This window comes from Tubulanus polymorphus, chromosome 1 (assembly GCF_964204645.1).
Source record: "Tubulanus polymorphus chromosome 1, tnTubPoly1.2, whole genome shotgun sequence".
Lineage (NCBI taxonomy): Eukaryota > Metazoa > Nemertea > Palaeonemertea > Tubulaniformes > Tubulanidae > Tubulanus > Tubulanus polymorphus.
Window position 1 is genome coordinate 11901586 of NC_134025.1, and position 144179 is coordinate 12045764.

The 144179-nt window shown below is 37.6% G+C and overlaps 10 protein-coding genes and 3 long non-coding RNA genes across 17 annotated transcripts in view; 6 read left to right on the plus strand and 7 right to left on the minus strand.

Annotated features, from left to right (window-relative positions):
• Positions 1–383: 383 nt before the first annotated feature.
• LOC141909124 (WW domain-containing adapter protein with coiled-coil-like) lies at positions 384–20248 on the minus strand. Its single transcript, XM_074799508.1, has 13 exons — positions 20103–20248; positions 19044–19083; positions 18668–18836; positions 17938–18095; positions 16976–17103; positions 16287–16360; positions 14405–14818; positions 7607–7879; positions 7059–7124; positions 6385–6625; positions 5711–5888; positions 5178–5305; positions 384–4954 (listed from the first exon to the last, which is right to left on the minus strand). The coding sequence occupies exons 1-13, from the start codon at positions 20141–20143 to the stop codon at positions 4882–4884; spliced, it is 1983 nt and encodes a 660-aa protein (XP_074655609.1). The 5' UTR covers positions 20144–20248; the 3' UTR covers positions 384–4881.
• Positions 20249–21307: 1059 nt separating this feature from the next.
• On the minus strand, positions 21308–29168 carry LOC141907705 (small ribosomal subunit protein uS10m-like). Its single transcript, XM_074797446.1, has 5 exons — positions 29055–29168; positions 25836–26002; positions 23324–23438; positions 22697–22786; positions 21308–21674 (listed from the first exon to the last, which is right to left on the minus strand). The coding sequence occupies exons 2-5, from the start codon at positions 25988–25990 to the stop codon at positions 21600–21602; spliced, it is 435 nt and encodes a 144-aa protein (XP_074653547.1). The 5' UTR covers positions 25991–26002; positions 29055–29168; the 3' UTR covers positions 21308–21599.
• A 794-nt stretch (positions 29169–29962) lies between these two features.
• Positions 29963–45626, minus strand: LOC141902618 (DNA excision repair protein ERCC-6-like). 2 transcript variants are annotated; one of them, XM_074790449.1, is made up of 20 exons: positions 45463–45626; positions 45072–45244; positions 43902–44110; positions 42880–43005; positions 42354–42519; positions 42137–42262; positions 41808–41900; positions 40815–40999; positions 40611–40716; positions 40405–40523; positions 38916–39129; positions 38610–38772; positions 38267–38456; positions 35732–35880; positions 34479–34576; positions 33898–34018; positions 33658–33779; positions 32427–33582; positions 32062–32110; positions 29963–30812 (listed from the first exon to the last, which is right to left on the minus strand). In XM_074790449.1, the coding sequence occupies exons 1-20, from the start codon at positions 45476–45478 to the stop codon at positions 30692–30694; spliced, it is 3702 nt and encodes a 1233-aa protein (XP_074646550.1). In that variant the 5' UTR covers positions 45479–45626; the 3' UTR covers positions 29963–30691. The 2 variants fall into 2 exon arrangements, with proteins under 2 accessions (XP_074646550.1, XP_074646544.1); XM_074790443.1 differs by having other exon boundaries at positions 32062–32113.
• On the plus strand, positions 31787–34761 carry LOC141902634 (uncharacterized). The gene is made up of 3 exons (XR_012618906.1): positions 31787–31825; positions 34508–34620; positions 34724–34761. It is a non-coding gene; the product is annotated as an uncharacterized LOC141902634 (long non-coding RNA).
• A 441-nt stretch (positions 45627–46067) lies between the features above and the next one.
• Positions 46068–51359, plus strand: LOC141906532 (dynein axonemal light chain 1-like). Its single transcript, XM_074795866.1, has 10 exons — positions 46068–46136; positions 47058–47096; positions 47308–47417; positions 48489–48544; positions 48632–48687; positions 49053–49142; positions 49370–49423; positions 49500–49536; positions 49728–49814; positions 50789–51359. The coding sequence occupies exons 1-10, from the start codon at positions 46134–46136 to the stop codon at positions 50827–50829; spliced, it is 573 nt and encodes a 190-aa protein (XP_074651967.1). The 5' UTR covers positions 46068–46133; the 3' UTR covers positions 50830–51359.
• A 1415-nt stretch (positions 51360–52774) lies between these two features.
• On the minus strand, positions 52775–77133 carry LOC141904696 (cilia- and flagella-associated protein 61-like). The gene is made up of 30 exons (XM_074793329.1): positions 77071–77133; positions 72434–72588; positions 71448–71743; positions 70762–70888; positions 70379–70511; positions 69953–70112; positions 69655–69834; positions 69158–69324; positions 68898–69037; positions 68438–68546; positions 68244–68314; positions 68003–68129; positions 67232–67447; positions 67060–67128; positions 66648–66827; positions 65977–66053; positions 65572–65670; positions 59082–59168; positions 58192–58448; positions 57820–57935; positions 57529–57705; positions 56835–56883; positions 56546–56715; positions 55944–56067; positions 55768–55844; positions 55467–55571; positions 55230–55330; positions 54612–54702; positions 54432–54491; positions 52775–53366 (listed from the first exon to the last, which is right to left on the minus strand). The coding sequence occupies exons 2-30, from the start codon at positions 72574–72576 to the stop codon at positions 53226–53228; spliced, it is 3849 nt and encodes a 1282-aa protein (XP_074649430.1). The 5' UTR covers positions 72577–72588; positions 77071–77133; the 3' UTR covers positions 52775–53225.
• LOC141904705 (uncharacterized) lies at positions 60039–61763 on the minus strand. The gene is made up of 3 exons (XR_012619182.1): positions 61481–61763; positions 60836–60960; positions 60039–60724 (listed from the first exon to the last, which is right to left on the minus strand). It is a non-coding gene; the product is annotated as an uncharacterized LOC141904705 (long non-coding RNA).
• On the plus strand, positions 61965–64685 carry LOC141904709 (uncharacterized). The gene is made up of 4 exons (XR_012619183.1): positions 61965–62350; positions 62716–62884; positions 62969–63171; positions 64607–64685. It is a non-coding gene; the product is annotated as an uncharacterized LOC141904709 (long non-coding RNA).
• An 809-nt stretch (positions 77134–77942) lies between the features above and the next one.
• LOC141914887 (uncharacterized) lies at positions 77943–80365 on the plus strand. The gene is made up of 2 exons (XM_074806226.1): positions 77943–77962; positions 78472–80365. The coding sequence occupies exon 2, from the start codon at positions 78481–78483 to the stop codon at positions 79936–79938; it is 1458 nt and encodes a 485-aa protein (XP_074662327.1). The 5' UTR covers positions 77943–77962; positions 78472–78480; the 3' UTR covers positions 79939–80365.
• Positions 80366–86732: 6367 nt separating this feature from the next.
• On the plus strand, positions 86733–92483 carry LOC141910912 (WD repeat-containing protein 25-like). The gene is made up of 6 exons (XM_074801807.1): positions 86733–86930; positions 88111–88992; positions 89874–90046; positions 90406–90543; positions 90735–90875; positions 92101–92483. Exons 1-6 carry the CDS (start codon positions 86804–86806, stop codon positions 92320–92322), a joined length of 1683 nt encoding a protein of 560 aa, XP_074657908.1. The 5' UTR covers positions 86733–86803; the 3' UTR covers positions 92323–92483.
• Positions 92484–93009: 526 nt separating this feature from the next.
• LOC141912107 (brain-enriched guanylate kinase-associated protein-like) lies at positions 93010–111731 on the minus strand. 2 transcript variants are annotated; one of them, XM_074803335.1, is made up of 8 exons: positions 111630–111731; positions 107731–107827; positions 106738–106778; positions 102791–102955; positions 99318–99384; positions 97995–98102; positions 97277–97360; positions 93010–96982 (listed from the first exon to the last, which is right to left on the minus strand). In XM_074803335.1, exons 2-8 carry the CDS (start codon positions 107794–107796, stop codon positions 96551–96553), a joined length of 963 nt encoding a protein of 320 aa, XP_074659436.1. In that variant the 5' UTR covers positions 107797–107827; positions 111630–111731; the 3' UTR covers positions 93010–96550. The 2 variants fall into 2 exon arrangements, with proteins under 2 accessions (XP_074659436.1, XP_074659429.1); XM_074803328.1 differs by having other exon boundaries at positions 111598–111715.
• Positions 111732–112969: 1238 nt separating this feature from the next.
• On the minus strand, positions 112970–119957 carry LOC141902385 (uncharacterized). The gene is made up of 5 exons (XM_074790125.1): positions 119825–119957; positions 119505–119687; positions 113965–114116; positions 113077–113652; positions 112970–112975 (listed from the first exon to the last, which is right to left on the minus strand). The coding sequence occupies exons 1-5, from the start codon at positions 119955–119957 to the stop codon at positions 112970–112972; spliced, it is 1050 nt and encodes a 349-aa protein (XP_074646226.1).
• A 946-nt stretch (positions 119958–120903) lies between these two features.
• Positions 120904–144179, plus strand: part of LOC141898498 (polypeptide N-acetylgalactosaminyltransferase 2-like) — a 29233-nt gene continuing 5957 nt past the window's right edge. Inside the window, exons 1-14 of one of the 3 annotated variants that reach the window (XM_074784429.1) lie at positions 120904–121050; positions 122039–122313; positions 130827–130925; positions 133233–133300; positions 136824–136889; positions 137901–138022; positions 138546–138633; positions 139073–139160; positions 139581–139684; positions 140706–140832; positions 141192–141284; positions 141905–141988; positions 142072–142198; positions 142568–142588. In XM_074784429.1, coding sequence (XP_074640530.1) covers positions 120961–121050; positions 122039–122313; positions 130827–130925; positions 133233–133300; positions 136824–136889; positions 137901–138022; positions 138546–138633; positions 139073–139160; positions 139581–139684; positions 140706–140832; positions 141192–141284; positions 141905–141988; positions 142072–142198; positions 142568–142588 — 1452 coding nt within the window. In that variant the 5' untranslated portion in view covers positions 120904–120960. Of the gene's footprint in view, positions 121051–122038; positions 122314–127710; positions 127780–130826; positions 130926–133232; positions 133301–136823; positions 136890–137900; positions 138023–138545; positions 138634–139072; positions 139161–139580; positions 139685–140705; positions 140833–141191; positions 141285–141904; positions 141989–142071; positions 142199–142567; positions 142589–144179 lie in introns of those variants that run through there. The other 2 variants (XM_074784433.1, XM_074784442.1) reach the window with 2 other exon arrangements.

Sequence of the window (144179 nt, forward strand, 5' to 3'; positions counted from 1 at the left end):
CATTTTGGGGCCATTTCACGGTCTCAATCACAGAAGCATGAGAAGTCGTGAGCCAACCACCTAGTACAGAGAACAAGCTGCTATGCAGTACAGCATGCTTTTGAAAATTTTTGTTAAGGAAAAAAGTGGGGCGGCTTTGGCCGCCCCTGTGGGGACACTTCATTTTTACAAAAATCCTAGTTGTAATCCTTATCTTACAATAATGATTAAAGTTTAGCGATACATTTATTTAGGCCAAACCAGCTAAGGGTAAATGCAACTGACCCATGACCTAAGGGCCTTGCTAATCAAATATCCTTTTTTCAGTTCTTGACTTGCGTATATCATGTGGAATATTCCCGAGAAGAATAAACTTAAAAACCATGAATACATTTCTGTACAAGTTATACACATTATTATTTTCAGTATACAAGAAGCAACTACCTACACAATCGCTATAGATAGTAGTCGCTGTAGCCTCTCGCTTTACATAGTTTACCATGAGCCACTTGACTAGGCCAAGGACAAGAGAAAAAATGCACAAAGTTCATTTCATTTCATTAAACACTCACTATGAAAAAAGAAACGAGAATATAATTTCTGTTTTCTTTTATTATTATTACAAACTGTAGTAGTATTAAACATTACTATTGAACTTGAATCATTAATTACTTTCACATATAACACAACCTGCCAGGAGAAGGCCGATACGAGAACATACTGGAAAACAACTGACATTATTATGCTTTTCGAATCTTCAATGACCTTGTCAAGGCCACAACTGCAGGGCCCAGTTTCACAAAGCTAATTACAATTAGTTTTAATTGTTCATTGAAAATGAGAACCTTGTAATAGGTAACTAATCATAACTTTGTTTTGTAACTCAGCCCGGTTGCTGCTGCCTTACTTCGTCGGGACCAAATCAACTGGAAAAGGTTAATTGAAACAGTTCGTAACAATTAATCAACCTTCTCGACACTAATTAACAGACTTCAGGGGTTTTCAGAGTTAACACATACTAAGTATGTGCGCAGTTTTGGCAGAAATAGCAAATTACACGGTAATCCTCAGTTCTTTGGTAAATATTTGACCTCAAAGGGTCAATTCCTATGCACCTGAGTCAAAAGCAACTTTTTTCAGTTCACTGTCAGCACGATGTTATAACATTCTTATGGGATAACCAGTTCTTCACTGTACATGTTAAGGTACACATACACCCGGGTAATGATTCATAAAATCATTACTTATGAAGCCAGTGAATTTGGATAGTACCGTGATGTCCCAACCAGCGATATTCAATAGGCTTGACTATAATAATTCAGCTTTCATTAAATCATGGGTTCTAACTAAAATGAAGACAGTCAACCCTCAATCTACAAATGTTTTAAAACCAGGGGCCGGTTTAATAGACTGGTATCAACTTTAACCCGGGGGCTAACTTATCAAGTTAACCCCCTGGTTAAAGTAAATACCGGTCTATAAAACCGGCCCCAGCATTTCAGCTAGGGTTACCATAATACAGTGTAAGAGAAGACCGAAATCATACCCATTAGTGTAAATGCCACGTGGTGCAGGGTTGGCGGGTTGACTGCTAAAAACTATTAACTCAGTTCAAACACAGCTTTCTCCTTAACGCAGCAACAGTTAATGTCATAATAAAATCAATTTACAAAAGCGAGGTCTCATTCGGTTGAATTTTTTTGAATGATCATTCTTAAGTAATCTGTACAGAAGAAAAGAATAAATAAGTTTATTACCACCAGCGATGACGAAGGCCGTTTCCAGTGGTATACGATTCTATTACACGTATTATTTACCAAGTTCACACATTGAAATGCATTGTGGGGTTATTAGAGAGGTTGTATTTGTCGCAAATAAGGTACCAGCCCACTATCAGAACAGTCGGATTCATGTACGCAGTCCAAATAAGATCACTTTCAATCAACTCTTTATCTGAAACGCACAGTAGTGTTGCCGGTACCCTATTAACAAAATTGCTCGTAAAAGAAAACATTTCTAACACTGGAGACAGCCTACTATCAGTCAACTAAGAATGACCACCTTCAATGGGAATAATTTTTTTAAGCCCATCGCCAAATAGTCGAATGAATTATCAATCAATCAATCTAGACAATAAAGAATGACAATAGGAAAGTAATAAAATATGCAACCAAAAAGAATTAAGAATTTTGGGACATTTCAGCATTGCGATAGGAATAAATGCTCCAAAGACAGTTAAACTGTTGCTTTGGCGGTCCACCACCTAAATTCGGCTTCGACCGGTATCACTTTTCGATAAAGAAAAAATATTAAGAAATTCGTTTTTCGAGATACCTGGACCGCGAGTCGACGTCATCTTAATCATTGACCGATTTTCTCCTTCGAGTCTTGTCATAAATATTTACAGAATTACACGATACGTTCGCTAAAAATGTACACACCCCGTCGCGCGAGAGAATACTCACAAAATATTTTTCTGTATTTTTTTTTCCCTTTTAAATCTCAACGAACCGAAGAATACGTCACACAAAAACTTTCAACAAATTATATATATACATATATCTATATACACGTATATGTATAATGTTTTTAATACCGTAATAGCTTTATAAAACACTCAAACACCACCTGTGTACGATTCATCATCACAGACCGAGAGAAAGTGTTGCAGAAAAAAAATTCCGTTTTTTTTTTTTGGTCGCACTAATTTTCTACGAATTTATCTTCTAGAAAATACCCATTTTCACCGAGAGCTAATGACTAAGTTAATATTCAGACGCATCAGACTGGTGCATGGGAGCGCTGGAGCTAGTTGCACAGACGGACGACGCCTAGATTTAAGATCGACGTACCGGTCTTGGTTCAACAGCCAATCTAACAACAACTTGTAGACCAATCTTGAGATCTAAAAGACCATTTCCGGATTAACCAGACATAAGCGGAGACTTCGCAACTCGGCTCTACAAACAACAGCATATTTGATATGTACTGAGAAACGGACATCTGCATTCGAGAATTTAGACGCTATGCAAATGTTGAACTTATATTCTAAATACGATATTCGACTGAATCAATGGATATGCATGGTAAGTTCCGGTCGTATGAGAATTAGAATACATTTCCTTGCTACCGTCGAGATCTTGAATTCTCAATGTAGGTTGAATCGCCCTCCAATACAACACAAAAAAGGCCACTTATCGACAAATGGCATCATGGTACTATACGAGCAATCACAAAAATACATTAAAAAGCTTTTTTATTCCGTACATGCCCCACTCCAGAGTATATTGTACCACATTCAGTCGACAACAACGATCGCGGTAGTTCCCCGGGTCACGAGAGAGGGTCAACATCGAAACAGGGCAACTTTATACACTTCTAATATTTATCATCGTGATGACCTACCGGCAGTTAATGAGACACCTCGAAATCGAGTCATCGTATTATAAGAAATAAATAACATACATTACTTTTAATCATATACAATTGAAACGTGTACCGTCAGTTATAGCAGACACATACACACTGCAATTGTTAACGTACGTTACGTATTATACAAAAATTCTGTAAAACTTTCTTTTTCAATCAATCGTCAGAAAATACTGCTTGAATATACGGGTTTAAAACCTGAATTCTATTAGGCATTCAAACGGCATGAACACGAAACCGAACAACGAAATTGCAACACTGGATGAAAGAGCGCACTTTCATGAATTCAGCTACGTCGGCGGGTGTCAGAGAACTTTTCACATTTCAATTAATGGTGATAACACAAACTCGGGGGTCCAGAGACATCGTGCCCACTCGGGAAATGGTCTAAAATGCCCAAAAATCCCACAATTTCATAATTCAAAGTAACGACTTTGAAACTCGCCAAAATCATTGAACATGTCATAAGCAACAATTTTGCAATTGAATGTGCTAACAAAATATGCATAGATCCCAATGTTATTCCACTATTCAACGCTAAGTGGTGAAAACACAAAAACCAAATATAGCTGCAAAGCAGCGATAAGGGGTTTTCTGCCGTGTTGGTTTAAATGCCATAGAATTTTGCATACTAAGTCTAATTGAAATCAGTCTTCATCAGTTGATTAAATGTGGCTATTTTTTGTAGTGCAATGAAAAAGTTTTAAGAATAACAGATATGGTGCTTCCACTGTACAGTCCCCTGGTGGGAGTTTTATGAACTGATAATGTACATGTTTGTACCAACATACCAAGTTTTGTTATTCATATGATAAAACCAACTGAATCAAATGTGAAAAACCAATATTTGGGACACAGATGCATCTAGGGTAGATACATCGATAAATCAAATATCAAAACCATACATCAAAGTGCGTCGAATAGTTACCATGAAAACTAGAAGATTCTGCCTATAGACCAACAGACAGATGGATGATGGACGAAAAGTTAACACAATAGCCTGCGGGAACTTTAGTTCGAAGTGGGCTAAAAATCAAATGAAGCCCCTTTCAGGACTAGCTGGCTACAAATTTGACAACAGCGATATCTCTGCCCAAGATCAGTGGATTTTAAAGATTTTAATTTCTTATGTCCCACGTGGGCTAAAAAGGCGCTCGAAAAACCAAAAAATATTCAATATTTCTCCTTCTTGGAAAAATGCTCACGTGAACCATATGCAATGCGTCCTGCGTCCTGGTTGAGACTTTCACGCGTTGTATAAGCCATTGTTGTATTATTCAATTTCTTAATGAGACTATTTAGACTGATCCAAGCGTCGCAAATACACCACATCCGGGGAAACACGATCCCGTACGCAGCTGGTGAATTCCGGCGATAAAAACGAAATAATAATAATAATATTAATTATAATTATAATAATACACAATTACTATGGTAAGAGCCTAAAGTTTTTGGCTAATTAATCATTGTGTACTACGAAGACATAAAACTATTGCCACTTTTCATACGTTCTAGTTCCTCGATTTGCTGTCGTAGAAATAAGATCCTGAAATTAAATCAAACAAAAGCGAATGACAAAATGTTCATAGGCAGAATTTACGTCGAAAATGAACTCCAAATAAATCCCCTTTTTAGCATATTTTTTACATTTTTAGATCAATTGGTAGTCGGGTCTGCATGGTATGGTAATAGAACCCAATACCCCGTATGCTTCTTTACGTGAACGCCGAGTTACAATTTTTTCACCTATGATCAACAGGATTAAATACCTTTGTTCTTGTAAAGTGGACTGTATATTAGTTATTCTAACTAGTGACCGTGCCTTCTTTAAATCACAGGATACTTGTGTGGACAGCAAACTACCCAGGTTATGAGCTTCATCACTATAGTGGTCGGCCTGTAAGAAACACAGACGTAAACCATTTGCAAACTGACGGCTGTAGCATGGTATACAGCGGATACATATGCAACAGATACATCAGAAATGTTCCCGAAACCAAGATAATCCCATTTTTGTTATATATCCCTACAAACATTAAGACTAGTCTCCGGACTGAGTTTATCAGTCAATACTAAGGTTTATTGAGCTAAACTCAGTAACTAAAAGGGTAGTTCTATGCTGGAGCATAATAGAAACAAAGCCACTGAAAGCAGCTAGAAAATCACGGATTATTTTGTACGTATCAGCACGTATGAGTTTTGTCTTTCAAGCACTATGTAAGCTCGATTCAAAATGTGGCTGCAACATAACTGACGCCTCTGACAATGAATAGAAAAAAAATTTGCTAACCCGATAACATACCTGTTTTTCATACATTTCTGACGGCCATCCAGTGACGTGGCTCACTAAGCGTTCGTCGTAATAATTACGTAAAGATGGCGCTAGTTCACACGTCGTCGGTTTCAAGGCAGCAGCCGCTAATGAGCTTACAGGGACGCCTTGGGAACTCGTATGACTCGGCGATGGGCTATTTTCATTCCTGCGAATATTTGAAGATGATAAAAGTGTTAGTTTTAACAGCAACATACGAAGTCGCTTGTAGTAGCAACTGGGGTCAGCGAGTGCGAACTTAATCCACGAATTGTAAGGCTAAAAAAATTGATACCTTGTTTCTCAATTCTGCTGAGCCTAAAACTTGACCCGGCCGATCGCCTATCTACCCTGTACATTACTTTAAAAAATATTGTGATCAATTCTACCATAACAAACTTGGCAGTTATAGAAATGAACTGATTATAAATTTTATCAAATTTTACAAAAACTACACGGCCGCTGCGGAGAAACGAGGTATCATTTTTGTTTAGCCTAAATCCCCACACGTACTACCAGCGATAACATGTGAATGAACGCAATACAATAGACGGCTCAAGTAGGTCTGCTTGAGTTGGACCCAACCATCTTGGAAACATTATACTGCAGGCCTACTGTAGGAAACCTCTAAAATGGAATTATCAAGTAGAACTGTCGTGACGTACCCGTATTCCCCGTGATCAGAAGTAGGACTATATCCGCCATCGTCCCCGGATGCCTTCGTCGGCGTAGGTGTCTCCGCTAACTTTGGCACGTGTTGATGTTGGGGTGTATGTTGTTGTGAAGGTTGTTGTTGTTGTTGTTGTTGAGAAGGATGTTGCGGTGATGTGAACATGGACTGCTGCGCAGGTGTCTGCGTTTGCTGCGGTGACGTGATCTCTGTTGACCGGGGCGATTGGTTTATTACTGGAATGAACACACACACACGGAATCAGATACCTGCACTGGTTATTCAGGCTAAATATCCAACAATGGATTATCGAATAAAGAAACGCCTCAATTCTCTCATAGTTATAGCTATCAGTACTTATATGTAAATGTATATATAACAGAACTCAGAATCAACCTCATATTTCAAATAAATTCATTTCAATCAACAATCAGTGAATTCCAGCCCTTTAAAGATTGCTTCATTTTCTTTATTTTTGGGGGAGGAACAAAAAGCATTGCTACATATTTCAGCAGCCGCGATGTTTCACTAAAGATTGAAATTAAATTAAATGAAATGGGGAGAACGCTGGCAATGACTTTCATTTAAGATGAAAAATCACTTATCCATTTGAGGAGATAAAAATGGAATCTGTTAGAAATGGAATGTCACACCCTAATATGAACTTACATGACTGTTGGGCTAAACTAGCTTGTCGACTCAGAGCTTGTTGAAGTTTCTGTAATGTCTGCAAAGCTATAAATATGAAGATAATAAGAATCATTTTACACGTATTCTGAAATAGGGACAGAAAAATGATCCTGAAAGTATGAGTTCTTGAAAAATTTCCAATGAATTGCCCACTACCCTATACGAAAAACCAGTTTGGGCACACTAATTATTCAATTGAGTGATACTTGAATTTTGGTTTGTGGTTTGTACGTGTAATAATTAAACTTAGGAGCCAAATCCATGGTTGTAAGTTAAGGTCTTACACTATCTGAAGAGTTAACCAATTGAAATTGAATTAATTACCCAGTAGGCCAGAATCAACTGTACATATCAGGACCCAGTTCCACAGTTGTGATAAACCCACGACTGACTCTGGAGTTGAAACACTGAAAATAACTTTAACTCAGGACTGTGGATCTGGATCCAGATGATCGCATTTTCCAAGAACTACCTTCAAACCCAAGCTATGCAAGCGGTAAATAGGGTAAATCGCTTAACAAATTTACCTTGTTGAGTCAGTTCGTGGTGATTTATACTTTGCAAAGCGCCGCTGTCATTCATACGATTGATAAGTTGTGGCAATGCGCTGGCTATAGGAGGTAATGTCATATTGGGCAGCATCGTTAGCGGCGTGGCGACAGTGGATCGAGGTGGCACTGAAGAAGGATTCGACGTACTATTCGAACACACTATCGGCGTACCCGTCCGCGAATGAGGTCGTGAATTGGATGGCGTACTACCGGGTGAAATGTCCATGTCGTCTTCGGTTTGTTTCGAATCTGAATAACACGAGAAAAAGAATTCCAATAGTTTAACCCTCGCAGTGCGGTGTATAAATCAGCGATAGATTTTGCTAGTACACCGCACTGCGGTGTATTGATGTAATTAGTAATTCTCTCTTGAAAAATGGTAGCACGTGTCAAACATAAAGAAATACTAGTAATTAACGATACACCGCACCGCAGTGTAGACGCACTATAGTGGTATTCCCGTTGTTCAACACACTAGCGTGGAATTTTTTAGAATTTTCAATCATCTCCAGCACTATAGGGTATTAGTCAGCACTAAAAGGGTTAACCGCTTTATTTCAGGGACAGCAGTGAACGGTATTTCCTTGAGTGTTTTAAGTGGACTCATAGTCAATGTTGCAATCTTTTTTTTATAATCTATTTTCTGATACAACAAGTTATAATGCAGTGATACAAAAATGAAACAATAACAACATATTAAATCAAAAATGTTGTAATAATACAGCAGGGAAAGCTAGAAAAGCTTAAAGCTTGTGATGTAACCCACCCTCGGATTCATTCCACTCTCACACATGATCATTTCACCAACTTAAAATCTTTAAGGTACAAATTAATCGAAATCAAGGGTATTTTGTGAGGTATTCGTTTTACAGTTTCGTTTTTCAGACCTAATGGGGCAAATGGAATTTCGATTGTGACATCGACCAGTGTCGAGATGAGTGTTTAAGGACAAAATAGAACAATCCTACACCAAATTGAAATGTTAGGAAATTTCGGCCATTTACTTAATCCAGGGCCAGGTTCCACAGTTCTAAGTTAGAATTAACTCCGAGTTAAAATCAGTTCATTTTCAATGTTTTAACTCTTAACAGTCAAATTTAACTCAGAACTGAATCCTGGGGCTGGTTCCTTAGTTGAGACTTAAGTCCAAAAAAGGCCTTAAATTTTAAGACTAGTCTCAAGTTGTTAGATTGGCTATAGAACTAAGATGGTCTTAAATTGGTCTTAAGTCAAAGCCGTGACTAAAGAACTGGGTCCAGTTCCACAGTTTCGAGTTAAGATTTAACTCTGAGTTAACTCATTGAAAATGAACTAACTTTAACTCAAAGTTAACGCTAACTCACAACTCAGGAACTGGGTCCAGGGTTTTAACAAAGACATCAATTAGGCCACACCAATAGAAAACCCTGTTTCTCGGGCCCGACCGACCCGATATTTCGCCGTTTCAAATAATCATTTTCAGAATAAAACATAATTGCCTACCAACCCTTTTCAAAATTTTGGGTGAAATAATGTTTTCAAAACTATATATGTGGCCGAACTCTCCAAACATAAAATACCAAACTCTCCATCCGCGTAAATACTTAATCAAATCGTGATGTCGGCTGAGATCAACATCATAAGAATATTTTATCACATCGGATTTAACAATTTCATTCTGGAATTGGTGCAGCCATGCTCAGACAACTTAGCTAATTGGACATTAAAAGTGACCTTGGATTGTAAAATTCCAGGAATTCCGTGAAATATGTTTTTTTTTTATAGATAATCATACAAACACCTGAATTTCCTTTTATTATTGTGGTCTACTAGCTGTTAATCGCATTCCTGACTAAAAATTTGGTCCAGTAAAAAGTATTTAAGGCGACCAACCCCATTTTCAAAAGTATACCCAACATTTTTTTAGTATAAAAAGAAAGAAAAATATCCTTGCCTACCTACACATTTTGATGATTGCCCTGCCCGAGAAACAGGATTTTTTTTGGTGTGGCCTTAGGGTAATTCGTGTGGCAAACAAATGTGCAATTTATGAAATCTTCATAATCAAATTGCTTCCTGCATCTGAGGCAGATTTGTTTACATTTTAATCGAACTTGAGATCTAGGGGTCCGGCTACAAATTTGATTTAAATTTGGTTTGAATATATATATATATATATATATATATATATATATATATATATATATATATATATATACCACGCCGAAAATGAAAATGAAAATGATTATTTGAAACGGCGAAATATCGGGTCGGTCGGGCCCGAGAAACAGGGTTTTCTATTGGTGTGGCCTAATTGATGTCTTTGTTAAAACCCTGGACCCAGTTCCTGAGTTGTGAGTTAGCGTTAACTTTGAGTTAAAGTTAGTTCATTTTCAATGAGTTAACTCAGAGTTAAATCTTAACTCGAAACTGTGGAACTGGACCCAGTTCTTTAGTCACGGCTTTGACTTAAGACCAATTTAAGACCATCTTAGTTCTATAGCCAATCTAACAACTTGAGACTAGTCTTAAAATTTAAGGCCTTTTTTGGACTTAAGTCTCAACTAAGGAACCAGCCCCAGGATTCAGTTCTGAGTTAAATTTGACTGTTAAGAGTTAAAACATTGAAAATGAACTGATTTTAACTCGGAGTTAATTCTAACTTAGAACTGTGGAACCTGGCCCTGGATTAAGTAAATGGCCGAAATTTATATATATATATATATATATATATATATATATATATATATATATATATATATATATATATATATATATATATATATATATATATATATATATATATATATTCACATTCCTGTCGCATTCGCTTTCATAAATGATTCGATCTGTGAATCAAATTTGTCAAAATAACCTCCCGCTCAATATAATTCATACAATACAATAATCGTGTGTTTATAAGTAGCACATACGGGGAGATGCCAGGAACAAATACCTTAGATCAATCTTTTTCCTTTGTCTTATTAATTTGAATGTGCAGAATATAACTGAATAGGACCTGATTAAAGATCAGAATAAAATTTGATTGAATTTGCAATTCTGACACTTGGCTAATTAGCATATCAAGGTCATCGATCCGATTTCAGAAAAAACTATTTTCCGTGAACCTTGCGCAACTGTCAAGGATGAAATTCTGTAGTGCAAATAAAATTTCTTTAGGGTCAATATCTTATAAAAATCAATCTTGAAATACAATTCTAGATCAAAAGATAAAATCCGCAAGTAAAACAGTAGACGATACCGCGGGTTCACATGAACACCTAATGACTTCTGTGAATAAGCCAATCATAGAGGAGACTTTTCTCTTTTCAAAACTGATATTTTTGCGCTCAAGATTTTTGTGAAAAACCTCCTACAATTACAACGAGGCTCTTTTCTAATATTCGGCTTCCTAGGAATTGGAGAATAGTTAATGCTCTAATGAATGATTTGTATGAATATATGCTCAGTTGAACAGTGAAAAAGCCTTTACTCTGGAAACCATGTCATTTAAATTTGCTCCATTTGTACAGAAATAGGCTCAGCCTACGCTAGCCTAAAAACTGGGCAATCCCAATTCCATGTAAGATGTTCTGTATGACAATGCTGACAAATAATAAAATATCAACCCTTTAAGTTAACATCTGTCGACATTTTCTTCGCAAAACCTATTTCACATCTACAAATGACGACTGATGAGGCTAAGATGGCCGCAAATTGCATACAAATTGATTAGTAAAAAAACTTGACTAATATCATTAAGATCCCTTCTGATAGTATAGCCACCACAAGTTTCAATGATCGATAACGGACCATGGCATTAGTAAGATTCACATTTTGGAATTCAGAAATTATCTTTAGAGCTCAAACTAAGGGTCCAGGGATATTATTCTCTCAAATCTTTCTGGAACAAGCTTTCTCATCAGGACAGCCCCAGTCATTGATAGTTTGGGTTTCGGCCTGATTTCATCGATTCAAAGCGACACGAACAAACTTAGGCCTGCTACTGGTTCGAAATGTCCCAAGTCTGTAGCAACAGTCTACATTGCATAAAGAACTTTCCAGTTTCTAGGCGCCATTTTGTGGCGGTCCCTTGAGGTCCCCACTAATACTTAGATATTTCAAAATTAATAAATATTTCTGTTAGTGATTTCTGTTACGCGCGGTTAAGATATGCAGTCCTTGATTTCACATCGTCACTGTTCTCAATTGTTGCGTTAAAAAAATCCAAGAATCACCAACAAATATCTGCATTTCATTTCCTTTAAAATGGTGTATTAAATTAAGTTCATCGAGCAAGGGACTGCAGAACTAGGCCTATATAATATTCAATCTAAACTTATGTTTTAAAATTGAGCGCAAATTATCACAATGGGGACCTTGAGGGACCACCACAAAATGGCGCCTAGAAACTGGAAATTTCTTTATTGAATTGGGAGATTTGATAGAGAAGAAAAAGTGTCATTTCAGTACCCCATAAAATCAACCAGATTCGTTACATATATCTATTTCAGGCTGAAATGGCCATAAAACAACTCTTTCAAGATCAGGACCAAATATCCAAATTATGAACGTGACAGTGGCAGAACTATTTTTTCAACAGATTAGGCTTGAGGCAGGGCATCTCGAAAAGTACATAACTTGAAACAATTTAATGTAAAGAAAGGGACGATGTAGGAATTTAGCTGCCAATATTGTCAGAATATGATCCCTGACAAACAACTAATGTTACTAAGCAAGTTTCAGAATGCGAAGGTGTTTGAATTCGGATGTAATCTTGTAAATTAGTGAATTTCCTCATATTTCAAATATAAAGCATTTTCTGCATTAAATCTCAGGAGAGCAGAAAAAATACAATTCGATTAACCTAAGGATTCAGATTATGCACTGACAGAATAATACACTGACAGAATAACTGTGGAAGAAACTAATAAACAAAGCTACGGTTTTCTGCATTGATGATTCTGTAACCCAGTACTTGAAAGCAATTAATCCGTATCAATTTTCCCGAACCATAATCTTAGCCCCAGTTTATGAATATGGAATTAAATTGGTGCTGCCATCTGTCCATAATGGCAAGAATAATCAACGGTTCACAATAAATCATCTGCCAATTCCATAAACAAAAACATATTTTGACAAATGATCATTTTTGCAAAATCTAATGACCCTGATGATGTTTAACATAGCGAAGCAAGGCTACTCCTGTATGGAAACTAACGAACCATTTCTCTCAGAAGTTTTTATAGGTCAGGCGTCAGGCTAATGCGGGTAACATGGTCAACTCAAATAGTCGCACAAAAAATAGCAACTTCCAGGAAGGATTGAACTTTTACTTCAATTTTAAGTACATGTATGTAAATTGACAGAGTGGAAAAAAGCAACTCGTGTTTTTCAAGAAAAAAAAGCTCGATCACTATGAAATTTCTATGGCCTCAAGAACTAATTAACCTAAACCATGAAACCATAAATCACCAGTATTGGTTCAATGATACCCCCAACGTGCCTTGTTGACACATCGGTACTCATTTTCAAAGAAAACTGCTTGCACCAGACCATTTGCATCTAGGCAAACCTACGGTTCAACAACAATGTTGGACCATTCAGTGTGTCCATATTGACAATGTATGATTTACAATTTAAGATGTATTGCGGATGGCAAATTTCTTACTGCTGTCTAAGTGTATTATTGAGCTAATAATTTTACAGCCACTCAAAATTCTATTCAATACTGTATTAACTGAAGAGCGACCAATTCCATAAATAACCACGACTTTATGAAAATTGGGTGAACTGTATGGGGTTGGCAGCTCTGGACTTAGTAGCAATTAATAGAAATACAGGTTCTTGGACACCCCTGAAGGTCAAATTTTAAAAAAAGAAAAAAAACAAATCATTGGTAGCCAGTGCCTTTTTGATCCCTTAACAACTGTAGGACTAGTAGTGATTCATATACACATGGGCCCCCAACCACTACGGTACCCCAGAAGGTGAAATCCAAAAATGGCTCTTGTTAGGCCCGCAGATTGTTGGTACCAAAATAGCACTTTCATATAGGCATGACCACTGTGTGCGTCAATTAATGACCATCCACCAGTCTTTTACTCACATCACTCAAACAAAGACTAATGTTTATTTCAACCTGACTTGAGAGCATAGAGGGTGGCCTAGCTCAGTCAGTTTTGGTGGTACATACCTGATAAAAGTCTTATTAGGACCACAATGCATTGGCAGTCGACCTAAATCATCATTTTTTAATCCATTTGAAACTGTATTGAAGGATATCCAAAATATCTTCATTGAGAGGGGTTCCTGAGAGAAAAGAGACTCCATGATTTGAAAGTTTTACAATATGTCTCCATGCCTACCAACTGAAATTTGATACGTAGGCATGGAAACATATTGTTAAACTTTCAAATCATGGAGTCACTTCTCTTCATTTAACCCCTTTCAGTGAAGACTTTTTGGATATCCTTCAATACAGTTTCAAATGGATTAAAAAATGATGATTTAGGTCGACTGCCTGTCCTTTCTGGTCCTTTATCGGGCCTTTAAGGCCATTATCAGGTATGTACAACCAAAAATTAGCGCCTTTAAGGCCTTTATCAGGTACGTACAACCAAAAATTAGCGAGCTAGGCTCTCATGTCAGGTTGAAATAGACATTAGACAATGAACCTACTTGCGCAGGTTTTTCTAAAGATGAGGGCCAAAATTCCGCTGCACATTTCATGTACAGTGTACTATATTCATTTTGTGGCAAAGGGCCTTAGAATACAATCAAACATGAACATACCTTCGCTGTCATCGGGTTTCCGTCTGTCTTGAGATAATAATCCACCAGTAGTAGCATTATTAGAATCACCACCATTTTGCGCTGATAAAGAACGTGTCCTTTCACTGTCTCTACTACTAATATGGTGTGACTTGTGGTCACTATGAGCGTTTTCGCGGATGTTTGACGACGTGTGATAACCCCCCGGCCGCGTCGCCTGATCGACACCGGTCGCGTTACCGGCGGCAACGTGTGCCGCATCTTCGCGATCGTCGTTAACGACGACGGACTCGTGATGTCGCGAAGTCCGTTGTTTCGAGTTCGTTTTCGAGGAGCCGCTGCCGCCACGACTCGACGATGATTGTTTCGACTGTTGCGATGAGGCGTAACTCCCGTCGTTTCGTTCGCTGTTGGAATGTTTGTACTCATCGGATGCTGAAACAAAAAGAAAGTAAAAACGAACGAATAAAAGCAAATTCAAGAATTTGGCCGAACATTTCGTTCCAAGTATTCAGGGTCCATTTTCATTGAAAGGACTGATTTCTTCATTCGGTCTATGTTAAATCAATTTTGGAGTTAATACTTTTTTTTAAACTGTACCCAACATCCACGAAGTGCTATCTGCGTTTGCAGTAAAATACCATACATAAATTATGGCAGGAACTGAGTGTTCAATTCAAATAGTAACTAGAATGTGGCAATACCATGGATATCTCTTTGGGGTATGTAGACTGTAATGCCAGCAAGAATGGAGCAAGAAACTATAGATAGGTAACATATTGCATAATTGTTCATTATATTTGCGAGAATTGTTGGTTCTAGTTCCGAAAAGGAAAACCTGCTTCATCAACTCTCACACCAAGATTCAAGGAAATCCTATTCCAGACTGAAGGCCCTAATGCGCGAATAAAAAATTCAAAATCTACACCCTTCGACCATGATGGCTGATAACCTCCATATTAACAACGACCATGATGGCTGTAACCTCCATATTATCAATAGGAGCGGATTGCCCCAAACCAAATCTGACCTCCAAAGAAATTCATCCAAAATTGCAAGCTGTATCTTGGTAACAGTGTCTCAAGGGAACAACACACACATTCTCATCCCCTCACAGGGAAGACATTATCGAGTGCAAAATCTTTGGTGTAACAGATTTCATATCTTAATCCAGTACTTTATTTCTACGGATAACTGGGAAATCATGAACACTGGGGCATCTCTGGCATTGTTCTTGAGCAAGCCATTGTGGAATACATGTAGTAGAATACATGTAAGTGTGGAGGCTCCCTGCTCACGAATAGTTCAATTAGTCTATGCATCAAAAATACTTTACTAGTCTCTTATCCTTATTGCTTTTAGGTATAATTTAGTGCCTGACCTGATGGATGACTCCTGAGCTTATGTATGTTACTTCACCCTAGAGACAGATGACTGTTGCCTCTGCACAGAATGGGATATATAGGCTTGAGCAATAGGGCTTAAATACAAAGCTGAATGTCAACGACCACATTCATTCCACAAACTACCATTACAAATGTATCATCATCATAATCATTATGGTTTGAAAAGCTTTTAATGATACCAGGAAGTTTTTTTCAGCATTTGCTAACTGTTCACTATTAATCCTCATCACGGGTATATGGATTTCCTAAGATATTCCACTACTTAGTTTAAATTATATAGATTTCATCCAGTTCGGGCAGTATCCTTTACCCTTCCCAAACCAAGCACCATGAAATTAGAACATGTAATAATTCCTTCACTTTTTTATAATTGTGCTGCCCTAAATCTCTTAAAAGTATCTCTCTAATTTTTCTATGAGTTCAACCAGGTCAAAGATGGTTTTTTGCGCTCATTAAAAATTGTTTAAAAATTATGCTTCCGGCATAATGAAACTTACATTTCTGATGCCTTGCATCTCGTTCTTCTCGGGAGTAGTCTTTGTGTCGGTTCGAATCTGATGAACGCGATGAGCTAGAGAAAATTCGGAGTAATCACATCAGACAAGTGTTATTTCGACTAACGATTATACCGGCACGGTTCATTGATTTAAGGCTCGCGGCCCAAAACAAGAAAATCTTTTCAAGATTAATAAGGTAATTCTAGACTGGATTTTCAATAAAACCTGCTTAATATACAGATGAAATTAATCCCAACAAATATTGCACAAATATTGATTAAAATCATATTCCACACGTTCGAGAATACAGGTGGACTGCTAGTTACGTCCAGAATTGAGATCAAACTTCAGATCTAATTGTTAACGATGTAGTTTGAACTTTTTCTCAATGCCACATCATGTCGGATGCTTGCACAGACCTTTCCAGAAAGGAAAAGATGGCCAACTACCTTCATACCCCTCTCCCTAATTGACATTATGAGATTTATGACCGATTTTAATGGTCAACAAGGTTTTTTGTATGACATGAATCAGATGCACAGTCACGAGTAAACCAAAAAGACAATAGCTCACTGTAACCAGGGTTATAGACAATAGGCAGCCATCATTTCTGAAAGTGCATCAGAAGCTCTTACTATTCAATCTTAACTCTTGATTGTCATCTGAATGAACAAAATAGATGAACTCACCTGTCATCCCATTCTTTAGGCCGCTCCCACTGAGAAACTTCTGATATACAGTTGTAGTAGTAACGCTTTCCGGAAGAGCTGATGTGTTCAGACCAGTCTCCGCAGATACGCAATGCTGATTTACGGATCTGCAATGTATATCAAAATTATTATGTTTAGCTTGGTTATAAATTTGCCTGCAAACATGAATTACTATACGTTCTAAGCCACTAAAAGTTTCAAGATCTTATTTTTCTCACGAAGATTTTTTGCTAACGGGCAGATCAAGGTTTTTTTACCCCTCGCCTTTTTGATTTCCAGATTTAATTCAGAGAGTAGAAAATAATTTGTCGTTTACAAAATACAGGCTATATACAATAATAACTACAGAAAAATATCAATCTACCGGGAAGAATCACATTGTTAACTATGGAATAGTCAACTCCCGATTATCCAAAGCATTATCTACCAATGCTTTTTAGGCAAATAACTGAACATATTCATGATGGAATTCGAAATTCTGGTTGAAATACGAGGGTAGTGGATAACATAGCAGGGACCACTCAGGACATTATCAGGAACGTGATAAATAAATGAGAAGAAATTTTAAGCTATCCTTTTGAAGACTTTTTTCTTAACCATCGAGTATTTCGTAAACAGGGACGGCAAAACATTTTTAGGTACTGACCATGGTCAAGGTTCACAAAAACGTATAACTTATAATTAATTGTTAGACAATGGAAGGTTGACTAGCCTGATGCTCAGAAGCATGCCTATTTGCAGTTGGGGGTCATTCATTTATTACGTACGCATTAGGGGAGGGGGGAAGGGTAGATGCAACCGCGTACCCTAATGCTTAATGTATATGAAAAAATGGCCGACCTTGCGTACAGGGGGAGGGGGGTTGAGATATTCAAATTTTATGCGTACGTAATAAATGAATGATCCCTTACCAATTAAAGACTAGAAAGTATAATACTAACTTCACTGCGGATTTCCTTTTCATTTCGGCCATCTCTATCCTTCGACTCCCTGGAATCCCGACTATTGCGATCATAGTGACTGTGATAGCGGCCGTCACTTTTATCAGTTGATGACCGTCCGTGGGAATTGAGCTTTCTGTCTGGAGAATTACTGGAACCTGTGAATTCAAATAATCGTAATGGTAGTCCAAATTTCCACTTTCAAAATAATACGGTCGAGGTTTTTTTAGTGAGAATAATTGACAGCAACTTGGTTTCGAAAAAGACATGTCATTTAATTCTAAAAAAGGCCAGGCTATTCATATGAGCCTTGTAAATCTGAGCATGGGGATCATCATTTTCATCTTTTTTTCTTTAATTCCGAAGTATTTCTGCCAGCATTCAAAAACAGACTGTGGTAAAATGTTCATATCTACAGGGCTATAAGTAATCTTATCAATTTTGATTTTACTCATGACCAACACCTAAGGTGCATAAATGACTTGAAACCGCACATCTACCCGGCATTCTTAGTCAGATTGGTAAGCCTATTGTGCATGAAAATAGCATGAACCAGTAGCCTAGCCTAGCTAGCTTAAGCTGTGGATAACCGATGAAGTGACAGTTAAAACAGCATTGGATACAATGGCCTAATATGAAATTTTGGGCTATTGTCCCCCGTATCTTCATCTTCGGTCTCAACTATCCCCAGCGTGCAGATACACACATTTCTCAGCGTGCAGATACATACGTTTCTTTTCCAACTTCCCTTTGGTTCTTTCGATATATGATGACTTGCTGTGATACCGCGGGCTTCTGTCAGGACTGCCATCTCTTCTTTGATAATTTGGCGAGTCGCGCATCTTGCCGTAATAGTCACAGTCATTGTAACTTGACTTTGATGGGTATTTGTCCATATCCTATGAAACAAGGTTTTTGTTATAACAAATCTATATCAAATGTGATAATATGTAACCATGTCCAGTTCAACAAAGAATGTTCAACTTGAAACTTAAAGGAGGTCTATCACTTCATAAACATCATCAATCAGGAACTACAGCACTTTAGAGCTTGAATAAGTCATTTTTTTATTGATTTATTGTGAGGGAAAGCGTTCTTATTCATACCTTGTCCTTGTAGGAATGGCTTTCGCTTCGGTCATAGTACCTATACAATGAGAAGAAATACCAGCAAATAAAAAATATTCGTCATTAAGGACAGCCCTAGAGTAAATCCTAAGTGCAATGTTTATCGTTATGCCTACAGTGAAACATTTGTACTATCAATAGGATAAAAACCCACTATGTACATAGTGGGTTTTTATCCTACTATCCGTTCACCACCTTTGAGTGTGGTTATCGTGCTAATTTGTACTATTGTTTTGAGTGAGTTAAATTTTCTAATGTATTCTACACAAACAAAATCCATTAACTAATGATCCCGCACCAGGATAGTACCAGGGTTCGCCTGTAAATCTAGTTCCTTGAGATAACCTGCTTCTATATTTTCTACATAAAAATCCGCCTGTGTTACTAATTGGGTCTTATGATTGGTTTAGGTTAATCTTGGAAAACATTTCAACCAAGTTTCACAGATGTTAGAGATACAGTTATGAGTTAGGGGTAGCTATGCAAGTAGGTAAGCTAAAATCTATCTTACCAGAACCTCCACATTACTCTAATCTCTTAACTTAACTAACCTTTACATACGATATCCGCGCAAATACACAATATTCAGTGCAACAAAATGCCATTGTTGTTTGATCACTTCTTTCCCCCTTATACAAACGAAGGAACAGGAGCAAATAACAGAAAGCCCTATAGTGACCCAGCTGCTGTATCAGAGTTACGCATTCATAAATTGTAATTCTTTGAGGGAAAACACCCTTCAGGATGTCAATAAAATTGTATTATTGTATGTAAGCTAAGGCGACTGTCTGGACACTGATAGTGATATACTGGATATAGTAAATGGCATTATCATACTTCCCACACCAATTGTTATTAATTTAGGGCTTTGTCATTATTTGCATGTCCAGTTGTGTTAAACTTCGATATATTTTTTGTCAGAAATGTTTGTTGTACCGGTATGTATTTAAGTGTGTTTAGCGACCGTATTCTTGTTTTTTCCACAATGAAAGATGAAATGTTTTTCATTAATTTACACTTCGTTTTACGGATGATTACCCATCATTCAGCCTTGGATGTTTCCTTGCATGCATTACCATCAATGCCTTTCGTGGACTGTGTTTGAATCAGCCCAAAACAAGGGTAGTATCGGCGTGATTCTTGCGAATTATTTCATCTCAAAAATCACACATCCCTGCAAAACATCAAGGGCTGCCATGTTACATACGGGCACTTCGTAATTGCATCGATTGTTAGACTGGTTCCGACTTACACGCCGGCCTGCGGCCCGGACACGAGGTCCGGTACGTATCAAAATGTTTCTTCGGCTCCGCCGATGGTATTCTCTTCACCGGTTAAAAAATATATACACTTCGATTTACGATTTCATAATCTAACCCCCTGTCTCGTTCCCGACATCATCAAAATATGCACAAGAGATTTAAAATCATAATAAGTTTTAGTATCAATAAATTTTTACCATTTTCGTGAAACAAGGCATTCCTTTCATTTTTTTCTGTAATTGAATTTTGGGGATTTCGGAAATCTTTGAACTTCTTGAATTGTCCTCATCATAACGCCGGCAGTGATGAGCAACAGTGCAGTCCGAATGAACCATCGTTATTGTATCCGTTTTATAATGGACTCTTCGTTTTAGAGTCCATGGTTTTATACTGTATTGGCGGTGGACTGCTTGAGAAATTTCTTCTACTCAACTTAAGAGTTGTGAAACAGGAGGGCGTAGTAGAGATAACGCGGCCAGGCCTCCTCAGTCAGTGGCCCATCGCTCGAGCTTATTCTGCCGCCTGAGATTTCAACTCGGGTTCAAATGCATTAGAAAATCAAATATTCAGAAGAATCTGCCTTACTCAGTAATGTTAGGAAAATGAACATTTCGCCGTTGATTTAACCCTTTAGTGCTCGAAACAGAAAAATATATATTTCTTAATGACCTACGTTTTTCTGCATCTATTAGGTGCATACAACACAAATTCAGTATCACTTTGGAAAAATTTGAGAAACAAATTTTCTATCATGAAAACTATGTACTATGTGTCAACTGAGGACAACAGGCTTTGCAGTCAATTACTTTGGATACTTGATAGTTTAGATGGTAACTATTGTCGGATATATTATGGTCCATATCTGTGGACTGAAGGCACTACAGGATTAAGCGGTTTACAGGTTGTACCAGTAATGAGTAGGGAGTCTACTGTCACAAGATCATCAAAACAAAATACGTAATAAGAAAATGATTTATTCCGATTATTGATCGACAATTTGAACATTTTTCAGTCACCTAGTAAACAGCGTCAACACTAACATCCTCAAGAAATTCTGAACAGTGCTCGAAACAAATACGCCCTTAAGTAAATCAAACACGGTTTGTCCTCAACAGATATACTGCAATATACCTCTATTCACTATTCATTTCATCACTAATTTCACAATCAAATATGTTGACTGTGTCTGTTAATTCGTAGAGCTTCATGTCTGACACAGAGCCAACACATCGGGGAACTAGTTCTTAGCACAAAAGTGTATTCCACAATATCATCAGCAGCTGGTTGATTCCTGAATGGCTTTGTTATTGTCTTTTTGAAAACGTGTTGGAAGACGCTCAATTTTATGCTGAAATGAATTAATACATTGAAATTACCGCGTAATACAAATAGGTCTGTGTCTTGAAAAACATATGAATCTATAATATTTTCCAGATACCCAGCAGTACTTATGCTAATATTTCACAATCCACAAAGCCTTTTGGTTTACACCCAACGATAACATCATCGATTAGGCTGAAATAATTGGCAGATTTTAGATTTCAAGCAGCTAATCATCTTCATTGTAAAAACTTCCACAGCCAGCAACAATTGAATCTGATTTATACTTTGAGAAAGAAATGAATACTGTAACTGATCTCATAATAAATTACAATGTGACGCTCCTAACCTTTCAACCCTAATGTAAGGTTATTGCTTTCTCTTGAATGGTTGCTACGCAACCTAGCAGTAACATCGCTGGTTACCAATAAATATTGTCATAAACAATGAAAAAATGTTCAAAAAAATTTCATAGATACTGCAATAATCAGACAACTTCAACCATAGGGCGTGTATTCTGAACCTTATTGAGGGTGGTTCCACTATGGCATACCATAAACTTAACAGAGCATTCAATCTTGTGCTGATAGTCTCAGGCTCAGGTATATGTTAAGAGGTTAAATCGTTAACTCGTACGATCACTATCAACCACCTACATCACCACACAATGGTGGTTAGGTCGAACTGCAAAAGTTGTTCTGAAAATATCTGGGGTGAGGTCCTGAAAGTAGGTCTTGACATTCAGAAATTGGGAGAATTGCGTAAGCAAAGACTGCCAGTTGAATAAAAACTCATTCGCGTTAACTATTAAGTTAAGCCCCACACTATTATATCCAACAAGAAATGATTCAGAGTTCATCAAATTGAAATCACAACTTTTTGTTTGTTGACTAACAACATTTATCATCATCTTTCCACCTAATGCGTTGTAGTTTAAATTTTCTGGCTAATGAACTTTTAGAATGATAAAGCAGGCAAGGATAAATTCATGGGTCTGACAGCTGGGAAGTTCACAACAACGAAAATATAAGCAAGAAATATTTCGCAGACCTTGGTTACTTTCATCGCTACTCCTTCAGGCAGGTTTCGTTGTATGTATTCCAACAAGGTATCCGCTGTAGAGCCTGTCAGGTGGCTGAACTGAAATTCAAATTTAGTTGTCATAACATATTTTTCAGTTGAAAAATTTATGAAGGTCTACGTTTCTACCGAAAGAAAATTGCTTATTATCCTTCATAGCAATTCCTTTGCCATAAAAGAAATTCCAAACACCTGCTCTCTTATCATTTTCCCTTTTTTAAGCCTGATTATTCCACCCACCCGACTGCCATCCGATCATGAGAAAAATAATATTTTAATTCTAAAGCCGCGATCACACGTAGACGATTTGGCCCGGGTAAAATTGGCACGGATCAGGCTTCAGCCAAATTTGGCCCATGCCTAATGAAAGAGCGCGTTCAAACGCAAACAAATCACTCGATACTAAACAATGCTTAAACAAAGCGAAGTGAGTCATTTCCGGTACCAGTTGCAATTCAAACGCAATCATTTGTCTCGTGCTTAGGCCCGCGCCAAAAATGCTTGTGTGATCGCGGCTTAATTCTTGGTGACTAAATTTTTGTGTTTAACATTTGTATTTTCAATCTTAATAAGGTATTATTCTAAGTCTCGACTTACTTCAAAAGTTTTATAGTGTGTACGAATTTCGTATTGTCTCCTATGTTTTTTGTGAATATGAACAGACCTCAACAACGTTCTGCGTTCCAGTGTATATTTCTTATCAGGAAGATGCCTGTAAATAGATAGAATTTTTTCAACAAAAGTGCAAATTTACAAGTAACGTCATCCTCGCCTGACAGGGATTCGAACCTGATGGCCCGATACTAAGGATTCATAAGGTATGAAACCTTGCCACACAAGCCATGCACTGCCAGCTTAGATGATGTCATTATTAGCCAATCAGAAATCCTGTTGCATTTTAGCCTGGGTTTTTCTTCCCATTTACAGTTTTTCAGTGAAATTTGCAACAGTGATTCTAGAACAAGCGATCTGATTGGTTCCAAGCTAGTGCGCACCCGTTCTAGTGTGGCAGGATTCTAGCGCGTCTGGCCGAGTATAGCGACGCCATCAGGTTAGAATCCCCGCGGAGGGAGGATGAACTAAGTCAAGAGCAAGAATTAACCAGGACCGATTTCTACAGTTCATAGTCACTCCGTCATTTTCAATGTTTTTGACTCATATAGAGTTAAATTTTTAAAGAAATGTGGAATACGATCCTAACTTCGGTTATCGGTAAACCACATAGTGAAACTTCTGGCCCCAGAAAGATGTTCTATAAACTTTTTCACTCTCTGTTGATTGAATATAAGGAAACTGATTACGTAAATAAAGTTGAAATTCTCAAAAGAATCTAAATTGTCCATTGTTGTTTCAATTGATCTTAAAACCAATTCAGGAGTAACATAAATCCAATATGTAACCAGTAGTTACTATGTTTATCATTATATATGGTGTCACACAGTCAGGGTGTCATAGAGCAGGTCTGCAACCGCAGTTTGCACTGAAGTTCCGGTGAACTATCCTTTCACTGAAGAGGAAATACTTGCAGGACTCAGTGATCCATCTTTTTTCATTTGACACTTTCCTAGAAAATTCAAACCTTTACGTGGGCTGTACAGGGGTAAACTTGAGTGATCAGCAGTGAATTGGAATTATTTGATCGTTACATTTAATTTTCGAGTTAAGTCTTTTGAGTTATTTCATGGGAATCTTTTTAAAATTCTAATTATAATTTATACCATAATTTTGAATAATTTTTCGCTGCTGAGACATCTCAAGTTAGGTTTTACTTTTTATTTTGTGGTTAGTCATGTGACATCCTGCAGGGGATCCCTGTAGGAGTGCATGGGTGCAACAGAACTGGGGTACAAGAGGACTTGCTTTAGAGATTTTGAGGGAGAAGGATCTTAGCTAAAGACCTTCTGGAATCCCTTTCCATAATTTTCGTCTAAGGCCAAAAAGATGCCTTGTTTCTCATCACACATTTGTTTTTTACCATGACATAGGCCTACTGATGATGGCTAATAGTCTTTAGCCGAAACGTTGCGCAAATATATATACTCTTCTACTCAAGTTTCTCGTTTTGGCTGAATTCATTGTGGGGTTTCTCTCGTTATCATCTTACACGGATATTGTGTATCTTCTCGTCTCAATCTGATCGAATGGTTACGGTTGATCGAATTGTGGATGTATTTTCGTACCAATATCAGATTCGAGTAGAAACGTTCATCGGAAGGTGATTTATATCGATAGCGATCTGTATCGTTTGGAACGACATTTTCCTGGGGGTTGACTTAACACCCAGCGTATTTTAATTTAATCACTATCGGATCGCTTATCTGCGGATTTTTGATAAATGTACGGTTACCCGTCAGTAGTTACCAGACCTATGGTATACAATTTTTTCGTATTGGAACGGATCAAGTGCGACTGGAGATAGCGGATGATTGCTAATTAATGTTTCTTTCAATTCTCTAAACTGGATCGTTTTGTTCGTGAACAATTACTGTTAGCGAGATTGGACCTTTTATTTGAAATGGACTTCTCGGCTTGGAATTGTGGGAGTGGTGGTAATTTTGCGTACTTTCGGAGCGGTATTTTTCAAAGTGTGAATTTGTTTAGTCTTTTATAAAAACTGACTAACTGACAGTGTCTCTGTGTTCTGCGTCCATGTGCGTTTTGCGTCAAATGGAGCTAAATTTGGAGTCATCAATTTCAAACTATTTCTTCAGCGGCTAGGAAGGTAGATCAAGAGATTCGTCATATGGTGGATTTTAATTTTTTCTAATTGGTTAAATTCTAAGATTTGAAGTTATTGATTTATTTTGGTAATTCAAAGTATATAATTGAGTAATTTGATCTTATTTTTCTCTATCTGATGATTTGATAATTTGGATATTTTCTTTATTAATAATAAGCTGTATATATATTGTATATTCTATTTTGATGTTTGCTTTTTGTATTTTGTTGTCGGTATCGGGGATTTAGGAATTTAGATTTGGAGGACCCTACCTCATCTGGCAAGTGTGGGTTACAAATATATTGTGAATATCCCCTCCGTTTCTCTAAATATTCAAACCAAAGATACAACCAACTGATGTATACAAATGAATATGTCTATACTACTCACACTATCGGGGTTTTGATGTCCAGTTCCTTGGCTACCATTGTTACAAATTTTTGATAGCTGTCCATGACGGCCGGTTCAAATGACTTAATTTCCACAAATATACGTTTATACAATTCATCTACACCATCGTTATCAGCAGGAGCCACAGCGTTCATATGATTAACGCCCTATAAGAAATGAATGACACAAAAATTGATAGGGTTCTTCAGCAATAGACCTACCATGATACACTCGATGAAAAAAATATTCTACTTGAAATACAGGACCCTGTAGAATGAGTACAATGAATTCTAAATGATCAAATATGGCCACTAGTCACAGTAAATTACTTAAATCTAGTTTTTAAGCTGTAAACCATCACGGACTAGTTGAAATGATCATTCAACCTCTAAATTCAATACAGGTTTCCATACATATGTCCAAAATATGTATCTTGTACACACCAAGTTAAGTCCCCCTTTCACGCAGAGCAATAAGGACAATAGGCCTAAACCCTTTTATTACACATCCTTCCTTGCAGGAACTGGAACCTGCTGATGACATCATAAGACTCTACCACAGTGACTCCCTGTCAAAAATCATTCTGCATTGACCTGCCTCAATCTTGGTAAGGTTTTTGTACTATGTGATGTGAATGTCTATCTGCAATAGTCCTTTCAATTTCTGATCTGATTGATGCTTCATTATCTAATGATTTTTCATCATCTGTTTGAATCACGAACTCCTTTTTCTCTTCTAATCTTATAATTGAAAATAAACCTAAATACATGGAGTTTTTCTCTACAGGCCTAAAATCCTGTTTGAAATGGAATGGATTTCTCTTCGAAGTTTATCACTTGTGATTCTTAAAAGCAGTTTGAATGTCTGAAAGAATAGTAGCCGAATGAAACAAACTAATCCGTGTATACTGTAGATTATTTGAAGAAGTCCCACAATTCGAATTTTAGAATTTCCACTTAGTTACATAATTTTTATTCATCCTAAAGCCTGGCGCACACGAGGCAATTTTTACGTCACCTGTTGCTGCGACCGATTTGCTAGCAACCGTTGAGCAATCGATCGCTTGGTGTCGCCCGTGTGCTACCACTGGAGACGGACAAGCGATTATCTTTCCTCGCAAACATCTGTATCATGTGACTTGTCAAGATGGCCACGCTACAGCCTCGACTGGTGCCATATTTGGTTAAATCACATGATAATTGTTCGCTCTCTCATTGGCTAGTTAATGAGTCGCTTGTCGCTTGGTGTCTCCAGTGGTAGCACACGGGCAACTCCCGAGTGATCGCTGAGCAATTTCTTGGCGACAAGCAATTTTCCGTCGCCCAATATCAAACATGTTTGATATTGGGCGACACGGAGCTATTCCTTTCGACAACGAGCAATCGCTGTCGCCCCTTGCCGCAGACGAGCGATTTTTTCGTTCGACGCCGAGCAATTCAGGCGGTTGCTCGAGAATTGCTCGAAACTGTCGCCCGTGTGCGCCAGGCTTAACTGTCCATAGAATTTTGTGGTTTCTAGGGTACCCCTGGTTGATTTCATTTGTCGCTTGTTCTGTTTACATTTATTCTGACACATCGCTTTTGTTTATGTCCTGTAAGTTTATATGCTAAGTTACTTCTGTTTTCTGGTCATTCCACCTGATAAAAACCGATAAATTATTTCATATACTAAAATTCGAATTGTGGATTTCTTAAATTAGTCTGAAAGAATATTTCTTGCATGGATTTCAAGCTAAAAATGGACTCCATCTGTTGGATTCTCGTCTCATTTTCATAATCCTACAGACAATTTTGAGTTTGAAAGGGAACATTTTTCACAAAGCGAATTGCTCCAGTTTGAGCATGATAGAAGTTTATCTGAGACAAAGTTGTCCAGTTTGTACATGGTTAAAATGTTCTTGAACCCGTCATCACTATTGCTAAATTCCGAGTGCTCACTATCAGTATTCATTTTAGAAAATTCATTTCCCCTGACATGAGTGTTCCAAAAATTATTCAATTTTGATTCATTTTGATTGATCTGGGGCCGAGTTGAGGTTGTATCTTGTATTTACACACGTGATGACTCGCTAGTCGCTGGGTTCTAGCTAGTCAGTAACCTGACTGTGGTTTAGTTTCACGATCGGATATTTTCACAAACCACAGTCAGGAATGGGAAGGTCATTTTTGTATGAAATCTTCGTCAGCCAATTTGACTGACGAGTAATTTGCCTGGCATTTCATTGTCTCTTAAGATATCTGTCTCATTTTTGTTGTAATCGACGCACAACAGATTCGTAGTTTGTCTGATACCTATAACACCTCACCTGACGATCTTAATCCATGTGCAAATCGGCCGTAAAGTGAGAGTAAATTTCCGTCCAGTCAACAGCTGCCATTTTGAAAATTACTGGAGGTGCTGGCACCTGTGGACTGAGGCCAGGACAACAGCACAAACTAACAAAGCGAAACGACGAAATTTAAAAAAATTAAAAAATCAACACTTATTCACATCTTTCTTTTACCAGAAATTTATTATTTCATTATTTATTATGGAAAACACGAAGACTTGAAATAAAAGTTGGAAAACCATCAAAAATAAAAATTGTCGTTTCGTCTTGGAAGTTTTATATAAATCCTTGTAGGTCCCCTTGTCTTATCATGCCACATGTGCAATACAGAGAAATGGCGGCCAATGGCGAAATTTGTGGAGAAATTAATTAATTTCTCAAAATAATGTTGATTAATCACTCGAAACATACATAAAATTGGATTATTTCGAAAGGTACCTGTGTTAGTTTGTGAATTAAGCCATTAATTGTGGACTGAAGTGAATAGAAAGTATATTTTTGAAGTGTTACTTTTTTCAACCGTGTTTTGGTCCTTGTCATCCCTAACGTTGGTATAAGCCCATCCGATTATAAAAAGCTTACCACCAACGATTAGGTAACTAACTAGGTTCTAGCAAACTCCGAGTGCAGAAAGACGCAGACGGTACAAACTTGTGTACTTTGTGGCAGACTGTTATGGTGTGGAGTGGAAAGACGCTTGAAACGCAGTAGAATCGCGACAAATTCGAGGTTGGTTGGTTAAATGGGTGGGTGTGTGTTGTTATTGTTTGTTTTAATGTTGAGTTGTATAGTAGTTGTAAGTGTTATTATTCCAATTTATTGTGTTACAGAAATTGTTCGAAATATCCTAAAAATGAGGGACAAGAATAGAAAAAATAGACTATACCTACCGTGGAATAATGACTTATATTCAAAAACTGTGGTTGTAGAAGATATTTAGCCGATTGTGTTGCTCGAGCGCATTTTATGAAGGAAAATATCCCAGACACGATTTTCACGGTCGCCGCCATCTTGATTTCTAAATCAATCACGTTCGAACCCCAAATATAATACTGCAGTTTGTATCTAAGTTCTAGTGCCCCATAAAAAGAAAAAAAAACTTAACGCTTCAGCGTTCCACTGGCTCTAAAAAAAGTTTTAGGAGATCGTTTTAGAATCAATGGATAGTATTTTCGTTAATGTTTTTCCTAATATTAATTTCCTATTAGGTAACGTTAGTTAGGACACTCATCTGCCCGCTCATCTGTTGTTGGACAACAGGGACCACTGTCTACATGGCCCATTTTGATTCATTTTTTGTCTTATTAAGATTTTCTGTGCAAAAAATATTTCAGACTATTTTGGATGCACATTCGAATTTCGACGAATGCAGACCAGTCAACCTCCCAATCCGTCCTTGGCACTGATATTTACTTAGACTTGGCACTGGGGACCTACTCTCAGTCCGAAAAGAACAATCTACATCCGTCATGCAATAAGAAATCGTTATTAAACCTATTCCTCATTTGGGAATTGAAAGTGGTGTAGCTTCATCAATAACTCCCAAGTCTCCTATTTGATTTTCCATATTTCAACATCACACATACCTACCCAGATTTGTAGCCTACCCAGCCTCTGAATTGTCGAGTCAATTGGGTAGAAGGCTTTCAAATCCCAAGCCTACCCTGGTACACTAAATGATATTATTCTCGAGTTTGTTGGGAATGAACCACGACAAAATTCATTAGAATTAAAGGAAGATGTAACATTTAAATACAGTACACTTGTATTTTATACAAAAAAAAAAACATATGCACAGTTTCTTACAAATTACGTTCTTCAGCACAATGATTTAAAGTCCCAGATATCTGACTAGATATTGTCCAATATGACTATCAGGGATGAAATATGACTCAAAGGAACCCATCCATGGTTCAGAGTCACAATAGGAAATCCTCACAAACTATGCTACTATTGGTGTAATATAATCCTGATAATAAAAGCTTAGCACCAACAATTCAGTTGCGAACTAGAGTGAGATAGGTGAATAGCGAAATCTTTACTTTTTCACCTAGTCTTTTTTACTTGATTCATTGCAAAAATTCTCGATTTATCACATTTTTTCACATCGATTTTTTTCCAAAATACATGTATGAACATTTTCGTACCGGGTACCTAGAACTACACTTAAATCTAACTAAGTAAATTTACGAAGAGAAATACAACCTGAATGCATAAGTAAAATAAGGTCAACAAACCATTTTTTAACTAAACAAAACTTTCAAAAATTTCAAATAGTTTTCCCAGAAATTCAACTAATGGATTCTTCTTTCATATTTTTCACATAAATTTTATCCCTACAGGAAGACCATGATAGTTACAGTACAATTAAACAAAAAATTACTAGATGTAGAAGCACAGAGCTAGAAAAGCTGCTGCTCATTGATTAATGATGAGAGGTTTCAACAATAAACCTAATTGGTTTGATGATTACGGAGCACTTCAACATGTATATACAATATATCTCGAAACACTTATTTTTTAAATGTTACAACACTTCCTTAAGCACTTTGATTAATTGTTTCAGTTTTTTGTCACTTTTGTCAATATTCCATGCTTTCATCACACAATCCAAAGAACCTTTAACATCACCTTGCTTGTACAATTCTCTACAAAAAAAAAGAAAAACATGTTAAAACAAAGTATATCTTAATTAAAGCTAAAATAGAATGACACCTCGTTTCACCAAATTGGCAATGTCATTTTGTAAACTGCAATAAAATCGGGCGCGGATTCAGACGGTAGCACCGTTGGCACGTGCTCCGTCGCAAAAATCTTTTGCCTTTTATTCATTTTTTTATTTCATACCCAAAGTAGAAAAGGGCACATTTTTACAAAACGAGGTAGATGATTTTAAAACCAAAAACTCAAGATTTTGTCTTTATTGCCTGGAAACTACTCAATGCAGTTAATTTGCTAGAAAGCACTTCGTGTCAGGACTTAAATTGCTTGGATATTCCAGAATGCCCTTTTTGTTTCAAAATGCCCTTTTTTTAAGTTGTGCTACCTTTGACAGTGGTCCCTGGATCTGCCCCTGAAAATCGGAAATCAGCTCATAACAGGTCTGTTATTATAGGCCTAATAGCTTGATCATGAGTTTAAGGAAGGGACCATAAGGTCCACATGGTTGGAGACAGACATGATTAAAATTGAGTTGCAGTGGATGAGGAGTTTTTTGTCAGTGAAAACGAAGGAACTTAAGTTTCTCATTAAATTCTTTGTTTTACTAGGCATGTTAGTGCCTGGAAATGAAATTTACAAAATGGCTTCCTGTGACTTTGACCTTCAACCTACAGGACCCGAAATCGAATCAGTAACCCAGTCTCTAAGATAACCCATCCATAGAATTTCACCATGTTATCTTACGCCGTTTGAGTTAACGGGCCCTGAAACGAAAATTACGAAATGGCTTCCTATGCTGACCTTGAACCTACAGGACCCGAAACCTAATCAGTTGATAACCTCATCTAGTACAACACAATTGATGAATTTCAGGAAAATCTTTCAAAGGGTTAAGGTGCCATGGCACGGTAACCTCTGTGGACAAATGGGCAGACTGATGACGAAGAGAATACAGTATGCCCACATACATTAGGAAAAAAAAAATGAAAATGAATTCAAGGTATATTCGATGGGTCCATGTGAGGATTCGGTAGCCTAAAATCACAGTTCATCGATAATTAACTAAGTTTGATAAACATATGACTGAGAGCATGCTACGCCATCTAGAGAGGGCTAACTGGTGTTGCTGCTTCCCATTGATTGAGAAAATTGTGCAATAAGACAAAGTACTATAGATCAAAATCTGAATAGAAGTGATCCATTTAAACAGGTTTGACTGTACTCGTGTCCTCATACCTTCCTTTCCGTTTATATTCTAGTTTTTTCTGCCTCCAAAATGTCTTTTCTTCTGAAAGAAAATTCAGAAAAGAATTTTGAATATAGATAGATAGTGGAACTATTTTTCTTAAGTTACTTTGGTACACAAGCAAATTTATTATCAGTCATAGCTGCAATAGGGGTCATTCATTTATTACGTACGCATTAGGGGAGGGGGAGGGTTAAGTGCAATTGTGTACTGTAATGCTTAATGTATATGAAAAATGGCCGATTTTGCGTACAGGGGGAGAGGGGGGTTGAAAAAGTCAAATTTTATGCGTACGTAATTAATGAATGATCCCATAGCACAATCATGCTGAATGTATTTCAGTTAAGATTCTCACCATGAGATTCATCTTGACTGTCAGATTCATCCTCAGATGATTCTTCCTCCTCACTCTTTTCCTCTTGCTTTTCACCCATTTCATCCTCATCTTCGTCATCAGTTTCATCTCGATGATTAACCTCAATATCCCTATCACTATCTAATTCATGTACTTCTGGAATTTTACCATCAGCAACTTTAGCTTCATCTTGACTGTCAGATTTATCTCCAGATGATTCTTCCACCTCATTCTCATCCTTACTCTCTAACTCCTGATTCTCATTCCTTTCATCCTCATCTTCGTCGTCAGTTACACCTCGATAACTAACCTCATCAATATTGCCATCACTAACTAATTCACCTTCTTCTGGTATTTGATTATCAGCAACTTCGTCAAATTTTCCAACAATTTCATATCCAGATTCATTACCACTAACATTTTTGCCTTCCACATTCTTATCAGTATTATCGATAGCTTGTACATTGAAATCATCTACTTGTTCATCACTGGAATCATGCACACTTCTTTCATCATCATCTTCTATTGCTGATTCATCAATCACATCAGTATCATCGATGTCTTCATTATTGAAATCATCTACTTGTTCATCACTGGAATCACGCACACTTCCTTCATCGACATCTTCTATTTCTGATTCATCAATCGCATTGGTATCATCCATGTCTTGTATATCTAAATTATCTACTTGTCCATCACTGGCTTCATGCGCACTTGCTTCATCCACATCTTCAATTTCTGATTCATCATTTTCATAAGATTCTGTACGGTCAAACATCTCATCATCATCACCATTTTGTATCTTTGATTCATAATTATTATCGTGGACATCATATCTTTTAATATCATCCCTTTTCAGTTCCAATCCACTACTCATGCGTTTCTCTACTACTGCATCATCATCACTTATTTCTTGAATCATAGATTCATCAACATTTGGCTCTTCACTGCTCTCGGATTCGCCATCTTCTATAAGATGGTAATCGCTAATATCTCTTGATCTATCTCGTTTTGCGGCTGTAGATTCATCAACCTCACTTTTGAGATTTATGTCTGCTTCATCATCCGAAATGATAACAGCTTTAGGAAAATTGGATTTGTCTTCATCAGAGTTGAAACTTCTAACCATATTCATGTGACTGATTACCGGGGAATCCTAAATATAATTTTAAGAGTAATCAAAACTGATCAAGGAAGAACTGTAACAATCAATGTCTAGCTATCATTTTACCTGTTCAAGGGTAAGGTTTGCCATTGTCTGGCTAAGATCTGCTGAACTTTCATCAGCGACCATGGATTCGTCACTGACAGTGATCCTAGTGTTTGGTTCTGTGATTGGTAGCCCAGAATAATCTGAAACATAGCAAAGTCCTCAAACGTCAGCACAGTCGTTCTGGTTTGAATTTATGGATTAAGCAGTTAAATTCCTGAATTGAAATCGCTTTTAAAATGCAATATATTTTAAGGGAACCTTGTGTAACTTGAGTTCTATCGACATAGCTTGTTGCTCGAGGGGTGCTGGGTTCAAACTGTGTGTAGCTGCCAGTAGCAGCACTTGCTTCATTTGCCAACATCTCCTGCGCCATCCTAACCTACAAGAGATAAATCGATGCCAGAAACGAAAGTAGGGGTATATAGACAGCATGCCTCCTTGGTAGAATGCTAGACCATACGACTATTATAATATTCAAAAGACCTTTTTGGCACAAAAAGGTCGTAGTAGCCATGCTCATGGGCTCGTAGTAGCCATGCTGATGTAGATGTATACATGTACTTTCATGTTTAATTCTTTATAGTAGGCTACAAAACCAATACCGGTAATGTAAAAGTTATTACAGAGCGATTAAGACATTTTGAATTTAATTGAATTGTATACATGTATAAACCGATTATCAAGACAATCCATGAAAGAGACTTAACAACCTAGCAAAACAACTGGATTCCATCTACAGATGGATGGACTGCAAGTGAACACTAAAACCCGCTGGATCTTAAAGTGCCAAGTGGGCTGAAATGAACAAAACACCAATGCCACATTATTCATCTATTTACCCTATGTTGGACGTAATCATTTTGCTCAGTCTCCTCAATTTCATGATGTTCATCTTGGGTACTAAACATCAAGTCATGATCGCTCAGACCAAACATATCTACAAAGAATCAACTAGGGGTCCAGAGAAACCACGTACATTTGGTAAAATGTTTGACAACCTGACAATTTAATCATTCAATAGCCTTCAGAAACCTAACAGAATCAACTCAATAGCATCACTAAATAGTATCATTTCATTTTTCAGCCACACAGGAACCAGAAGCCAGAAGTTCTAAAGGGCAGTTCTTTTTAATCTCAAATAGCGAAATTTAGCATAAAAGCCAAAAATTTGACAAAAAAGCTAGATTCGAACTGGTGACACGCAGGATAGGATGCTAGCCCAGTTCTTTGGGTCAGTGACCATTTTGCAGTGGTCAGGTGTGGAGACTCTATTCACTAACAATGCTTGCTATGCCAGCTCTGATTACAGCAGTCTGTTATCACATCGATGTAATAGATAAAAGGGAAAATCATAATAAGATCAAGATCGAATACGTTTTAAAAGTTTTATGAGTGAATCCAACTTGAAATCAATGGTTATTGTCTAAATATCTACAGCGGATTTTCATACAGAAATATTCACGAATTTCTCGTCCAAGTAAAAGATATATGTAAAAATTTACCACAAAGTTACAAAGATGGTATTGCGCTAAAATTTCATATAAAAAAATCTCTGTTCCGGCGAGAAAATGCAGTAATAGTGTTTGGAAATGTGACCATATCAAATGCGAGTAAAACTATTACAAGCATTATTGTTGTACGTTTTTTGTAGTTTTCTGATCAGACGAAACCATTTTTGTACCTCTGAATAACTGAACTTTTATAACAGAATTTGATGTTATAATCAAAGTTAAAGGTAGCATAAATGCGTAGATGACACCTTCACTAAAATATGTTACTTGGTCAAATAATTCATAGTAACAACTGAAAACCGGTCTGTAAAATGTATTGACAGTCGTAGAAGTCAGTAGAAGAATGAGAACCAGTACATTCACTGCAATAATTATCAATATAACACATCTAGCAAATCTTGGAGTACATATATCAAACGGGATGTGAACGGGAAGAGCACAACTGCTGCACGTTCTAGAGAAATTGCTCCTAGTAACCATGCACTATTGAAGAAAGGCTGCAACAATGCACAGTTTCCAGAGGGTGTTCATGTAAATCTTTTTGATTTGTAACATTTCCTAAGCTGCTGATGGTCACTTACCGAGAGAATATAAAAAGGCAAGATGTTCATCTAAACTTGGATCGGTTTTACGACTGTCTCTATGCAGTTCTTCCAATTGTTGTTGAGTGGTGGAAAATTTTGTATCGTCAAGACTAAAGAGTTCTCTTAGTTGTGTGCGAGTGAAATAACTGAAAATACATTTGCGATTGATATAATAAAAAGAAAAACACAATTTAACAGAAGCAGGTAAACCCAGAGGGCTAAAAACCCTGGATACCATAGCATTTTCCTAGTGTATACTAGCTTATGGGTTATAATCGGTAGGAAGGGAGCTGTGGTGCGATTCATAAATAATATTCACAAAAAATTTGTCTAAAAAATCAGTGCATTTTGCATATGATAGGGGGTTGGGTAAAATGATGTATCAACAATACGTAACACCTTCCTTAGCGAACACCTCTCTTCAGTGAACACCTCCCGCAATGAACCCTTCTTCCTCAGAACTAGCCAAAATTTTCTAGTTCATTGTCAACTAAGTGAACCTTCTCTATATTGAACTGCTCTCAACAGTGAACATTTTGCCCAGAATCAAGTGTTGGTGTTAAGTTAAGCGTGACTGCAGAAAACAAGCAGCCTATCGGCTGATACAGCTCCGCTGTTTTATGATAAGATTTTACAAGGACCACCTACACAAAAAGGTCACATTGGGAAAAGGGCTCTATAACATTTTGTCCCTTGGCCTGTAGTATCTAAAAACCAAGTTCCATCAAGATCGGATTATAATTGTAGGACAAGTAGCGATTTAAAGATTTTACAAGCGCCAACTGTACAACGCCCCCTAGAGATCAAATTGGGAAAACGGCTCTATAACTTTTTAGCCCTTGGCCCGTAGTATGTACATAAAAAGTTTTGTCAACACCAGACAATAATTGTAGGACAAGTAGCGATTCGAAGATTTTACAAGCGCCACTCGTACAGCGCCCCCTAGAGATCAAATTGAGAAATGGCTCTATTACGTTTTAGCCCTTGGCCCATAGTATCTACATACCAAGTTTCATCAAGATCAGAAAAGAACTGTAGCACTAGTAGTAAATTGAAGCAAAAGTTGACCGACAGACGGATGGACGGACAGACGACGACCGATAATCCCCTTAACCCATCAGCTCCGCTGACCTTCGGTCACAGCGGAGCTAAAGACTAGAATGTCGCTGAAGACGACTGATGCCCCGACATCAGGGGAAACACTAAAGTGTAAAATACAAACTGAGCGTATGTCAACTTGTTGATGAAGGCACGAAATCCAAAATACAAAACAGCCTCCAGTGACCTTGATGTACAACCTTTGACCAAGAGGACCCGACATCTAATCAGTTACCCACGGTCTCTAGGATAACTCATCCATCAAATTTAACCGAGAGTTACCTTAAACCATTTATGAGTTAGAGCCCGGAAATGAAAAATATAAAACAGCTTCCAGTGACCTTGACCTTTGACATACAGGACCCGAACTCTAATCAGTGACTGACAGTCTCTAGGGTAACCCATCCATAAAATTCCACAAAAGTTAATATTATACCATTTATAAATTAAGAGCCCAGAAAACAGAAATACAATCCGCTCCTGGTAACCTTGACCTATGACCTTATCGAATCAGTTACCTTCGGTCACTAGGGTAACCCATCCATAGAATTGCACTAAGTTATCTTAAACTGTTTACAGGGTTCATAGTCTCCATGACCAGTCTCATTCCATGATTTTCAAGCACCTTTTCAAGCCGAATTCAATGACCCAATGTTACTAATACTGAAACTTCGATAGCATATTTTACACCTGGCTTCTCTTATATCATTACATTTATCGATCCATAGGCTATAATCATCATGCTTAAGCCAAGAATCCTGAAATCTACATTTTCCAGGCATTCGTACAATCAGTAGATTTTAAGGGCTCTAACAGTGAACTTGTAACTGTGACCTGCAGATGGTAACAAATGACTGATCTAGTTTTTGAAAATTTGTCTCAAATGTTTTCAAATGAAAAATCAATTGAAACATCAGTAGAGTCAAAAGAACAAAAGCAGATCACACTTAACGTTTTGCCTATAGCAAATTACATTCAATTGGAATATAAATTAGACAGTGTGTTGCCATATATTTGCATTGACCAGACAGAATCATTGTTTTCATTGTAGTTGAGATAAATTAAGACTAGTCAGAACTAGACCTAACAATACAATGATCAGATCTGATAATGTATAATGCCTAAGCTATAGATTATCTGTGACTGACCACTTTGAAATCTATGCACGCAGTAAGGTAGATCACTCTCAATGACCATGACCATGAATCAATGACTTTAGAGGCAATTCCATGACTTTCAAGGCCTTGAATTGACCTATTCCCATTTCATGACTTTCCATGACTTTCAATGACCGCTATGAACCATGTGTTTATGAATTAATGAATTTGAGTCCCGAAAATAAAAATATGAAGTGTGAAAAATACAAAGTGATAACAGTATGCCCGGGTGTAAAAACTAGTATCAAGGAGACCATTGATATAGTCCTACACTCACCGATAAGGGTTTTTAGAGTTGCCGGTTGTTTGTCGCGTAATTGAGTCCTTGAAGATCTGACGTCGATATATTTTCTCTTCTACTGTGCCACAGGTAATGAGTCTGTAAATAACGACATTTTTCTTCTGCCCGATTCGGAAAGCGCGATCAACTGCCTGGTTGTCAGTAGCTGGGTTCCAACTGGGATCAACTGCAATCAAAATACCACAGCACATAAATTAAGGACTATTGTCCACAGCAGAGCCAGTTTCAACTCGTGCAAAACGTCCTATTAAATTTAATAGCGCTTGATGGCGATTGAGCAAAAAGTATAAACGTATCATACACTAATAGGCAAACTCACCAATAATCACTCGATCAGCTCCAGTTAAAGTCAATCCTACGCCACCTACTTGTGTGGTCAATAGAAATGCATTATAAGTAGCATCCTCTTGGAATTTCTTGACGAGGAGTTGTCTTTCAGCAGTGCTGGTTATAGTTCCATCTAACCGTAACATCTTGTGGTTCTAAAATAGTTTTTCCAGAAGAATATTGTGATGCGTAAACATGCTAATTGGTAAATTACCGCACTACAAGGGGTTTTAGGATCAAAAGCGCCAAAGAGGCACAATAAACACTAATGTTTTCTGATTGTAGAATTTTTACTCACTCGTTCCCGCAGAATTTTCTCGATGATATCTAACATCTTTCGCGACTGCGAGAAAATCAAACATCGATGGCCTTCTTCACGTAATCTGGCCATCAGATTCATCACGAACGCCATCTTACCAGACTCTTCCCATAAAACATTCGATGGAATATCACGAATGCGATTAGCCGCGCATTCTTTCGACATCGCCGAGTCATCTTCCGCATCTCCAAGCCTAGAAATAATTCCATCATGTAGCAATCACAACATATCATCAGGCACGGATCCAAAAGTTCCCCTTTGAATATCTGTCACATTCTGTAAATCATTTCTATAAAAAGATTTGTCAGTTACATCTTGAATGCTGTCTATACAACATTTCATTCAGTGTAGGGACCAGTGTATGCCACGAGAGCACCTATTAATTGGTCAGCAGCTGTAAAAGGTGCCCTTGTGCAAAATACAATGTACCCTTCTAAATCTGAAATCGGATGGAAATTGGTCATGCATCTGCTCTGATCATTAAACTGTGTATCGTTCATGTGGATCATCATGTCAATATTTTTTTCATCACTACGAGATATTGGACCAAATTCATTTCATTTTAAATCAGGAAATAATGCATAACAATGATCAGAAACAGTTTCCACGATGAAGAATTTCAGCGATGCCCAAACCAAGTCCACCAGCGCCATGTCTTCAAATGCTGTACCGGTACTTTGGATATTTTCAGAGCCCCTTCAGATGTGTAACCTATTTGTAACCTATCTTTCAACTCAGTCCGAGTAGAATATCAGGGGTTAGATTAATGAATTATAGAATTTTCACATCCTTATCATTGGCTTTCTTCCACATCAAGATTCCAGGATTTTCCGCATTTTTCACATCAAGATACAATTACACAAGTTGATACTACAGCAATCGCAATCAAGACAGATTTTTCAAACTTCGACTTAGCTTATGCATAAATTCTCAGCTCACCACGGTGTATGGCATAAAAAAGGGGATCAAAATATTTTTCTACTGATGCTTCTTCAATTTTTCATACAATTTCGTCATGAGTTTCAAAGATTTTTCGATTATCTTTACATAATTTTTAGAACAGAAATCCATTTTCACAATTTTTCATATCAATTTGACCCTTGATACATTCATACATTCAAACTGACCAAGTCAGAAGATTCAAGGGCTTTTTTTGAAGAATTTCAGGTGAGGAGACAAATTAAGCGCTCTGACCAGTGCTTGTAGCACAGGGGCTCGTATTTGAAGTTTGGGGGTGAACTGTAGTTTAGATCATCCAGTATCCCTGGTACTATATATATAAAAAGATATATATTCTTTTTATATATATAGTACCATGGATACTGGATGACCTAAACTACAGTTCACCTCCAAACTTCAAATACGAGCCCCTGTGGCTTGTAGTAGCATGAACTTAAGCATGAGACAAAATGTGGCCCTAAGAAGAATGACAAAACAATAAAAATTCAGAGGAAGGAGATTTACTTACTTACTATCATGGTATAAACCCAGCTGTTTACAAGACAATGTTGATAACAATCTCGGATGATCACAAATCTTCTTTAACACAGTCAGTGCAACAAGAGGTGATTTACTTGTGTTCAATAGCTAGAGTATCACAAAGTATTCAAAAACATTCAGACTTTCCTCTGTTCATTCAAATAGTAACGTTCTGGATCGATGCAAAAAAACTACCTCTTTTATTGAATCTAGTTGACAAAAATCAGTGTATATTTTCTCTTGAATAGATGATAAAAAGAGCCAAATTATAAAGTCATTCTTCCGTGTGAGGGATGGCATTCTGAAATCCAAAAAATAATTAAAATAATATGTATGACACTACAGACTGCGAGGACAGTTAAGAGAAAGTTTTTCCAACTAATAATTGGATCATCTTACGAAATAGAAGTGGAGGCATTCCCCGATTCATTAACGTCTTCCTCATCATCTCCAGTCGGTTTTTCAGTCTTCGTCACATCCGCTTTCGTGCGACGCAGGAAATATGGAGCTATGATCTGTTTCAAACTCTCTGCGATCTCCATACCCAATTTCCGTTCACCAGCTGTTGCATCTTTTTCTCTAGACTAACGTAGTAACCGTACATAAATAATATGAATGATGGGGATCAAGGTATTGTAACAGTTTGTAAATTTAAATGAAAGGCGTGCTAAGGAGGGTGTTTGCAATGGTCGACGAACCCCTTTAAAGTTGCGATCGCGATTTGGCCCAGTGGCCCGTGTCTAATAAGAGCGCGCTCACCGGCAAACCAATCACTCAATGCTAAACAATTCTCAAAGGAAAGTGAGTCGTTTCCCGAACCAATTACAATTCAAATGCAATCATTTGTACCATGCTAAAATTTGGTCTGACGTTTTTGTTTGGGCCACATATGCATGGATCCATTTGGCACCAGTGTGAACAGTTGTTCTGGGCCAAATTTGGCACGGGCCAAAAATGCTTGTGTGATCGCGACTTTAGAGAAGGCGACTCACTTCAACTCAGCAAAATTTCCCGGGGTCTACTTAAATCAGTCCATTCCGTTGGACCACTTCGTTGTTAGTACCATTTGTTGCCCTCTGATATGATCAGTATTCCATTTGTCTCATTTTGTGTACTATCAATCCTATTCCAAGACGATTAACATTTTCAACCCCAAATTTAATCAATTAATAACATTCGTTTTCTCCGTACAACAATTTAGTGAAATTAAAGATACATGTATATCATGATATTCAGCAAAAGATTTTTCTTTCATTGTTTTTTTTCATCAGGATCATCACCGAAGGAACCTCCATTCTTATCTGAATAAGTGCCTTCTTTGGAAAAGAACTGCCCTTCAAAAATCCTTGGCAGGCCCTTGATGTTTTAATGATTTGTATTGAAAGTACTTACCCTTGAAATAGGTGTATCAAATTCCATTTTAAATGTTTTAGCAGTGCCCAATAATTTGCCTTCATGTACCCAGTCGAATAGTGCCCACAGCTCCTAAATATGAAAATATCAAGCAGATGGTAAGAATGGTACAAAATAGATTGGCAAGCATGTAGATGTAAATACACAAACCAAATATCAAGACCATACATCATAACAAATTGAAAAGTCCCTAATAAATCTAGATTTTCTCTAAAGATGGATGAAAAGGGATTGTATAAGTGCCAAGTGGGCAGGCTAAAACAAGCTAAGTATGTATGTGCGTTTAGTATTTGAACTTATAATCGAACCTTTAGATTATTTTGTATCGGTGTTCCAGTTAGAATGTAACGATATTTAGCAGGGATTCCGTGTATGCTTTTTGCCGTCTTTGTCGGGTTCTTTATTTTATGGCCTTCATCCAAAATCACATAATCCTGAAACAGAAATAGAAATTACAGTAAGTAAATGCTTCCTATATTATAAAATCATATACAATAGCAAGTGAACAGTGACAGGCGGTCTTACCCAAACAAACTCGCGTCCGTCAGGCTTGGCGATTGTTTCCCAATTGGATACCATCATTCCGTACGTCGACAACATCACCCCTTTACGTTTTACAATTTTTGATAACGCTCGTTCTCTCTCTCGCTTGCTGGTTCCATGAAATATTTCAACCGGAATACCCGAGGCCCTTGAAAAAAGTTTGAGCATGATCTAGATTTCGAATTGCGTAAAATGAATATCAATGAGAGGAATGTGGATCAGATACAGTGGAACTTCGTTATAATGATATTGGATATAACAATTCATCCATTTTTATGAACCTCAAATTTCATCCCAATTTCGACAATTCGAATAATTCCATACTGGATACAATGAACCAAAGTTTGTCGTATGAGGTTCCACTGACTGTATATAGCCAGACCCCTAAACCATGGTCCACTTATTCTTCATATACCATATCAAACACAGGAATCCCTTGTAATTTTGATACCGGGTATTCCATTTTCCTGTAGTTCTCAATCACAATTTGCCTTTTAAAAAAACTTACCATTTTTCGAGTTCTTTTTCCCAGTTGGGTATTAGCGACACAGGCATAATTATCAAAACTGATTTGATTCTGTCAGCGTCAAACATCCCGGATAAAAATGATATAACCTGTATTGTCTTTCCAAGTCTACAAGAATAATAATTGAGAAGTAATTAAATATCATGAACACAATCATCTATTTAGACTTACTCAGTATGTTAGTCACTTAGCGTTTTGTTACAGTTTACTTATAAGAATGAAAATCTTTATTAAGACACGAGACTAGGAGGCATAACAAATACACCTGACCATTAGTTTCATTATATTCCATTGTATTAATACAATGCACTTAAAAATGTATCGTAGCTCATTAATTATCGTTAGTTTTTAGATCTTACTAGACACGATGCCGATAAGGAAGCATGCATGGAAAATTGAAAACATTCGACAGATTGAAAGGGCTTATCATCGGGATGATTCATTTATCATGCAAGCACATGACCTATCTTGTTTGTTAGAATGCTCTTTAGCAAATGATGATATTTACATTCCTATTATGAAAGTTTATTCAGTTTGGAACAAATTTTTCTCATACAGCACAAACGAATGATCAATAGTTCCAGCAGTACAGTACAGTTCTCAGAATTAAAGGTGTCTAAATACAGCATGCTTAAATGGCCAACCATCACAGTACACTAGGTCAGGTCCCATAAGACCTTGACCAGTCAAGAATTAAACAGGTGACTGAAATCTGACAGTATGTACCTCGTCCCGGTATGTATGGGGGAATAGAAAAACTGGTTTCATATACGTATGCAATGGATTGAAGATCCTGTAATCATTCCTATGAACGACCAGGGCCAAATTCGGTTTACGTATCTAATCGATTAGTGGTCAGAACTAATAACCGAATGCGCTTAATTTCTGAACTATTTCCACAATATAGTTTCGACCACCAACTGAAATTCGGTTGCACTTAGTTCGACCATAGTCGACTAACTCACATAACCGAAGTTGGCCCAATGTTGCGAGATTAAACATACCCCATATCATCGCCGAGGATGCCACCTTTTCCTTTTTTGTACAATTTCCAGAACCAGAGAACACTTTCCTTCTGATGTTTGTAAAGTTTGTCGAATATATTACGATGCAGATAGAAACCATTTCCAACTTCAACCATATCATTATCATCGTCATCATCATCATCATCATCATCATCATCTCCATCATTATGATGCTCCCTGATATAATCCTAGTAAAAAGTAAAATATCCATAAAAATCATTTCATCAGAGATGCTAGGGCCAAAGTACCAAAATTCCGGAATTTAGAACGGGGGTCTTTTTGCGTTTTTGCATCGCCGGAAATGCGTTCTAGAGCGATCTGGGTATCTGAAAATAAGACGGCAGGCGTTCGTTGTGCTTCACATCCCTCGCTGCCTTCTTATGCTGCGCGCTATCCGGGTGATGAAGAATATCTTTTTTCCCGCCACTACCGTATTTGACCTGGTCTTTACAAACGACGCAGTACGCCACGCCAGCTAAGTCTAACTTACGAATGTAGTTCGATATGTAGTCCCCGTTACTGTCCTTACACTCTAGCCAGTGCCAGTTACCGGTAAATTCATTTTTTATACCGCTGTCAATTGCCTTTATATCGACAGACTCCCGACTGACAATCTTTCCGTGCGTGCTCATTTTGCAGACCGTCCCGCTTGACAGCTGCAGGCAAAAAGAAAGTTACAAAGCTGCGTGCCTCAGGACATAGCACACACGTGGTAATAATTAAGATATTTATTAGATATCATCTTAATTATTACCACATGCATCTTCACATTGTTGGCCGTCAGCGGGACGATGTACAACGGCGCGTAAAGATAATTAACTTTTAGTTGGAAATGGCGTCACAACAGTGGCGCTCAGCCTACGCACGCGCACAGATACCACAACAAGCACACATATATACATTGTATCAGAACGTCCTCGGAAACAGAGACCAAGATAAAATAACACAGAAGCGACGACGAGTACAAGCAAACGAACGCTTTTACGGTCAGTGCCATTACTGGTCGCCGCGAGGAATTCTCACCCAATTACCGGAATTGACATCGGCGATCCTAAATTTCCAGAATTCCGGATATTTCCGGAAAACTAGCATCTCTGTTTCATAGACGAGCGAAACCTATTTCTAAAAAAAAAAAAACGATCGGCTTACTTCTAGTTTCTGTATTCGCTTCAAAAGGTTGGGAGTTTCGTGTAGTTTTTGAGCTTTTCGGTAAAGAATCACCGCTTCTTCGAGATGACCGTCATGAATGAGCTGTCTTGCTCCTGTTACCAGTTTCTTAAATTTCTCTGTGTCATAATCGCATTCAACAATAACGTTTGGATCTAAATTAACGATAATAAACCATACCGGCGGATATGTGATTATGCAGACTTAACGGGAGCACATTGTGACTCAAGCCCCCTTGACGAAGTCTTCAACTTAAACTGACACAAATTCTTCATATAGGATTGTGTACCATATTTCTTGTGTAGGTAGGTGGTGGTGGTGTGTGGAGCAGCTGGACCTGGAGTAGTGGGCCTTTTTTGGTTGTTAATCCTACCTTTATTTTCATCCATATCTCCATTAATCTCTGACCATACGACGATATTTTCCACCCTAGATCAAGATTAAGTTAAGAACGACACTACCCAGTACACCTGTACCTATATCACTCACAGTGATTAATATTTCTTGTTTAACTTTTTAGGCCTATTTAGAACGACGCGCCACCACAACTATTATTATTGATAGATGGCGTTACTGGTCTCATTTCGTTTTCCTGAGTTTTTTCGCTCTGTTTTTTCTCTCTTGTTTCAATCATTCAGCGCATGAAAGCCTCCTTTGAACCCTTAGGAGTAATAACCAAGAAGAGCACGTATTTAGTTACAATAATGACAATAAAGTCTAATTAAATTGAACAATGTAAATTGAATTGGTCTCCACAAAAAATAATAATCTGGATGCTGAAATGCCGGCTGTGTTACTGATTATATTCAAAAGTCATCGACCATTTCCTATTCACAAACGATCACAAAATACCCTTAAGATTATCTCTTAATCATCAAACTATGTGAAAATTTTCTTCAACTTCATTTTTAAGAAGCCAAATTTGAATTGTATTAGCAGCGCTGAATTCCCAGATGACTCATCAGCGCATTCTGCAGAAAGCTTGGTCGTTGTTTAATGGTCGTCAAGGAAAACTAAAAGTTTTACTTATCTAAATAGGCTAAGATGGTGAGTTTAATCGACCCACAAATGTATAAGATCGTAGCCTACTTATTCGAATTTCTATGATCATTGAATAAATCTCAACAACAGATACCGAATCTTACACCATTTAGAGTGTGAGAGATCGAAACGTGTATTTTTAAAATTTTATTTCATTAAAAAAAGATAAGTCAAGATTCGGTCTTACTACTTTACTTATAAGTTATCGTGTCTTTCTAGATCAGATCATCTGTTGATTTTATGAATAAAATTCAAATGTTAATTGCTTACAGGTATAGCCTAGTTCGTTTTAAACTTATCTCATGATTGTGATGAAAAAGTTCTTCATTCAATCAAGCAATCTGTTAGTGTTAGTTGATGATTGCTAACGTTAGAAACCTTTACCAATTTCTCAACGAAAAAAAAATGAAAACGTTATTAGGCCTGTGTAAAGTTTGTCAAAACACAAATTATTGAATTTTCAAACCAACCGCATTACAACGACTTCAAGTATCAGGGCCGTCGGAACAGGGGCGGTCAAAGCCGCCCCACTTTTTTGCTTAACAAAATTTTTTCAAAAGCACGCTGTACCGCGTAGCAGCTCATTGTTCTCTGTACTAGGTGGTTGGCTCACGACTTATCATGCTTCTGTGAATGAGACCGTGAAGTGGCCCCAAAGGCAAAACGCATCTCCGGCGATTGAATTTTCAAAATTTTTCAAGGGGAGGGCCCCCAAACCCCCCTTCAGAAATAAGCCTCGCCACTGAAAAATTCCTTCCGACGGCTCTGAGTATATGGACGAAAGACCATCGCTGGTCATACGTCTAAGCTGGATTACTGAACTTTACATGTTCCCGCTGGTCAGCAGGTTTTCAAGGAAGCATCGATTGCTACTGTCAAATATAGTCCTCGCATAGAATTTGCTGATTCCTTAACATTTCTTTTCAGTCGAAAGGCACTACGATCAAAGAGGCACTTGCCAAATGGGTATGTTATTTAAAGGCAATCAATAAATGAAAAACGCGTATAGCATAGGCCACACCTGACAATAATGATCTGAAAAGTGTTGGTCTGAAATAATTTTGATTTAGATAATGTATCAAAGGTTATGTTATGAATTTTCTTCTAAATTTCTATATCTTTAATTGCGGCTCTGGTAAAAGTATAATGTTGTTCATTTGTGAATTCTCTGTTACAGGAAGAGAAAAAAGGCTGCAAGGCAGCAGAAGCCGAAGAAGTGCTGTTATATGCTCAGATACCTCCAGTTGAAAAAATGGATGCCTCCTTATCAACCTTGGCAGCATGCACGTAAGTTCATGAATTGAATTTTTTCATGATAGCCTTGCTTGTGTATAGGCTTAGTCAACAGTCAATATATAGAAATCCTGCATAATAACTAAAGAAACATGGGTCGGAAAATTTTCTTGAGTATGATGATTACTATAGCTACGGCTTGAGTATGAAACATGACTGTATTCATTACTCCTGAAAGTGACTAATAGGATGATGTCGAAGTATTGAAATTTTACAACTAGCTCAAGGAAACCTTGGGACTCATTTTTTCTTTATTGGTGGGATTTTACCGTATGATTGTCTCAACATACAGTGTTTCATCAAGATTATCAGGTCATCCTGTGACTAGTACAGTGCTGTTTGGTGTCAGTTTCCAGTATCTAATTAAGTGATTTTTGTTGCCTCATTTAGCAGGTTTTTCATAATTTTGGAAATTCGTTTTCTATAGCACTGTGATACAATGTTCAATGGCGCTTTCCGTTACATTGGTATTATTACCTCTTGCCATTTATCAGTCATCGCTCCCCGGGGAAAAGTAACATCCAAGCAGCTAGGCGCTCAGGAGTCATCAATCAGACCAGGTACCCATTTACTCCTGGGTGGAGAGAGGCAATGAGAATAAGTGTCTTGCCCAAAGACACTACGGGATGGTTCGAACCCATGACCTGGCTTCCCAGAGTCGAATGCTCTGATCACTCGCCTACACCCCTCACTTTCAATAATGATAATAATTTGAGATTTTTTAGTTACTTCATGTGTACAATAATGTACGAAAATTCTAACTTCTAACAATTTGGTGAGACTGGTGGTTCGTAGAAAATGAAAACTGGCGCATATGAAGATGATCTCTAGTGTGAAATCGAAACGTCGTGTTTTTACATTTAGAAATAAATTCTCGATTTTAATTCTTTTAATTGTACATAGTGGGTTTTTATCCTATCATGGCGCATATACTCGACTGACAATAAATAGGAGCTTATTACTGGGTTACTGTCAGTTCAGGCTTTCCTGTTTGACAGGACAGTTGTGTCCCGTTAAGGTTTAAAGATATTTTTCAATAATGCAGATTTATTCTTTATTTTTAAGGAAATTGTCATTGTCGTCAAATTCTATTGAAAAGATTGCAAATTTAAACGGCCTAAGTAAGTAAATCCCAAATGTTATATAATAGATTTTAAGCCAACTACTGCTGTAGGACTAATCAACTTGCATTATCATTGATTATCTAGAAAATCTTCGAATACTCTCCCTCGGAAGAAATGGCATCAAGAGCTTGACAGGTTTGGTAAGTTATCAATCCGCAATAAACAGAATTATTTTTAGTGAATGTGGAAAAATGACGGAAGAGGTGCTGCGGCTGAGTAGTTACGAGCCTTTCATCAATCCAGACAGGGATCATGGGTTTGAATCCATCAGTGGTACTTCTCTGGCCTTTTCCGTCCGTTCCTCTAGCAATGAAAGAAACCTCGAACCCGCTTGTAGGCCTAATATGCTGATTGGTGTTTGGCAGGTTCAGGATTCAATGAGAAAATAACGACATCCGGAAACTAAACAGATAGATGTATTTTAAAGTATTTCGTTTTTTTTAAATTATGTCATAATCCTGGTTTAATTTGAAACAATTGCTTTATGTAATCTTTATTTTGACAGGAAGCCGTCGGCGACACATTGGTGGAGTTGTGGATATCATATAACTTTATTGAAAAACTCAAAGGAATAAATGTTCTTAAAAAGTTGAAGGTAAAAATGCATGTAGCCTACTGGTTAGCAATAACGATCAATAGCATTACGATGCAGTTTAATAAGTTGGCACACTGTTTCCCGGGAATTTTTGGTTAAGTCGTTATTTGAGAATAAACTGTTTTAAGCGGAAACTCTCATGAAACTAGACCCTGGTTTGCTTATGTTAAAAAATTAGCTCGTTTTCATCAGAAAGGTCTAAATTGTTTCAATTCCTACCATTGCAGGTTTTGTACATGTCTAACAATAGTGTAAAAGATATGAGTGAATTCCAGAAGCTTGTAAGTATAATTTATTCGCAGTACAATGATCTATCAAGTAACATGTTATGTACTAAACCCCTTGTCTTTTCATCAGGCTGACTTACCTTGTCTTGAAGATTTATTATTCGTGGGTAAGTAGGCACTAGTAAGATTAGTTTTGAAAAAGTTTGTAATTTTTTTCGAATTTTATCATTCACTTGGCCTCACTTATTCAATTATGCTCGGCCGAGCAAAAATGCCCGAGTAACTTATCAATTTAGTGACTTATACCTGCATAATGAGAGCAGCTGCAAATGGATTCTTTCTCAATAAAATCTTACAGGAAATCCTTTAGAAGAAGCACATTCACAAGCTGGTGACTGGGTTTCTGTTGCCGCCAAAAAATTACCAAAACTGAAAAAACTAGATGGTACGTATGGGTATGCACAATATTAAAACAGTGCAATCATGCTAGACTAACGTCAGGGGCCAGTTGAATAATCAGGATAAATGGTTGAAAACATCGAAAAGGAAAAGGTTATACAGTAGAACTGGTGTAAGTCCGACATGTTGAGACAACGGGAAAATGTCCGACTTAGAAAAATTCCGATAATGAGTAACTCGGATCTTGGCAGGTTGATCTGATTTATCTACAGATTAAGACCCTAAACTCAAACAACTGTGTGACACAGTACTGTCAATACTCTATTCTATAGCCGACTACTATTGTAAACATGTGCTTAACATGTTTCTGTTGACAGGAAAATCAATCTACCAGTGTATAATAGACGCTACGCGTCAGTGACGATCTTTTTAAAAAGAACTGAAATTAGCAAACTGACTTAGAGATTGAGGAATGCATTGCTTTGAAACTTTCGGAACATATATTTTAGCCGAATTTCCGACTTCTAGAATCCGACTTTGAGACAGATTTTGATAGGGAAGTGAACTGAAAAAATCGGGACCTTGGAACTTCGGCTGATTGCTGATTTTCTGACTTAAAGCTGTCCGACTTACGCCAGTTCTACTGTAATAAGCATTTAATGATAATTTAGCTTATAGGATAGTCAAGTCAATTACAAACTCAATTTGCTATCTTTATCCTTTACTCCTAAAGAAAATGGAGAAAATTCTTAATATTCACTCACCAGCCACTTGTGTGGGTATGTGATGCTTGTAAATGTCTAGACTGGGGTGAACGAGATCTATCATGGGAAAGGTTTGAAAAATAAGTGAAAAAATACAGTCGACTCCTGCTTACTGTAATCAATTGAATGGGAACAGTGATAATAGTTTTGAGTTAGGTGATATATGTGATTCGAGTTAGACAGATGAAATTGAATTGATATTCTATTGCAAGAGTTCTAAGATTTTGAATCAACTGTATTTTTGTTTTTTTTCCAGGTGCACCGGTGATTCGTGCGGAGGAAGATGAGGAAGATTAATGAGATGGTTCCGATTGATGATTCCGTTTTGAAGAAAAAACGAACATTATTCTCTGTAGATTGACGAACTGTGATACGAACACTGGTTATATGTTGTATGTTTCGAATCATCTGTGTTTGTAAATTCCTGTTACAAAAATCAAACATTTTACAAAAGAACTGCTAAGTGTATCTGAAAAAAAAACGCTTTGACATTTTAAAATAAGATGTTGTCTGCGGTTAGCTATGGCTTTGTTGATAGATTTCATGGTCTGTATCATAATAATCAAAGTAATGAAATGCATTGGTTTCTTCCTTATCAGTAATAAAGTAACTTTATTACCGGTACTAATAAGGTGGAAACCAAGTATTTATGTAATTGGTGCTTGTATTTTCATTGGATTACACGTCATAGCTGTCTACCAGCTACTCGGTGTATGTTTACAGTGCTAGAATTGACAAAATGCACTAATTCACATTTTCATGTTCTTTTTCTATAATAGACTGTATTTTTTTGTACATCTCATCAATGGACATTCCTGTGTATATATAAGAAAATAAATTATTTCGTTTTGAATGTTATTAAATAGAAAATTAAATTGAATATACAGATTTAAATGGTTGTTTTGACTTTGATTTTGAAGTACATGTACCTTTTGTATAGGAAAAAGAATGTATACATCGCATATATACATATATTATATGAAGCGGAAAGCTCTGGCAGAGAACCCCTTAAAACGAAACATAAACTACGCTCTCAAAGGTCGGCCTGGATAAGATATTTACCAGCTTTCCAATGTCGATGAAAATTTCCTTAATTATAGAGTTGGTTTTGAAAACTTTTGATTCGCTCATATGAATTTTATTCTTACTTCCTATCAATTCTGCAGCCAATAACTCAAATTGTTGCATGTATTTCGTTTTCTAAACCTGAAAATCAAAGCACAGGAAATACAACAATTCATGATGGTCCGTGGCAAAGGTTATATTCTGAGGTTGTCCTCCTTCAGGTGATTTATCTTCATCATTGATTCTAAATAGCATCTCCGATGAAATGAATATGAAACAAATTGTTAAGCGGTTCTTGGCTGAAATTGTTTGGATATTTTGTAAACTTAGCATAGGCTGCCCCACGATTTATTGCAATTCAATGGGCATCAAATTTTAATTGGCGGAAGGCCCACATTGATGAATTGTAGGCCTCATGTCAACAACTTAAAATTGCTTCCGCGGCCTGGATAACCAAGATAAAAAACATGACGTCCTCTAAAATAATCTGTTTGTGATCATCAAGACCTTTTGACAAAGTCCATGACAAACTTTCTGCTGACTTGAAGTTGGAATTGAAATCGACGCAGGATCAGATTCGCTGAAATAGTACGCCTAGGTCTAGTCTGCGGTTCCTTGCGCCAGGTGCCTTGCAGTGTAGGCCGTGATGAAGCTGCTCGTTTACCCCAGGGGTGGATCCAGACGTGAATAGTACATGACCCGTACGTGACCTGTACGTGGCTTTTTCCATACCTTTTGAAAAACAATGGCAATTTTTTCAGGGCCATTTTACCACGCATCTAATAAGAGCTATCTACGGTATCAGGACAATTCCACCCCCGCTGCAATTGTCCCCTAATTGTGGGGTTATTGTCTGGGGGGCAATTGTCCTAGAACCATGGCTACACATCATACACGGCCTTTCTTATACCAGGACTGCATGGATATTGCCCTTTTTAAAAAGTATACCTTTTATCTTTTTGTGCAGTCAAATTCGGCCCCTGACCTCACCCGAGCAATGGTCATTTCGGATTTAGGAGTCTGGATAATATTGGCATGGACCTTCAAAGGGAACAAAATAATTTTGACAGAGTAATGGTCTGTATCCGCCTCTGACAATAAAAAAGAACAGTAGCGATACCTATAATCAAAACTATTTGTAGGTATGAATAATAAATAAATTTTATTTATTTGAACGATCACAGACTTAACATGATTAGCATCAATGAAAAATTTAAATAGGACAGCAGAAAAAAATGAAGGACGGCAATTGATTTATCATTTATAATATTATGTACATAATTGAGCACAAGAGTAGGTAGTGTAATCTTGTGGCGTGAATCAGCCACCAAACCTGCTATAATAGGCTACTAGCTAAATATAAGTTCAACCAAATCATCTCAATGTACACATACTTGACATAATTATGGATGTATAAACCAGTTTAAACGTCCATCGTGATACACCTTTGATTTTGGATATATACACGTATGTTTTTGTGTAAATTGATCGTAACATCTTCAAGATCTACAGAAATACTTTGAAGTCATTTCATCCAACAAAAAATAGAAAATGAATTCGAAAACAAAACTGCAGGGTGGCGATCCATTAAATTATTGATTATCACAAGACTAATAATAGTTCTCCCTTTACACCATCCCAGGCTTTGCATACATCGGCAAATGGTAATCGTTATAAGTGAGAAAACTGAGTAATCTTGTTTCTACGGCTCGTTTTGCCCCGGAGTTCTTGTATTCATCTTGCAAGGCTTGTCTCGTAACGCGATTTATCTAGAAAATTTACAGAGAAAAATATTCGTTAGTAAGTTGTTAGTTGTTATTCCGTCATATATCTAATCTCTTTGTTTACATCAGCTCTACAAAATATAATTCAGTTTATCCGACTATGAGCCTGATACTTAATTTTATGAAAATAGGTGCACTGGGTACTAAATAAAGTAAAAAGTAGCCCCTCCAATATTTTGCTTCAAAAATTTGAAATATGAAAAGTACTTCTGAATTTCAAAATTTGATGTATGGACTCTCATCCATTCCCTGGAAAAAAGCTTTGAGCTTTCTGAGCCCTTGTGATCCTAGAGCCTACCAAAAAGTGAATTAGCCAATTAGCCAAATCTTGAGGCTGTTGTGCAGCCCTTGATAAAAAGATTTAATAGCTAAAATTATTTTAGATGGACTTTCATGTTTTTTCAATAAGAATCTTGTAGATCCTTGATCTATGTTTCACAATTTCTACATAAGATGGAAATGCCCCATTGCAAAAAGCGCTACCACACATATGAAAAAGGGCAGGCCTATGTACCAAAATAGGATAGGCTAGCAGTGGAAGGTAACTAGTCATACTCTGTTAATTCATTATAAGATACGTCATTATTTGAAATGTCAATAATTTTGAGTTACAATTTGTACTCCAATTCAATTTAGTAAATATAAATCATCAGTGTTACAGATATGACGGTCCCAAATATAATGACTTAACCCTTTCAGTGCGTCTACACCGCAGTGCGGAGTACAAATCAGTGATGGATTTTGCTAGTACACCGCACTGCAGTGTATTGATGTAATTAGTAATTACTAATTATCTCTCTTGAAAGATGGCAGCACCTGTCAAACATAGTGAAATATTAGTAACTAACGATACACCACGCCGCGGTGTAGACACACTATAGGGGCATTCCCGTTATTCAACACACTAGGGTGGAATTTTTCAGAATTTTCAAATTATCTTCAGCACTATAGGGTATTAATTAGCCAGCACTGAAAGGGTTATGCGAGCTTGACTAAATAAGAATAAAACTGATTGTTTACTAATTCGAATTGGATTGGTGGGTTACGTACGTTCATATCATCATCGACTAATGCGCGGACGCGTTCTTCTAGAGCTTCAACATTTTCAGACTGAAAAACGAACAACATGCAATGATTTGAAATGTATGAATATAATTACAAAAAGCCTTATATACAGCATAATTTGTTCCAGATACATTGAAAAACCGGGTGAATTACTAATCAACTTACAGGCTGCAAGACCAGCAGTTCACGCACTTCATCTCGGAAATCTGGAAAACGGTCGTGGAATAGGGCCAGACTCCAAGCTTCACTGAAAAAGCTTTTAAACAAAAAATAACAAATTTGTTATTCATGTGTAGATTATGTCACAACTTAAAGATACTTTCATAGAAACTTTTTTAGACTTGAAGCAAGAAAACTTTGCAAAAAGCTTTCGCAGAAATGTACAAATTCTGAGAAGCACAGCATTAAGCCACGAAGCCACGAAATATTGGTCTGGCCTTTTGTAGCAGAATCATGTTTTCAAAGAGAAATTAACACGACATGGACGTAAGTGTGAGCAGCTTTTTTCATGTATTCAGTGGTCCTCGTTCTTAAAAGAATTGATGCATGTTTGTGCAATCCAAGCATGATTTGAGGCTTATTTTCCCATCACTTGAGGGAATTTCAACTATTGGTCGGGCTTTGGCAGGAGCTGTGAATTTACAAAGAATGTATATTTTGCACTAATATTTTTTCAAAACTTTGATATCCTGCAAAAGGCTGATGAATCTAAAAGGCATTTATATAATCTGTAAATCAATGTATCGTGCCAGGTCAGGCAATATGTTCTGGTTGGTTGCATACCTGTACAAATCTGGGACAAGATTTTCATCAAATCGTGATAGCAGATTGTTCATATAACGCTGATGTATGCCATAAAGACATAACAAGTTCTTTGAAATTTTCTGTAATGAAAATTAGTGTAAATTGTACGTATACAGTATATAGTATGTAATCAATTAATAACAATCCAACAAAACCGCAATTATCAAATATTGTCAACTTATCTGACTGACCAGCAAAATGGCTAAAAGATAATACCTGTTTTGATAGACAGGTGATAGTTTCAACCATTTGGTACTGATTAATGTGAAGTCGGAAAAACTCTGGTTCACCACCAGGAGTTCCTGTTATAATTTCTTTGCCCTAAAAAAAGATCAAATGCTAAACAATAGGTTAACGTCTTTTCAGTCCAACCGATTCCCAGTTGACCAGCCCAATACAAAGTTATAGAAACAAAAGATCATTAAGGCTTATCATAAATTTTTGTAAAAACCTATACCACAAGATCGACTGGTAATAGTGAATTGCAATCATATGATTTTTGTATCACTTTACTTACGAAATCTATTTGTGCCATCTGAACATCCAAGGCTACTGTTAACCCTGGTTTAGCAACATGTAGGTAGTGAAATTGCCCTGTTAGATAATAGAATGGAACATGATGAACATTTAATGTCTGCCGAAGATTTCAGATTCAAATGATTCATTTCGTTCTGCCCTTGATCAGTATCATACCTGGAAGGACACCGGCTTGAATCTTAGGTGTTCGATACATTGGGATGAGTTTCAGAATTTCAACGGGTGGCTCTTTCTCGGGCTCGAGTGTTGGATCAAATAAACTCAGCATTGTATTGGCAAGCTATAGTGATACCAAGATGTACATATAAGACATAAACAAATGAAAACTAACATATTGAGACTCAATGAAGGAATTACAATAGGGGTCCAAGGACACCAGCCCACATGGTGAAATCCTTTAGAATCTGACAATTTCAATATTCAACACCCCTTGGTGATGAAATACAGTAATCAAAGAGCTTAAAATAAATACAGTAATCAAAGAGCTTGAAACTCAAGCTAGAAACTCTTGAAAACCCCAATCATAGAACTTGTCATAGGCAATAATTTTGAAATAGTCGTTTCAAAATATGCTTAGGTGCCAATATGGAAATACCATGTTATTCTGTCCCAAGTCGACTAATTATTTCAGAAGTTGAGAAATTAACTGAGGCCCATTACGCAAATCGACTTAAATTTCATTATAAGTGATACTTGAGATGTTCTGTAAATCAGCCCAATGACGTCATAAACAATAACATTCAATAAATACACTTTACCTGTAAGCCAACTTCCTTCGAGTTAAAATTACCATGAGTCCACTGATCGGCATGGTATTTACGCTGGAATTTAGTGAATGTACCCGCTCCGCGAATCGACACATCATTAGTATGGAAGGATGAATCGATGACAAGTTTACCATCGAAAACCAAACACGAATCATTGATCGCTGAAGACAGTACATGAGAGCATTATCTTAGTCAACACAAAATAGAGTACACAATTCATGTAATGATTTAAGATCTTGAGCAATCATGAATGAAAATGTATTGATATGACATACAGTACCTTTGAACGCTTCATAGTCAATTGTTTTCTTGTAAAAGCTGAAGAAAGCCTATCAAAAAATGGCAATAGATTATGTAGCAGTCATGAAGTAAATAATTATCACATCATGTACGCAGTATTCACGTAGAAACCGGTCAGAATACCGATTAATATGCAAAATATGGAGAATTACCAGTAGACATGTCAAATAAGACTATAGTGGTTTTCGGTAGTTATCAATTTTCCCTATTATTAGTGCATTTCTGAATACTTGGGCATGATAAATTGTAATCAGTAGACAATAAGTACTATCCAAGTACAGAGTAGTAACATTTTCAAAAGGGTGAGAAGTATGCTATGTTAGTGGAAAGAGTACACCAGACTCTCCTATCCCCTGTATTCAAGAAATTCTTATTTAGAATTCGAGCTTTTAAAATCTTTGTGCAGTGCCATCTTTTCACTTAACAGGATTCAAACCCATGAAATCAAAATGGACACACCACCGATTGGGCAAACCACTACATGATATGAAACCATGTGCTTTCATCTTATCACTACCAGGTTTGAAAGTTTATTCATCTAACATTTAAAATTACATATCTAAGGGTACATAGCTGCTGTGTTACAGATTACCAGTTCTGCGTTATTGAATACAACTACAAATTCTGTTGGAAATTCTAGTTAGCCAGGAATATTGCATGAATCTTCAACTTACAGCACATTCGACTCGTACTGGTTTAGTGGAGGAAGTGAATGATGCCGCATATATTTCAGATCCTCCATTTCCATCATTCCACTGAGCCAGAATAAAACCTTGGTGAACTTGAACTCCGAGCGATTGTAGTGATTTCATTACGACATTATCAACAGTAACGTTGTTGAAACAGGTAGGCTGAAAAAAAAATGACCTAATCTCACCATATGGTTTTTCTTGGGTTAATTCACAAAAATACCAATGAAATTTACATGAAAGCAGTTTCCTTTAATACATGTACGTGATACATACTTGATCATTCAATGGAGGCTCGACCAAAATTATCCTATCACCGCTGATACCAAGTGTTACAAGTGTTTGTATGCAACAATATGCGTCCAGGTTGTTCCCATAGATCAAAACTTTACCTGAAAGCCAGTACCGGAATGTCAATATTTAAGAATTGGTGTTTCTCCCAAGAAAGAGATCATATATCTCCTAAATAGTTAAGCAAACACAGAATTGCATGTATAGGGTAACTCAACTCCATCTTAAAGTTGGAATAACCTTCCACCATAGAGAATCAAATATTTTGTAGTAATCAAATGAGTAGTAATAAATTCTCATATAGATTTTCATTTTCTGTTCGTTTTCATCTTGTAAGGTCGTTAGATGAAAACGCACCTGATTTATTGAGGAAATGATTTTCTAACCAGTACAATACAACGGCGGCATCGTAAGCATCATTGATGACGAACAGATTTTTTGGAGGTATATCCTGGTAACGTCGGTCTGGTCCATACGGCGCCTCAGCTGTCGTAACAAGCTTTGTAATATCGGCTTCATTCGGACATGGTATCTGATACTGTTGACCGGTGCATACTATAAGGTGATCATATGGAACGACTGAGGCATTGTTGACGATGACACTTTTTGTATTTCTGTAAGAAGAGTTGTGAACGATATTCACTTCATAAACCTGTAGTCGAGATTCTTTTAGTTTGGATAATACACTGCGTAATACGTGAACATGATTGTAAGAGTATGACTGGATCTCAAAACAATGTGATCAGTGATACTTTCTTAAACTGCAAATTAGGCAGGAAAAAGCAATATTCGAGCTGAAGTATACTGATAAGAGAGAAGCATTCGGGTGTCTGCCACATTGATGTATTCGGTAATATATTCACGGTGCAGTCATTTTTTTAAAACTTTATCCTGTCAACCTCTCGTATACATATTTTAAACTCACTTAGAAGGTAATTTTTTCACTCTCTCTCTATTTGTGTTTTTTTACTATTTTGTCTCATATTATCCCTCTTTGTTGATGTATTGCTATAATGTTTCATCATGAAATTTGACAATCTGAGAATTTCAATATTCAACACCCCATCAATCAATGTACTTAGGGTTCTGTAGCTCATCTATTCACCGCATTTGAGCATAGTTATTCTACTACTCTAGAGACCCTAGATACAGTTCCACAGGTGTAAGTTAAATTTGACTTTATAGTTAAGACATTGAAAATGAATTGATTTTAACTCAATATACAGTATAATCTCAAATGCACTTACCTATCAATTGCAGTCATTTTGCCATATACTACATTTACCCATGTTCTCAGTGACATATTGGCATGGTCATCTTGACTGTAGCACATACTGAAATGTATCAATGAAATATGGCACATATAAATGGAAATATTCATAAAATGTAAATACGTAGGATAGCAAATGACTAGATGATGAGCAGATAGAAATCTCAATAAGGAACAGGTCAATTGAAAACTGTTATAAAATACAGTAAACCATGCGTAAGTCGGATCTTATGGGACCAAGAAAAATCCTCAGACTTAGAAAAAGTCAGATTTCCAGCCTTTTTCCAAAAACTATGACTTGAGAGTAACAAGAAACGAAATTCTTAATATGGACTTTCCTAAATTTACATTTACATTTACAGCATTTCAGCTGTGAGTCGTGATGGAGACTCATTGTCAATCTATGCGATTCTAGTTGAACAATAACAGGTTTTCTGTCATTGGTGTCTTGTTAAAAGATGGCACAAACATCAGTAAGTATACTCCCCTTATGAAAATGGTACACGTGTATTTAGCTAAATACACGTGTAATACACGTGTAATATGAAATTACACGTGTACTTTTGACGTGTATTTTGAAGTACATGTGTAAAACACGTGTATTTCTAAAATACACATGTAGTTTGGACATGTATTTTGAATTACACGTGTACTGAAGATGTGTATTTTGAAATACACGTGTAACTTAGGACGTGTATTTTAAAAACACGTGTAAATACATGTGCAATCTGGATGCATGTACTAGGCTAAATTATACATGTACCTTGTTTCTCATAATTGGCCACTTTTGTGAACTGCAATAAAATTTGTAATTACATCATTTAGCTTCACATGATTTCATAAAAAGTAAGATTTTGCATGTAATGTTCGGAGAATTGAAGGAATCTCCTGTCTATTTAATTGTTTGATCCTCATTTAGTAGTTTTTTCCAGGATGCCGTGTCAAAAAAGTCATGTTGTTTGTCCTGTATTGACTAGATTGGATCCTGTATGAATGAAGCACATGTCTTTGTTGCCCTCTGAATAAATCCAAAAACTGTTTCACAAAAATCATGATCTGAACAAAAAATTTTGGATATTTCATTTATTATCAAGATAACTAGAGGCTTAGGGGACTGCCCAAGCCCCGAATTACAATGTTATTTATGAAAAATGTTGAATATATTGCTGTCACCAGCTCCAAGTGTTCTGCTTTCCTTGTAGGCCCATTCATTAATTTTGCTAGCTAGCTCTTCTTAGCCGAGGAGTCTTTTCAGTTGTTCATTAATGGGCATGTACACAAAAAATGTCCTTTTTCCTCTAATGTTGCCTTATCATACTGTATATCACATAATGAACATTTGTATCATACCTGCAGTTTTTTAAATAATGTCTTATATACAGCGCAGTAATATTTGTTCACCTCCGCACATAGAGAAAATCTTTTCAAAATAGGCATTTAGAACTGCGTAGAACCGCTTTTCAGTAACAGTAAATTCAACCGATCCAACAATCCAGTCAAAACAGTTGATGTGGATCCAGCTTCGAGGGAGAACGTCATATAATAGTAGTAACAGCCCCCTGAAGGGTCACCTCAGCATTTGTGTGGAGAGGATCATCTATTTCCATCAATGAGCTGTGGCTGCAAAACAGATTAAACATTGTGGTGATTGGTCAAGTTCATATCGGATGAGTAGATTGGCAATTAAGATTGCATTCACTTTAGTCATAAGGCACTGTATTACTAACTTACGTCGTCACAACCATTGTCTGCATTATTGGTGGATTGTGGCCATTTTCAATTCTTAAATCTTCCAGATTCTCAAAATCGACTTCTTGAAAAATCGAAATGTCCATCATTTAGCAACATATTACCATCTACAAAACAAGAAGTAATTTGAGAATAAATTATTCCCAAGCATATAGAACTTAAGGCTACAGTAAGCCTATACGTAGGTTGGTTTCCAGCTAGCGATTTCGTAGCCTATTGTTGCGATGAACATGCATAACGTACCAGATCGGACCTGGCTTTTTTGCCTGTAAGGGCTTATATACGAAATACATAGCATTGTCTATCATACATTATCCATTATATATGTATACACCATATTTTGTATGTTATACACATAAAAAGTATGTGGTACAATGCGATCGTCCAATATACAGACCCTGAGACAGACAGAGGCCATCCCCTCAATTAGAACTGAGCCCGCTTGTAAAAACTAACAACATTAACATTAAACTAAACAATTGGCCTATGCAATTGCATAATTCTCCATGTCTCTTTGTTTGTCCTGTCAACTTTATTGTCAAACCAATAATATACTTGTTTAACATTGAATTGATAAGAAGAACCAATAAAGTCAATTTGATTTGCTTAGATTTAAAATGATCTTACCTCCAAATGTTTAACATGTAGGCCTACTCGCGTATTTTAACTGACCTGCTACTTGCAATTTCTTTTTCAAACTCCATGCTTGCAAAAGACGAATTCGGTTGGTATACATCGATATTTACGGGTAATTTTTCCACTAAAAAGTGCATCTTTATGTTATTTGTCTTCCATTTTGGAACACTACTAAAATGAAAACCTCACCGACGAACTGACGAGCTCCGATTAAATGGTTTTCAATGAACAGAAAAACAACCTAGACAAATCTAATCTCATCTAAATGTTGAATTAAATAGTAACAGGCCTTATTCATGCACCTTTTTGTCTATTTTTATAATACAGCGTATATTAAAATGATCGTCATTTCTTCACTGAATCGTTATTTTCAACTTACTTAATTGATTTTGCCTTAGCTTCATAATAACTTAGTATAAGTTATTTTTACGAATTAAATATCACTAATCACGATTATTCTTAAATTCTAAAAGAACTAAAATGCAGATGTAAAACTTATTAATAATTAAATAATCTATTTCAATTAAACTCCCAAGCACCCCTGCGCGGTGGCAGCCATATTGCCATTGTTAAGCAACACGTTTTCACGCCGTTTTCACAGGCTTTCACGATCTATTCAGTATTCTTTTCTCATAATGATTGCAAAACGCATTAATGGATGACAATGTATAATAGGGGATCATTGACAACTGGACCAAAAGTGACACTGCTTCTTTGTTTGCGGTGAAACACATAGTGGATCATTGAATGATTAGATTCATTACTATTAGTAGAGAGAGTGGATTCGAATGGAAGTGGAACAGAAAAAATCGAAGGCCATTTATTATCCCGCGTTTAAAGGACGCGTTGTGGATTGTTCAGGTATGATTATTGTTATGTACATGTAGTAAAGTAAAGGTTTATTGTGTTGGGCTTCAGGCCACCACAAGGTCACTAAAAGAATATGTTTATTGGAATGAAAACTAACATGAGTAAGTAAATATTGTACTTGTAGGCCTAAAAATTGTGAGTGATCATTCCAATCGTGAGGGATAAAAATGGAGTGTCTTTGGTGTTTATTCATCCAATCTAAAAACCACAGGGTCATTTTGATTTTGTTGTGCGTCCATCATCGCCATTAAATTTGTATGCTGGACATGAAATTAGGTCGCTGTCGGAGTTTCGATTGGGGACAAAAACGACGTTAGTGCAATCAATTCTTGACCATTTTTTTTCAAACTTTATAGGGTCTACACCAATAAGAATTGATCCGATGACCGACACTATAAAATTGGAATTCCCATTTTTTTGGCTTAAAAATGTGTCCACCAGGGGATTGTTGGAAAACGATGTTAGTGCGAGAGAGCCTTCAATTTTCCACTGATTTCTCAACAACGACAGTGTGATGAAAATCAGGTATTTACATAATAGATTATATGAGCGTCGAAATGGTTTTAGTATAGATTACAGCGTGAGCATTGTAAATTCTTCTCATTTTAGGATGCCTACTCACTATTGGATGATACATTAGCTGCTGCCATACGCTGATTAGTCGGAAAACCTAATACTGTTGGGTGCATGCATGCTGTCGTCCACTCATTTAAAAGAAGAACTTATTGTCAAGGCATTGGACTGGATGCGACGCAATGAAAGTCTTCCATGAGGAAAAAAGTTGGACCCAAACCGGGTCAGCTAAATAATACGTAAGTACATGAATTCAATATATAATGGCTAGCGTTCATTTGTTGTTGAATTACAGGGGCGGATCCAAGCTGGAAGAACGAGGGTTCAGCTCTTATGAAAAGGGCCCTAGTCAATACAGGTCTCCCAGTGTGAAACGGTTGTATGGGGTTTGTGCACTTTGATCATAGGGTGGAATTTTTCTCCTGTGATTCAAAAGGGCACTTGGTCAGAAAAGGGGAGGGTTTAACGTTTAATATGGCTCGAGGCGAACAATCACCGTGTCCTGATGCGTTGGGTGATTCAGTCGAAGGACGTGTTGGATTCGGGCGATTCAGTCGGCGCAGACCCTGACAAACTAGGTGATTTTACCGACGATTTCATTGCACAACATAAGTGCTCGACGAAATTGCCTAATGTGTCCCCAGCTTTAGTCCATTTGAGACTTTAGTCCAAGCGGGCTATTGCATTCACCCTTCGTTCGTCTGTTGTTGGAATCCAGTATTTTGGGAAGTTTTAATACTCTTGATATTTAAGTTATACATATATCTATCCTAGCCATGTCTCCAGCCCAAAACTGGTCCGAATCAAGATGGCCAACTGCATTGGCCATTTTCATTCCCCAAAATCATAACTTATGCAATTTTTTGCAGTTTTCAAGGGAAATTTTGAAGATGCTTCAATCTTGACACAAGATGGCCATCATGTGACCTTTTTTGTACCCAAAAAGGTCATTTTTGTCTTGTAGCTGCCTAATGGTTTGCAATTTTTCTTTGAAATTTGTAATGGGTGTACATTCTTAACAATCTAAAACATACGAGACAGATTTTTCGATCAGTCAAGCGTGACACATTTGGCAGCCATCTTAGTGTCATCAGTTCTTATTCATAGATAGAAAAAGGTTTTTGAAGGAAAATATCAACAGGTTTTGACTTATAGTCTTGATATTTGATAATTGTTACCACTGTTGTAGTATTCATCTCATGTGGAATTGGGGTTACCCAGGTTTTTGTTCTCACCACCAGGGGGAGTTGAATATTGAATTATATAGGGGTCATTCATTTATTACGTACGCATTAGGGGAGGGGGGAGGGGTCAGTGCAATTGCGTACTGTAATGCTTAATGTATATGAAAAAATGGCCGATTTTGCGTACAGAGGGGGAGGGGGTTATTATGTTGATTGGTTAGCATTCAAAACCATATGGGCATGGTGTCCCTAGACCCCTTGTTTTTCATCAGGTGGCGTTGAACATTGAAATTTCCAGATTGTCAAGCATTTCACCATATGGCTTAAAATCAAGTCATTGAAGAGTGCAAAAACTGTTAACTGCAGAAGACTCTTAGAAAAAGCTACAGGATTCAATCATCATCCCAAGCAGCTGAAGTTGAATTATTTATCCGGGTAAAGAAATCATTGTATACTTTTGCTTAATTTTTTCAAATGGTTATCATTTCAGAACAATGTCGAAAGGAGAAGGGTGCGAAAGAGGCCAACATAAGACATGCCATAACTCAAAGATTTATAAAATTTATGAAGATGAATAAATCAGTTAGTATGGAAAATGTGAATTTCTTGAGTATGTTCATTCTAAACAGCACATGGATTAAGGAGATTTCCTCACATGGTGGTTTGATTTGAATTCAACAAAAAATGGCAATTGAAGACACATGTATTTAGCGTGTAAGACACGTGTAATATTGGATGAAATACACGTGTAATTAGGATAAAGTACACGTGTAATACAAGATGAAAAACACGTGCAATAAGGATGAAGTACACGTGTAATTAGGATGAAGTACACGTGTAATTTGGATGAAGTACACGTGTAAAATTGGGCAAATTTTACACGTGTACTTGAAATACACGTGTATTTTCATTTACAATTACACGTGTACCATTTTCGTAAGGGTCTTAACTGCTAGAGTCTAAGCATAAATAATTCATAAAGATTTCAAGGCCTACTCATTACTTTGCAGTTGCTAGAGTCATTTGATGATTTTAACTGATCTTTTATTTTGGGACTAAGAAAAATACCATGAGAATACTATGTTTGTGACAATAGACATAGAATCCGACTTTGGAATACAAATTTTCTTAAAATAGAGGAAAAATCTGGACCATCGATATTCATCCGATATAAGCAATTATCTGACTTTCACCGATCTGACTTACGCAAGGTTTACTGGAAATAAATAACTCAGATATGGCATGCTAACCAAATAGTTAAGGACATGATTCTAAATATCATCGATTATTCATATATACCAGCATTCTTATTCTGTATAACGTGAAGCATTTTAGAAAATAAGGTATATGTATAAGTTTTACTGATAATCATAAATAGTTTTTGCATATCAAACCACAAAGAGCTTTGATGACAAAGCATTACTGGGTAATTATCAATCACTGCAATATAGATACCTTGTTCCAAGCATTTGATCACGCAATTCATCTGGAGGTAGCTCCCCAGGTAGACCATGAGGGGAGATGAGAGTTAGATTGTTGAATCTCAGGTGTGGACTGAAATGCAAAGAAAAATTATTTCATTTTAATATCTAATCACGTGCTTCCCAGATTCTTAAATCCATTTTAACTGGTGATAAATGAAGAGTTCCATAATGAAAATTTTGAAATTCTTTCATATTAGTCTGAGACCAAAATGTTTCATTAGGTTGAATAGCAATGCCTGGTCCACCTGATGATGACTGTTGCTCAACAACTGAAATGTTGTCGTTTCATTTCAACGAATCTACAAAATTACTAGTCATAAATCTAAAACTGCCGCACTTTTCATTTATCAAGATTGATTTCTTTCCTGGCACTCACCAGAATGTGATAGCTTCTAAAAAGCCCAAACCAACGTCTGATGCTCCGACAACAACAATTCTTGCATTAATGGTAACCTATAGAATAAATAATACAGTCAAACTAGCTTAAATGTCATTGCTTTACTTAACCCTTTCAGTGCGTCTACACCGCAGTGCGGTGTATAAATCAGTGATGGATTTTGCTAGTACACCGCACTGCGGTGTATTGATGTAATTAGTAATTTGTAATTATCTCTATTGAAAAATGGCAGCAAGTGTCAAACATAGTGAAATACTAGTAACTAACGATACACCGCACTGCGGTGTAGACGCACTATAGTGGTATTCCCATTGTTCAACACACTAGGGTGGAATTTTTTAGAATTTTCAAATTTTCTCCAGCACTATAGGGTATTAATTAGTCAGCACTGAAAGGGTTAAGTCATCTCTGCAAGATCAAATTTGTACTTCATATTCCATTCGCTTAGTGTAAATCATTTGTTTTTTGTCCACAATCCCGAGATAAAAAACATGGAGGGTGCCAGCTCTAACATTAGATGCGTACTTTTGCCGAATGATGTTGATTATAACTCCTGAATGTATTTCATTCCAGAATACAGTCGATGGAAATCTGGTTCATATCGCTATGCGTGCCTCGTATTTAGTATGGATAATGCTATCTCAGTTTACCTTGGGTTCTAAAGTTAACTTCCTGTTGATATGATTCAGCGCGTACGGTGTCTGATTCTGCAGAACCCGGCGAGCCGGTGCATTGCGACCAAGGATTTCCAGTGGGTAGTCGATCTGTCGTCTCGCTCGCACCGGTACCATATCATTCAATGCAGAAACCAATGAGTGTTTACTAACAACCTTGAACAAAGTAAATATTGAGTATCAAAAAACTAAGTCAACAGTTTGAATTGTTGAAGTAAAGATGGCAAAAAATGTTTATACTCTATATCAATTTGGAAGATAGTTGTGTGCATAGATAAAAGTTCATGCGGTTCAAAACATAATCTGGATAGCTACTGGAGCCATGTTACCATGTTACAAAACTGGCTTCGAGTATTTCCTATCATGAAGGACAAGGTCATTCATTTACCTGTTCTGAGGCATAAGGTGCATGCACTGGATGATATAGACAGCTTTTGTGTGATAATCGAAGAATTTCCTGAAAGGGAAAACATCGAACATGGTCAAAAATGAACAATAAAACTGAATCTTTCAGAGGCAATCTTTTCAATATCGCTACACAAATTCAGATTAAATCATACCTTAAGAAATTGCTTTGAAAGATGGTTGAATATAGGATTCATAGCAAAGTGATGCAAGTGTCCATGTTCCTGGCGTTTATGGTGGTTGAAGTAGATAAAATCTTCTATGTTATAATGGGAACGGATGTATTCGATGTTATCCTCACGCCGTACAATTGCTATACCCACAATTTGCTTCATACATTCGGCGACATACGCTTGAATTGGAGTGCCATCCTAATTTTCAATGTAAAACATCAACACCGTTTCAATTACTGCAGCTTTGAAACTTGAGATCAGTAAATCTGATTTTCATTACTCATTAATGGCTTTGTCCAAGATGAAATGAATCAGATTTTTTTATTTATATCACAATTTTTGCTTTGATAAATCGCTAATCTGACCTTTTGTTGCAATTTGTTCCCAGTTAAGCCCAATTTTGAGTTATATTGACCTGACTATAGTGAGCTTCAAATAAATTGATTATGACTGTATTTAACTCAAAGCAAACAAATAACAATGCCGAGTATATGTAATTACAGTGAAATAAATTTGCTAGTAGACTCCACCCATAGTGGGTGTGCCGGGACCAGTATTATATAGATTTTTTTGTTTTTTCATACTGACAGAGCAGGGATAGAAAATCGTTTTGTAACCTATTTTACCAGTTAAACCCTTTCAGCAGTACTGCTACAGATGGAGCCTACAGTAAATTGGAATAGTAAATGTAATCACACTGACTGGTGTAAAAAGTACCAGTCTTAAACATAAGTATTTAATTCATCTACTTACGTCGTCTCGACGGGCTTTATTGAATTGGTTCAGATCATCCAGTATATTCGTCTGTAACTCCAAAGTGCCAACAAGCTTTTCAATGGCTGGCATATCAGACGTACATGCAATACGAACACCAAAAGTTCTGTAAGTAAATGACCAAAATTCAGCTATGGAAAGTGTACTTCATGTTAGCTTAGGTCTATGCAATAATTTGAATAAACTGATTGATTCGCCAAATAAAGTCTAAGAAACTTACGTGATGAGTCCAGATTTGTTGAAAACATACAACTCTTGAGACAAGACACTAGGTACCCTCGGAGTTACTCTCTGTGAATCACAGAATGCATTCATTTATACAACAAATACAAATACAAATACAAATATATGTACAATATACCTATCAGAGGAAATTATATAGGCATAGGTAATCTATACTGCATGAATACTTACAACAAATTGTTGAAGTAGGGGAAATTCTGGAACCATGTGCGGTACAGTGACTAGGGCGAAATCTTGTGAGGGCAACAACTCAAATGCCTTGCTGAGAAAATCAACTGATCTGAAAAAAGAGAAGTTCAATCACGTACATCTATCGTGCTGGAAAAATAAGAAAAGGTTTTGTTCAATTGTTAGAGATTCGACAAAAAATGCCAAGATGAAAAATCTAAAAATTTCAAATTCAGAACTTGTCATAAGCTTAAAGTTAAACTTTGCGGTCTGGTAACGAAATATTCATAGAGCCCAACATAAAATGAAAATACACGTTACAATGCCATTTAAAGCTCTGGTGAAGATATGCTAAAGCCAATGACCTTGAATATCCCCACAATCATAGAACACATCATGATCACCAATTTTGCTAATGATTGTCATCAAGAAATATGCATAGAATTCAAATTTCAGTAAATACCTCATTTCGTATCGTTCGTCAATACAGAACAGCTGAATTGAAAAGGCGTTCGGATCACCAAAATATTCAGGAACAAATCGTTTCTGTACTCGCGCCTGTGGTGTTTGGAGTTTAGGAGTGACCAATGTTGACACACCAGACTAAAAGATAGTGAAAATTATCATCATCACAGTGAGAAGTATGTTTAAAATTGCTACAAATTAAGTCAGATAATTCTCTCATTTTTGTTCACGTTCACTCTAGAAGGAAGATCATGTTACCTCTCCATGTTCCGATCTAAATGAGTACACCGATGGTGGAGGACTGACTGCAGACTTGGCGGACGCTACATCTTCAGCCCCTGTTTCACTAGCCCAGCTACCTCGACTTCCAGCCATATGAGATTCACTTAGTTTACGTCGAACTTTTGGATCTGCTTGTGTACTTGCTGTAATGTACCATTTATAGAACTGATAAACTTATGAGGAGATATTCTTCAGTAGTAGTTCTGACAACGAAATTATGTTAATACATGATTTGACAATAATAAGATGCGTGAAATGCACAGATTTTTCTTGAATTTAGAGCACTTCAAAATGGAATAGATCTAGGCTCTATGCTTATCCATCGAAAATGCTTTATGATTGAATCTAATAAAGGATTTATGGTCTTCTAACTTCTTCTAAGAATGAGGAAAAAGTATTTAGATAGTTACATACAATTGATTACTGGCATCCTAACCATAGAATAGAATTTAATACACATTAAATTCCTTTACCTTTAGAAGCTTGTGCTGCACTTTCAACGCTTCCTTCTCTGGATTTTCTTCCTTCAACATCAGTTGCTTCATCCTCAACTGGCTGATCTTTTGTTCCACTAACTGATTGTGTTCCAGAACCAGCAGATTTTAAAGAAGAAGCACTGGATGTCCGAGAGTGTTGGGCAGCTGGGACAACGGCTATGCATATAAAAAATTTAAAAAATTACCTAAAATTATTTAATTTCTGTCACAAATAACACATATTTTCTTTTCACCCAGAAGATGGTATAGAAAAGTTAACTACAAAAAATCTTACAGGGAGGTGGAGATGGAGTTGGAGTCTTTGGAGGTGTAGTAATGTCATCCTCATGTTCTTTCCTTAAACCATGGAATGGGCCAAGTTCAAAGCACTCGTTCAATAAACTGTAGTTAACATCTTTACAAATACTCATAAAGCCGATTGCAGTTCCTTCAACCTGAAAATTTAGTCATGACTGTAACTTTTGTTTGCATTTTCAGTGCAAATCCTCTAGCATTTTAGGACATGTAGATACATTTTCTAGCATCCATTGACATTATATATGAGTTCAAATTTTTGGATATGTGATGTGAAAGAAAATATGTGAACATAATGTTGCACATCATTAGATGTACAATATCTTGGGCCTAACTCTTGCTGCCATTGCTCAAATCACTATTCCATGCCCTTGAATTAGAAAAATTACATCTATCTTATGAGTACCTCAGCTACTAAACACTGCATTTTGTCATCCTGCGCTTCAATCAATTCCGCAAGGAAATAATCACCATATGTCTTTTTCAGCATATCGCTCTGACGATTGAAAATTGGGGTCAAATCATCATGATCTTGAACCCTATAACAAATCGACTGAATCACATCAAATTTAGGTTTGAGCAACAATTGAGAATGATATCATGACAAAGATTTCTCAAAGAAACTATTCTTTTCCCAGCAATAAATTCATTAGCTTTAGGCCTATACCCGGTATAGAAATTTCTGTTGTTAATATAATTGTATATAGGCCTGTTCATTAATATATTCAAAATAGATTAAATGTAAATAATCTAGTATCTTGTTTATTTGCATCTATTCAAACTCATTACCTGGCATGTCTGATGTAGAGTACTGGAGCATGGTCATGCCTGTAGCAACCAAAAACAACTGAACCTTCCGGCGGGGGAGCCCCCTCTTTTTTGTCAAGTGGAACAAATATATCAGCCAATGCCGACTCTGAAAATGAAGTTATAGTCCTAAACGAATTGTCAATACATTTTTTCAATGACATAGTCCACGAATACTCAACTACATCAACCAAAGCCCTAAAGCCTTAAGGAGGTTTTAAAGGAGGTTTTGAAAAAAGTACCCTTGTTCAATGTTCAAGAGGGATGATGCATAGGATTTCGTTGTATAATGGGTGCAAATAAACCATCCTAACTTGCCATGGTGTGATTGCCTCACACCAAAGCTCACGCAAATACACAGACTGGCCGTAAACCCTGTATTGTTCTATAACACCGCCTAAGATTTCTTGGGCTGACAGGTTGCTGCTTAGTGGCCACCAATCTAGCCAATCAAATGATTGAAAAAGCAAAAAACAATACATCTGATTGGCTTTATCCATTGGCTTTGTACATCCTAGCTACATGGCTGCAACTTAAGTGTAGTAGATCAACAAAGGATCTGCATCCAGGACTTGTACTGGCATGAGCTTTGACAGGAGGTTATCAAACCCTGGCAAGCGATGATAAAATAACCTTATTTCCAGGAATGCAAAATTGATATTAGATACCTGGATAAACACCCATTGGAACAACCACGTAACAATAGTGAAGTTCGGGAACAGCGTTGAATATGGTGCGAATGATTTCCTTGGCACAACCATGCGCGTACTCTTCCTTCGCAACAAAGAAGTGCATAAACAATGAATTGATGGCATTCGATCTTTCGCTGTTGTAATGATTATTCATCCATGTTTCCCATGCGGCCGGATCAACGTCGCGAAGATTTGGATAGTCATAAAATGCAGCATGTCCGAGCAGTTCATCTTTTTCGTTACTCAATGTAACAGCGAGAACTGCTTTTTCACTGAAATGAAATGCCTGAAATGTTTTAAGATCAACATTTCAACCGTTCAAGTTTTAAGATCAAGTGGAGCAGACATAGTAGGAGAAATGTTGGATATCAGTTTTTTTTATATCTTATGAACAAAAAAGTATTTGATCAGGGGAGATGAGAATTAAATTGTTGAATTGATGTGGACTGAAATGAAAAATCACATGCTTCCGTAAACCATGAAACTCAAAGTTCGTGAAGCAGACCCATAGGAATTTAAGTTGTTACGTTATAATGACAAAAGCAATTGATTAGTTGATTGATAGTTTTGAACAATTATAGAACGATAACCACACTCAAACGTGGTGAACGGATAATAAGATAAAATCCTACTATTTACAGATTAAAAGAATTTAAAAACCAGAATTTATTTATTCAATCTAAAATATATAAAAGACACAACGTTTCGATCTCACCCTAGAGATCATCGTCAGGTGTGACGCACCTGACGATGTATTCATTTTTTTCAATTATGTATTCATTTTTTGTCACTGCTAAAAAAACTATCCTGTCACTGAGAATTTCCACAGCCCCATAAGTAGCAGACAAAAAGTCCAAGACAGTGTGCGCTGTTCACATAATCTATTTCATTGGATGTGGTGAATAGACCTATAGGATTATGAGAATAAAGTCTAATTAGTGAATCAATGGATGGAAACCTACATAACATTAACGACGTTGACTCTACCAAAAAGCAATTCGGTTGATGGCGTTATCAACTTCTGAATATCTGGAGCATCAAGGGATTCGGTCCTTCGAGCATTTATCACTTCGGTTGGACCACTAGGAGAATATATAGTCGTCATGATTCAGTTTTCCTGGAAAGAAAAACACCAACGATAAAGAGAAACACATATAACAAGATTTATTGGGAGTGAGTCGGTCTCAAAAATGGATTTGAAAATTTTGTTCGTAAAAATGAAGGAGCCAGTTGCTCAAAAGTTGGTTAGAGTTAACCAGTGGATAGTTGACACAGTGACAATTCAAAATGCATTGTTACTATGGTATCTACCCACCAGTTGTCTTTTAACCAACCTTTGAGCAACTGAAAACTGATTGTGAAATCCATAGCAAAAATCTGATGCTCGTATAAAGGCCTCAAAAGAAGACATTTAAACAAGCGACATGTAAATTGGATATGGTTAAAAAAATGGTGGTTCAGTTTTACTGATCATCTTTAGGCCTACTGAGACAGACGGCGAAACTTTGTCATGGGTCTGTACGCCATGCATGAACAAGTATTTGGTACCGAATGAAAGTTACCGGTACTGCCCTTGTGTATGTTTAAGGATCAAGTTTTTGCCAAAATGATAAAACGATAAATTTTAGATTATCGTTTTATTGTACTATCGTTTTATTTATCGTTCCTACAGGATATGAAATCTGAGGGGTATTTGAGGGTTTTTTGAGGGTATGATCACCAAATTTGAGTGTCATTTTTCACAATGAATCCTAGCCCTTTACATAAAACAGTACCAGTCGAGTACTTATCAGACCAAGAAAAATAAATTTAGGCGCCAATGCATAACTATATTCGATACTTAATTCATTTTAACTGTTGACTTTTTTTTGAGTGAAAGAACTCATCTAGGGTAGGGGGTCAATCATGACTGAAGAGCCTTCTTTCTCCGATAAGCTGCCAGAAAACCTTCTGTCACAAACTGAACATTTGATTTCAGCAAGAATTACTTTGACATTCAGGGTCGAGTTCCACAGTTCGGAGTTTATAGATTTGACTACGAGTTAACTCATGGAAAATGAACTAAAACGTTAACTCACATCTGTGGAACTAGGTCCAGCTCAACTAGGAACTTCCAGTAACTGTTTTTTCAACTCCTGGACGAACCCTTACAAAAAATTCACACATGTTATATGTGTGAATAACACACATCACATGTGTGAAAGGTGTGAAAGACACAGAAAACACATGTGATTCCAGCTATCACATGTGTGATCTGTGTTGTGGAGCATATCACATGTGTGAATAACACATGATCACATGTGTGATTCCGAAATACATGTGTGATTGAGAAATACATGTGTGATTCACACATGTGATTGGCTCAACAACACAGATCACATGTGTAACCGCTAGGATCACACGTGTCATTAGAATAACACATGTGATTAACATCAGTTATTCCAATCTACAACACAGTGTGAATATTTCGGATATGAACCATTCCCATGTTGGTTCCAAATTCTGAACATCTGCATTTTAGTCATAGAATCCATGTTGGAATAAGAATATTTCCATAACTGTACTCATTATTTCAACATTTTCAACACATGGTTAGATTTTATCTAACACTGACACCCTACTGTGCAAAAACCAAGAACCAATGTCCACGGACTAGTGAGTTTGTATTTTCATTCGGCTTAATAAATAAAATAAGGTTATGATATGTTTTTACATTCGCTGTTGAGTTCTAAAAAAATATTAATATTCAAAAACGACTTCGAAAAATTAGCAGGTATTTACGGGATTCGAACCGTTGACGACGGCTAGCAAAGGACTTGGAATGAGCATGCAGGCACGTACGGCGCCATTTGCAATTATTTCGAGGATAGTCGTTGCTGTTTTTAATCAATTTTCATGGTTAATTTCTTAGTTCGAAAAGTCTGGTGTTCGAATCCAAGCTCAAAAGCAAGTATTATTGTGTTTCATCAAATATTCATAGTCGATGATGTTAATTGAATGTACTGTAATCGGTAAAATCAGTGGCGTGTACCAATCAATCAATTAAATCAAATTCATCCAAACTTTATTTCATGGACATGATTGATGCATTACAAATATTTCATGATTGATGCATGCAAAGTACAACATGTCCATGCCTAACAAGTAGGCCTAGATTACACCATGAACTATTTCTAAATCACGATATGTCCAGGAATAAGACACTCGTTTGCATACTATATTGTATAATTCCTAAACTGAATGCTCAGCCGGTATTGAACAGTATTTGCCAATTCTTTCTACATTGGAATGAATCATTTACAAATTAAAATGGAATTTTCCGTTATTAATCTAGGGAGTCAGTACATTTCCTCGAGTAGTAATTTATCTACACGGAGAATGAAACGTATACTTTCAGCCGGAACAAATTACTGAAAAAGAGGTTTTTAGTCCTGTTAATGTTATGGTAAGTGTTGATTGAAAAAATTTATAAGCTAGTGTTACAATAGCGCCATTTTTCGTCTAGTTTCAATAATGTAACTTTGGCTTTTTTCATCAGATGATTGATATTAGGGATATTGCTTTTTTCATCAGATGATTGATATTAGGGATATTGATTTATTGTTTGGAATTGTGTGTAGTATTTAAATGTTTTATAATTTTGTCTCATTCCAGATCATGTTCTGAATTGTAGATTGGGGGTTACCGCTGCCCAAATTGGAAAGAAGATTGGACAATACTGAAACAGTATAAATTGACGAAGTAAATCTGTACATATTTGAAAATAAAATTCCCATTAACATGTAAGCTTACACAAGTGAGTTATTACATTTGGTTGGTAATCTTGAAACTTCATTTTGTTTTGCCACTATGCAGATCTCCTTTCAGGCAATGAGTTTTTAGGAAATTGTGAAGTATGGATGAAACATCATGTCCAATGAAGGAAGTGGTCTAATTTTGACCATTATGAATGTGTACTTATACTTCTTCTTGAATACAGTCGTGTGGAGCTGGAACAATGAGGATGACTGCAGATCACATGCGTTATAAATCACACATGACTGCGTTATATGACATGTGTGATTTACATTCAGGGCTGTATCACACGTGTGATTCACATGTGTAAAAATGGGACAAAATCACATGTGTGATTTAGAAAATCACACATGTGATACAGCTTGAATGTGAATCACATGTGTGATTCACATGTGTAAAAATGGGACAAAATCACACGTGTGATTCACATACAGAATCACACGTGTGATTCACATACAGAATCACATGTGTGATAATGTCCCATTTTTTTGTAAGGGAATATGTCTAATTGATTCTTTGCAAACAAATAAGCCCTCCAAAATAATTGAGATAAAGTTAGTCTGGACACTTGGAGATGATAACAAGGCCTATAGCCCACTTATGACCATTATTTAAACTAATCTGGCCAACATGACAAAGCAGTAAAAGCCAATCCAGTGTGTACGCAGCAATTAAACTGAACTACTGTGATAATCATCAAACAACACAATGCATTCATTCCTGTCTCATTACAATTCATGATGTAGGGGCCTACATTGAATGTTTGAAGAAAGGTCCTTTAGAAATAGGTGATACAAAATTCTCAAACAATTTTCAGAATTTGAGGGGATTTTGAGGGGCCAAGGGCAAATTAATACAAAATATTACGGAAATACCATGTGCTGATATTGTTTATTTATCCGCTATAAAGTTCCGCAGGTGCGATGCCTTACTACATAAAAATAACAAGTGATGAAACGGATTCGTATTTGCCTGTGACCGTATTGATGCGTGGAAACCCCTGCGCATGCGTGGCAACTTTCCAAAGTTCATGATCAGTTCAAGTTCAATTGATTTTTCTCAAAAACCTCTGTCTAGCCAAGACAATCACACGTCAAAGGAAAGTATCAATTTTAGAAATGATGCATAAAAACTATAATATTTGTGTACTTTGATTGACAGCTCACTAGTGCTCGCTCGGAAGTTGCCACGCATGCTCAGTGGTTTCTGCCGCATCAATATGGTCACAGGCAAATACAAAGCCATTTCATCCATTGTTATTTTTATATAGGCCTAAGCTTAATAAGGTGTTGCGCCCGCCTGATACTGATCCTTAACAACCAATTGTTTAACGGAACTTTATAGGCCTAGCAGATAAATAAACAATATCAAGACAGGTATTACGTGATATTTTAAATTCTTTTGCGGTTCAAATTTAGCACCATTCTCGTGAGATTAACCCGGAAATAAAATCAAGCCTCTGGCTCTGGCCCTGTGAACGGGAGTGAATTAAACACAATTTACTTTGCCATGTACGGCTAAATATGCACTACGTTATTGTTTGGTAAATTGTCATGCCGTCTGCAATCTTTGTGAGTGAGACAGAGTCACAGTCAGAATTCAGCAGCAGATTCTGCACTGACAGCAGCCAGTCAGTCAGTCAGTCAGAGACAGAGTCAGTCAGGAATTAAGGGGAGTCAGGCCTATTATTACTTACGACATAAAATTGTTGGCAAAACCGTTCAGAATTCTTCAAAATCCTTTAAAATATCGTGTCATGGTATGGTTGGATGTGATATTGTATAAAGTGACTAAAACAACAGACCTTTTAATGAAGATGGTGTTGATCGCGTAGCCTAGGCCTAGACCGTCGCCATATTGTTATTCGTTTCCCGGCAACTAGTACTACCGTAAACTGTTGGCAAGCGAAATAATACAATTAAGGGTTGCTCCGGAAATATCACGGTTTCGATTCCAAACAACTTAATTGCGACTAAATCAACCGCAACGAGTATTTTCACTTGCATTGTTGTTATAACCACAAACTACCGATTGAAACGGGGGATATGAATAAAAGATAACCTGGAAATGAACGACTTGTACAATGTAACTCAGCTAAGGTAGAACCAGGCACGGCCGTCACGGTCCTGTTGCCCCGGCCCCGGCGCCGGTTACCCGAGTCCCTCCGTTTTCCGCGGCGCCGGCGCCCATTAGTTTACCGATAGAATTGCTATTATTGCGTACAAATTTTTATGGGGAAAATAATTGGAACTTAACCGTTTTAAGCTTAATTGTTTTTCAATTGAAACTGGACACGATTAATTAAACCCATGATTTGTACTGGCATTTTCGCTAGTTACTGGCTATTTGACGTTGGGATATCCCTCCTTCTAGAGAAATAGGTTAGAGGGAATTCTATGGGAATCCCCGGGTTAAAGTAAGTCAGAGGGAATCCGTTGTTGCTGGACACGCAGAATCCGTGGATTTCCCTGATACGGACGCCACTCAATGCTGAAGACGGTGCCAGTGTTGTCATAGAACTGGTGTTGTTTATTATGGATACGTGATATCCATATCCGGGAAATTCTGATGTGGCTGGTTTGACAATTCAATTTCAATCACGAATTCGACAGCGTTCACAAGAAATCTTTCGCTGTTCTTCATCTACAACACTAACAGCCGCAAAAACAACGTTAGTCTATATTCCATTAATCATTGTACGTCATCATTGATTCTTTGTATGTTAGATGTAATGACATTTAGAGCCGTGGCCCGTGATGAATTTAAGGCTCACTTATGATAATAAAAGGCATTTATTATTGGAAAGATCCTGACAAGCCCCTGTGAGCCCATCTAATTAATGAGAATTTATTAATGGGGCTCTCCCCCAAAAAATGTCAAAAATTTAGACTTATTTTAAATGACTCTTCGTCCTATTATCATTATCTATGTAAGGCCTATGGCAACTTTGAAACTATTAATATTATATATGCATTTGTTAAAAGATATTAAAAGAATTGGGGCCAGAAAAAAGGGCACTCAGATTTAAGGGTGTGATCCTCCTCATCAAAATCAGGGTGACGACCGGCAATATCTATTTCATGTACATTAATTGTTTTCAAGATAATTTATTTCTATCGGCCGATTTTTTGTTTACCAGGAGGGTATTTAATATTAAGATTGTTGTTGCAAGCATAACATTTCACTGTGAACACTTGTTTTTCAGAAAAAAATTATGGCGCTTCATAGGTCTATCAAAAATATTGAGACGCACAAGACAATGTTAACTGATCTTGTCGCTAATATCAGTAACACAACACAGGAGAGAATGGCTGAATTACAGAGTGTAGAACAAGATGTTAAACTATCTGTGGACAACATGAAAATACAACTCGATGTTTGGTATGAAGAGTACATGTCAAAGATTGGTATCAGGCGACAGGATTTGTTGGAAATCTCGAAGGATGCGCTGAAGAAGGTGACAAAATGTTTGAACAAGTTGACGATGTTTGAGTCGTCATTAGTTAACATGGAACAAAGTCAAATAGATATAGAGGACATAGAAGAGTTCACTAATGATCATATTCAGTTAGCTGTTGGAGATGTTGACGCATTGGTTGAAGCAACTCAAGTTGAAAATGTGAATATTCGATTTGAAGGTGCTCTATCACCATCAAAATCTGTCGTCCTCGGAGAATTGGTAGGATGTGAAGAGGTCACTCCTCCGGGAGCGGTAGGAGGGGTTAGGTGTGAGACGCCAGCTGCAATAGAAACACCCAGTGAACATAAGACCTTCGTGATTTCTGAATACAGGCATAGAGATCATGACGTGGACTTGGACCATCAGTTAATAGCTTTACCAGACGGAAATATTCTGCTCAATAATACATCAGTTGTGAATGGTCAGCTTGATGAAGTTTATACTGATACAATATTCAAAAATATGCCATCGCTTTCAGTAGTAAGACTGGATTATGAAACAAATTGTTTGTACGCTTTCTGCAAAAGTTTTGGTAAAAAAAATGTCCGCCGATATAACTTAGTAACAACAGCAACTGGGCAACAGGTTTACAAATGTACCGGGTTTGTCCCAACACTGCCAGGAATCGGTGTCATTGATGCATGTTTCATTACAAACAACCGGTTATATATAGGTTCCAGGAAAACTGTTACATACTTCAGAATTGAACCGGTCGCTGCTGCAGCAGATCATAATAGGAGGTTTATTGATAAACAATCAAAGATGGTGATCACTGTTGATGTTACAATCAGAGATGTTATAACAACAATGAATGGAGAAATTATTCTTGTCGCTTATTGCACCAGCTACAAGAAGGGAGAAGCAGTGCTATATCACATTGCACAAGATGATACACAACTCAGTGTTAAACATAGAATTAGCCTTAATGAAATTTGTAAGCCTAGAATTTACCGCAGTATTCATCTTTTCTGTCCAACCAGCTCGTATATCATTTTGTTTATACGCTTAACTTCCGACAACACATCAGTTTGGCAAATGAGAGTCAATGCTGATGGTGGTCTATCGGACAAAAGTTCTCTAGGTGAAATAGACAGAAGGATAATCAGAGATATTCGGTTAAAATCCGAACCGCTCACAATCTGTGCTGCGAATTATTCGCCAGATTCGTGCCAGTATTCTTTGACAACATACTTGATCACGGAAGCTGATTGATTTTGCATACATTCTTAAGATGTAGAATCTCAAATAGTCAAAACTCTGTAATTTAGTTTCAACGATCGGATATTTTAACCAAGCCCATCCGATTTTAAAAAAAGCGTACGACCAACGATTTGGTTAATAACTAGAATTCCAATTACTGATCGCTATTTTCGGAATCGATCCCATGTCTTCGATCGTTAATAAAGATCTGTGACGTCACGTGTCGCTTATTTTAGAATCTGATTAAAATTGAACATTTCAAAGTTACTTTTAACTAAGAGAATGATACACTTTTGTAAACTAGTTTATAGTAATCTATCCGCCAGGAAATGAGAGACACATTTTTTAGCCCTAAATAATGAAATGTACCGAGAATGGAGAGCTACCGTGTATGATGTAAATTGTATCACTTGCAAAATAAACCAATAGAGCTGTAGTATGATGTAGTCAATGTGAAATATGAGAAACTCCTGAAAACAGCTCCTCCGTTTAGTACCTACTGATACACCGGTCACAATCCTCTCTTTAATCGTTATCTATTAAAATACTTGAGTAAGGCCCTGGCGAGAGAACGTGTCCGTGCACAAATCCGAATGAATAAACTGAAATACCGGATGATAATATTGAAGATAATATATTTTATTTACCTTGAACCTGAGAATGATTTTCCTAATCCCTATTATATGAATCCCTATCGTTCCGAAGCTTCTCCTGTCCTGCTGTCGACACTCGTCTTACTAAGGTACAGATTCTCCCGATTGACTGCTCTCTCAAGATGCGGGTCCCTTTTATAGAAAGAATCGGCATTCTTAAAATACCGACTCTCCCACTCGACTTTTGGCAAGGAGCAGCAACCTTACTGTCATGACTGTTTTGGTCATATAGAATTTGGCCTTAATGATTCGCTGATCTAAAATTATTTTCAAAACTGATTTGCTAAACTAACTTTTTCCTTCCAACCCTCCTGTCATGACGCGTTGTGATTTACTCACTCCTTGCTAGTCGTTGTTGAGAGAGCAGCTATTGTCTGTGAATTACCAACGAGCGCATACAGACAACAGAAACTTCAGCCAGCTAGTTTTAACATTTAACACAAATTAATTTTTCTAAAACATTAGCGATTATTAACAATTTGTTCTTAAACAACATCTAGATTGCTCAAATTAATTATCTTTTCAAAACTTTGTTTTCTTTTCTAATTACAGTACAAATTCATTGTTTCTTTTTTAATTATTATAATTAACTACGATTCGGAATACATTGTGATTGATTATCAATTCTTAAATTATTTGAAATACTTATACTAATTATTTTATCTACAATTTAACTAATTCTATTTTCATACAGGATAAGCAAAACAACCACATCTTCCTAAACTTCCGGTTTTTCCTTTTACGGAAAGTAGCCGGGAATATCATCAAGTATCAGCGTGATCCCTTCACGAGCCTCATTATAAATACACTCCATTGTTCCGACCCAACCAAATATGGTTCCAACTATTTAAAAGTTTTATATAAAGATTTTCTGAATGTTTGCCAGATCCCACAGCAGAAGAACCGAGAAAGAATTGTTGTTTATAGACTGATTTATGGTTGGCGTTGGTAGATGAAAGCATCAAACAAGAACTTTCGTAATTCTTACTACTAGTACGTTCTTGTCTGACGGCTTTAACGTAACCCCCACGCATACGGAAACAACATTAAGAACATTTCTAGATACTACGAAACATTTTTCAGTTACTACGAAAATCTAGCTGTGGATCACTACGTTCCTACGTACCTGGTTTCGTATTGCTTTCAACACGGCGATTTTAAGAGGCAATTTGGAATCGGTAAACTAACTTTTAGATACAGGTTAAATTATCATAGTTGATATGAATTATGATTAATTCGTCATGGATTATCTGTTATCACTTAATCGGTCCCGAGTGATACGCATGACTAACAAAGAATTGTTCCCGATACTGTCTTAGAGAGCACTCAGTCAATTAGGGTGAAGTAAATAATTTTGCCTTTTCCTGTTGTTTTGCTTTATCCTGTATTATAATAGAATAACATACCTCCATTTAACGCCACCCTTGGGGATTCCTGATTTTGGGGGTAAATAGAGTGTGGCGGTAAATCGGGGTTTATGTCGAGTCACTCAAATAACTAACCTATTGTCTGCTCAGTAGGCTACGATGTATATTGATGTGATGAATAAAGAAAAAAATCTGAAAAAAAAACATCCTTTTACAATTAAAAACTTTTTACAAAATAAACATCGGGGCACATCATCAGGAAAACATCGAAGGCTAGAATAGGAATCATATAACATGCAACATTGATTTTTCATACTACGGTACCAATCGCTCTGTAGATCGATTCGTAAACCACTTAAATGTGGTATCCCACAAGGTTCCGTTTTAGGGCCTCTACTTTTTTACGTTATATATATATATTACCTATTGGAGAGATTATCTGTCAGCTTTCTACTCTGTATCATATATATGCTGATGACCAACAGCTTTATAAGTTTGTCAATCCTAAATGCTTTGTTGAAATTTCAAGAACACTCAATATGTTAAATAAACTAGTCAGTGTCATTTTCAATTGGCTAACCATAAACAAACTCAAAGCTAACGGTGAAAAGACAGAATTTATCATACTTGGAACTCCGCATTTTAAGAGTCTTCTGCCTAATGATATTTTTCTTACTATAGATGGTGCAAAGATCTATCCATCTCAATGTATTCGTAATTAAGGCGTTTTATTTGACGATTCTTTGTCACTCGTTGACCATGTTAGTAATGTATGTAAAGCTGCGAATTTTCACTTATATACTATTGGTAAGATACGTAACCTACTTGATGATGAATCATGTAAAACTGCTGTAAATTCTCTGGTCACATCTCGTTTGGACTACTCAAACTCATTACTTGTTGGATCCAATAACACACTAGTTAATCGCCTACAAATAATTCAAAATAATGCTGCAAGGCTTATAACAAGAACTAGAAAGTTTGAACATATTACACCTATTTTAATGGATCTACATTGGCTGCCAATTGCAGTTCGATCAGAGTTCAAAATTCTTTTAACTGTCTATAAATGTCTTAATGATACTGCCCCTCAGTATTTGAAATCTCTTTTAAATGTTTACACTCAATCACGACAACTTAGATCCAATTCAGTAACCAATAATCTAGTCATATCTAAGTCAAATCGGAAATTTGGAGAGGGCTTTTAGGTGTGCGGCGCCAGCATTATGGAATGGGCTTCCTAGTCACGTTAAAACTAGTCCTACTGTTCAATCTTTTAAAACTAGTCTCAAAACTTTTCTTTTTAATCGAACATATTTGTCATAACTTCTAGTCAAGTATTCTACTTAATATGTAAATTTTTTTATATGTGTCTCTATTTTATGTATGTTTTCTTTTTAATGTCAAGCGCAATGATTATGTTTTAGACTTGGGCTTAATAAGAAAATAAATTATATATTATTATTAAATAGACACGCCACTGTACGCCGCCTTTAATGCAAATATCGCCGTAAATCACTGTCTTATTCCATCGTATGGAAAATAATGGTCAGCTATTTTCTATTGCGATGGATCTTTATTCCTCCCGTTTTTCTTTTACCGTTAATTCAATTCGTTTCGGTGTCGGTGCCATCTAATGAAATAGTTTTGATAACCGTACCTTACTGGAGGGCTAGACTCGCAACAAAGTGAGGTGGTCATCGGATCGATGAAACAGGTCATCGGTATCGTTTTATGGTGGCGTATCGTAACATTATTAAAGATCAAATTACTCATCTTTTAGAATGGTGGTAAATCGGGAAATATTGTAATACATTTGTATTAGGATTGTAATTTAAGGATTGTTTTAGGAGATTACGTTGGCGGTGGCGGTATGCGAGGGGCGGTAAATCGGGGTTTTTCCTATACATTTTAGATACGAATGTTCGGTTTCCCATGAAATCCAGGCGGTAGGCGAGGTTGGCGGTGAATCGGGGGCGTTAAATCGAGGTATGACTGTAGTAAGATTATAGATGAAAAATTAGTGGAACGGTTATAAAATGATTTTAGGATTGATAATTAATCACAATGTATTTCCGAATCAAAAGTAATATTACAAATTCAAAAAGAGAGTTTGTACCGTAATTTCTGACGAAAACAAAGTTTTGAAAATATATTTAATTTGAATAATCTGGATGTTTTTTTAGAACAAAATGTTAATAATCGCTTAAGTTTTAGGAAAATTAATTCGTGTAAATGTTATACTAGCTTTCTGAAGTATACGACCTGTCTGTATACGACCGTTGGTAGAATAGCCGCTCTCCCAACAATGATACCAGGAGTGAGTAAATCGAAGCGCGTCATGACAGGTTGGAAGGAAAAGTTAAGTTCAGAAAATCAGTTTTCAAAATAATTTTAGATCGGCGAATCATTAGGGCTAAATTATACATGACCAAAACAGTCATGACAGTTAGGGTCCGCAGTCTTGGGAGAGCAGACTTGATGCAGACTTGTTACCAACAGGTGTGTAGGCTTTGATGGATATACCTATATATAGGGAACTAGAATTGGAATTGTTTTCTGAAATTCTGAAAACTGGAATTTATAGTGATCTTATCAAGGTGAATAAAAATATATTATCAATTATTATTCAGTCTCGGAATTTCTAGTTTTTAGTTGGGTCTGTTCTCTTGCCAGGGAAATAAGAAGATATTTCAGAGAATTGTGACCGGTGTATCACTATTTTACATACGTTTTACGAACTCCTTGAAATATTTTTCTATAATATGTTTCACCATCTACAAGGATTTCTTAGTTAGATTTATGTTTTACAGAATGAAAAACTTTCACAAAATCTGAGTAAATCTTGTAAGATTTGAGAACATATTTTCTATTCGGTGTTAACAGTAAATCTTATAAATGAATTTTAGTTCTAATGAAGACTTAGTGATAATTTCAAACTAAAGTTAAATTTCGTTTTCAATTCGCGAGAAGACGCGGTCAGTTCCTGTACATTCTCAGACAGTCGGCACAACCTCATGAATTCTTCTCAGATGCAGATTGGCCGAACTCATAACAGTTACATCGTTCACATGTCTGTGATGAACAGGTCTGGAATCTACCGTGATGTGTCTTTGATCATTCTGCCTATCTTATTCCTGTTAGGGGCCTTCGGCAATTCAGCTACTTTCCTGATAATGGTAAATCGCAGTTTATTCTACGCTTACTATCTTATCGTTTTGTCTCCTCAGTGATTTCACGTTCTGCAGTTAAACACTGATGCCTGTTTTACAGTTTGTTCTCGTCCATCGAAACACTCAGAAAAGGTTTAGATTGTAAAATTACTCCAAACCTAAGATGAGATATTTGAATTATTTAGCAAAAGTAGTTTAAAGTGTATTTCCCTGCCAAATGAAAATGAAGATGTTTAAATTTCAAAATGTCTGACTTCAACGCCCCCTGTAGGCCAAAAAAACGAAAAAATTGTAAAAGGCATCCACCACACATGATAACCCACCTACTCTGCTATCAAATGAGCCCAGATGCCAAGCTGTAACAAAAAATGCCGTGATCGTCGAATTTTCCATGATTGGCTGGCTGACTAACTGGTCATTCATGAAGAATTAAGCATCAGTTGTCAAATCTATGAATTTGCTAACTTTCTTGCGGCCTCCGTCAGTTCGTGGTTTGTAGTATTAATATATCTAGAATGCGCGGCAGTTGTGCTTTTTCCGTTCACATCTCGTTTGATATGTACACCGAGGTTCGCTATATTCATAATTATTGCAATGTACTGGTCCAGAGTCCTATGTTCTCTTAATCATAACCGACCAGTCTTTCGGGTGTTACTGTGAATTATTTGACCAAATAATGGTTATAACTAACATCAAATACTGTAATTATAGTTATGTTATTCAGAGGTTCAAAAATGGTATCGTCTGATTGGAAAACTACAAAATCAAAACGTACAACAACGCTTGTAAGAGTTTCGCTCGCATTTACAATATACACTTCCATCCACTATTGCTGTACAGAACTACAGTACTTCTTGAAGTATGTCGAAATAATAATACGTCGTTCGCGACGGTGACTAAAGACAAGCGACCATCCTCGTCCGTTTGACCTGTAGGCATGATATCTACTAGAGACCAAGCCCATAGGTAAACGGACGCCACTCCTTTAAACATTGACACCGGAAAGTTAGGGTCCAGCTATCGGTCTGTTACTATTATTCGTCGTAACGCGCCGACAACTCAAGTTTGCAATACCGAAATTCGTTCTTCATGAATCCGCCCCTCGACTGAAACCACCTGAACGACTATATGCGATCGAGGCGTTCTATCGCCGAGTCCCCCTTGCTCGCTAACCAGCGCTCTCCTACTACCTGTACCGTTTTCATAATGAACTATATCAAGTTATTTGTAACATATTCCGCAACATTCGAAGTCTCGACAAGGAAGATCAATTTGAGATCCTACTTTCTTCCCATTCATTAGCTAGAAATGTAGGCAAATTTGTAGACCAAGCCGAATTCTTGCACACCCAATTCTATATCCACCTTCTTCATACATGTAAACATTCTTAGATTTGGTAACTTCTGCATGAGTCTTACTGAGTGCAATTTCTATACACCATCTTTTCTTTTGTTAATTTTCTTTTGTTAATTCTTTTTATCATCCACAATCGTGTTATATTTCATGATGAATAAATATTGAATTGAATTAAATTGAATTAATCGAGTTAGGTAGATGATGTGATTTGGACATTCTCGGAGCTACCCCAACAGAACTCCAAGGTTGCACAAAATTCTGAAGGACGTCGGGTAGTTTGACAATCCGAAAACGAATCGAAATTGAGATAAACCGATAAATGAGATAAATGCTGCGCAAGATTGTCGAATACGAGCCTTCAACTTCTTCATCAGATAATGATGACGATGAACTTATTTTCCATCGCCAGCATCGACTGACGAAACATCGAATTCTTGGCCTATCATCACCGAAAGGTACGTTGTCGTTCGGTCACCACGGCACGGGACAAATGCACTCGCCAATATCACAGGGGCTTGTAAACTAGCTTGGATTTTACTGCCGGGTTGTCGATAATCTCGCGAGAATGGTGCTTAATTTAAACTGCAAATAAATTCAAAATATCACAGAATAACCTCTTGTTGATGTTGTTTATTTATCCACTATAGAGTTCCGATAAACAATTGGCTGTTAAGGATCAGTATCAGCGGGCGCGACACCTTACTATATTAAAATAACAAGGGATGAAACGGCTTCGCTTTTGCCTGTGACCGTATTGATGCGGCGGAAACCACTGCGCATGCGCGGCAACTTCCGAGCGCTAGTGAGCTGTCAATCAAACAACAATTTATAGTTTTTCTACATCAATTCAAAAATTGATAGTTTCCTTAGAAGTGTGATTGCCTTGGCTTGAAAGAGGTTTTTGAGAAAAATCAATTGAACTTGAACTGATCTTAACCTTTCGGAAAGTTGCCGCGCATGCGCAGTGGTTTCCGCCGCATTCAAACTTTATTTTCAATCTAAAATTAAAACTACACTAGGTGTGGGGCTTCTATTTCTTGAAATTGCTACTTGTCCTACAGTTTGGATCAGATCAATTCCAAATTTGGTATGAATATTCTATGGACCAATGCCTAAAAAGGACCAAGCCTTTTTGGATTTGGTCACCAGGAGGTACCCTTGGGTATGGGGCTTCTATTTTTTCAAATTGCACAGCAGAGCTATAAGCCGATAGGTTCCTTGTTTGTTCTCACCACCAGGGGAGTTGAATACTAAATATATACAATTGTCTTATTTATATTGGTACCATTGCTTATTATGTGATCACAATCAATTGCAAATTTATAGCTTGATATTGTCAGATTGTTGAGCATTTCATTTTCAAACCTCTTCCCTGAGCCCCTAGTTTGAAACCTGAAAACCATATCTTTGACATGATTTATAGCAAGTTCGGCACCTTAAAATGCTAATGGGCAATGTCAGTTACCATTCAGAATAATGCCATATTGACAAAATATCCACATCCTTTTGCAATTTAGCCCTAGAACATTATGAATGTCATCATTTGGGCGCCTAAACTGCTTTCCAACCCCTTATAATAAAACTGATTGCCTTTTGAATGATGAGTGATTTTTGAGTTTCATTAATCTTTTATAGATGAGTCAGACAGCACCTCCAACCCCCACGGGATGCGTTCGGGTTCCACTACTACTAGTGCAACAGCACACCACTGCGATAACAGCAATAACGATATGGATAATTATTTCGGCTTAGATCTACCGCAGCTTGCCGATTCTCCGCAGTTGAATACAGCTAGTACGCTAACCAATGATGTTACGCCTAGTGATAAAACAACAGAATTTGACGTTCCATTAGTGAAGAGACGACGTACTGTTAGCAGTACTAGTGTCAAGCAAATCGAAGAAGTTATTAGAGTTGAAGTGCCGCAAACAGATTTCTGGAAAAGTGTTGACCAAGAAATGGTCAAGGAAGTCAATAAGAAAGACAATAGCACGAATCCGGTTGATGATACCGGTTCGGGGAATGAACGTCACGGACGAAGTCATCATAGAATCAATGACCTTCAGGCAAATAAATTATATGAATATGGCAAAATTCAGCCAAAAAGTAATATACCTGCTTTGGGTTCAAAATTGAGCAAGAGTTGTGATGTTTCTTTGAATTCTTCAGCTCCGAAAAAGCACATTTTTTTCGTACATCACAAAATTTCGCCCTGGCTGAGTAAGTCAAATATTCATTATCAGGCTCCGTGGAGTGAATTGGAAAAAGTAGAAGCTCATGCCGGGGCCGTGAACCGCATTCAATGGTGCTCGCGAAAAGACTATAGCCATCTGCTGCTTTCGGCGTCGATGGATTCAACTGTTAGATTGTGGAATATGTTCAGTTCGGTCAATTGTCGATTAAGCACGTATGACCACCATTCGAAAGCCGTGAAAGACTTGACTTGGCTTCGATCGTCGAATGAATTTATTTCGTGCGGTTTTGACCGGACGGCGAAAAATGTTGATATCGAAACAGGTAGGCTATGGTTCATCACATTGACACGTTTAATGCGTTGGAAAATGCATTATTACAAAGGATGTAAAATATTTCTTTCATTGACTTCGTCATGAGTGCACAATGTTTCATATCTCCAAGAAGATCTCATGGATCTCATATCACCCTTGTCACATTAGTCATTACGAAACTAACTGGGCGTGTCTACTTGTAGACTTCTTAAACCAAGGGTGCCAATCAAATAGAAAACCGCTTAGGTCAGTGAAGGAAAGGATTTTAGTGAGGACCCCTGTGTCACCAGTTATCCGGCCAAGATGAAATGGTGTGTATTATGATAGGACAACTCGGTCAAATTTCGGTTCATTTACAATTAACTTTCATCTTGCTTTTTAGCCTCACACATAGGGGCAAATCACAGATCTGAACTCAGATTGACCATTAAGAGTTCATGAGTAGGCGATTTTATGGATATTATAGGTATATGATGTTAATTGAATCTGAAAATTATTATATGGCATCATTGTCCAAATGCCCATTGATGCCACCTCACTTGTCACAATCGGAATCTTCAACAGGCATGTATCCAGTGGGTTCTTTGTATTATTTATTCAGTTTTCAACACTACAATAATTTCCAAGCCTACATGGTATATTTTTGGTATGATATGATTAAGCAGTGCCTAAAAATACACAGAATACCTGAAAATTAGACAAATTTTTTCAAAATTTTCTGGAGGATGATCATCAGAGCACCTCCCTTTGAAAATCCTGGATCCACCCCTGCTTGGTTACTACAACCCACTGCAGAGTCCTCATTTCTCTGACCTATTATCGTGCCATAGGAATGAGCCTGTTGTGAAGTGCTTCCTGATCCTTTCGATATTTATTGACTATCCATTTTAGGGAAGGTTTTATCAACGCACGAGAATCCAACGTATGTTACATGTCTCAAACTTCACCCGGGTAGTGGTGATAATGTATTTGTACTGGGATCAAAAGATGTTATCCATTGCTGGGACAAACGAACGCCTAAAACACCAGTCAAAAACTTTAAGTACAAGTTTACGTTTGGCCAGGTACGTCGATGCAAAAAATGTATTTCAAACTCTAAACTTTTTCTGGTCTTCATCTGAAAAACCATTGTCAAGGAATGAATTTTGAAACTGAATTCAAATCTGCGGGTATCATCGTGAAGTGTTAGAATTCGCTATATGTCACAAATTATGGCTAGAATGTCGAACCCACAATAAACTACGAATGATATAAACTTAAAAAAATTTATTTGAACCTCAAAATTCTCGCAGCTTCATGTATTTCATATTTTATCGTGGGTTTGACATTCTAGCCTTTATCTGTGACATATATTGCAAATTCCACATCTTCTATATTTCATTGTCCAATATCTTTTAATTGATGGTGATTATTATTATAAAAGGTCCAAGATTTGCTGTTTACCGATGGTGGAAATACGCTGTTTAGTTGCAATGATGTTGTGAGCCGGGATTCTGCTGATCGTAACATTATGGCGTGGGACTTTCGCACTACAGCTGTTCTGTCGCAACAAATCTATCAGGTACTATAGTAAAGATATAACAAAACTGAATATATGCAGGTATCAATCCAAACCAGGACTCGCCCAGAAGCAGGTCAACTCCTACCTGGTTTCATCACCAAATGTGCATGGTCTTCCTAGTTCTGTTTTTTGGTAGTACCGAGTTCGGTGGATTTACAGGATATGTAGTTTTTGTCCGATATATTCTCTAGGAGAAATACACGTGTACACGTTTGAAGGCACACCATTCTGACAATCAACTGTTGGCGCAATCCAATGGAGGATATATCGCACAGTTTTCATGCAGTAGGCCGTACAAATTAAACAAACGCAAACGCTTTCAAGGCCACAAGGTAATCAATCGATTGTTGATCTTGACAATATTTTAGATTTTCAGTTACTCCAGGGGTCGTCCATTTATTATGTATGTACATAAAATTTACCCACCTATTGCTAAGTTCAGACCCCTCACAGCCAATGTTTAAAGAGAAACATTGTTGATATCGGCATGTGACGGTAATGCTGTTATACTTGCTGGATGCACAAAAAAGACAGTGGGTTTAATTGGTTGAAGTTTCTTCATTGTTCAGTGAGAATCTTAGCGCCGCTGGTAAATGGCCATTGTGACTGTTCACCAATGCTCGATTTATACAATTCTAGAGGGCATCTTTTCTGGATAAAAAGATTCTCCAGTCGGTATCCCGCATCAAAGTTTGGTATCCCAGTTCACCTCAGAAATTAGTTTTTATTGAAGAAAACAGGAAAAAAGTAAGATTTAACAACTACACGGTGAAATCAAATTCCTTGTCTCCTGTCGGGATAGTTTCAATCCCAAAAAAAAAAAATCTACACCGTCAGGATATTGGGATACTGTCAATATTGAGTTCTTTTCAATAGAGCTTCAGTACGTAGTGCTATAAACCAATGATGCATGTTACATGAGTACATTTGTCATTATTCAAGCTGGTTTACCGATAGTTACGAAAACACACACAACACACACACTTGTAGATCCCCCTTTCCCCCGAACGCAATTTTATCAGAGACCACCCCTACCCTGCATTTGTGATTGTGGCTTATAAGTCACTATCTCAGGAGTTTTTTTGGTCCGTGCCAACTGTTCACTCAGGTACCAAATGAGCCCGTGCCTGCTTGGCCCGACCAAAAATGTTGGACTAGACCTGCACCAAATTTTTGCACAGGTCAAAGTATTGCATGTGCATTGCAACTCACTTCGCTTTGTCACTGCCTTGTTTAGTATCGAGTGAGTGTTTTATGTGTGAATATGAAAAGTTAGACTCGGGCCTGATCTGGGCCAAATTGGTCCAGGTCAAATGGTCTCCGTGTGATCATGGCTAGAAATTTAGAAATGTGTTGATGGCTTAATTATCATTTTCCTTTCATCTGCATAGGTTTATTGAATTGCCAGATGTAAGGATCAATCTGTGCCTGAACTTGCCTCCTTCTGAAGTGCTGCATATTGATAGTAGCAATGGCCAATGGGGGATCTTTCAATCTCTTAAATCTTTAAAGCCTTAATAAGTTTTATAAGGAATCCTCTTAATCTGCAATTTATAGGTTCTAGGCTACAGTATTGGTTTTGACACTAGTACCGATGGTAGAACTGTGATCAGTGGCAGTGCAGACGGACGAATAGCATGTTATGATTATCAAACTGGAAAGAACTTCAGAACATTAGACACAAAAATGGCTGTGTGCATGGACATAGCTTTTCATCCAGTTTTACCTTCCACTATCGCGGCGTGTGCTTGGGATGGTATGATATCTGTATGGCAATGATTTTGTAATTAATTTGTTATTGAAAAGTACATGTATAATGGTATTTGGAGTAGTTTTCTGTCATCTCTGTATTTATAATCTCAGCATACACTGTCGATAGCAGTTGAAATTCAACAAAACTTGCTACCTAGTTATCAGGTTGCTGTCAATAATTTATTTCTATGGTCAAAATACAATTACTTAGTACCCTTACTGTAAGGTTTTACTTGATTGGACTAAGCAATGAACATATAAACCATTTAATCAAGCATCTCCTACTTTCAATACATCAGTGTGAATTCCATGAAGTAAAAATTTGCTATTTATGCAAGTCTGCTATCAGAATATCAGCGATTTTTGGCCATCCCCTCTCAGTAGTGATTTGAACCTGATGGTATCTCGAGACTGCCATGGCACTAACCCTGCCTGATTAGTCAAAGTTTGCGGTTCATGCCGTGGCAGCGTCTAGCAATGCCATCTGGTTCGAATCCCTCCTTGTCACCATTTACTCGATGTAATCTCCCATACCAGGAAACCCCTTTGGAAACTTTAGAGCTGTCTACTAAAATATTCTTTAGTGACACCCCTTGGTTTAAGAACCCTTGTCTCAAATAGGTAGTTTTCAAATCGTTCTCCTTACCATCGCTCAATTGAAAGGCATCCCACACTTAACTAAGTGAATAATTAATAATATTCCTAAGAATTTCTATTCATTTATTGTCTAAAGCATTGTCAAGACACATACATACCTATACATGCACATAATTGAACTTCATTTTGACTGGTATACAAGAACATAAAATTATCTAGGAGTCGCTTACTGATAATTATGTATGCACTGAACAGCTAGATACAAGACAGATGCAAGTCATACAGGAAATCCACCGTTACACTGATGGCACATAAACCAGTGAACTGATTTCTGGACTGTAATCTGAAGCTAATACACGTATATCCATTTACATTGAAAACAACAGGAATAACACCGAATCAAAACATTTACCAATTAATACCTCATCCTATAAATGAAGGACGATGAGAAAAACATAGAAGGGAGATTTTTTGACAGTGTGTCAAACTACAGGTAAATCCACTCTCTTTGTATCCACCTTCAATGTACCAGTATGTCAAAATTTATGCTATATAATGATTTCTTAATGGGATTTATTTTGTTGGTCCCAGATGATCCGTATTAAGTAGGGATTGATGAAAGACTTGCCGCCAATGAACTCAATGAATATGGAATGTTCAGTAACAATGGATATTTCAAAATGCTTGAAAGTTCAAAAACGCAGCTTCAGACCAGAGAAAAAAAAAACTTTGTTATGATAAGCAATGTGAAATGAAGAAACGAAGAGCTAAGTGGTGGATGGCATTTTTAAGATGCTACAGAAAAAAGTATGGTTTGCGCTTGCTCTGAAATGCCCAAATGAATACAACTAATATAACAAAATTTATCTATGTTTACAGGGCAATGACGAAAAGAAAAGAAAACTATTTATTTCATGCATTTTTCACCACATCAGATCACCATGGGATTATGCACCTGCACCAAAAGTAAAAATATTAAAATTTGTAAAACTACAACCAAAATTTAACAGAATAAAAATACACAAAAATTCTCCATGGTGGAAATTCAAATACAGCAAAGCCCACTTCATTCAGATGAGATTTATTTGGATTTTATCCTGACATGCAATGGCCTACCTTAAACATTAATGTATCTAAAATACGATATTGATTCAGAAATATTTCATAAAAGGGATGGATTTCGTCAGTCCCAAATTATCCGGACGAAATGGGTTTGACTGAACAAGTTAAGAAACGCAATAAGCTTGTTGTATCCTCGCAATAGACTGATTACAATAGTTGTTTCAGTCCCTACAATATGGAAGTATCAACTTGGAAGACGTGCATTTAGTTAATTTCATCCTTTTTTGTTGTAGTTTTAAACCAGTCATATCAACATATTGCGGTTCACAAGATTGGATGATGCATTACAAAATTGGAGAATATGCATACATCTATTCCTACTTCGAAGGTATACCACTGTCACAATTTTGCAGTTATATACCTAGGGGATCATTTTAAGACATCAAAATGATTTGGTTTGTTATTAATAATTATTAAACCCTTTATTATAATGATTTCCAGATGACCGGGCTGCGATCCACATCTGGATAGTACCATTTATTATTGCACATAAGATTCGTAATAATGAGGTTCCTCTGTTATTCATTCACTGGTAGTTGAGCCTTGACTGATTGCCGAGTTAAGAAAATATATGTAAACAGCCTGTCCAAAATTATCTTGTAAATTGTCGAATGGTTTAAATGGTTCAATAAATTCTCCAGTACAGCAAAGTGAATTATACCGTATACATGTATTTCCAAAATAATCAATTTCTAGTTTTTTCAAATGATAGTTAATTCCAGTAATAAAAAAATGTTTGTAAAACTTTGGAAATTGAAGTATGAGGCTTTAACGTGCAATTTTCATTAGTAAACAATCCACAGAAATAACACACGGTATTTAACAAATCAACTAAATGAAACCTACTTATTTTAGAATTCAAACAAATCTTTTAAGCTGGTTCATCTAGGATTGATTATATACATGTACTAGCTAAATAGACTCTGCACCTTCATATGCAGATTTTGGACTCTATCGGGTATACCTAGAACACAGTTGAAGATCTTTGTCAAGTTTATCTTCTTTTTCCTCGCTGTTTTCAAAGAAGGCAGGGAGGCAGAGTCTACTGTGTAATTATGTTGTAACATTTATTTCAAGATTTATCGACAGCTATAGAGCATCGGTATAAATCATGGCTGTCTAAGACATGGACTTACTCTGAAACAGTTCAAAAACCTAAGACTATTAGATAGCTGGTAAACAATTTACACAATCCAATGAATACTATTTAAAAACTTTCCCACCTTTTGATTTTTTAAGATATGCATTATTCAGATGGAAAAACCAAATAACAACCAAATGCCTGAAGCCTGGTTAAAATTCTACTTAAGAGATTGCATAATCAATCTGATGTTTTAATACTGGGGTCAAATCTTAATTGAGACCTGTGATAAAGCTGTCAAATTAAAGATCAGATACAGGTACTCTAGAGTTTAGATTTGACGATAAATCGATTTCAAGTCAATCCAACAGAATGGCTTGTTAATTTCGAAGACTAGATGTAACATTCATTCCCCAGGATATATCCTTGAACGTCCAAAAACCTCACTACACATTCGATGCGAACCATGTCGAAAATCCAGTTTTATAAACTGAGATTTGTAAAGCAGCATAATATGAATTTTTATTTCAGTAGCAAACTATATGAATAGATCAACCCTTAACCTGCTGAGTTATTTACAAAAGGTTTTCGATGAAATTATGAGCACTGTATTAAATCTTTATAACCTCCAAGCTATTGAATATGACAATGAAACTTCAAAAAGTAACCAACTGGTGAAAGATGACAAAAAATTTGACCACCGATTTGGGGAATTAGTTGCCTCAGCAAGAAGATTCAAGTCACATGGCAGGTTAAGGGTTAGAAAGTCAATTAAACCACACCCACTGATTGGGGGGTTCAGTTGGCTTTTATCTTGGTAGCTGCCATTGAAACAGTGGAATTTACAGACTTCAAAGTGGGCTTGGGGTAACTTGGGCCCCTGTTTCAAACTATGGCCCCAGATAAAATCAATACCATGGTAAATAAAAGTTAAGTCAAAAAGAAATCAGAACAGCATACAATATTTCCAACATTAGAGGTGACGCCGATGCAAGACAATGTTTTGCTTGACATCTCTAATAAATCACAGACGACGCAATACATTAAGGAACAGCTGTATGTACTCCATGATAATGAAGATATACCGGGTAGCCAAAATTGCCAACCCTATTCGAGTTTCACTATTCTATACAGTTGGTCAGCATTTTTAACAAGTCTAGAAGGACTGATAGCGTACTGGCACTGCTACTTTGGCAATCAATGATTGTGTTTGTGTGAATATCTGCTAAGGAGCTTCGGCACTTCGATCTCATACATTTCAATTGAAAATGAATTGAGAATGAATTAATTATCAATGAAAACTAAACCAAACATAAATAGAAAAGTCGTCCTTATATCTTTTTGGTGGCACGTATGTGTAATATTGAAATCAGGAGTCTAAAACACAGATAGATCATCACCATGCCATCTGGTGGGATAGCACCTGGCATGCCCGTACCCCATTCACACACCATGTCAGATCTCAGTTTCTGTGGAGTTTAGTCTACCTCGACTAGAGGCTTTATGAATGTACGAAAAACTACTCGAACTATCAAATGAGTCTTCTCTAGAGCGCAACTGTTCCGTCATAGCTGTTGTTTGTATTTGCTTATCGACAAATGTAAAATCCTTTTTGCACTTATCACAGATATAAGTTCGCTTTGGTCGCTTTTTCGGCTCCTGGTGCGTGAGCACTTTCGCGATGAGGGTCACAGGAACCGAAGATTCATCTTTGCGAGTTTCGATTTGCACAGTATTTAGTTTATTGACCGAATAGACCATTGCAGTTGGCGGGAACGTAGGCATCGGCACGCGTATAGTTTTCTGTTCGAGTGGTGGTTTCTCCAGTTCGATGATTTCTTCCTGAGCCATATGAGGCTTCAGTCTCTGCTGAAGATCCAAAGGAAGCTGGAAGACCAAGAGTTTCATATATAACTTATTGAAAAATCTAGTATATGAACTGCTGCACGAAAATAAAAGCTCACAGTCCAGTGCCACAGTTCCGAGTTCAGATTTAACTCATGAGTTAACTCATTGAAAATGAACTAACTTTAGCTCAGAGTTAACTCTTAACTCACAACTGTGGAACAGGGTCCAGCCAGGGGTCCAGGGAATAACCTCAGAAAAGCCTTAATTTGCAATGAAAGCTCCCCCGTACCATTTTCATAGAGGTGTGGCAGAACATACTACAAAAATGCTTACCGTGTTCAACTTATGTGCTATGAAATTGGAAGGTTTACATTGCAACAACTGCACAGCGGTGTTACAATCATTTCTGAAGCGTTCCTGAAAATTAAAATCTTTTTCCTTAGATACTTATTCACTGAAAATTAATGATCTTCAATAATTAACATTTTCTCGGCTGAAGTTTCATTGTTAAATATGAGTCAATAATGTTTGTATCAGATTGGATGCCTTCTAATTACAACAAATCAGATAAATGGCATAGATTTCTGGTATTAAAACAATAATGTAGAATAGGGCTTTCAGCAATATCAAACAATTATCGATTGAGATTCAAGACTCTAAACTCAGCACTGGAAGTGTTACTAATCAGGAATAAAACTAAGTCTGCAACAGTGCAGTTTTACAAGAATTTATTCCAGATGTCTGGGTTTTTCTTTAGCAGTCACATTTGGCATGGGAAAAAATCAGTGAGGCCCCGGCTTGAGGGGACTGGGTATCTGGCATCGTTAATAAAACTACTGGTCTCGTAGGTTAATAACTGATGCTTAGGTAAAACTTTTTTGCATTTTAGAACATAATTGGTCATTGGTATGGTTCAATATCTCTCTTCTCTATCCACCTTATGTTTGGCGTTACAGGGTTAGGATTCAGAATTGATTCAAATTTCATCTTCATAAGTCGAGAATTTAACCACTGATCATGAGTCAAACACCGAGTCTTCACAATTACGTACGCATTCATCTTCTAGATCGCATATCGTCATTCGCGCATCGACCATCCGAGACGTCAGACCGGCGATTTCTTTCTGTAAATTCGTCTTCTCATTCTCAAATCGGCTGACCTGTCAAATATCACGCGATAACAAATTGATTATCTAGAATGCAACTAGCTACTAATCAGCAGAACATCAATTCTAGATCCATTGATATGTTATCATTAAGACACCTGCTCGATTCACAGGCATCAACTGATTAGCAACAATTAGTGACAGATGTTACATACTGAGTAGTTTAATCTTGGACTTGGCACTGTCTTCATGGCTTGGGGAATAAGGTGTTCGAAACACAACCGAAAGCTGGTGTGTTTTAAAACCCATTGAATCGTCGACACTACCTGGTTAGGATATATTGCAAACCAGCGAAAAACCACAGGATTTTATAGGCCGGAAAAATTTTTGATACACACTGGCCAGGAATTACGTCGCAGCGTTCTAGAACGTATAAAATATTAGGAACGTGTTATATCATCTCCTTTGCCAATATGATCGTCATATCCTAACAAGAGGACTTTGAAGTCCTGAGGTTCGAAGAAGAGCAAAGTCTGATGAATGAATTATAAATTACATAAAAGAAAGGCAAATTATGAAAAGAAATTAATATTCCATTCAAGAAGTTTGTTTAAAAAAATTCAATTTGTTTTCCGTTTGCATTGCGCACGTGGTAACGTTATTGTTTACATCTGACGTCATCGATGAAATGAGACGCGCAGTAGAACCTGCCGGTCAATCAACATAATTGGTTTACACTAAAAATGCGCTTACTTGCAAAACTATGTAGTGCATCAATCTGGAATTTTCTGCACAATATCCGATGCTGAATACCTTACTTTAAAGGTTTATTTGGTGTAAATCGGATCACAAATATTTCTAATATTTTGTTCATAACTTTTGAAGTGGAAGCTTTCGGCATCAACGTGTGTATGGCTGTACGTATGGGTACTGGCGCTTACAACAGGCGCAGCATTGATGGTGTATTTATGCGCGAGTAGATGTAATGATTTGTTTTAACCGCTAAATCGGCGTTCATTACGCATGATTTAAAAAAATGATATTATTCAGAGTATTTGAATATATTTATCATGATAATTATAATATTCTTAAGACAAGCGAATTACGTATGTGAACCTAATTCATTGAAGCGTATCAATCTGAAAAAAAATCCTCCGATCCTGTCAAATGACTTCATGACCGCAACTTGACGATAGCTTAAGTTCTCATTCTTCGAACCAAAAAGTATATTATGACTCCCCATCTGAAAACCAATCATCATATACTCACTGCTGATAGGAGTTTCTCCTCTAATCCTTGATTTACACGGCTCAATTTCTTATGGCTTTCATACAATCTGCGAAGGAAAAGTTATGAAACTATCAAAATCATCCGGACTTAATGAAATACTGGTATCATCTGTATGCAATACACCAGTATCGATCTTGGACTACAAACTTCTAAAAGTCTTTAGGTGATGTTTATCTCCAAAGAAAAGAAAAGTACTATCTTTTTCTTTTTTTTTGTTGTTGATTATACTGATTGTATAAGAAAACTAGAAAGACACTTTTTAATAGGACGACGGAGACATAGAAATTAAAACTCGAACTCAGGGTGAGGACCAGTTAAGTTGGTTGGATAGTGCTTTTTAAACATGTTTGCAAGTCAGGTCCAAACGAAGTTCCACTGTATTAGATGAAGAGTTGAGATTATAGTCAACATACAATGCAAGTTCAAGGTATTATAAGGCTACATAGATTTAAGACATAACTGAGCAGTTGGCATCCCTGCAAGTTTGAAAACTAGAGGACCAAAGGAGGTCCTGAGGCTCGAAATATGTAAGCTCGATCAACAAAATCGTCGTTGGTATGGATTGATATTGCCTTAGATACAGTTAGAGGGGTTGAGAAATGAAGGTATCATTTTAGCCATGGTTCATCGTAGCCATCTATCAAGGTTTCGAAGTACTTACCATGACCACTGGATACAGTCTGCTCTAGGTAAAATCACCAAGAACCCATGAACATGCAGTCCATGGGGTACAAGCTTCATATCCCTGTGTCAACACGGTTGTTTTGAAGCTGTTCACAGACTGAACCAAAGGCCAACTGCTAACTGTACCCTTAGGGCCTGGAGCTAGTCTAACGATCGACCAAGTGGAACAGAACGAATATTTACCAGCAGGCTCATTAGAATTATTGAATGATATCTTCGAAAGTTCGATTATGGGAATCCTCAACATGACAAATCTTTGATAGATCTTGAGAGAATGATCCAAAAGAATCAATGACGATCAATCATTTGACTTAATAATAGTTTGAAAGTTTTCAGCGTGAGATTACGATCTATAAAAACTGTACTGTGCGTGTAGTAGTCTAGAGCGCGTGTGAACACTGAGTATCGATTCAACCTTGGATTAATCATCTGACGTCAAATGATTAGGCCTACTTTAAGATTCAACGCAGCAGCTAATGTTGAATCGATGTAGCACATGTACTGTCTAAACATTCAATTAATCCGCTGACACACACTATGAAAATACCAAACTTTCTGGCAATAAATGACAAAATAAATGTCCCGATACCAACAACTAAAACAACTAAACAACTAAATAAGAGAATAGGCCTATGTAAAGTGCTACTTTAAAAATGTGGCTCTATCTTTAACGCGGACTAATACAGATTTACTTCTAGACGGGGCGGTGCTACTTTAGTTTCAATTTTTATCTATTTCAGCAATATTTAATCGACCAATTAACAAAAATTCACCATATGCGAACTCAACCTTCTACGTTTCATATTTAAGCGACTGTGAAAGTTTCAGACGCGTACGTGGCGTTAAACGTTTGACGTGACGGATTTCACGATTACAATAGGACGATGTGTACTACGTTAAGTCGTCCTGAAAATCGTAAATAAATTATAGCCTAATCTATAGCCTAGGAAAAAATAAAGAATGTGCGAGGGTTAGATTGTGTGGCAATAAATTGTGCAACATTGTTCAGAGAATAAAATTATACATATTGAAAAAAGGTATTTTCATTCTTCTTCGTAGGCTTATTTGATTCAAAGTTCAGCAGTTTTCCTCAGTACAAATGCTAGATAAATACTGCCGTAAACCATTAACATTCTTCTGATTGTTGATGAAGCCAATTGATCACCAGTACAGAGATATTTAACAATGCATATAGCTTCAGATTATGAACTAAACTGAGAGGCTGTTCAATCATTCAGCATTGATCCTTCCTAACTACGATTAAATGATTATATCATCAATATCAGTGATAGGCATTAGCCCTGTGAAAAAGGCATGATCTGAAATGTGTGGGCTGAAAAAAGGGCCTTTGGATTTAGCAAATTGACTTGCCAGACTGGTTAAGTCCTAAGGGTATGTTGGTGAGCTTTAAGGCTGGCTTATGTCGACAAGCAACTGGGTTTATTGCCGATTAGCGGCAACTAGCAGCCTACAAGAGGCTGCCAGTTGCTGCTCTTATCGGTTCGACATAAGCCGGCTTGCCACGGCAACCCGACGCCTACCAAACTCGTCACACAAAAGCCATATCTGGCTAGTTGCCCATGTTCTACTCCAGCCTACAGTAGGCGGACAATTGCTTTTGATCCTAACCGACATAAGCTCATCTGCGACGTGACGGAACTGAGAGCAAGGCCAATAAGAAACCGCATTTACATCCATCTTTATATGATGTCACTAAAAACAGAATCAGAAAGATAAAGATCTTAAAGAAATTTAATAGCTTTTCTAATTGAATTTTCCAATAATTCAAAATAATTCGAATTCATTCTCAAAATGCTTATCACGTGACCATCTGAGCCATTACAGTTGCCAGTAATCGTAAGCAGAGAAGCAACTGGGAGGATCTCGTATCCCGCAAGTTGGCCTCAATTGCTGCGAATTGGAGCGCAGTTGACATTAGCTGGGCTGCGATCGTGGTTGCTCTCAGTTGCGTCGGTAGGCGTCGCGTCACTTGTCGACATAAGCCAGCCTTTAGAATCTCAAAACTAGCATTGTAGGGTAAGATATCATGACTGCTAACATGAAAGTAGTGAACAGAAACTATAACTGCTCACTGTACTATTACAGTTTTGAGAACAAGTCACAATAAATCAATCAAAGAAGATGAGCTTAAATATCGTCTTTCATCTATTCAAACGGCTGCCATTTCCAAAGTTTGAACTTTTTATAGATATGAAACAGACGTAGCTCATACTTTGGAAAAAGATTTTACAAATTGAGATTCAAACTCAGCCTGACGTGGAGATGGCAGACAAACTACCACAGAACCACAGAACCAGTCGCTGGTGTTGTTAATAGATTAAGTGCACATGCAGTGACGTCAGTGAAGTACATCATGCAATTTCTCAGGGTTATTACTGGACATTGAAAAAATATAAACCCCCTTTTTCTACACATATTACCGGCGGTATTAGTACATGCTTTGGCCTTAGAGTAACAGCGTAACAAAAATTTCCTCACCACCATCAATTGTACACTGACGATAAATGTGGATCAGATTCTTTAGATGTGTATGATGTAAGTTAGAGTGGCGTTGGAAGTGCAGCAACTGCAGCGGCAAAAATTTACTGAATGACGTTTCTTTCTTTGAATACCATGTTTTTGATGAAATTGAAGCAAATTCACCGCGGCAACCTATCAAAATCTACAATTGGCCGCAGCAATTGGAAATTGCTTCCAACGCGCCTGAATTAGGCATATGATTGAAATATGATGTAAAAAATAACTACCGATCATATCTATCCCGTAATTTCACCAACTCGTCTTGAAGTTTGCCGATTTCGAAGTCGTAGTCGAGTCGACGCGACTCGAAATCCGTTTCGAGTTGACCGATGTGGCTGTTATTTTGAAGTAGTTTCGAACGCAATTCCTCGATCTGATGGTGTAGATCCAAACTGAATAAGAACATAAAGATACAAGTGTATATGAAAACTAGAATTTTGTGTTCGCCTTGCTAACATATGCACATCCCTCCAGACATCCCTAAAATAACCTCCCAAATCCAGGTACGGCATCAACATTGCTTTTTGTTTTGAAAATTTGTATGCAGTTATTTGGTATCTCACCGGTTATTTCCCAAATAACTAATTCATAATATATCATTTCTCTATATGAAATAAATTCACAGTCATAGACCGACATGTACATTTTTGGAAATCAAAGATGGCCGCCAGTCAACCATCTTGGATGGCATTATAATCTAGAATCATCTATTGATACATTATGTCCTCTATTATTTTCCTGTGAAATACGAGTTCTCTACATAAAATAAATTCACAGTTTGGGCCAAAATGTACATTTTTCATCAAAGACGGCCACCAGTCTACCATCTTAGGCATCAGATTCATCCCCTGGGTTTTTTGCTGCATTCATGGTTCTGTTAATTTGACACAATAAATCCAAAGTGAACTAATACTCCAACTGCATTTTTACCAATCAACGTAATAATTCAAAGTAACCCACAACTTGCACTGAATAATCCACCATTGTGATGATCTTGCAACAGCACCAATTTAATTCCACAATTAAAGGCAATTTAATTCCACAATTAAAGGGTGGGGCTACAGACAACAAATCGATTCAACATAATGCAAGCTACACTTCAAAAATCACCACTGTTTGTGAGCAGTTTCCAAATTCACCCAAAAATTTTAAAAAGTTGAGCTGTTTTATCTTATGCATTGCTATCGACGTTAAGCTGTTACAGTACCATCCACAATAAAATTTCAGGAATGCCTCGGTCCGTAGGCATCTCAGTCAAATTCTTACAGCCAGTTATTCTCGGGATCGCATGAAATACGTTGTTGATGCCATATCTGGATTAGGGAGGTTATATCAGGTTTGAATCCCAACAATGCATTATTCTAATTTCCTATAATTCCCTTTATTCATTTCTCGTTCTTTTCTTAGGGTTTAATGCAAGCGTAGCTTTTTATATACCAGGCTATTTCCCGGCTGTACATTTCATTTCATTTTTATTGTTCCACAAAAACATGTTTTGCACAGACCATTCATACATTTCATTTTAACAGTGGATAGTATTGTACAGCAAAGCAAATCGTTGACAAGTTTACGTAAAGAGACACATATACATGTACGCTGGATAAATATTACGGGGCCTCGTTTACGCACCCCCAACTAATTTACAAAAGTTACTCAGTTTTACCGCCAGCTTGTGCGTATTGAAAAGTTTTCCCCAGGTTTTCTATTGTTGGTACCCCCCAATAGTAACGCGAGAAAAGGCGCGCTCTTTCATTCGCATATACAGGGTATTCTAAAATGGCATGTCTTTCATCCCCCAGGGTTTGGGTGTTACAATTCATACATAGTCTATCTTCTCGAGCAATACGGTGACGGCGCCCTATCTCAATCGGTAAGCTATGGTTGCTGCAACGGAAACGACATAAAGTAATTCTATGGTTAGCCTGTAAATTTAATAAATACCATTCCGGTTCAAAGTTTGTTTTAATGCGGCAGTATGTGACAGCTTTAGGGGAGTTGGCGCAGTCTGCGCGCCATTTTTGTATATATTGGTCAGTTAATCTATGCTTGACAGAGTGATAGATAAAGTCTATATTAACGAAGGGTTGAGCTTGTTGGTTCTGCCAGATGTTTGCCATTCCACATTCCTCCAGAATATTTCTTATGTGGCGAAGCCATTTGGAAAGGGTTCTTTCATCCAGATATGCTCGGTAAATTGCGTTGTACATTCTACTAGACAAAGTGGATCCATTCTTCATCACCAGACCTGCCCAAAATTTAACCATACGTGCCTTAATTTCTACTTCTAGAAGGGCCTCCCTAATTCGCCGTAGACCATCACGCTTGGGGTGCTGCGATTTAGTTTTAGAATGTACATAACTACAACAATTTATATCAATCCTGTCTAATGTCATATCAAACAAGATTACTAATTGTTGTTATGATGTTATTATCGTAAATATATCACATATGCCTATTTGTTATGATTTACTTAAATATGGTTTTAAAATTAGAAAATCATTTCAAAATCTTGCTAAGATCTGATTAACAAAAGTCTGGGGTCTAGTTTCACAGAATGACTTCTTAAAATATTCCATAGTTCTTGGTCAAGCTTGAAGAGTTAGTTCATCCAAAAATGATAACACCGGATCCATTATCAGTATCATTATTATTATCAGTATTGTGTATGACCTGTTATTCTGCGAAACACACCCAGTCTGACCGAGCAAAATTATCATTACCCGGCAGTAGCAAATGGAATCCTCCCATTCTCAAGACATTTCAAGATAAATAGCTTTGTGTTAAACAGCAGATACAACAGAAGATTTTGATGTATCGATTTGCTTCACCAAGTTTTAGTAGATCGGACATGAACAGTGTGTATATGGTATATACATCATAGTAAGCCAGAATGATTTAGGCATATATACACGTACGTGCATATACATGGGTATTTCAAGAGATCCAATTAACTTCGATGACGAATCAATAAATCCATGCTTGAATCAACATCATCTACATGTGCAGTAATGTGTGATAAAGTATTTAGGATCGTAGTGATTATGGCTATGTCCTGGGATCCTAGTTATGAATGAATTTCAATGCTATCATCACATGTCTTCCTTGATGTTGAAACTGCTATTCTCGGAATAGTTCTTTTAATCAATTCAATCCAAAGAATAAATCGCCAAAAAAATCTTTCTCCTTAGATTGATTTGAATGAAGATATACTAGACTTAATGAATACGAAACTGCTTCAGTAAAGCGTATTGATGAATATGTGGCATCAATATGAAACTTCTTCTAGAGCGTATTGGTGAATATGTGGCATTAATATGAAACTTCTCCAGTAGAGCGAGTTGGCGATTATGTGGCATTACTATAAGACGTAAACATGAGACACAAATAATGTGAATGACAAGATAACGTATGAATGAACTGACGCGGAATTAAACAGCTGTGATGAAATAGCAGTTAACAGGTTGTTTATTATAAGAAAATTATCACCAGCTGGTTCTTATTTCAAAAGTCCTTTTGTGTAAACCACCCTTATTTACTGCCAGCTTATTATTGTTATAACACCGACACTTTTAATTTTTTTCTGAATATTTCTTATAGAATAAAATTTCAATTTTATTCTGAAATATTTCCGTGAAACTAATAGTCATCTTCGCGCTTTTTTTATTACTTGGTGTACAGATCGGCCCACCAGAATTCTACCAAAAACATGTTCAAAAACATCATGTTAAAGTGTTGACGTGTTTTCATCAAAATTTTTCAAACAAAAGGATTTTTTTGTTATTCCTGTCATAATTCTTGATCTAGTGATTAGCAAAAAGTCAAAAAACCCCCGGCAAAAAACTGTTCTTTGTCTTAATTCTTTACGTTAGATGGTAAGGCCAGATAACTAGAGTGCCACCAAGCCTTGCTAAAACAATACTGCAAGGAACCCTACCAAGCTGCCGTAGACATGTAAGACTAATAAAGAAATGGGAGGACAACATTAGGGAATGGACTGGCCTCTCCTTTGGCCAGTTGCAGAGGGAAGCCACTGACAAAGAAATGGTGGTACCATGTTCAGGTGTCATCTCTGGTGGCCCTACAGCTACCTGGTTATCGGACTAAGCGAGTAATTTTCTAAAACAAAGATACATATATGTACTATGATAATGCAACAAATCAACGATCAGCTTACCTATTACCAGAGAAACAGCTGTTGCAGCTACAGCCACACTCCTACAAAACAACAACACAAATTTCAGAAAAATTGTCACCACTTCTCAGGGTCCGATCTAAGCACTTGTCCGATTGCCCGGGACAATTATATTCTCATCAGGCCAAGTAGGTTATCATTACCACTCGTCCACCGGGCTTGTGCAATTTCATGTCATAAAAGCTTTTTTCCCACTCGATACAACGGATCATAGTAACACCAATCGGACTGCCTGTGTAGGGCAAGTAGCTTTTGGAGGGGGCAAGCGAAATTTCAGATATGCTTGCCCCCGGATAAATGGTTTTTATTCCCTAGATCGGACCCTGCTTCTTAAAAATTTTTCATCCAATACATAATGAATATCATCAAAAGAAAGAGTAACAATTGAAAAACTTCCTTCCATATTACAGAAGGGCCAAAACGAATTCCAGTTTCATATTTACTCAAAATTGTTGAAATTATAGTATAATCCGCTTAATTCGGATCATTTGGCACCAACCAAATTCATCTGGTATACTCGAGATCTGGATTAAAAGTCATTTTCTTGAAGTTGTAGACCTATATCAGTGAACAAATAGCCGGCAAATACAGTCCGGATTAGACTAAAATCCGGATCAAGCCAATCTGGATTAAGGGGTTAGACTGTATTGAGTGACATATCTGATTTCTAGATGTGCCGATAATCATCTATTCATACCATGAACAATCAGGCCTATGCTAACCCCATATTTATGAAATTTTAGAACCAGTTATCAATGTTTCATATTTTTAAATGAGGAGAAAAGTCAAACCCTGACCGGTTGTCACTGATGGACAAATTTTTTTTTTCGCATTTCCCAAACTTTGTTAGGCTATATCAGTTCTCATTCATAGTGAAAGGTGGGAAAAATTAGAAATAATTTTTGCACCAGGAAATGAAGGCTTAATGAAATGCTTTTTTCCACAAATTACTACGATTCACAGGAAAAAACTTACTTTACAAATTTCAGCCATTTTGGGCACAATGACAAGTGTCCTGTAATGGGGATCACCTCTCCACATTAGCCCTTGATTTTATCAGCTTCAGTCCTCTCTACAGAATATAAAGAATTGCCTCACTTAAAACATGCACACAGTCTTTCTTTAACAAAAATACCACTTTTGAGCCTAACAGAAATTCATATTGCTTTAGTAGTGTACAGTGGAACATAGGATTTCATAATGCTTAGTTAGCCTGTTAATAGGAATGAGGGAAGAGCAGGACTTACAGGCATTATCTCTGTCTCATAAGCCGCTATCACGCAAGCATTTTTGACACGGGCCAAGGATTAACTGTTCACAAATTTGGCCCAACCAAAAACATCAGAACAGACTTTAAAGCCAAATTTTAGCATGGGTAAAATCAAATTTAATGCGGGCAAAAATCATCAAAATCAAAATATCAACGAGTGATTGCGACTATAATAACTCATAAATCGAATTTGCTTTACTTTTGAATTGATTTAAGAGTTAACCCATTCCCTTCCTATTCATACAGAATGAGAGCTTGCGATTTGCTAAAATATCCAAACATGAAAATCTGATTACTACAAGTAGAAATCTACCTGCAGACCTGGTCGGTATATCGGCCCATATATCTATCTAATTACTGTTGTAGTTAGACTGTAATGTGCGGGGCCATATAACGAATGAATATCATCAGTTAAAGCATCGATTAAAACTACACAAAGCATAAATCTAATGCTACCGGTACTGTGTGAGACTGTCTAACAACACATGCTACGAAAAGTAGAATGGTTATATCGACATACTTGGAGAGTCAAACTTAAAAGCTAGACAAAAGAATGCATTTTATCAGGTTCAATGGATTTCTCTTTCTTAATGATATAGGCCTAGTCATTTCCAAGCTATTCAGCTTGCTACTGCTTACAATTGATTGTTAAAGATTTTCCCGAATGAATAAAACTAGGGGACACCATCCCAATTGGTGAAATGCTTGACAATCTCAATATTCTACATTTCAAGTACAGTAATCAATAACCTAGAAACTCATAGAACTTGTCATACAAGTTTCATATGAATATGAAGGCTGTATACCTGAAAGAAACTGCATCCTGCAGGACAGGAACAATGTATTTTAAGAATCCGATATAGCCACCAGATAGCAATGCTGCTTGCAATACAACTGAAATCGAGAGGAATTGTAACGTTTGTACCATGCACCATCTTTGTGCAAGTGAAGATATGCTCCAAAATCCGTACCCTGTAGGATGGGAAGGTGGTTTTTGAAAAAAAAATCCAACATACAATGTAGGATGCTTACATACATAGTCAAGAGACAGCTTACGTTCAGACCCAGTAGGCCTATAATAAAGCGACGTGCATAGCGATTTTACAATCTTGGTTAAAACCAGCCACTGTGTGTGCGCATGATACCAAAATGGCGGATATTGACGAAGAATCCTCCATTGTTTTATTGGGAGCTTTATATGTAACGGCGATCACTGATTAGCTGAAGAATCATTTTCCATCACAGCGTGTCGCTGTTGCCGCACACGAGTGATTTTACTGTGACGATATGCTCGATATTGTGTGCGAGGAAAACTGAAATCAGTTGCAGTCGCATGAATCCCCGGACGCATTACTATTGCGTGAAAAAAGGACTTATTAATGAACTCAGCATTTTTTCTTGTATCTATTTCATCTGACTTCAGTGGAATGTAGGAACATTATGATACGTATATAATCGATGCTGGATCATCGTCAATCCAAGCTCTTTATAGCTTTCAGTTGCCTGAGAGCAGAAAACGATGTTTCACTTAGCTGCTCATCAGTGAGACTGACCATTTATAATCATGAATTGTTTTGCAGTGATATAATTTCTGTGCTTTGATTTAGTTTTTGAAAAATGTGGAACTACATGTCATTTGGAACAATTTTGGTCCGGACTCGTTTGACGGGGTAGTTAAGGCGTGTGTCTTGCGTAAATATGCATATCCAACTTTGGAGTAATCATTTGACAAATGTTTACTCCAAGATACAACCCATTTTCAGGACTGGGTGAACCAATGATATAAAAAACAAATAAAGCCATGTATCCTACAACTCAGACTAGTCACCCCTAAAATCAATCCAAAACACAGTCAACAAAAAGAACTCTAAAAATGTTTAACACCAGAACCCTGCATCAACCACCAGTAATGAATCATATGGGTAACTCAGTTATAGGCCTAGATGATACGTTCAGAGATGCTAGGGCCAAAGTACCAAAATTCCGGAATTTAGAACGGGGGTCAGAAAAATTCTCCCCCAGGAAAAATTTTGCGTTTTTGCATCACCGGAGATGCAGTATCACGATCGGCATCTTTCATCTGAAAATACGACGGCAGGCATTCGTTGTGCTTCACATCCCTCGCTGCCTTCTTATGCTGCGCGCTATCCGGGTGACGAAGAATATCTTTTTTCCCGCCACTACTGTATTTGACCTGGTCTTTACAAACGACGCAGTACGCCATGCCATCTAAGTCTAACTTACGAATGTAGTTCGATAAGTAGTCCCCGTTACTGTCCTTACACTCTAGCCAGTGCCAGTTAAATTTATTTTTTATACCGCTGTCAATTGCCTTTATATCGGCCGACTCCCGACTGACAATCTTTCCGTGCATGCTCATTTTGCAGACCGTCCCGCTTGACAGCTGCAGGCAAAAAGAAAGTTACAAAGCTGCGTGCCTCAGGACATAGCACGCGCATGGTTATAATTAAGATGATATTTATTAAATATCATCTTAATTATTGCCACGTGCATCTTCACATTGTTGGCCGTCAGCGGGACGATGTACAACGGCGCGTAAAGATAATTTGAAATGGCGTCACAACAGTGGCGCTCCACCTACGCATGCACAGATACCACCACAAGCACACATATATACATTGTAGCAGAACATCCTCGGAAACGGAGACCAAGATAAAATAACACAGAAGCGACGACAAGTACAAGCAAACGAACGCTTTTACGGTCCGTGCCATTACTGGTCGCCGCGAGGAATTCTCACCAAATTTCCGGAATTGACATCGGCGATCCTAAATTTCCGGAATTCCGGATATTTCCGGAAAACTAGCATCTCTGTACGTTTCTTACAACTCAAATAAATTTCATCAAATCTTGAAAAGTGCCTCTACTCCTTGGTGCGATTCAAGAATAGGGGACTATAGCAATACATATGTAGTGATAGTAATCAATTAAGTAATAATATTAGTAATTGATAATGATGATATATAATGATAGTAATGTATATAGTAATTAATGATGATTAGGGAACTAAACCTAACCCTAACCCTAATCCTAACCACTAGTCCCCTATTCTTGAATCTTACCGCAGTTTATTACCCTAAGGACACCTAATAAACTGCGGTAAGATTCAAGAATAGGGGACTAGTGGTTAGGATTAGGGTTAGGATTAGGTTTAGTTCCCTAATCATCATTAATTACTATATACATTACTATCATTATATATCATCATTATCAATTACTAATATTATTACTTAATTGATTACTATCACTACATATATAATGCTATAGTCCCCTATTCTTGAATCGCACCGGTGTCCTTAGGGTACCTAACCTTACCATACCACTATTCTTTAATAACACTTAGCGCCACATTGTGGAAAGGGGACCTAAATTGTAGTTAGACCGAAGAACTGACACTGATCATAGCAGCCACGCAGGTGCAGTGTCATTGACTGCCAGTGCCAGATTTGCCAACAAAAAAAGTTCGATTTTGATTTTATCATTAGGACATTTAACTCTTTCTATACCCTAAACACAACAGACTCGAATGAAGTAATAAAAAGACACCATACCAAAAAATATGGAAATAACTATATCTACGCACGACTTATCATCATTCGAGTCGTCTCTAGGCGTCAAATATGGTTCAGATTTAGGCTCCAATCATCCATTTATCACACTGACAACTCGTACCCGGAAGTAAATCGCTCTTCTCGAGCTAGCGCGGGAACAGGCTGCTCAGGCCGTGAACTCGCCCGTGCCATCCTACACATGTATCACCACCCAAACCTTTCTATGCGAACCGATGAAAGATTATTGTATGATATTAGCAATTAACTAAAGAAGGACAATCAATGGCACTACGCTGACGTCTTACAAACGTCTAATTATTTTAGCATTTGAATTGCTTGAAGATCTAGCCACAAAAACAACTGGACAAATTTGTAGCGTAACTCGCTCGAGCTGTCGTACTGAGTCGTTTCTGAACTGAACCAGAGTTCGGTACAGAAACGACTGTAAGACATTAAAACTCGAAAAGCCACCTGAAAAACTCTATTAAGAGTTATAAGGCAGATTTAAGAAAATAAAGCGTTTGAACGCTAATGGTTCAAACAGTCGGTCAGTTTATAAATATTATTAGATATTGACTCCATAACTCAATCTAATCTGAAATGCAGGTGGGCGGATTCACTGTGGCTTTTAAGACTAAGTCGATCAGTTTTTTTAATAACTAAGCTTATGCATCATTTATTGTTGACAATATTAAACAATGTATGCCTACGTGTGTCACTTCCATGAAAGTGGAACATTTTTTTTTCGAAAGTGTACCTTTTGTAAAGTATCCACGCAAATAATAGGTTCTCGGAGTACTCGTGAAGAAAATGCGATGCAAAGTAAAGCAATTTCATAACTTCTTACATATTTCGGGTGAAAATTTTACTTTTTCCCTACTATTTTGCCTCAAATAAAGTTAGGAAGCGTATTTTGAAAGAAGACCAATGGAAAAGTGTTACCAATGAGTGAATCTTTTGAAATCGATGCTGACATTTTCTTGCCGGCATATGGGCAGAACTTCGTCGATGAGCGTTCGTCAAGGGGGTTCGTTCGAACCCCCCCCCCTTAAATACGGGCCTGCACCACAGCTACTTGTAAAATCTCCACTCTCTCGTAATCTCAATTCCAAAAAGAGGATTTAGAAATCAAATATATAAATCCCATGTATATTTATTTTTCAAATTGCTTTATGGTCTATGAATCATATTACATTAACTCGACAAACAATGACTAATCTCAAATAAAATTTCGTAAAGATAAAACTAGCTAGTGAATAAATCGTGACAAAGTAAAAACTTTTTCAATATTTCCGGCAAAGGAAGCCGATGTATTGAATTTCGAAATTTACTTCCTCCGCAGGTCTGTGCAACGCGATTACGGATCATACGTCTACAGCTGTTCAATAAAGAAAGCGGATCCGTCAAAAGAGTGAAGGCCCAATGAATTTCTGCTCCTGATGGGCGAGTCGTTAACATTTCCTTTTCACGGCCGCTTACTTTGTAACCAGCCTTAATAAGAATATCGAAAGCCATCAAATTTCCGCAGTTTACCGCCGCAATGATAGGGCTTATCTTGTTTATACCGATAAGCTCATCAAATTCTACGCATGATGATAAATCAACGCCATTTTCGAGCAGCAGGAACAAGTTTTTCGGAATCTTCTCCCATACAGCTTTAACTAACGGACTAACGCCTCGATTGTTCGACTTATTGACGTCAGCACCGGCAGAAATCAACGCCTGGACATGGAGTGTATCGTGTTTACCGATCGCTATCATAAGAGCCGTGGTCGGTTGAGTGTCCGGTTCACATATCGCATCTAGATCTGCTCCGTGATCGAGAAGAGTCTCCAAAGAGGCCCGACTAGATTGCCGACAAGCAACGTGCAACGCGGTCACGCCGTTTTCAGTAGGTTTGTCGATGTCCGCGCCGTGAGCTAAAAGCGAATTGACGATGCTCACGTGGTTGAAATGAGCGGCGATATGCAAGGGCGTTATACCGAAGCCGTGGTGGCGTCTGTGCTCGATTCGACTTTTGACGACATTGCAATCGAACCCGCTATTGAGCAACAGCTGTAAAAATAAATGTATATATGTATATCAAAAAATGTTAGTGGAGAAAAAAATCTATCTTTTAAAAAGTTTAGAAGTTTGTTTGATAGAAATATATACACCGGTACATCATAAGTATTTGAGAAAAGACGTTTGGCAAGTCTCGATAAATTTTAGACAGCAAGTCAAAAATAAAAATAGGCCTACGTTTGTCAAGATAAATTTGTTTGAAAAAATTACATTTATCACGAGAGCATACGTTGGGATTTTAAAAAAGGTTTCCATATGGTACTACCCTCGTTACAAACTAATAGTTCATAGTTGATCAACTACCTCTGCAACGCCAGTGGCATCTTTTTCAGCTGCTAAGTGAAGAGCAGTTTCCCCGACATTATTCACTGCGTTTACGTCGCATCCAGCTTTTATGAGAAATTCTGATGCCTCGAATTGTCGTTTAACTATAGCCCCTTGAAAGGCAGTGTTACCTTAAAGAAATAGACGGCACTCAAACATTTCGGATGAAATCATTTGTCATTAGAGTAAATATTGATCTCATATAAATGTGTATGATGTATTCAAAAACGGTTGAAATACAGCAAGACCTAGTTCCACAGTTCTGAGTTGAGATTTTACTCGGAAAGCTCATTGGAAATATGCTTCTTCTGGAGTTAAGTCTGACTCACTTCGTGTGGAACTGGGTCCCAGGGGTTTCGTTTTATTCGCATTGTTTCGTAGCTTTAAAGAGTTTCAAAATCCTAAATATGAACATCTGGTTGTATGGCAGAACGAAATGAACATCTTTTCACCGAGCAATATACAGGGCTGCCAACCTTTCAAAATTCCATTTAGGGATGAATGGCAGATTAATTAGGAATATTGAAGGTTTCAATAGGAATATATCGAAACCGAAGAAATTGTGACTTTTCCAAGTAGGAATATTTTGCTTTCAATTAGGAATACCTGTCACGTGTAATATATGAAAGCTGGATATGAAAATATGGAATTATTAGCAAAATAAAAAATCAGCAAATTCTACAGAATGTATTTTTTCTTTATTATTTTATGAAAGATAAAAATCAACAGTGTTTATCAAAAATATACAATAGACTAAAAAATAAGAACATAAAACTGGCATAAATTGTCAAACGAATTACATAACACTATACAGCTGTCATGCGAATATATCCATTTCCAGCATCAATTCCACGATACTGTCCAAGAGAGACTCCACGTACAGAACTGAAAGATACAAACAGTAAAAAGTCTCTAAATCTACATGCTACTCGATGGTGCTGCCATCTGCCAAATATGCGAACTAAAAGTTTACTTTGATGTGAACGCCCTACTCCTCCACCGATCGTGAGGGGTAATCAGGGTTCGAACACGTAATTTTAATTATTCGATTCGACAGTCCGACGATTCGCTGGTATCTCGTCGCAGCGGCTTTGTTGGGGTGTACAGCCTTGGCTCCAACCACCAGTAGAAAAGAAATTACTCCACGGCCTCTCCAACAACCTGCGACAAACAATATTTCATAAATAGCCAAATATTTATTCATTCATCAACAGTTAGGTAAGTTACCGCCATTCGCGGAATCAATACGATGAATCACCACACTTATACAACATATTCTTTTAACATAAATACACATTTAACAATGCATTCATACAAACAAGAACCCGACTCACCTGCGACAAACAATATTTCATAAATAGCCAAATATTTATTCATTCATCAACAGTTAGGTAAGTTACCGCCATTCGCGGAATCAATACGATGAATGACCACACAAACCCACAACCAGAACATAACCGAGAGGGCGCCACAGGCTGGAGTGTCGTTCAGAAAACAAAAGATTACTCAACCAATGTCATCTATGAATGTCTGTCACATACTCCCCCAAGCCGTAAAATATCGTCCTCGATATCTCAAAGTGTATCTGAACAAATCGTACACGAACTGGGACAGCATAAGAAGAAGAATAAAATGTCAAGGCCAACAACAACTGATTTCAGCAGTCAACCACATGATACAATAAACGATACAACAACACGTTCCCTCTCCCCTTTTTTTTTTGATAGTTTTTTTAATTTTCTTCTTATATCATATTGCATATACTAAACGAGTTTACATGCTACACTCTACTCTATACCAGTCCGGATCATGTTGGCAAGCGCATCCAACAGTTTAGGATTCTCTAAAACCTCCGGAATTTTCGCATATTCCAGGAACAATTCAATCCTCCTACGATCCGTCTGCATGTTGAACATTAGAAATTCACCCGAACGCTGCCAAGCCGGGGGTCGTCTCGTCCGCGGTCTTGGCACAGGTCGCTCCTCCGAACTAGGACTTGGCTCGTCAACATCCGGTGAAGTTGAAACAGAGGGTGAACTAGCTGGCACGCTATCCACCGACAAAGGGCTCAACGGAGGAGTCTCCACGTCAACCAGAACTGGATGCTCCACAGAATCGCTTGTTCCCTCAGCTCCCGGTGATTCCGGAACGGAGGCCATTTCCGATCGCACAATCTCCTCAGAAATTGGAGCTGGAGAAACACTCTCAATGGAACTTCGAGATAACACGGTGTCCGCACCCGCAATCCCAGGCTCAACGACGGGAGGTTCCTCCGCAGTTTCCACTTCGCGTGAGACAAGTACCCAGTCTTCCTCGTCGGACCCATCGTCCGCTACTTCGGCAACTATTTCCTCTGGCATATTAGTATTACCAACAGCGACTTTCTCCGAAGTAACATGCTCCGGGTTTGCTTCCTTTACTCGGAATGATTCCTCACTGTCACGCAAAGGAGTAGCCAAAGGTAATAACTTGTTCCTATGCAGAATCCTCCTACCCCCATCTTCAATTCTTTTTACCTCGTAAACAGGTACATCTCCAGTTACCTTGCTTTCTACGATATAAGGCACCGATTCCCAGCGGTCAGCTAATTTATGTCGTTCCCTAAATCCTTCACGCTTGACCAACACCATATCACCGGGCGTTAATTCTGCACTCTTAGCTCTCCTGTCATATAACTCTTTCCGTCTATCCCCTTGCCTAGACAAGTGATCTGCTGCCAAATTCCACGCCACTTCCAATTGATTTTCCATCTGCTTCACATACTCTGTTGTCGACGTCACACTTTCTTCATTACCCCAACCAAATTTCTTATCAACTGACAGTCTGGGTCTTCTTCCGAACATAAGGTAGAATGGCTCAAAGCCTGTCGACTCGTGGGGCGTGCAATTATACGCATACACCAATGCATTAATATGCCTCCGCCAGTTTCTCTTTTCCTCGGGCGGCAAACTACCCAGTAGTCGAATCAACGTACCATTAAACCGTTCCACAGCACCATTGCCCGCAGGGTGATACGGTGTAGTTCGGGTTTTCCTCATACCGGTCAACTCGCATAACTCCTTGATCACACGACTTTCGAAGGCAGGCCCCTGATCCGAATGAAGTTGAACAGGCGCTCCGAATTTCAGCACCACTTCGTTGAATAAACACTTAGCCACCGTTCTAGCCGTCTCATTTTTAGTCGGAATAGCCATCGCAAACTTAGTGAAATGATCGGTCATAACAAGCACCTTTTCGAAACCTTGACTCGGCTCCAATGTTAAAAAATCAATGCACAGTAACTCCATAGGGTACGATGTCTCAATGCTGACCAGCGGGGCAACTTGTGTAGGCGTCGAAGCCTTCAGCAGCACACAGCGCTTACAACTCTTCAAATATTCCTCGACATCGGATTTCATTCCGGGCCAATAACATCTTCGTCTCAATAACGCCAACGTTTTGTCACGGCCGGGATGCCCCAACCGATCGTGCAAACAGTCAAGCATCTCCGCCCTCTCCGAATAGGGCAACCAAACTTTCAGCTCTGACACTCTATTTTCAACAACTCTGCGGTACAAAACATCATCCAGAAGTTCCAGCGACTTAAAAACCCGACAGATCCCGTACTCCGATGGCTTAGCTGGCCGGAATCTTGTCTTGGTCCTTAAACAAGAAACAACGCGTCGAATAGTCGGGTCTCGCTCCTGCAATTTCCGCATGTCTACCTCTGCTACCCCTCCGGCTTTCGTCACAGGGACTGACGGACTTACGGTACAAATTGCTGCAAAGACGTCAGCAGTGATCCGATTTAATGGACTTCGACTCAGCGCATCTGCATCCCGCATATTAGCGCCACTATGGTATTCGAGTTCCAAATCGTACACTGATAAAGCCTGTAGCCAGCGATGTCCCGTGGCATCCAGTTTCGCAGATTTCAACACATAAGACATGGGGTTCGAATCAGTATGGACACAACATTTGTTACCATACAAGTAATCATGGAACTTTTCCGTCGCCGCCCATTTCAGAGCCAGGAACTCAAGCTTGTGCGCAGGATACTTCTTCTCTGAAGCATTCAATCCTCTACTTGCGTAAGCGATTACCTTCTTTACTCCCTTTCCATCTGTTTGGTATAGGATCGCACCTAATCCATCATGAGCTGCATCCGTATGAAGCTCGAAGGGTCTATTAAAGTCTGCGAACCCTAAGATGGGGCTTGACGTCAACATCTCCTTCAACCTCGTGAATGCGTTTTCTTCATCCTGTCCCCACTGTACCTCAATCCTCCGTTCCGCTGTCTTACGTTTCCCCTTAAGATTCGTGACTCCCGTTAACAATTTCGTTAACGGAGCAGCTACTCTGGCATAGTCCTTTATAAAGCGTCTATAATAGCCCGAAAACCCCAGGAATTGTCGCACTTCAGTTACGGTTCTAGGGGCCGGCCAATCCTTCACAGCACTTAATTTCGCTGGATCGGGTTCAACTCCCTTTTCAGAGATCCTGTGCCCGAGGTAAACAACTGCTGACCGTAAAAACTCACATTTTGAGGGTTTCAACTTCAGTCCTGCAGCAGCAAGTCGATCCAACACAAGAGTCCACACGTTGAAATCTAACCCGGATCTTCGAATGCTAATCGCGCTGCGAAAACGAGCTAATTACCGCAGTAAACCGATTCTTCTCCGAAACGATGCGGAGCAATTTGACAATAACAATCACATTTTGCCACATGTCATAATATTTTCACAAAAATGATTGAAAACAACGTATTTTAAAACGAATGAACTTTATTTTTATTCTTGAAACAAATTAAAAAGCTGCTCTCCTACTACGAAATAATCGTACGCCATGCGTAGATAAAATCAATAACACAGCTACTCTCATACACACACACGCACGCACGCGCGCGCTAGTAAGCGCTGTTTATCGCCTGACTCACGTACACAGTATATAGCCACGCACTCATCCACCGCGGGCGTGCATATAAATTCCCCACCTATTCAATTCTGTTCTACCAAATCACTATATTGTGTTACAACGCGCTGGCGGGTGGAAAATCGGACATCGCCGAAAAAGAAAAAAAAAGTCGGAATTTTGTATACCCGATCGTATCGTCGGAATTTCTTCACGCAAATCGGGAGGATTCCGAATAATTCGGGAGGGTTGGCAGCCCTGAATATAGACTAGCGTCACTTTCTTGAGGTATTACAAATACTGCGAGTCAAAAATTATATTTTCAACTTATGTTGGAAAAATCTTGAACTTTCTTCCAGTTTCTCTAATAATCAGGGGCGGATCTAGGATTTTCCATGAGGAGTGTGGCCAATGAGAAAAAAGGGCACTTTTTACGAAACATCACGCACTCCGGATACTTCTACAACATTTCAGGGGGTGCTTTCGGTCATTTCATGCGTTGAAAAAATTATCATAGGTGGAAAACCTTGGTCCAAAACATTTTGGGGTGACATTTTTAAGGGCACTTCAAATTTGAGGGGGGTCCAAACACCCTGACATCCCCCTAGATCCGCCCCTGTAATACTTACCGGTGATATATTTTGCATCTAAAGAAGCTTTGCCGTTAATGAGCGCTTGTAGAATTTCGATATTCCCCGTAGTTGCCGCTGTATAAAGAGGTAGTCTACCGCGACTATCCCGCTGTTCAGTGCATGCACCGTACTCGAGAAGCAATTCAACTAGAGCCAAATTCCCGAATTCGACTGCAAGACCTGGAATGGAAAGCCACAACAAGCTGCTCATGGGTTTTCGATACGACCATCTAAAATATTGTGGAACCCATGTTGTTATGAAAGCGGCCGTCTCAATGAATTACAACGAAATAGATGACTATTTACATATTACATACTCAGTAATGGTTTTGATCTCGACCCAGTAAAATTGTTTCGAATAAAATCCGGATTGAATACAACCAATGACTTCAATCCTTGGACATCTTGCTGCTGAAACAGTTGTAGGAAATCGACTACTTTCTCTTCCATTTATACTGGCACAACTATGATAGTGTAACAGCTCCTGAGTGAAGTGAATAGATAGGAGTTTCTGCAGTACCACGGCAACCTTCAGACGGAATACCAGAAACAAGAGTATTAATGTGTGTAAAAATAACAAAGCCTACATGGCACCGAATCGCGACGAAAAATGTTTCCATGTCCGGTGCCCCAAAGATATTTTTTGAAGATACTTTTGATTAACGCAAAATCACCGAAAAAAAATCATTTTACACAAACTTCATTGAGTTGTGTATCTATTGATATTCATCAAATTAAAATAAATGATCTCTATACCCCATTACTTAAATCCGCCTAGTTTCACTATTAAATTCATCAGTTTGGCGCACAAAATCGTCGTTGCACCAATGGTCATCTCAAAGGAATTGTAACTTTTGTCCAATTAAGTTTTACTCATTCAATTAAAATCAACGCAGTCAAACTGTTTAAGTCAGGAACAGTCGTTTTCTGTCAAAATAGCGCCTGTATAAAAACTACAGTACTCAAAGCAGAAGACCGCAGGAAATAGCTAGCGCCGGAATACATTGCTCGTGAAATTTAACCAACGTAACGAAAAAAACTTTATGCCATTTATATATATCCAATAGAATCCGTTTAAGTGGGACATTTCATTTAATGGATTTTGGCATAGAACTATAACATAGAACTATTTATTCTATTTGGGGACGACCCACAATGGCACACGCAGGAGCAAACTCACCGAGGTCAAACAATCTTATAGCCTATGAATTGAAAGATTTGAAATAACGTCAAAACATGTGAATTTACATAAAAAGTTTTATAAATAAACGTTTCTATTTAAAATACGTAAATCAATTTGTAATTGGTAGATAATATGCTGAAAATATGATATTAGCTGCATCCAGCTGCACCCATGCGCCACCTATCGTAGTGTCAGATGAGTTGAGCAAGTTGATGATGGCAGCACAGGTTAGAGCGGTGCAATGTCTACTCGACAGTTCATCAGAGTAGAATGAGACGGAACACACGCGTTTTTGTGGCGTTTGCTGCTGTTTGGATCCTCGGTATTGTGTATTACATGTACAAAGTTAATAACAACCAGGTAATACTTACTTGTTTGATCGAATCATCGAGAGTATTTGCGTAATATGGTAAAACTCGGTCGCTGTTGTCTCTGCCTATAACCTCACTTGCCAAAGCAGAGGGCATCGTCGTAGGCCCTCGACAATGACAGTAATGTCTAATGATAGTTTAAATTACCAAATTGCAATTGTTTTGCAAATCAAAAGTCAAGACACTGACCATACTGGTCTAACTGCGGTTTGGGTCACCTTTCCCTGTGTGGCGCTAGTGTTATTAAAGAATGAATAGTGTTATGGTTAGGTTAGCCTTAGGTACGTACATAACCAGAAGGGACCTAAACTACAGTCGCTCCACAATCCTTAGTGTCTGTGCTACGAGCAATTATCTCAACTGCTCGTAGGTCTGTGGTACATCAGACATTAGGTCAAAGTTCCTGGTCAGGTGTAAAAATTGGGGGGGGGGTGGCAGTTTCGAGACAATTTTATCTCAAAATTTTGGTTTGGTTGCTTCTTCGTATTTTCATTGATGACATTAACTCGACATGACTGTTTTAACTGAACCCACTAACAGTAGGCCCAACCTATTCAGAAGAGTTCACTCAAATATTTTAGCTGGCCTGTAGGCCCTAGGCTAACTTCAAATTGAGCTTACACCAGTAGTAGAATTGTGCCGTCAGAATCAACCATCGTTTTTATAGGCCTATTATCTGCATTAAGCCTACACCTCAAGTAAAAGAAGATTTTTGCCAATCTTTCAATACAGTATAAGGATATAAAAACAGTGGCACAGAAGAATTCTACTCATCATGTTGAGACCAATTTGATTGACCTGCTAAAAAATTTAAGCAAAATATCCTAAAAGTGGGTTACTAAGTTGTAATGAAATAGGCCTGTAGGTCATTGTCCTACGAAACAAAAAAAATGGATATTTTGCCATCTTAAAGTGAAATCCTCAATGGTTGAATGAAGGGCTGAATTTCTGTTTATTATTCGGTATTTTTTCTTTAGGGAAACAATACAAATGAAGCGCTGCGATTGAAGCCGAATGTCATAAAGGATGCCGTAAAAAGAAGCACTGACTTGAAATTTGGCACAGGTACGACGTCAGGTGTCAAGTTCGATGATGGTGAACAAGTATCGTGGCAGTATTTCGACGAAAAGGAGTACATCGCCAAAACTGAGGTGAAACCGGGAGAGGATGCTTACACGAAGAATAAATTCAATCAGGCTGCAAGCGATGCGATTAAATCAAACAGACCTATACCAGATACACGACATCCGAGGTAAGCTAATGTGATTTGATTGTTCCAATCATTTCATCTAGATCAGGACTTTTTAAAAGATCAAATGTAGCCTATAATAGCTTAATATATAGGCCTGATAATTATCCTTGGGATGTTTTAGCTGTACTACTGAGTGATGGATTAGGCCTACTAAAGTGATTGAAAATTGTAAATTTGAAGGAATTTTCAAATTGTTTAGTTCATCTGACACCCTTGTAGATGGCGCTGATGATAGCATAATAGGGGCTACAGCTAAATTCAAGCCAGTGCGAACTTCTAGTTTCATGTTGATATTCATGGTATTCAAAGTTTTAGTAACCCCCATTTATCTTATATGACCTGCTTGCGCATAGTACATACATCATGATGCGATAAATGTCTGGAAAACTCAAACTGATGCTGTTCAAGTCTGGTCTTTGTAGTTGTTGTGTTTACCTTGTCGGCTACTGCACTTCTGCGCCGATAAAAGGTAAAAAATTGTGTCGTATCTTGATTATGTTTGAATGATTACAGTTGTGATGAAAATAATGATAACACCAATCCTTTCATTGCGTCTTCACCGTAGTGCAGTGTATAAATCGGTGATTGACTTTGCTAGTACATCGCACTGCGTGTATTGAAGTAATTTGTATATGGACTAACTCTAATGAAAGATTGCAGCACTGGAACTGGAATTTTTCAAAAATGTTCAAATTATCTCCCGCACTTTAGGGTACTAATTAGTCGGCCCCCCGAAGAGGTTGATCATGAATTCATTCGGCATCGAGTTGGAAAAAAGCAATAAAACTTACGCTGATAATGTGTGTACAATGCACGTTGTATTTACCGTAGGCCTATAACCCGTATAATGTCATAGCAAGTCAATTCACAGTTATTAATTTTTCAAAGCCACTGGTAATCTATTGAATCATACTTAGTAAGAATTTTGATGAATAGGCTATACTTGATCTTTAAGTAGAAAGGAAAAGATGGTAGAAGGGGATGTCCAGTGAATTAAGGAAGAAGGGTCCATAGATAGGCTTATACGTACCAGCATATTGTGTCTGAAAGTGTGTCCAACCTAGATGCATCTGCCTGCAACCCAAAAATTGTCCCATTTGGAATCAAGATGGCATATAAGTATATATTCATTATTTGTTAACGTAATAACAATCAATAGAAAATTTATGTGCCTATGATTCTGTGTTGTGTGTTATGTTTCTGTGATCGTGGTGATTTGCATGGACCTTTCATCAGGGAATGGAGAAATTACGTAGTGTTTTCATCTACATGGGGATCATATCACATTTTGTTACCGCATACAATTGCGAAATGCAAAATTCTCTGAGGCCTGTAAATCCTTTTATTGTTAGGATCAACTGTGTTGATCCTTATAGAATGGGTCTGAGAGTAATTTTCTGTCAACTCTTGGTGGCACAATATGTAACCACTGGATGTAAACAGCTGATATTTTGTCATATGGGGGAAATAGGTGGTGGAATTGAATATGGCAAGCTTCGTCCATCAGCTCTAAACCATGTGCAAAATTTCAATGAATTTTTCCGCCATTCTACTAATCGATGCTTGACCTAGTTTCATGACGTCACAGAGATAGCCCTTCACAAGGGCATCACTTGGAAATCCCTCTAGAAGGGCTTTCTCAGTGACATTATCAAGATCTGTTTTCTACCATGTACTTGTGGGCGTACTCTTTTATGACCTCCAAAGTCTCCTTCCGAAATCTCCGGTTGGCTCCACACAAAATCCGAATCACAACACCTCAACAGAAAGGAAGTTTCGGAGACTCCAAAAAGCCACGTGACCAATTAAAGAGTATGATTGGAGGCAAATGGATTCTCCGATCTGATAAAAGAGTTCGCCCTGTGACTCATAGGGAAAACCCATTACCACGTACATCATCAAAGTTGAACATGCTTGCTACAGAGTGTACCATGATTTCATCTTGATCAGCTGTTCGTTATTGCAAATCCAAGAACAGATCGATTTTTGTGCTCAAAACTAAAATGTACTCAGTTGATCCTACTGGACCCATTGAAACGAATAGACTTAAACTGTGTTTTCGTCCGATTCCACAATCAGCCGAAAGGTTGTACTTTCGTGCTGGTCGACCAGTTGATACCGTGCGAATGTTGTAGAGAGATTATTAAAGAGGTGTGCTCTACTATCGGAAGCGATCCTTTGTCGAACGTCTCTTAAAATCCGAATCCAGACGAGGAGAATACTAACTAGTATATTTTCGATGATCTGATGTGAATATTATTTATTGATGTATGTCAAAGCTCGCGACTCGCAGGTCGGCCTTTTCGTTATAGTATCTGGAGCTCACGACTCACAGGTCGGCCCTGTTCTGATCTGATCTATCCTGAACTCAACTGCTGAACTGAACTGGACTTTCTGAACTATCCCAAAAATGTTAATTAGATATTTATAAGTGATGACTAGAGTTGACATAAGCGTAAAACTGACATGTGAGAGAGTGCTAAACTTACAATATACTATTCAGAACTATGATGATATTAATTATCTTTCTCCAAAGTTGGTAATTACTAAATCAATAGAGTATCTACTACAATTATAATTTTACTAATAATCATAAGATATACATCTGACATTGAAACTATAGTGTAAAATCCTCATTTCATAACACCATGGTCCTTTATTTGTCATATTTTGTTGATATTTGAGATTGGTAGTACTTCAACATATCAAATAGATTTAGTTCATTGTTATGCAATTGGTGACCAGCATCTTGGTCCTCGGTCATAGATGGAAATCTTGGGTATTGGCACATCATCCTCCCTCGGCAGGGGTCTGAACCTGATTTCTGATTGGCGTCATCTCAGCTTTGTATGTAGCTGCGTACTCACACCTGATCAAGCAGGGTTTCATTTCACCAAGAACCTTAGTGTCTGATGTACCACAGACACTAAGACACGAACGACATTTTCTCGATACTCTTAAATCACTGTGACTTTAAACCACCAGAAATCCAGTTTCACTCAACCGATTGTGAAAAATAAACTCTCTTTACAAACACTCAAACATTCAGATTTCTTATTATTATATTCATTTGGAGGTTTCTTCATCATAGTCCGTGCTTGATGCGATTTAAATACAGAAATAGCAAAAATGACACCATTTTTTCACTTTGAAACTAGGCATTGTAACACTGTTGTTCGTTAGCAACAAGACACTTGAGCGATGCGTGTCTCATCGCTAAATAGCGCATCATTTTTGTATCTTACATTTAATCGTACTAAAATTGGCTTTATCCTCAAACAAATATAATGAACAAACACAAAACGTCATAAGGTTAGTGTAGATAGTTTATTTATCAAAATCGGTTGTTTATTTGCTGAGATATCGCAGTTTGAACACAGGCAAAAATGCCGACAGTAGTTCTGTCGGCAAAAGTCACGCGAATTTGAATGAACGTGTCTGGGTGGGTGGTTACACAGGATCGTAGAGCAACGTAGATGGAGACTGCCACTGCCAGGACTGGGTGAAGGTTTCATACGGTGGCAGTCTCGACGTATCGGCCCCACTCCGCGTGGTTGCGCCACCGCGCGGTATTTACGCGAAGCAGCAGAACACAAACATGGCCACTCTCTCAATTTTCAATGATAGAAATCGTGTGTGCATTTCGATTATTTCGGCTGTTAGGGTTTAAAGGCACAATATACGTTGATGATGTGATATGGCGATGTTAATTAATGATAATTCCGCAGTGAAGCAAGCCACGAACGGTGCCGATTGAGTGTACAGCTGCCAAAAACACTGAAATGTGCGTAGTTGCGTAACTATTTGCAGTGAATTGCACGACGAAACATGAAGCCTTAACGGCCGTTTAAAAAAAAATCATACCAATCGCAATTGTAAAATAAAAATGAGATAGAACCTTAGTTAAAATTCTGGCCATTTCTAAAATGTTATTACCAATTTTTAGTCAGTGCGGAATGTTTAGTTTTCCAACAATAATGAGGGGTGGTAGGTAGACATGCAATTCAAGTCATCATTTATTACACGTTACTTCCGTGTTGTTGAAAATCTCGCGAGTCCTGGACCAAACCCCAATGAACAATGTGATCTGTGTGCTGGCCACAAATGCACACAGATCACACTACACTACCCATTACACATTCCAGTACCCACAGCTTTCATATATCCATCCAAATATTTCTGTCTTTCTTCCTGGATGCCATCAGGTCCAGATCCCTTTTGAGGGAGGATGCGGAAGCTGACATGGGATTGAGACTTCCCAGTTATCTTGCTCTCTGCCCTATGCGACCGAAACCCTATTGAACTAATTTTGACTGAGCCACTGATTGTCTCACAATCTGGTACATGTAATAGCTGTTTTTTGTTTGCATGTTTCGATTGTTGTCGACTGGGACTGGGATTTTTTCCTGTAAATAATTGGCTTTTTGGTGGAAACAACGGAAAATTGTATTCTTTTGAAATTCACATAGGCCTATTACACAAGCCTGCAAAAACATTGACTGGATTGGAAAGTCACGAATGATAGTTTTTATGACAAAATATATATCTTTTCTGATCGGTTGTTAAAAACCTAGAGCAACAGGTGGTATTAATATCATGTAGCAATAGTATTTTCTATCAATCACACCAAAATAAGGTGGCAGTGGGTACCATTTGGAATTTTAAAACCAATGAATATTGCTGTGAGCTACGTCTTGCTATAATTTCTGCATGGATACAATTTTTTGTAAAATTTTCTTCTCATTGCAATGAATATTGAATGTTACAGAAAAAAATTTCTGCGACTTTCCTTAAAAATTGTTTTCTGGTTTGGAAAGCCGTAAGATTTTCTGAGGAGTAATGGTGACACTACTTAATGAAATTCCTGTCTGCTAATACGTTAACCCTTGGTCACTTGGTAAAACATACCGGTAGTCTATTAAAAAAATTGACAAAAAAATATTACCTATAGTAAATATAATAACAAAATTTCCAATGTATTAAATTAGGCAACTAACAAAATTAACCCTTGCTGGTTCAGGCTGGTTGGAAGATAGTTTGATATTTCCAATGTACTTCGATTTAAACTCTGTAAACTCGACCACCGATCACACAACTATAACTGTACTTTCCGAATCCAAAATCAAACTCCTTGTTTTGTTCCCAGCCTTCCTCCCTCGCAGGGTCTGCCAAACTAGACCAGGTGCACAGGTACACGCGTAGCCTTACCGCACAAAAAATGGTTGCGGCACTAATCAGATTGCTCGTTGTATAATCGCTGAGGCAAATTTCATGGAAAAACTATAAATGGAAAAACCCGGGCTAAAATAAAACAGGATATCTGATTGCCTAATTATGACATCATCTGGGCTGCGCACTTGGTCTAGTGCAACAGGGTGGTCTAGTACCCGTGGCAAGCTCGATGCCATCAGGTTCAAATCCCTGCTGAGGGAGGATGGTTCCCAGCAGGTGTGGTGGGTTTGTAAGGTACATCAAATCAATGAAATAGTTGTAAAGCAACGATTATGGGCTTTCTGCATTGCTGGTTATCAGGACGGAGTCAGCTATACTCTGGTGAGGGTTTGGTATCTGGTTGAAATGTTACGTGGATGGCGTAATGGCGGTACACAAAAGCCACGTTCACACCATAGGGCTGGTTAGTCATTACCTGGACCCAATAGATTCTGTGCATTCTTCCCGCAAGTTTTTAAATGAGCTGTGAGAATCGTTCCAGATAGCTGTAGGTCTAACTGATGTGATTGACAGACGATTATTTAAAACATATACTATTCACACATGGAGAAATGGTCCGCTCTAGAATTTAGAACATACTTTTTCATCGGTCTGAATTAGTGCTTTCTAAACCATTTTAACACAGGCTTTTGGTTAGTATGAATTGAAATTGGCGCAGTGCAGTGTATAAATCACTGATGGATTTTGCTATTACACCGCATTGCGGTGTATTGATGTAATTAGTAATTATCTCTCTTGAAAGATGGCAGTACCTGTCAAACATAGTGAAATATCAGTAAGTATCGATACACTGCGCCGCGGTGTAGACGCACTATTGTGGTATTCCCTTTAATCAACACACTAGGGTCGAATTATTCAAAATTTTCAAATTATCTCCAACACGATAGGGTATTGATAAGTCGCCACTGAAAGGGTTAATATTGTCAGTTGACAATAGATGATAGCCTATAGAATGATAGTATAATTCAATGGATAAAATGATGTAGTGCACATTATCTCAAAAGTAATTATTAAAATTCATCAAATATAAGATAAGAGTTATAATTGAAATATGTTTACACAATAAATGCCAAAATTAAAATTTGTTATTGTTATTTTGAAAGGATAATATCGATGATGTAGTGCACATCCACTCAGACAGAATGTATGTATGTAAAATTTATGTAATGTATAAATGTATGTAAACATAATGATAACAGTTCTAAAAGCTTCATAAAATGGTCAAAATGGTCTAAATCGGCTAATTAAGCGCCATCATTTTTCAATTTTGTCGGTGACTGAATTCCCCTTACCAGAACAGTAATATTTTAGGCATAGCCTGCATTATTCTGTTGGGCTACTAGGGAGCAATGAATTCTTATTGAATTGGATTATCCGAATGGCAGTCCATAGGCCCTGGTGATTGTGGAACCGAATCAAGTGCTGCATCTGACCATCGGCAGCTAGAGCATGCCAAGATTCATCACAACAACAAACCATAATATATAACCATATTACAATTATTTCAAAAAGTCATATTATCGTTTACTTGGTGTCTTTGCCGGAAAACAAATAGGGGGATTAGGCCTATACTATCTTGTCACAGAAAAATTCGTGATATTATAGAAGAGAAAAGATAATATTTCGCGATAATATATATTGACTATCACTGCCGTTTATTGGTGGTACTTTTAAGTATGATGTACACTTGGCAAATTTATGGATGGATCTCTGGAGTCAATTGTATAGATATTATCATATTAACCAAGTCCTGGATCATTGAATCCTAGTCAGCATAGTAATGAAAGACATACTACGCTTATCCGCTAAATCTTTATATCATTTTTGTGTATAGAATGCTGTAAATTTTATTGGTTTCTTCTGTCTTTTGATGTATTTTGTTGTATAAAGACACTTTAGGCCAGCTGTAGGCTGAGCCTATTACTATACAAATAGAGCGAATTTAAATGACATGGTTTCCAGAAGGCTTTTTCGATGTGCATCTGAGCATTTATTCATACAAATCATTCATGCAAGCCTTATCCACTTTCCAATTCCTAGGAAGCCGAATTTTGCAAAGGGGCCTCGTTGAAATTTAAATGTTTTAATGAAGAAGTTTTAAAGTTCTTAATGAAAATCTGATTACCAAATATCTCAGTTTTATAAAAAAGCCAATCTGAAAGCAAAGTCTCCTCTACAGCGGGCCGCACACTAGCGACAAAGCCGGCGCAACAACTATGCCGCGGCAATTTAACAGCGACATTGACGCCGAAAACTTTTCCCGCACACTAGCAACAACGACGCAGCTTCAAGTGCTGCATCTGCAACTATTGTAGGTCATGTGGCCAATTAATGATCAAAAATATGATCTTGACACATGCGCATTGAAACCAAATTCGGCTAAATCCTGCGACATTGCCACAGAATTAGGCGCGTACTTGTCGCGCTGCATCAAAATTATCAAGCATGTTAGATATCGGCGGCAAAAATGCCTAAAAGTTGCCCCACACACTAGGTGATTTTGACGCCGGTGTCCTTGTTCCGGGGGGGGGGCGGACGGGGAGCTTATGGTTGGCTTAGCTACAGAAATCAGCAGGTGTTCACGTAAACCCGCTGTATCGTCTCCTGTTTTACTTCCGGGTTTTATTTTATGATTTAGAATTGTATTTCAAGGTCGATTTCTGTGAAATCTTAAGTTGATATGGTTTTTAGGGAGAAATTTTTTATTTACAATTCGGAGAATTCATCCTTGACAATTGGGCACGGTTCGGGAAAGATAGCTTTTTCTCTAATCGGATGGATGACCTATGCTAATTAGACATGTGTTCTAATTGCAATTCAATCTAATTTTATTCTGCAATAACAAATTCAATTTCATATTATTGAACAAAATTACATCGAATCCAAGATAAAGTTGAATTTAATTGAATTATGGAAACACTGAAAAATACATGTTGTATCGAGCTTTGCGGCCGATTCACTGGATGCACGCGATTCGTTACCATGTGTTGGCAAAGTTGTTTTCTCTGCACCAAAAGAATAATTTCTTTCTCTCTGTCACGAGTCCACGTTCCGTCGGTAGCCATTTATAATGTTGATAACAAATCGAGCGAATCCTGTAATCTTTATCAATCATATGATATGAGGTGCAATACGAAATCATTCGCTACAATGAAATTTACTCTGAAAAAATTAAAACGTGGTGAATGGCGACGAAGTAGAGAAAGATGTGTTGCGAATAAATACACAATTTAGATAAATCATTAGTCCTCATAACAAATTCTTTTTTTTTTAATTTTTAGATGTCGCAGTGAACCCTGGAAACACGATCTTCCTACTACCTCAGTTATAATCACTTTCCACAATGAAGCGCGGTCAACTCTTCTTCGGACTGTTGTGAGGTACTGGTAGAATTCACTGCGTGTCATTTAATTAAGCTGCTGGTGTTTGGAGATTTACCGGGTAGATCTAGACATCTACAATCAGTTTACATGTACTTCAATTTGGCAGGGATTCGAACCTGATGGCATCGAGATTGCCACGGTACGAAACCCTGCCACACTAGACCAAGTGCGCAGCTACACGCGCAGCTTAGATGATATCATTATCAGCCAATCAGATATCCTGTTTCATTTTAGCCCGGGTTTTCCCATTTATAGTTCTTCCTTGAAATTTTCCTCAGCCATTATACAACAAGCAATCTGATTGGTGCCGCATGTTTTCGTGCGGCATAGCTGTGCATGTACCTGCGCACCCGGTCTAGTGTGGTAGGGGTTTGTGCCGTGGCTGAGTGTAGCGATGCCATCAGGTTCGAATCCCTGCCGTGGGAGGATGAGCAATAGCAGTATTTAGACATGTTGCATTCTCACTAGGAATACTGCTCTGTTATACTTTCATAAAGCCATCCTCCCCTAGCGGTATTCGAACCAGATTATAGAGCCATCCTAGCCTGCTGAGAATCCCCTACAGGTATTCTAACCTGATTTTGGAGCCATCCTGGCCTGGTGAGAATCCGAACCCGAATGTTATGCCATCCTCCCCTGGTGGGATTCGAACCTGATTGTGAGTCGTCCTACTTCGGTGGGATTAGTGTTGGCTGTCGAGGCACATACATGGACTAATTTCTGCTAACTTAGGTTGTTAGCCATTACAACCTATAAAAAGGCCCTGGCTGCCTGGTAAGACCCACTAAGGTTACACTTATTTGCAGTTGGGATGTAAAACAACTTCCAAGGTCACTCGCTCAGCAGTATTGTTATTTAAGCCATCTTTGGCACATTAATAGAATTTTGGTTCGGCCATTAAGAAATAACGAATTGCTTCGTATTCAACAGATTTGTGTAGTAACAATTTGAAAAACCTCTGTTATGTATATCATCTCTTATATTATGTGCAATAAAGACCTAGGAGATTTGAATGACTTGGCCCATGTCTAATTAGAGAGCGTGTTCATACGCAAATCGCTCACTTTCGATTCTAAACAATGCTTGAGCAAAGTGAAGTGAGTCACTTCTGAAACCAGTTGCGATTCACATGTAATGATTTGACCTGTGCTTAAGTTTGGTTCAGACCTAGTCCTACGTTTTTGGCTGGGGCCAAAAAGGTACGACACCATATGGCATCCGTGCGAGTTATAACGGTTCTAATTTGGCACTTTGGGCCAAAAACGCTTGTGCGATCGCAGCTAGTCTCTGCAGCAGACTTCACTGTGCACCGGACTAGTGACGGACAATTAAATATGGCCTATGCATTAACTTAAGTTGATTAGATTAGATGTGCGTCTTAGCTTTGTTGATAGTGGGTCAATCTTGACGATGAAACTTGGGTACAACATTAGCGTGTGAGGGTCTAGGGGGCAGTGCTAAGAATGGGCCCAGTGTGCCACCTAGCAGGAGAACTAGGTACCAAAATCTGTTTTTCAGCTACATCACCCTGAAGATGACTTCATAACTCTGAAATGGGGTCGAAATTCGAAGATTTGTCTCAGACAAGATTCAGCTATTGCCCCTCTAGGTAAAACATATGCAAAATGCAATGGGAATTCAACTAAAGCATGGTTATTTCAGAGATAGATTTTGAGCAGAGCTTGGGTCTCTGTGTCTGTCAAACAGCTACTTAGCTTTGTTTATAGTTGGTCGATTTTGATGAAACTTTGATACAATGTTAGTATGGGGGTCTACTTGTGCAGTGCAAAGAATGGGCCTGGTGCACCACCTAGTGGCAAAACTAGGCACTAAAATCGCTTTTAGTGACATGACCTTGAAGACCGGACACACAATGCGATCAAATTGTAGTTGTGATGCCGTACCCCACTTAGTGTCAGAGAGTTTACGAATCATATGATATCAACAATGCATCCTATTGGTTGATCAAAATCGATCGCTTGGGGCATTTCGCCGAGTACGGGCAGGCGAGGGAATTTGCAGCATGAATAATCGGCCGAAAATATCAAACGTTTGATACAGTTGCATCGGCTGACGAAACTGTTGTCGCCGTGAATGGGCAAACAGCTGAATTTCACAGGCAATTTATGAATTTGCCACCATCAGGCGAAAAAAATACATTCTGGAGAGGCAAACTAAATAACTTCACCAGATATTGAATGTTGAATTTCCCAGCTGATATTACATGTCAATAAAAATGTGTGTATGTCACTGAAAGTATGGTGCGTATAGAAATGAATTTGCTGTTATTACTTCTATTTCTAGCGTACTTAATCGTAGTCCAGAACATCTGCTAAAAGAGATCATACTTGTTGACGACTACAGCGATGATCGTAAGTTGACGCTTAGGCCAACTTGTTCGTCTAAAGCTCGGCGGCTTGACTCGAAGTGAACCTAAAACTCGATACAGATTTGTGTTAACGTGTTTCGTTTTTCGATTATTCGGTTTGCTCGTTGTTGCATGAAACAAAAAAATATAGATAATTTGAGCGATGCGAGAAAAGCAGTCATTATAACTTGAACATGATTAAAGCTGCTATCACTCTGTTGATCAGCTTAGATGCGGTTGATCCCGTTTTTTTCATTTGGTTGTAGTTTCTTTGATGTTCAAGAGACTTATTTAACCACAAAAATTTAAAATGTTACATCTATGATTGAGATAATTACCATTTTAGATTGGCCATTTTAAATCTAACTCAGATTTCCGCCTTTTTGTGCTTTTGCCACTGGCAGAGACTAGTAGCGCATCGTCGCTGGCCGTCGCTGGCCATCGCTGTCGCAGTCTACCTAATCACCCATTTGTGACCAGTTGCAGTTGATCGTGTTATGAGCAAAGAATTTGAACTGAATTGTTGTGTTTGACCCAATGGTGATGGGTCAAGCATGATGTAACTCGGCGTATACTATTATTGTTGGCCTGGATTCGGTGAGGACCGTGTGTAGTCTGTATTAACGCATTCGTGTAATTCCCGAATTAATATCAATTGTATTTAATTTGCGTTTTAGCTTTATGTACTGGCAACTGAAAAGCATATTGAGTTAATTGTGTATATAGCATAGTGATAGAATTAGCAGCAGGAAGGTTTATCAGTTTTTTACTGTCTATCCTAAAGTTTTTACTGAATTCGCCCAAGTTGAAATGGGGCCCCTTTTTAAAAACAATTGATTTATCGCTTTCTGAAATCACGGGAGTGTCCCTGTTTGCGGTATATATTATATATCGCGGCATGTCTTTAGTACCCGTTTTACGGCGCAGAGGAAGTCATCTTGGACTGTTTAATGGCATCGAACGTCGTCTTTGACCGGGCGTAATTAATGCTTTTCGATGTCACTTCGCCACCGACGTACGAGACCTACCACACGGCTGTTGCCGCTGAGCAACATTATTCAATTAGCTAACTAATAGCATCTCTCCGCGTGCTCGTGTAATTGAATTTCATCGAGACGAAAACAAATTAATCATATCAGTTTAATGATCACTTGGCTGAATGTGGTTTCCTGCGCCGATCATGACCAGTCATTTATACCGTCTCAAATTTGAATGATGAACCGGTCTAGCCATTCATAAAATACTTCGTAGACAGCATCTGTCAATATCGCTGACATGATTTTGCCATTTATTCTTTTCCTGTGTATGCGTGCGTTGTGGTGGCTTTCGGAATCATTTGGATTCGGAACTTTTTCTAAGTTCATGAATTTTTCATTCAGATGTTGAACTAGGCGCATTTTTAGGGCCCTACATCGAGATGTGGGTGCCCTTTAGTGGTCCATCTGTCTGGATGATAACTCGGACCACATTGTATGTAGGATCTTTGAATTTTGTAGTATAGCATTTCACTATAATGGTGCAGATGAGTTCAATTTTGGATGATACATCTAAGATTGCCACTATACCCATATTTGTTTGCAAAATCTTTAGTCCGTATTTTGTTACACTATGATATGAATGTTAATCTTTCCATTCTAAATTAAGTAATATAGTCCAGGTACATAACTATTATATCGTGGATGATATGTCTTTGACCAATGTAGATCATCCATGATAAACGGATGCAGCCCTCTGTCATCCAGATTTTTTGACGCCTTATAAAACGTTACTATTATGAAACCTAAACAATGTTAACCATTCAACGTCATTTTACATATGACAACCGTAAATCGATGTGCAAAACGTCACAGGTCTATGTGTACACACATACAAGCTATTTGGCAAAATATGATTGACACAGTTGTAGAATGTCTTCCTGTGATTATATAATGAGCCATATTTGAACGTCGAATTTTAATATTGCATTGAATATCATTAGAAGACGTATTGTAATAGTAAAGGATGTATGATTATATCAGAAGCGGCAGGCATAAATCGAAATGATAAGTAAATCGGATTAATCGGTTAAATGGCGGATGTATACACAATTTGGAAGTCTGATATAAAAGCAAGACCCTGACATGGGGATGCTGGTGGAATGACGAAGCTATCTACGATCTGTATAGGGCCGGCGTGATATTCATCGGCGGCTACAATATAAAAATGTGTAAACATATAATTTCATTATTCAAATGTTTTAGAAAATATGTTCGATATTAGGGGTATGCAGGTTTCATGAGATTAGCAATTCATAATAGCATAGCTGTCATATACGGCTCTGCGTCCTCTGATGGCATGTGTATTAGGTGACAATTCAATTCTTTATTGATCCTTCAAATTCCCAAATTCAATAAAGTTACAAATTTTGAAATAAGAAAAAACAACATACAAAACACATGCATAATTCATACAAAATAGAATTAACAAGTTTATTTTAAATGAAATATCGTGTGACAGCCAAACCGGGACCTGGCCCGGGCCGGCTAGGCCACACGATATGCTCATCATCCAAAGTCCCAGATAAAGCAGACAGTCGGACGAGCTCTCCTCAACCATGGAGGCAATGAAGTTGCAGACCAACTTAGAGGCAAAAGTGAATGAAGTCAGTCGCAAGTTATCAATTATTGACAATTTTCAATGAAAAAATTAAGACCACTACTACAAGTCGACTAAGACCTCGTATCACCTACCCAATCGCCGAATCTCATAATTCCCCAAATTTCTTAAAACTCCGATTTCAAATTTGCAATCCCACATTAGCTTATCCCAAAAATTCTACATTTTTTCGCAGGCGTCAAATGATTTATTAAAATTAATTTTCTTGTCATATATGCATTACACTCAAACCCATGGGACTGATGTTGATATTTAGATATATTCAACCATAGCAATAAAGAGTGTCCATCATGGAATCTTTGTTGGAAACTTTGATTCTAGCCTTAGAAATAAATGCTTTTGCAGATAGTTGTATAATTTTGCACAGCAACGTATATATTAAAGGATACATATCAAAACATTAGCGGCGGAACTGTTAATAAAAACAGATTGTGTTTGATATTATGTATCGACTTGTATTGTCACTGAGTGTTTGGCGTTAAATCTGAAACACAGTTTACTGATGCGACATGTTCCTTTTAGCGAAACCCCTCTCAAAACATTTGTTTGCATTACATGTACAATGGTCAGAGTAGCTAAACCAAAAAACGAGCAACACAAATAATATCAGCAATCAAATGTGGTTCACGTGGTCGAACAAGATCGCCATCATGTCGTTCCGTCGTTACCTTTCTCATCGTTATTGGAACTGTAGGTTTGTTTCAGTGTTTTTTGTCGAGCTGTGCCTGACAGCAGTGAACTGAATATCGTCTAAACACAAATATCGTCTAAACACAAATCTGTTTAATGCTGTGTACTCGAGGCTTTAGATATGGACTCTTAAAAACAATTTTTCGTTCACCATCAAAACGTATATTTACAATCGTTTTCAGCATCTGATGGGAAAGAACTCGCAAAAATACAGAGAGTCAAAGTTATACGAAACTTAAAGCGAGAAGGTAACTTTGAATTAGTTTAAACGGCAGGGGCGGATCTAGGATTTTCCATAGGGGGTGTCCAATGAGAAAAAAGGGCACTTTTTACGAAACACCACGTACTCCGGATACTTCTACAACATTTTAGGGGTGCTTTCGGTCATTTCATGCGTTGAAAAAATTGTTATAGGTCAGGTGGAAAACCTTGGTCCAAAAAATTTAGGGGTGAAATTTTTAGGGCACTTCAAATTTAAGGGGTGGGGGGTCCGGACACCCTGACATCCCCCCTAGATCCGCCCCTGAATGGACATTTCGCACTATCATTTATGAACTTGTTGATTTGTGAACACAATCATCATTGAGAGAAAGCATCTGTGTGGTGTATTGATGAAGTCATTTTCACAAAACTGCGTTTGTAACATCTGGTCTTGACTAGTTACCGATATACCACGTTTCGATTCAGTCATGCATCATTGTGTTATACAAAAATGTGATTCCTTCTGAACAATTGGGTGTCACTCGGTTCAATAAGCCTTTATAAAAGGCCTGTATCTAGATAGAAAAGAACTGTTTCATTTGCCGTCACAGTCATATTCGATGATTTATACAGAATGCACATCTGGTTGGGTCAGCATATTTTTTTAAGCTGTGCACCCCACCTATTGCTATTAAGGCTTTGCTACTGTGTTAGTCTCACCAGTGCATCAGCTTAACCCTTTCAGTGCTGACTAACCAAAAGTGTTGGAGATAATTTGAAAATTTAAAGAAACGTCCCCCCATTTTGTTGTATAACGGGTATACTGCTCTAGTGCGTTTATACCGTGGTGCGGTGCGGTGCGGCGCGGTGTATCGTTAGTTGCTAACATTTCACTTTCTTTAACTGATTACATGGATACACTGTAATGCGATGTACTAGCAAAGTCCTTCACGGATTTATACACCGCAATGCGGTGTAGAGGCACTAATGGGTTAACGTAAAATAAAAACAATCATGTTCAAAACGATGAACTAACTGTAAATTTTTCAATGCAAAAGGTTTAATGAGGTCTCGTGTGAAAGGAGCCGATGCTGCCAGCGGAGAGGTATTGACATTTTTGGACAGCCACTGCGAATGCAATGAACATTGGCTGGAGCCGCTCCTAGAGCGAGTTGCTGAGGTAATGTTTTTCATTCACTGTTGATACACATTAATCCGAGGGGTGGATCTAAAAGGCCTCAGCAATGTGGCGATTACTGATGCCAAATTTCCTTTTTGCTTATCATTGTGTTGCATAATCCTCTCAATTTTCAACCCATCAGCACTCTCAAATTCAGAGACCGCTGGAAAATCAGCTAATTCTAAGGCAGATATAGCTCGGCTGGTGACTGCTTGCGATGCAATCATTGTGCAACTAGTCTTTCAAAAAAGCATTATATGATTGTCGGCTAGTGACTGGGGAGAGGGCCGCAGAGAATTACATCGCAACAAGTCACTGGCAGTCGCAAGGTCGACCTACTCCCGCCTTATCAAAGCAAAATGAGCTGAAGACAAAATATCTCATGTGTTCTGATTGCTAATAGGTAAAGAGAAGTCTTCAGTTAAATACAAAATATTCATTTATTTACTACTGAATATGTGACATGATGTATACTTTATTGATTATTATTGTTGATTTGCTGAATTTCCTGTATTCCTGGTAGGATCCGACACGCGTTGTCAGCCCAATTATCGATGTTATCAACATGGACAATTTTCAATATGTCGGAGCATCTGCTGATTTAAGAGGAGGTAAATAATATGGCATACCGGTAATAGTCAAGCATAACGCGCGGGGACTCCTCAATCTCTTGTCAAAGTAGGCCTATGCCTTATTAATCTTTCTCGTGCGTAACCCTTGTATAAACTATCCTATTACCCGCATTTCAAACAAAATCTAGGGACCGGTTATAATTTTAAAATTCCTAAATTGCAAGTCATTGATGATTGGGAGTTTCATTTTTCAAACTACTGATTCATTGCTGATGCAAACTTTTCTGAAAGTTTTATCTCACTTTTCATTACATTTGCTACAATTTCATGAATAACCGTCTAAAAAAGCGTTTCTATTCTTAGATCAGGAGATTTTCTATTCTATTCAAATCCGGAGACAAAGTAGAAGAGGCGGAATAATGTCATTTGACTGAATCAAAAGTTCCAGAATCAATGTTAAGCCATGTCATTTTTTCAGGGTTCGATTGGAATCTTGTGTTTAAATGGGACTACATGACGCAGGAGGAGCGAAATCGCAGACGTGGAAATCCTATTCAACCGATTAAGTAAGCACAAGTTTTTGTACTGGATGCTGGGCTGGTATAAGTGCTCCGGCGACGTAACGGCTCTATCTGGCCGGGTAGATTCAGCATGAGTGTCACCGATTACATTTATTAACTGATATGTTTTCATTGCGGATATTGGCACGTGCAATACACCTATTTCACTGTAAGCGGCAATGTTGGATCATGTGCAATTTTTTAATCAGATCACGATAGACTTCGTGCAAAATCTCAGTTGCTGAGCAAAACCATTTTGCCAAATTCTTTTGCCAAAGTCCCAACACCATAGCTTGATATGAAAAAGGTATATTGTCTATTTTTTACAGATTTTAAATGCCTGGTATAAATGAAAAACGAAAAACCTGGGTATAATTTCAATTTGAATCCGACATACCGTGACCTATGGATTAAATTTCATTTCAGAACGCCTATGATAGCCGGTGGCTTATTTTCTATCAATAAGAAGCGATTTGATTTAATCGGCAAATATGACATGATGATGGATATTTGGGGTGGAGAAAATTTAGGTAAAAGGATAATTATGAATTGTGCGCTTAATCTTCTAATGGCAATGCCAGGTATTTTAGCCCTCATAGCTATAGCGTTTCCTCAAGGGATCAAGTTGTTGTGGAAGGTTTTCAAAATGCTTTGATGTTGATATTCGTTTTGTCTATATATCTACCCTAGACAAATCTACAGCCCAGAAATTGGCTTGATATGAAAATCGAGATGACCAACTGGCGACTATTAATAAGCTAGGGCCAGTTATTGTTCTGAGTGTTAGTTTTCCTACTGGTATGTCTACGACTGGCTCCAGGACACCCAACGCTTAGTTCCCTCCACCCTTATCTCCTGCAATCATATCATTGAAGGTATACATGTTTCATTGGTTAAAATCAATGGTTCAACAAGATAGTAACCTGGTGTCAGTTCAATTGTTTTTAAAATGAAAGAAGGCATCAAGCCATGTTTTAGTTTTCACTATGGTATCAGGACAATTGCCCCCCCCCCTGTACAGTTGCCCTCCGGACAATTGCCCCCCCCAAATTAAATCTTTTTAATCTTAAAGTAACACAGATATTAACTTTTGATCAATTATTCAATTACTCTAGGACTGATTTAAAGTTTTTTAGTTGGCTAAAGTAGCACTAAAACTAATTCCAATAAATTAGCCAATGTTAACTAATGCACTAATAAGTGGACTCATTAAGTTTCCTTCAATTTGGTAAGTGAATTATAATTACTCGAGGACTGATTTAAAGTTTTTGATCTGCACAAAACATCAGTAATTCTATATCTTACAAATCTACGTACATTCAATAATATGCAATGAATTTCTAAAGTATTGAGGTGGTGTTAATCCAAATCAAAAAGGATTTATTCGGGGGGGGGGGGACAATAATTGTCTCTGGGGGGTAGTTGTCCAGGGGGCAATTGTCGGGGGGGGCAGTTGTCCTGGGGGCAATTGTGGACTTGGTTTCTGTGGAAGCTATGAATGTCCATAATGGAAACTGTTTTCTGGTTTATATATGAATTTTGTATTTACAGAAATATCATTTAGAGTGTGGCAATGTCATGGATCATTAGAAATTATTCCATGTAGTCGTGTAGGCCATGTTTTCCGTAAACAACACCCATACTCTTTCCCTGGTGGAAGTGGAACTGTATTTGCTAGGTGAGTACTATGCTCGCTAGATTTAGACCCGTTTTTCGACCCTTCAACTGGTTGAGATGCGATTCGGTTACATGATACGTTTCTTTTTGCTATTGAATCGGGAGATGCTAGAAAGAACTCTTAACTAAGGCAATCTCAGTCGTTACTGGGGTTTTAACGTTACTAATCGAAAGAAAACGTCGACAAAACTATCTCATTTTTTTTTTCTTTTTTAATAGAATAACTCTATGCATGAAGTCTCATATATTTGAAATAATCATTTTGGAATGATTATGGGCAGGTGTTATTCTAATCCTTTGTGCCTCTTGTGTGATGTTGATTCATATTGTCTATGAATACTTTAAAAAATTTACTTAAAGAAATACAAGGCGAGCAGCAGAAGTGTGGATGGATGATTATAGACAGTTTTATTACATGGCAGTGCCTTCTGCTAGACATGTTCCGTATGGAAAGTAAGTGCATTCCTACTAACCTCTTTCGTAGACAACAGAGATGTGATACCAAATCTCTCATACTCTTGATCTTAGGGACATATTTCATCAGTTTTTGGAATGAAATAAGACCATTTTAAAAATCAACGATGTCATTTAAATTAATTCAAACAATTGTAAATTTATTAATTTTTTTCCCTATGAATATATAAGTATACAAAGCCTAATAAGAAGTATTTTCAAAAGCGAAATTTTTTTTACATCTGACACTACTGTTCCTAAGTTTTTGTTCTAGTTTGACTCAATGCGTTCAATCCCCGAAACTTAATTTTTAACCCACCACAATGATGGAATTATAACCAAAGTGTTTAAAGCAGCTTCCAGGTTTCTTTTCTTAATCGTGGGGAAAACCTGAGATGAACATCAGGGACCGGTTGCTCAAAAGTTGGTTTGAGTTAACCAGTGGATAGTTGATATGGTGACAATTGAAATTTCATTGTTACTATGGTATTGAACAGCCTGTTATCTTAACCAACTTTTGAGCAACTGGCCCCTGTTTTAACCAGTTTATTGAGCAGATCAACATCCTAGATTGAGATGTAGACAAAACATTACTGATATCATTTTCTCGTTTCTTAAAGCATCCGTAACCGAGTAGAATTGAGAGAAAGACTCAAGTGCCGACCATTTAAATGGTATCTTGAAAACGTATATCCTGAATTGAAGTAAGTCTTGGTTGGAAATTGTGAAATTTTAGAAATCGATTCAGAATCCAAGGTGGTCTCATCTTTTTTGTATCATTTTGTAGAGTTCCTGACCAGCAGGATGTTGCGTTTGGTTCGATAAGACAAGGTGGCCAGTGTATGGACACGCTAGGTCATTTCGCTGATTCAACGGTCGGGATGTTCACATGTCACAATTCCGGCGGGAATCAGGTAAGTTTTTCCGTCAATAGTTTCTTCCTTTGAAGTGTGATCCTGCTTAAGTTCCGAATTCATCTAGTAGTGCTAGCTGGGAAAATGACCTTCCAAAACCACAGTAAGCTACAGATATCTCCTGTTTCACTTGTGATTATAGGCAATTCAAGGGGCATAGCTATTGCCTTGATACCATTCAAAGCATATGTCATTGTAATGGTTTATACAAAATTTAACCTCCTGTTTGAGTTATTTTACATATTCTAAGCATAAAAATACAATACAGACATTGACAGAATATCCATAGTTTACTGTAGTAAATAGTTATGTTATACGCCCATTTATTTCCTTGTTGAAAAATGCATTTTTAAAATTTTATTCTTTAAGGACACATCCAAGTTAAGACAGGTACTTGATATAAAATCGGTGTTTATTTGTATTATGTTTAAACGGATAGTAATTTTCCGCCGTGTCATACGCTTTCGAATCAAACTATTTACAACTTTCTAACACCTTAACCTTATGGAACGAAGTCATCGCAGGAAAAAAGAATGCGGCCCGGTGCAGAGTAGTCTCCCGTCTTCGGAGAATGGTGCATATATTTGTTGTAAACCTAGTATACGAGCTTAACACTAGAATTTTCAGGTGTAATGCTGCTATACCTTTGAATTTATTTGTTCTCATTACCAGTCATACTAGATGCTATTTCGTACTAGTATTATGATGAACGAATCATATCATTTTGTATATCTCGGGTATGCGTGTATCAAAATCTTTTCATCACTAATCACAGATGAGCCATGACTTCTCTATCTGCGGCGGCCCTCTACTTTATTCTTTCAATATGGCACTGATGGGGGAAACTTCGTACTTTACTTCAGTGTCCGCCAAAGCAGCCATCTTGAATTTCTTGTTAGTGCAATACAGCCTACAATTCTTGATGGATTTTCATGAAACTCAGTATAAGGATTGAGGCAGGTGAAATGTCCAATCACTATTGAAATTGAGGTCGGCCATCAAATAAGGCTGCCATGGTGGACATCTTGAATTTCTTGTTAGCCCACATATAGCCGGAAACATCTGGTGGATATCCATGTGAGAGTAAAGACAAGTTTATCTATTTCATACTTTAAACCAATAATGCCTACAAATCAATGAACGAGCTGTTGAAGTATGCAATAAGTTAGTTACCTGTCTTTGCCCCATCACTGTTTGTTTACCCCGAGGAGACAAACGTGGTGTTGCCACATTCTCGTTTTGATATGAGAGAAGTGGACATCTTAAGCAAATATCTCCATATGGACGATATTTACAGTCTCTTAACCATGTGCAATGTTTTCAAGATGAGGTAATAGTCTATAATTGGTGACCACGCTTATAATTTGTATTGTGACAGGTGCTTTTCTCTAGCTTATCACCGTTCACTCTCATTAATGAATTATATGTCTGTTCTATGCTCTAAAGGTTATGGTTACTAAAAGTAAAGCTTTAATGATATAGATCAGTGAATGATTACTTTACTTTTATTTCTTCAATAATCTCAATTCCTGTGGCTTACCACTTGCATCAGCGGGTAAAAATGTCCAAACACGATTATTGCGAGAACTGAGAATATTTTTCATTTTGATCATAGCGATCTGGTAGGCTTTGTGCAGCCCCTGTAGAACTCATTAGAAAAATCAGTGATGTAGTTGTGAGTATGGTGTGATCCTGGAATCAAAATTAATACTAGTATTAGGGTTAGGGTTAGGTACCGGAAGTTAAAATGGATTAGTTTTTGATTTTAGGGTCAAATATTTGATATTCCAATCTAATGAAGATATTTATGGTTCATTCTGAGGCCTTTCATTCATTGCTTGGAATACTAATCTTTAAGCAAAAAATGAAATGGTGTAGAAAAGAATATTTAAGGAAAAAAGATTTGCAACCACAGATACTTTAAAAAAAGGGAAAATGAAAAAATCCTTTTTTTTTTTGGTTAAAACATTTGGCAGAATTC

Coding starts and splice junctions, on each gene's coding strand:
- LOC141909124 (XM_074799508.1), bottom strand. CDS start 20,143: ATGGTAATGCATGCAAGGAAACATCCAAGGCTGAATGATGG. Junction 19,084..20,102: donor CATCCAAGGCTGAATGATGG/GTAATCATCCGT, acceptor CTCATTGTATAG/GTACTATGACCGAAGCGAAA. Junction 7,880..14,404: donor GAAACCCGATGACAGCGAAG/GTATGTTCATGT, acceptor CGTGTTATTCAG/ATTCGAAACAAACCGAAGAC.
- LOC141907705 (XM_074797446.1), bottom strand. CDS start 25,990: ATGAACGCTGTGGCTCCTGCTGATAACGATGGTGTAGATGAATTGTAT. Junction 22,787..23,323: donor CACACTATAAAACTTTTGAA/GTAAGTCGAGAC, acceptor TTTGAATTTCAG/TTCAGCCACCTGACAGGCTC. Junction 21,675..22,696: donor TAGCGATGAAAGTAACCAAG/GTCTGCGAAATA, acceptor AATTCATTTCAG/CATAAAATTGAGCGTCTTCC.
- LOC141902618 (XM_074790443.1), bottom strand. Junction 40,717..40,814: donor AATGCCTCCACTTCTATTTC/GTAAGATGATCC, acceptor TTTGGATTTCAG/AATGCCATCCCTCACACGGA. Junction 32,114..32,426: donor CAGTCAAGATGAATCTCATG/GTGAGAATCTTA, acceptor ATTTTCTTTCAG/AAGAAAAGACATTTTGGAGG.
- LOC141906532 (XM_074795866.1), top strand. Junction 47,418..48,488: donor TCAACCTTGGCAGCATGCAC/GTAAGTTCATGA, acceptor TTTATTTTTAAG/GAAATTGTCATTGTCGTCAA. Junction 48,688..49,052: donor TCAAGAGCTTGACAGGTTTG/GTAAGTTATCAA, acceptor TTATTTTGACAG/GAAGCCGTCGGCGACACATT.
- LOC141904696 (XM_074793329.1), bottom strand. CDS start 72,576: ATGACGACTATATATTCTCCTAGTGGTCCAACCGAAGTGATAAATGCT. Junction 66,054..66,647: donor AGTTAACTTTAGAACCCAAG/GTAAACTGAGAT, acceptor TTTATTCTATAG/GTTACCATTAATGCAAGAAT. Junction 65,671..65,976: donor TTAGAAGCTATCACATTCTG/GTGAGTGCCAGG, acceptor TTTGCATTTCAG/TCCACACCTGAGATTCAACA.
- LOC141914887 (XM_074806226.1), top strand. CDS start 78,481: ATGGCGCTTCATAGGTCTATCAAAAATATTGAGACGCACAAGACAATG.
- LOC141910912 (XM_074801807.1), top strand. CDS start 86,804: ATGCTGCGCAAGATTGTCGAATACGAGCCTTCAACTTCTTCATCAGAT. Junction 90,047..90,405: donor ACAAGTTTACGTTTGGCCAG/GTACGTCGATGC, acceptor TTATTATAAAAG/GTCCAAGATTTGCTGTTTAC. Junction 90,876..92,100: donor AACGCTTTCAAGGCCACAAG/GTAATCAATCGA, acceptor TGCAATTTATAG/GTTCTAGGCTACAGTATTGG.
- LOC141912107 (XM_074803335.1), bottom strand. CDS start 107,796: ATGTGGAGAGGTGATCCCCATTACAGGACACTTGTCATTGTGCCCAAA. Junction 97,361..97,994: donor GCGATCTAGAAGATGAATGC/GTACGTAATTGT, acceptor TTTAATTTTCAG/GAACGCTTCAGAAATGATTG. Junction 96,983..97,276: donor TAGCACATAAGTTGAACACG/GTAAGCATTTTT, acceptor TTGGTCTTCCAG/CTTCCTTTGGATCTTCAGCA.
- LOC141902385 (XM_074790125.1), bottom strand. CDS start 119,957: ATGGAAGAGAAAGTAGTCGATTTCCTACAACTGTTTCAGCAGCAAGAT. Junction 119,688..119,824: donor GAGATCAAAACCATTACTGA/GTATGTAATATG, acceptor TTTCCATTCCAG/GTCTTGCAGTCGAATTCGGG. Junction 113,653..113,964: donor ATGCCACTGGCGTTGCAGAG/GTAGTTGATCAA, acceptor TTATTTTTACAG/CTGTTGCTCAATAGCGGGTT.